We start from the raw sequence: 144,179 nt of genomic DNA on the forward strand, positions 1-144,179 counted from the left end.
CCAGAAAGGACAGGAGGGACTGGGTTAGCGCATAATGGGCAGCAGGAAGGAAGATGGATAAGGGAGAGTAGGGCAGGGTTTGAAAAAAGAGGGAAGATGGGGGAAAATGAGTTGAGGGATGAAGTGCAGGAGGGGGAGATTGATAAGACATGGAGGAGGGAGCAGGCGGAGGCGAGAGAGAAGAGAGATAAGGAAGCTGGTGGTATAAGGCAAAGAGAGGTGGATGGAAGTGTTTTAGGAGACCTAGTAGGACAAAGTTTGTCACCTCTGTGTAACACAGTTCGGAATGCACATGGAACAAAGACGTCAATTCCAGACTTTCTCTTCAATGGATTCTGCAGAGATGACTCTCAGTACCAAAGTTGACCCAACACATATAGTCCACTAATGGACTTCTTCATGGAGATCTACTTATAGAATCATACCTGTATGCCCTGGAAAATATAAGGTAACATATGGAACTTGAAGCATAAAAGGAGATTTTAGGAGATTTTACTCTGAAGGATAATACATTTTCTACTGATTAGTGACATGTCACATCTGACTATCCATCATTGAATTTAATCCTTAGATAAGGACTAAGAACATCTACCGGTCAGAGGCTTGTTACATCTGATTACCTATTATTGAATCTGACTTCTACATGAGGACTAAAAATCTATTTTCAATTTGAGAATGTTTACATCAGAACAATGTAAGTGTTATTTTATGATGTGATATAAGAATTGCGTTGGCATCAACTTTTACCTTTGCCTTAATATGATTCTAATAAACTAGCAATTAGCAATTAATTTATTAACAATTTATTTTTACTTTAAATCATTGATTAAAAGGACTGTCCCACTGCAATTAGGACTTTTGGGGGCATAACCACCAAAAGTCCTAATTGCAGTGGGACATTCCAATTTGTGGGCAGCAAACAGGGTAGGGCTTAACCAAAAGTGGGTGGAGTTTGGACCTAACATGGGTGGGGCTTGTTTTGTCCTGAGTTCTGGATTCTAAATATTTGGAGGAGTGCAGACCTATAGGTGTTTTAAGAAACCTATTTTTCAGTGGTAAAATCCTAGCGATTCCTACCACTGGCGATAGGCTTGATAAATTGAGAGAAGCCCAACTCTGAGAAATGGGCTTTTTTCTATTACTAAATAGGCCCCTATGTCACTGGTTCCTACTGAATTGGAAGACTGCAACATCGGTGCACCTGAGACAATGGTTCCTTCTATTATGTGTAGGTGACAGGTCCACTTTAAATTCAGGAGCTGTACAACAGTATAACGAAGGACTTGATGCACTCTCTATGTGTTCACACAGCTGTGGTCGGTAACTGAATCAGTGGATGTTAATTCCGGCAACACATTCATAAACAGTTTGTGTGCGTTGAAGCACTGACTTTATACAAAGGTCTGAAATAAAGACAACTGGATGGAATTACAGCTGGTTGCAGCAAACAAACAAGGATTGAAGATACAGATTGTGTTTCTCTGAAAAAAAAACCTATTATCATAACCAAAACATGTTTAAAATATAGAGGTTTTGGCAACAAAAGCTGTGCCGTGCTTCCATCTGATGGTCAAAATCTGAATTGCATGCTCTATAATAAAATGTCCTAAAGTTTTTCTTGATAAAAAGTTAGTAAAATTTTCAAAACTGTTCAGCGAAGTATTCGCCTCCTTCCACGTTAGTCTATAGCGCGTTGGATGTTTCGCCGGTGAAAATTTGGCTTAAGTGTTCCTTTTCCTACCCCAACAGCACCACACAGCAGAATGAATTAAGCGTCATAATTTCTATTCAATTTGCAAAATGGGAATTTACAAAAACGGAGAAGCAAAGCAGAATTCTAAGACTGTACAGCCGAAGAGTTTACACCTCGAAGTGGCGAAACGGTCTGTTCTGGCACAAAACATAATCTCACCAAATCTTCTTAAAGGCAGTAGGGCAAGCCTAAGGGCGTATACGTTGCATTCATGAAACATAGCTGCTCTGCATACAAGACCGCAGTAGCTCCTGCCACATTCTAATGCGAAACTGAAGATGACTGGTGGGTGCTGACTCCAGAGGTGAGTCACACATAGGAAAACAGAGCTGCCTACATATGCTTGTATTAAGATATGTGTTTAATGGTCAGGGGCAAACGCAGGATTTGTAGAGGGGGGTTTCCACACCACGCTGCCAGTGGGCGTGGCCAGCATGCATTGGGGGCGTGGCTATAATATTAGACAGTGCTTGGCTGCTCTCCAACTCTTCCTATCCCCATAATATACATGGGCAATCCTGCGTGCACTACTGTTAGGTGCACGCAGCTCTCCCTTTTCAAGCAGAGCCGTGTGAAGCGGGGGCAGGGTCCAGCCACCCCAAATATACAGTGCCCCAGTCTTGGAGGGGGGTTTCCGGGCACTAGAAACCCCCCCCCCCCCGCCCCTCGATTTACCTACGATGGTAATGTGTGTACATCATAATTTGAACTTGGGGCACTACTGTTTGGCATAATATGAACAGGAGACACTACTGTGGCATGATATGAACTTGGGGCACTGCTGTGTGGCATACTAAGAATTGGGGGCACTTATATTTGGCATAATATGAATGAATAGGGGGCACTACTGTGTGGCATAATAACTGGGGCTCCATTGGGGCCTATTATGAAATTGGGGCACTGCTGTGGCATATTATGAACTGAATGTACTTATAGACCCTCTTCCGTAGGTGGAGTTAGACATGCCCCTCCAAGCTGCAGTGCAGAGTATGCCTGTGATTGGAGCCTCACCATGTCCTAAAATATTGTATATCTAATCTCATGCGACAAATAACATTTTTTATTTTTCCATGAATGTAATCAACAAAAAAATAAGCCAACATGAAGAAAAAGTAATTACACCCCATGAATTAGCATCTTGTAGAACTACCTTTAGCAGCAATAACTTGAATTTGATGAATTTTGGCCCACTGCTCAGCACAGTCCTCTTAATGTCCCACCACAGCATCTCAATGAAGTTGAGGTCTGGACTTTGTCTTGATCATTCCAAAGCCTTGAACGGGGATTGTGTTGTGAACATGCAGGCTGAGAAGAGAGGCTTCCCACCTCTCTGCTTGCTATATGTCATGCGACTGTGGTTGCCATGGTAACCGCATGACACTGTGCAAACTCTAGGTCGTTAATAGCAGTTTTAATCACAACTAACTATGATGAAAAGTTATTCTCTTCTTACATGTAACCAGAGTGATTATGTTAAAGAAACACATTCTTTAGGGTGAATTACACATTTTTTACTCCGAAAATGGGTTTTTAGACAACTTTTTCTGTTTGAACCATAAATTTAATAATTTAATGAAAAATAATTATTATTAATATTGCCAATGGCTTTGTGAACTGCGCTGCTCAAGTTCACCACCCCCCAATGCTACTGCTCTGAAAAGAGCAGAGCATAGTCTTAGGGGTTTATTTACTAAACTGCGGGTTTGAAAAAGTGGAGATGTTGCCTATAGCAACCAATCAGATTCTATCTGTCATTTTGTAGAATGTACTAAATAAATGATATCTCGAATCTGATTGGTTGCTCATGCTGAATTTAAAACAGTTAGTTGTGAGACAGCACATATTTTATTTTTCATTTTTAAAGACCCCCTCAATTGTCATAGGATTCATCCTTTTTATTATTATTTTTTCCTATCATCTGGATTTACGCAAAACTGTTCTCCACTAGTATGTAAAGGATACAAAGGTTTCTGTACATGTTTGTGTACTGGAGCAGAATAAAGGTTGTGCCGTTTGCTGATTATCTTGTTTAAGTCTAAAGATGAACAAAAGGAATCATCTCAGTCATTGCCTCCAAATCAGCCGGGATGTATGTTTTTCTCAGGAATAAACACTTCACAGTGTTTACTTAAGTCCAAATTTGTACACTAAACACAGAAACACGACTTGAGCAGAGTTATCAGATTGGACTAATTGCTTTTTATGGAGTAGCGGTTAGTGGCAACAGATGTTGTAATTTTATTATTGTATTAAAAAGATGATGTTATTTTCTGAATTTGACAAATTGTCCACTTACAGATTTCGAATGGTTGGAAGTTTATTCAAACAAGACAAGTGGGACTTTAATATCATGAAATCTGCTAAAGGCTGTCCTTCTAACCTAGGAAGAGAGATATCGCTTTTAAAGGACATGTAAACCCCCCAAAATGTCATATTTAAAGCATAAATCTAAAATGAACTTATTGCTACATACCTGGTGATCAATTTGTTTGGTCAGACTGCTCAGTATCTTCATCTTTATTATGTTGTTTTAGCTACTGGTTGCATAATAAAACTTTTCATAAATGGCTATTATTACTTTTGCTATTATTATTACTGTTATATTGTTATAAATATTATTATTTATTTCTTATTGGAAGCAAATACATGAATTCTGGATACCAGTACGAAACTTTAGCACATTTTGAGTGTTTAACAATTTAATATAGAATAAAGCAAAGTCTCAGAATGACCTAGACCAGTGTTGGCTAGCCTGTGACACTCCAGGTATTGTGAAACTACAAGTCCCAGCATGCTTTGCCAATAAATAGCAGCTTACTGCTGGAAGGGTGTGCTGGGACTTGTGGCTTCACAACACCTGGAGTGTTGCAGGTTAGCCAACACTGACCTAGACTAAATAAAGTGTTAACATCATGATCATGATATAGTGAAGTTCACATTTTCGGTGACATAGAGGTCTATTTAAGAAGCAATGAAGAGCCAAAATTCCAGCGAATACGCAGGCGAAACCCTCTTTCACTGCTTTTTATTTATCAAAGGGTTAATGTCGGAAAAATCGTAGCTTTCAACGGCATTAACCTAATTACCAGAGTTTACAGGTGGGCCCTTAGACCTCTGTGGTTATAGTAGCGTCTGTTAATTTCTTAAGCTGTGAAAAGCTTTTCTTTTGCAGCAATGCAAAACCATCTCAGGATGGGGTATCTGGTCTTTTATAATGAGATCCAGCTGAAATCTCTCCGGCTTCGCTGTAACCCTCAATGGGAAAGCGCTACGCACATGGATATAATGGACATAGCACTTTCTCCATTCACCGGCAGCGTTAGGCTGTTGGTGAAGAGGGAAGGGGAGTGAAGAATTCATTTTATTCTGAATATTAAATTATTATCATTTGTCATTATTAAGGCAAAACTTGCCTTTAAACACATTGGGCCGGAGTCATTAAGGAAAGTAAGGCAAAAAAAGGAGTAAATGTTCTCCGGGACAAACCATGTTACAATGCAAGGGGTGCAAATTAGTTTATTATTTTGCACGTAAGTTAAATACTGACTGTTCTTTCATGTAGCACACAGATGCTTGATAGCTTTATTTTTACACTGAAATTTAAAGTCTGATCTAGGACATGCCCTAGCTAACTTTCATAGACTGGTGGAAAATCTGGTCACCCAGAATTCACATTGGATTGTCAGATTTGTTTGCTATAACTTGTACCTCTTGTTTATCTTACATTAAAATACCTGATGATATGTTATTAAGGTTTGAGACTCTTTCTTTGATTAAATGTACTGATTAAAATTATTACTGAGATTAAGGGTAATGTGCAGCCCTTTTGAGTGTAAAAGGTCCTCACATGCGGTACTTGAAGGGTACCAGGCTTCCCATCACTGGGGTATGGTCAGAAAGGGGGGTAAGGGTAATTTGAGAAATTGGATACTGTGCATATAATAGAGAATACAAAGTCAAGCATGTGAGAGATAAAACACAGAGGTTTAAGAAAGAAGCTTGGAGACCGTTGGTATTATTAATAGAAATGTTAAAATCGGTTATAAACATAACTCCCTTGTGACTGCCACACAAGGGAGTTATGTATTGTGTGGTGGTCACAAGGGAGCTATGTATTGTGTGGCGGTCACAAGGGAACTATATATTGTGTGGCGGTCACAAGGGTGCTCTGTGGGATTCTGCTGCTGTAGCACATCCACTTCAAAGTTGGATGTGCTGTGCATTCAGAGATGCTCTTCTGCATACCACCCATGGTTAACTGAGTTACTGTCGTCTTCCAAACTAGAGACTGTTGTGTGTAAAAATCCCAAGAGATCAGCAGTTTTTGAGGTACTGAAACCGCCCGTATGGCACCAACAATCATTTCACAGTAAAAGTCACTTAGATCACAATTCTTCTCCATTCTGGTGTTTGGTCTGAACTACAATTGGAATTTTTGACCATGTCTGCTAGGGGAGGACTGCTAAGTTTTTGCCTGGGAGGCAAGACTCGACTTGCAACCTATTAGGAACATTTTAAAGGAAAAAAATGCAACCATTGTTTGTATTTTTGTCTTCAATGGCCAATAAAATAACATACCTTTACCTCTCAACTGTCCCGATTCCATCAGGATAGTCCTGATTTTAGGGGATTATCCTGATCAGCCAGGAGCTTGTCCCGGCATGAGGGACACCTGGGATGTATTTCCACACTTCACTTTACATACATGCTGTGTGACCAGTTAGTGGTGCACTCTTTATATAAGGGAAGATGGGAGGGGGATGTAGGTGGTTGGAGGGAAGTGCAAGCTATGCCCTCCATGGTGCTGGCCACGCCCACACACAGCTGGTCACACCCACACATCACTGGCCACACCTCCGGTGGGACGGCACTTCTCACAACAGGCCCTTCATAGTTTTCAGCCCCAGGCCATTTGGCCCTTATTTTGGCTCTGCTCCTCTGTTGATGAATACGGGTCTAGGTCAGCTCTGCTCTAACAGACAATACACTGCAGGTGGTAGTGGTGTCATCAGCTCTGACAAAGCCGACAGAGTTTACAACTGCAAATTAATCCCGAAAACAATAACAGCGATAGTATGACATCACATCATTTCTAATAGACACAGCGCAAATGGTGCTTTTAAAGCGGCAATGGCCGGATTTACTGCCTGGATGATATTATACAGGCAGTGGGGCCGCTCATTGCCGCTTTAAAGGCACAATTTGCACCGTGTCTATTAGAAATGACGTGATTTCTTTATGTAGATATCTCTGACAGTCGCATTTTACATCTGTACATTATTAGAGCTGCCGGACACAATGACTGCCTGCTATATGGTAAGTCTATATTGTCATACTATCGCTATTATTGTTTTCGGGATTAATTTGTAGTTCTTAACTGTCGGCTTTGTCAGAGCCGTTAATTAATACCACACCTCACTGCAGTATACGTCCAATACATATGTGGAATAAAAAAATCACGCACAGAGAAAAATAAAAAAATCAATTAATGTCACCTGTTGTAGTTATTAATGACAAAACATTAAAAAATATAAATGTTTTAAAAAAAAACGTTTTAAAAAAAATTCTCTCAATAAAATACGTTTATTAGAATGTTATTAATGTCTACTCTACATAAAATGTATTTTTACAGTTGCTCCCGATTGTAAACACATTGTAGCATGCAAGGTATGTGACAGAAGAACACGTACCTTACATATGCCCAAAGTTTGAAACAGACGCTGCTGATTGCACTCAAGCTTGGCACACCCTTACTGTACATTGACTGCGTGCATACGCCCATTTCCTTCCCTGCCCCTGAAGTTGTAATCTGTAGTAGGGTCCTTTGTGCTTGAACATGATTTGGACGTTGCTGCTCTCTCTGGTGTATGGTTTGTTTCTGGATATGCGCAGAACGATGTTATGCAAAATACGGTAGGTATTGGCATTTATGTAATGAATCAGGCCCTTTGTGTCTATCTTATAGAGCGATATCTGAAATTCATCACACAGTAAGGTATTTTCAGGTTTGTATCTAATACCGCTTTCATACTGCCGCCCCGGCAATATCCCGGGTTTTTCAAGCCGGGTTTTTGCCGGGGCTCGGAGCGTCCCGGCTCAGAAACACCATTCATACTGCACCTCGGACCCGGGAATTTCCCGGGTTGACCCCATTCATACTGCACAAGTCTGTGCCCTGGCAATTTGTGGGAGTCATCACCAGAGCAGTTTTCATTGGCTGAAAAATGGTGATGTCAATGGTGATGTCATCATACACTTTTTCAGTGAAATAATAGCAATCCAGAGACAGGCAGACAGCCAATCAGCTTGTTTTCTGTGCAACCCGGGTTGAAAAACCCGGGTTGCACCATTCATAGTGCAGGCAACCCGGGTCCGACCCAGGAATTACCCCTTGATAAATCCCGGGTTGAAGACCCGGGTTTTTAGACCCGGGATTTTTGACTTGTACCATTCATACTGCAGCAAGACCCGGGTCGTTTGAGCTCGCCCCGGCAAAAACCCTGGATTTTGGTGCAGTATGAATGGGGTATAACTTAGGTATACATTCATTGTACCTAATTCAAATATTTGTTTCTCTCACTAACTACCCCAAGTGTGATGAGGCTCCAAAGGTCTCTCTTTAACCACTACCCAAACTGACTAAAGCTGCGATTTGTCTGTTGGAGAGGTGAGCCACACCAAAATCATCATCATCACTCCACATATTACTTGTCACCTTCCCCTTCCTATAGTCCTTGACATGTACAATCCCCACCACAGAGCAGAATGATTTGACACCATTGTTTCAATACTCTAAAGGTACCTATGTAGAATTATAAGATATTCAGATACCAAAGGCTTTTGCAGTCAGAGAAATAGAGGACTCCAGTTGTGGCTGGACTCTCTCCACTGATGGTCAAACAGAGGTTTATTGAGTTTGCTGGGACTTGCAGTCCAGAAACATGGCCCATTCCTGATACAATGTTACTGTTTGAAGACAGTGAGAAAAGTTTATTGCCCTTACTTAAAGGAGGCCATGGCTCAGCAGGCTAATAGCCAGGATCTTTACTTGCAGTGATAGAGGAGTCTCTGGTTTGATTCCCCTGTCTAGTTTCATTTTAGTAAATTGAATGTTGCAGCAGGCTGATTAAAGACATTGTGAAAAGTGTAAGTTAGCTCAGTTGACTAGTAGTGAGGTGCCCATGGACAGTCATAGTATAGGTCCTGCTTTGAATTCCAAGTGGCTTCCTTTTTAGCACATTTCATGTTGCAACAGGCTTGATGAAGTCCATGAGAAAAGTCTCTACATATCACCCATAAGTGTTCTAGCTTGGTGGCACAGTGTATAGGTGATCTGTTTATCATTGATATGTGTTCCCTGGTTTGAATCACCAACCAGGTAACAGTCACCACCTTTGCTTTTGCTCCAGGCCCCTTGATAGCATTGATAAAAGTTTCACTGCTGCTTACATCATGTGCTGGCTCAGTTGACTAGTACACAGGTTGCTGACTATGATACTGGAGGTCCTGCTTTGAATCCCCAGATAGGCTTGATGGTCTTTCCTAAGTCATTAGCCTGATCTGGGGCTGGTTATTGGGTTCTCTTCTGGTGATGATATGGTAACTTGTTTATCTAGAATTCTTTAATATACTAGGCTGTTGTATACAAAAGACTCTAAAGGTGGAGGCTCTGGTTTGAACCCCAGTACAGACTTATTTTAACTACGTTGCCTGATGCACCAGGATAAATTATGACACTGAGGAAAATTACTAACATCAGCTTAAGCTGGCTCAGAGGACTAGTATCCTGGTTCTCTGCTTGTAGAGAAGATTGAGGTCTTAGTTCAAATCCACAAACAGCTGTAGCTTTTTTTACTTGGATTTTTACACCTGGCTTGTTGAAGACATTGAGAAAAGTCTCAAACATTACTTACACTGTATGTTAGCTCAGTTGACTAGTAGCCAGGTACTCTTCTGTCTTTAGATGGCTGAGATCCTGGTTCAAATCCCCCTTTGTACATTGGTTGGTGCACCTGGCTGGTTCATGATGTTGAGAAGAATGTTCCTACTTACTTGAAGGACGATCTGTCTTTATTCACATTGAGGGCATAAGTAAGTGTGCAACTGACAGCGGTGTTCCTAACAATGTAGAGAAAAGTGTAGTAAGGTATGTAAAAAAAAGTTAGTATTTTTAGAGTTTGGCTGTTGTACACACAACAACCAAGTTTATTAAACAAAGCTAGACAATCAAATTAACACATCATTACTTTCAGAAGGGAACCCAACAATCAGCCCAGTGAGCAGGATGACAAAGGGGAAAGACAGTCAAGCCTGTGCCGGGGATTTGAACTGGGACCTTCACCATCATAGTCAGCAATCTGGCTATTAGTCAACTGAGCCAACCAAGCCAGTACATGTTGTAAGCAGCAGTTAGACTTTATCAATGTCATCATGGGGCCTGGAGCAAAATCAAAGGAGATATAAATGTTACCTGATTGGGGATTCAAACAAGGGAACCCATATAAACCATAAACTGGTCACCTATCTACTGCGCCACCAAGTTACAACATTTGTGGATGATATGGAGAGACTTTTCTCATGGACTTCGTCAACTTGTTCCAACATGAAATGTGCTAAAAGGGAATCCACTCGGAATTCATAGCAGGGCCTCTACTATGACTGTCCACAGGCACCTCACTACTAGTTGCCATTATTTTCTCAATGTCTTCAATCATACTGCTGCAATATTCAATTTACTAAAATGAAACCAGACAGGGGATTCAAACCAGAGACTCCTCAGCACTGCATATAAAGAACATGGCAACTAGCCTGCTGAGCCACTTCTTCCTTCAAGTGGTTTTGTAGAGTTTGCTGGGACTTGCAGTCCAGAAACATGGCCCATTCCTGATATAAACTGATTGAAGACAGTGAGAAAAATTGATCCCCATACTTGAAGGAAGAAGTGGCTCAGCAGGCTAGTTGCCATGTTCTTTATATGCAGTATTGAGGAATCTCTGGTTTGAATCCCCTGTCAGGTTTCATTTTAGTAAATTGAATGTTGCAGCAGGCTGATTGAAGACATTGAGAAAAGTGTAATTAGCTCAGTTGACTACTAGTGAGGTGCCCATGGACAGTCATAGTAGAGGCCCTGCTTTGAATTCCAAGTGGCTTCCTCATTAGCACATTTCATATTGCAACAATCTTGATGAACTCCATGAGAAGTCTCCCCATATTGCCAACACATGTTCTGGCTTGGTGGTGCAGTAGGTAGGAGACCTGTTTATGGTTTATATAGATTCCCTGGTTTGAATCCCCAACCAGGTAACATTTATATCTCCTTTGATTTTGCTCCAGGCCCCTTGATGGTATTGATAAAAGTCTCACTGCTGCTAACATCATGTACTGGCTCAGTTGGCTAGTAGCAAGGTTACTGACTGTGATGCTGGAGGTCCTGGTTTGAATCCCCAGACAGGCTTGATGGTCTTTCCTAAGTCATTAGCCTGGTCTGGGGCTGGTTATTGGGTTCTCTCCTGGTGATGATATGGTAACTTGTTTGTATAGACTTCTTTAATATACTAGGCTGTATCTAAAAGTACAACAGCCACTTTATGAAAAGAGAAACTTCTTTTTACATTGTTATCCCCCCACCAGACTGCTGTCTTGTCTTCCCCACTGGACTGCTGTCTTGTCTTCCCCACTGGACTGCTGTCTTGTCTTCCCATGAGGCCTGTCTCAGGGTTCAAGCCAGAGGAGCTCTGCTGTGGGTACTTTGCTGCTTGCACAGTAACTTATGCCTTCAATGTGAATAAGGATAGGGCATCCTTTGGGATGGCTCTTCTTGGGGTCATGGGCTGGCTGGGTGTGGGGGTGTGCTGTGTTGGGGGGATTTGAACCAGGATCTCAGCAATCCTAATGACAGGAGAGCACCTTGTGCACCAGTCATCTGAGCCAACAAGGGGCTTACACAAGAGTGGAGATTTTTCACAATATCTTCAACAAACCAGGTGTAAAATCCAACATATAAAAGCTACAGCTGTCTGAGGATTTGAACTAAGACCTAGATCACCCGTACAAGCAGAGAACCAGGCTACCAGTCCTCTGAGCCAGCTTAAGCTTACTTAAGCGGCTTGTCTCAGTGTCATAATTCATCCTGGTGCATCAGGCAATGTAGTTAAAAAGAAGCCTGTCTCAGGGTTCAAACCAGAGCCTCTACTATTAGCTGTGAATAGAGAACCTGGACACAAGTCTACAGAGCCAGCTTGTTTGCTAAGTATGAGAGTAGCTTATGCTCAATGTTATCAACCAGCCTGGTGCAACATTCAAATGCCTAAAAATTAAACCTGCATTAGGACTCAAACCAAGAACCCTCCCATTGCTATCAGTAGCACACTGAGCTACTAGTCCACCAAAGCTGCTGTTTGTTATGTTAGTGCAGAGACATTTCTCAATGCCATCAATGTACCTAGCTGCTCAAAGTCATCAGAGACTAGTGTAACATCCAAGATACTAAAATAACGTTTACCTGCAAAATCAAACCAGAGCCTCTACTACTGTCTGTGTATTCAAACCTGGACAGAGTTATCTTACTCCTGTCTGCTACTCAGCTAGTAGCTCTCTAATCCCCAGCAGAGATATGACTGTCTCAGGCACAGTTCACTGAGTTGAATATGGAGAACAAGGGTGCCCCAATTGTACAGGACCAGCTGGTACAACGAGAGACACATTCAACACCTTGAACTCTTTGTCATGTTCCTCAAACAATTAATGAACAATGTTTGCAGTGTAGTAGGGCACATTATCCTGGTGAAAGAGGCCACTGCCATCAGGGAATACCGTTGCCATTAAGGGGTGTACTTGATCTGTGTAGGTAGGTGGTACAAGTCAAAGTAACATCCACATGAATGTCATGACTTAAGGTTTCCCAGCAGAACATTGCCCAGAGAATCACACGACCTCCACCAACTTGCCTTCTTCTCATAGTGCATCCTGGTGCCATCTCATCCTCAGGTAAACAACGAACACGCACCTGGCCGTCCACATGATATAAAAGAAAACATGAATCTTCAGAGCAGGCCACCTTCTTCTATTGCTTCATGGTCTACTTCTGACTCTGTACCAGTTATGGGCACTTTCAGAGGTGGACAGGGGTCAGCATGGGCACTCTGACTGGTCTGCTGCCACTCAGCCCATACACTGCAAGCTGCAATGCTCTGTGTGTTCTGACACCTTTCTATCATAACCAGCATTAACTTTTTCAACACTAAGTTAGACAGTGTTTCTCCTTTGCTTTTTTTTGTTTAAAACTGGAGGAGGGAAGAAGGGGAAGGTTTGGGGAGAGTGGGTTCAGATACAGTATGAGACAACATTTCAAAAGCTCTTCTAACAAAAATTATTTTATGTATATGTCATGGCCAGAAATAACTGTAAAACAACAGGGTATATCTGAGAACAGATCCAACAAGAGATATGTAAAAATATATAATATGCATGTGTGAATGACCCGTGTGTATTACCATAGGGATTAGTTCCTTTTCTTTCAACATAATGACCAACTTTTAAAATGGAGATTATACCCTGGTGCCACTGACAGTTAACTGTTTTGACTATTTGTATTTTGAAGTCTGCTCAGATGTATGAATACTTGAAGAAAGAATAGTTATATATAACAAATCTTATACTTTTCCCTTTTGCCATTTTAGGTGTTAGAAGGTATGAAAATGACCAACTGCTGACAATCACGTTCTCACACATTAACTGCAGTTTGTTTGTATCAATCATATTTTGCTCCCTGTATTGGGTGTAGGTCTGATAGCTGCCCTCTGTATTGCGTGATGGGGACAAGGTTGCCCTCTGTATTGTGAGGCAGTCACAAGGATGCTATGTGTTGTATGGTGTTCACAAGGGTGCTGTGTATTGTGGGGCAGTCACAAGGGTGCTGTGTATTGTGTGGCGGTCACAAGGGTGCTGTGTATTGTGTGGCAGTCACAAGGGTGCTGTGTATTGTGTGGCAGTCACAAGGGTGCTATGTATTGTGTGGCAGTCACAAGGGTGCTGTGTATTGTGTGGCAGTCACAAGGGTGCTGTGTATTGTGTGGCAGTCACAAGGGTGCTGTGTATTGTGTGGCAGTCACAAGGGTGCTGTGTATTGTGTGGCAGTCACAAGGGTGCTATGTATTGTGTGGCAGTCACAAGGGTGCTGTGTATTGTGTGGCAGTCACAAGGGTGCTGTGTATTGTGTGGCAGTCACAAGGGTGCTGTGTATTGTGTGGCAGTCACAAGGGTGCTGTGTATTGTGTGGCAGTCACAAGGGTGCTGTGTATTGTGTGGCAGTTACAAGGGTGCTGTGTATTGTGTGGCGGTCACAAGGGTGCTGAGTGGTCTTCTGCTGCTGTAACACATCCAGTACAAGGTTGGATGTGCTGTGCATTCAGAGATGATCTTCTACATACCACCCATGGTTAACTGAGTTACTGTCGCCTTCCTGTCTGCTTGAACCAGGCTGGCCATTCTCTTCTGACGTCTCTCATTAACAAGGCGTTTCTACCCACGGAACTGCCGCTCTGGATTTTAGCATTGTTCTATGTAAACTCTAGAGCAGGATTGTCCAACCCGCGGCCCGCGGGCCGCATGCGGCCCAGCCCGCCTGTAAATGTGGCCCAGAAGGAGTTTTGGTTGTGGCAAGGGGGCAGCACTGTTAATGGAAAAAAAAATCCTGCAAAAAAAAGAAAAGAAAATACTTACCTTGCGGTCACGCGGTCACGTCAGCTGGTACTCCGGCTCCCTCCCTTGTCTCCTCCTCCGTGCGGTGCTCGCAGTGAATGTCGGGCGTGATATCATCACGCCCAACATCCATTGCGGAGCGCAGCACAGAGGAGTCACCCGCGCGAGAAGAACAATCAGCAGCACAGAATTGGAGAAAAGAAGAGAAGAGGACAGGAGAACAAGCCGATTAAAAGGTAAGTTAAGGGGGATTTTTTTTATTAAAAGTCACCTGGTCCTGGAGCATCATGGACCTTATCTCCCTGCTACTTCTACTTGTAATACTAATGGGGCATTATATATTATTCTCTTTGGCCCATTATAAGTTGTTATCCCTTAACTAACATAGTGGTGTAATTAGCAAAACAGGTCACAATTTGGGGTCGCAGTGATGTATATGTCAGGTACCGTAGGCCTGGTCAGGGCACCCTGATATACAATGCCTGGCTTAAATGCACTTTATTGATATTGCATCGAAACAATACAAAAAGTGATTATAGTATAATAACTAGAGAGGATTTTTTGAACAGGGCGATTGAAAGGTAAGTATAGGGGGGATTTGAAAAAAAAGTGATATATATATATATATATCACTTTTTTTCTCATATATATATATATATATACATATATGTTAACTATGTTTTCTATGTTTTTTTGGATGATCAGCTATCGTTATTGTTAGTGTATCTTATGTGCGGCCCAAACCAACTCGTCGTCTTCCAATGTGGCCCAGGGAAGCTAAAAGGTTGGACACCCCTGATCTAGAGACTGTTGTGTGTAAAAATCCCAAAAGATCCGCAGTTTCCGAGGTACTGAAACCACCCGTATGGCACCAACAATCATTCCACAATAAAAGTCACAGATCACATTTCTTCACCATTATGTTGTTTGGTCTGAACTACATTTGTAATTTTTGACCATGTCTGACAGGGACGGGCTGGCAAATTTTAACCCGGGGAACAAGACTCGACTCAGCAGCCTATTAGGAACATTTTAAAGGAAAAAAATGCAAGTGGTCCAGTGACCCAGCCCAAGGTAGCTCACTATGGGACCTGCCCCCAGCCCAGCCAGCACCTGATGTCTGCATGCTTTTATGCATTGAGTTTCTGCCACATGATTGGCAGATTAGATACTTGCATTAACTAGCAGGTGTTCAGCTATACCTAATAATGTGGAGTGGAATGTTTATATATTAGGATGAGTATAGATACATACAATAGACAGTGTATTTATATATATTTATACATAGATTCAAGTTTTATTTTTTTATTTATTTTTCTTAAGTTTTCAGCACCCTGTACTTTGTTCAATGTTAAAAACCTGACAATTAGCATTTTTTAAGTATGTTTCTGTTAAAGCACTTTATAATTAAAAATAATCAACCATTGTTTGCATTTTTGTCTTCAATGGTCAATAAAATAACATACCTTTACCTCTCAACTGTCCCAATTCCATCAGGATAGTCCTGATTTTAGGGCACTATCCTGATTAGACAGGAGCATGTCCCGGCATGAGGGACACCTGGGACGTATTTCCACTCTACACATGACATACCTGCTGTGTGACCAGTTAGTTAGTGGTGCTCTCTTTATATAAGGGAGGATGGGAGGGAGATGTAGGTGGTTGGAGGGAAGTGCAAGCTATGCCCTCCATGGTACTGGCCACACCCACACGTCACTGGCCACACCTCCGGTGGGACGGCACTTCTCACAATAAGCCCTTTATCATTTTCAGCCCCAGGAACATGTGGCCTTTATTCTGGCCCTGCCTTGACAGGTGCCATTGTAACAAGGTAATCAATGTTATTCACTTCACGTGCAGTGGTTTAAAGTTGTGACTGATTGGTGTGTATATATATCTAAATATATACACTGTATATACACACATTGCGGTCAAAATGGAAATTTAGGAGTGGCGGTAACTTACCTTGGCTTTGAGAAAGTCTTCATTTTAGAGACGAAATGCGTCAGCCTGTCTTTTATTTTTTTCTATTTTTTTATATTTTGATTCATTACGAACTCATTATGGATCTGAAAAAGGTGGAGATGTGGCCTACAGCAACCAATCAAATTCTAGCTTTCATTTATTTAGTACATTCTACAAAATGACAGCTAGAATCTGATTGGTTGCTATAGGCAACATCTCCACTTTTTCAAACCCACAGCTTAGTAAATCTAGCCCCTAATACAGTGGTTCCCAAACTGTGTGCCGTGGCTCCCTGAGGTGCCGCGGTGATCCCACAGGGGTGCCGCGGCCAGGACCGGTGGTAAGCAAGGCGGATAATTATTTTGGCTTACGGGTGCCTTGAAAAAATTATGGAGACCCTAATGGTGCCTTAAGTTGAACTGAGAAAGTTTGGGATCCACTGCCCTAGTCTGTTTCTGCCCGAGCAGATTTGTCATACGTACCCTATTTCGGAATACAGCAGCTATAGCCAGAGAGCCGCGTGAGATGGAATATTAGGGCGGCCGTAAGTGTTGACAGATTCATCCCTTTGTATATATTACATCTGGACATTAGCGGGCTTGTTAATCCGGACGTTTATTTACATATCTGCTGTTGTTTCCGTTTGGAGAACTATCTATCTTTAGGAGACAAGTGGAAGTGGGAGATAACTCCCTTATACCAATTGACAATGATTTTCGAATACTCAAATGTGTTGGGAAGGTCCTATCCGTTTAATATAATATGGCAGACTAGTATTATCAGTCTGTTGATAGCGATCTTATTTCTGAGCTATATAAGAATTTTTTATTTGTTGGTAGTATATGTTTTTATAGAAATTGTACTTATTTTATGTACTATTAAGTTATTCCGCACCATCAATATCTAATCTTATTGTATATTATCATTAACAAAGAAAAATCTGGTCAGTCAATAACCCCCATTGAGGCTTGTGCGGTTTCTGCCGAACTGGAAAATGAAATGTAACATGTGACATTTGACACGTACAAAATTGTCACCATCAGATCACCGTATGTGTGGCTACCATTAACTTATTGACAGATCACTTTAATCATACTATGATTTGCACTCAAAGTATTTTAATTGAGTACAGTTGGGTGTACTTACGCTCTTTAGATCGTAATACAGAGATTTAGGGTTGTTGAGAGCCGCTATGAAGTGATTCATATAAAGTGGGGCTGTACGAAGCTCAGGGAGTACAGTTTGTTGGGCACAGAGAAGTAATAAAGGAATTGATTGATGGGGTGAAAACAACTTTCCTTTCCTGATGGTCGTTCTGGACTCCTGATGGATGGAACTGGATTTAAATGATCACACATTCTTATCACATACACTCATTCGCTTTATCCAGCATGGTCTCTGGGGAGAGGCAGATGCATTGAATCAGTATCATTCCGGGTTAACCTGGATTCCATTACAATAGGATTAGGAAATGATTCACCAACTGAAAGGAACATTTTCATGACTGTAATTTATCTATTGTAGCATAAGAACAGGACCATATTTTAACTTGAGTCATTCAATGGTACTTCAAATACTACCTACATGTCCCGCAAAGCAATTTATTACAGAAAAGTTTATATTTTTAGATATTCGTGTTGTTAATAGGTCTATCTTATCACAAAATGTCCATGTACCCCCCACCTACCCCCCAGACCTTGGACTACAGTCAAAGCCAATGTTGTGGTATATCTTATGTTTATTTTATTAAAGCATTAGCATGTCATTTTCCTACTATTTTTACTATTTACTATATTATTAGTATTTTTACTGGAAAAACAAAAATCCACTTTTTTACTGAAGTACAATTCTGATGGATTTTGACTCTAGTAAGCCTCAAATGCGTATCATGTGTGGCCAAGCCTCATTAAAGCAATCCAGCTGCAATACAGTGATATTATAAAGAGTGATCATGTCCCATATTTTGATGGAAAGGATTTGTACAAGTAAATGCCTCTAGATATCCCAATTGGTGAATACTGACCCGGAAATCCTCAAACTATGATTTCTCCAGGCATCGGTCAGAAGGATTATCAACAGGTGAAGCGATTCCCAGGAATTTGCAAGAGGTAAATTTACTAAGGGTTACCTAATGGACAGACAACAACACATGTTCAATTGTGTGAATCAGTCACTCCACCCCAAGTCTGAATGAGTGGGGTACGGCGTATCGATGGCTTCTTAGTTGATTGTGATTGGTTGAAGACGCTTTGAAGAGTAGTCATCATCGCTGGTAGTTGGGAAGGAGCCCTTCCTCACGTCTGGGTAAGTGTTGTTGGGGGAGTCAGCATCAATATGTTGACTATTACCGGTCTGAATATAGGACGGGGCATAACAGGATGTCTAGGGAACCTGGTTGGATGTCGGTAATGGTGTATTTCATGTGTTTTAGGTAATGACACTGGTTCCGGGGTCTTTAATTGATAAGGTATGCTGGAGCTTAGTTCCATAACAGCTGGAGAACCACAGCCTGCTTATCTCTGTGCTTTACAAATTAATGGGACGATTTATGATCAAGGTTTTTATTTAAATTAGTAGGAGTGACATGTTTTGTTCTGTGGTTATAAACAGCATAGTCTCGTGGACACCTTGACCTCTATACATCACTACAGATGTGGTCAACCTGTCACTGTCCAGCTTTTGTGGAACTAAAAGCATAGTAGTCAATGGCAGCAAGAAAGTGCTCACACCATTAAGGGCAAGTTCCAAGAAGATCAATAATTCCATCTTAATTCTGGGGCTTCCACATACTTGTCAACTCTCCCTGAATGTCAAGGAGACTCCCTGAAATAGGGGTGATCTCCCTCACTCCCTAAAGAGTCTGGCATTCTCCCTGATGCTGAGCCAGTACAAGACGTGGTTGGCTTTGCCATCTGTGGCAGGATGACACAGTTCAGAAATTGTGTCCTATGTATTGATGCCGATGGAGGTGGCCATTTCCATGCAGACCAAGATTTAATCAAAGACTGACAAGTAAGACAACATGACTCCAGTAATGGAGACAAAAATGTAAAAGACACCTCAATCTCTAGAGATTCATTAGCTGCTTTTCTTTAACACATAGTTGCCTACTCTCCCGGAATGTCCGGGAGACTCCCGCATTTCTGGGAGACCTCCCAAGGGAGCAGGGCAACCTCCCGGTTCTCGCTCCGCAATAGATAAGTGGTGGGGGGTGGGGCTTAATGATGAAAATACCATGTCATCTCGGCCCCGCCCCCTGCTGTAATTGGCAAAATTGTGACAATCGCTTAGGAGGCAGGGCCAAAATGATGCGATCCATCAAGCTCCGCCCCCACACGCCCACCTCCTTGGGGATCTCCTTGAAGCCAATGAGAAAAAGTTGGCAAGTGTGGGCTTCCATAGTTATCAGATCCCAATCCAATCAAGCATTTTAGGAAAGAGATTGACAAGATCAACTAACAGCTACGTTGCAAAAACGAAGGGTCTCAACCTAGGCCAACATTTCTGTCCTGCACTGTCACCCCTATGCACAGTCCTTACCTGGCTTAGTCAGGCAGTTTGCAGGGCAATAATGGAGCAACTTAATTCAAGGTAGATGGATTTGTTGTGGGTAATAATGGATAAATATGTATTATTTTAACAGTCCTATACATTATATGAAGTATTAAAATAAATAACCAGTGGAAAAGAGTTCTCAAAATGACATGTTGTGTGTATCCCAGACAGTGCCTGATAGGCCATTGCTACACACTCAACTGTGTTTTGTGCGTGAGTAGGTTTTATTGAGTAATATACATATACCTTGGACAGCCAGACAGCTGCCCAGAATATACAACACAGACGGCATCCAGATGCCTGATGACAATTGTTTGGGCTGAGCGAGCCTTAGGGTGAATCGCAGCCTGCCAAGAGTACTTGAAATAAGAAAAAGAACTTTATCACAAGATTACAAGACCTTGTTTTTATTCAATCAATAAACCCAGATGTCTAAAAGCTCCCAAAGTTGTTTAGATAGTAGAATCATTTCTTCAAAGTTGTCACTCTGTTTTTAAGACGCCATCCTCATTTTTATTTAATTCTTCTTTTCGGCCTATATATGTATAGTATATTATATAATACCTTTATCTCAAAATGGGTAATAGAAAATATAGTTTAACAGAATAAAGGAGGGAAGTAATGCCTGAGTCAAATATATTTCTATATCTAATAATATATAAAGTCTCTAATTTACACTCGAATAACAGAGCATGCTGATGTCCATTATAGTCACTGCTTAGTAATGTCATCATCATACTTGCTTTTTGTCCCGAAACGTCCGGGACATCCCCGGAATATTGGGAGACCTCCGGTCTCCCAGGAAAGTAGGCTTGCCTACTGGATCCCACTGTGTCTCCAGAAATTTTATCTAGCAGAAAGGATAACTATACTACAAGAAAATGGCCGCTCTCAGAAATGGGGACAGGTCTTGTTATACAGTAACTAAGCTGTATTTTCTTTTAGTCATACTTGCCAACTTTTCCTCGTTGGCTTCAGGGAGATTCCGGAGGAGGTGGGCGTGCGGGGTCGGGGCTTGACGAATCACATCATTTTGGTCACGCCCCCAAACAAAGATGCTAAGATGGCACAATATTTTCGTTGTTAAACCCCGCCCCCACCACTTATTTATTGCGGGGCGAGAACCGGGAGGTTGCCCTGCTCTCCCGGGAGCATGTGAGGTCTCCCGGAAATTCCGGGAGTGTAGGCAACTATGCGTTAAAGAAAAGCAGCTAATGAATATCTAGAGACTGAAGTGTCTTTTACATTTCTGTCTCCATTACTGAAGTCATGTTGTCTTACCTGTCAGTCTTTGATTAAATCTTGGTCTTCATAAAAATGGCCACCTCCATAGGCATCAATACATAGACATAGGTCACAATTTCTGAACTGTGTCATCATGCCACAGATGTCTTGTACTGGCTCAGCATCAGGGAGAATGCCAGACTCTTCAGGGAGTGAGGGAGATCACCCCTATTTCAGGGAGTCTCCCTGACATTCAGGGAGAGTTGGCAAGTATGCTTTTAGTATTTCCTCTACATAACTGGCCTCTTGGATTGCCCTACATATAGAATGCAATTTAATTCAGTGAAGTATTTATCTGGCAGTAAAAAAAAACAAAAACCTGGCGCTACAAGAAAATGGCTGCAGCTCTCCAGAATATAGATGTTGTCATCACTTATTTTTCTTCAGGAAATTCTAGGGAAATTGTCACACAGAATATCACAGTAAGATTCAGCTCTAGATCTATACTGTATACAAGATATCCTATACTTTCCTTCTGTCTGGTGTCATCTCGGGTTTTTTTTGAACATTTTTGCACAAACACAAGTCCACACAAGGCAATGATGCCATTGTGGGTGACTAGGATAGACTAGGGTAACCAGTGTGGCTATAAGAGGGGCTGGGAACATCTTGTGACCACATGGTGATGCACTGACTGTCCTCTATGTGCCCTAATGGGTGATAATATACAGGGAAAAATGCTGCTGTCACAGCGTCAATAACCCCCACGTATCAGCACTATCCGGTTGTTCATGGGCTCATAACTTAGGGATTGAATTAGGCCATAGGGAAATTAAAAGCTGAGGTTTGTGTTCATAACTAGTTTGGACCTCATTAAAGGTTTAAGAAACGGTAGAGGCAATAGATTTGGGGTCTCTCCTGCGCTCCTCATTGGATGGGGATAGGATAGGGAATGCAGCCTATAGATCCCTTAGGAAATACCTACTTAATTTCCACAATATAAAAATAAACATAAAAAATATATGGAATCTGGCGCAGATAGGGCGGTGTTGATAATAGGGTAACTCAGTACCAATAGATGCCCGGATAACATAAAACATGCAGAAAAAGGTATATAAATATAATATATAAAAACAATAGCAGTCTGATTTGTCCAACTTTCCAATCCACCAGGTAGTCTCAATTTAAACACAATGATCGCGAGGTGTCCCTTCCTCAATTTCTCCCGATTTAGATATATATATCGGATTACAAAAGCAGTCTGATTTGTCCAACTTTTCAATCCACCAGGTAGTCTCAACTTAAACATAATGATCGCGAGGTGTCCATTCCTCAATTTCTCCCGATTTAGATATATATATATATATATATCGGGTTTTGGTATCGCCCAGTGTTGATGTCACTGAGGGGAAGGCTTAGGGGGCAGGCTATAAAGCTCCGTGGAGGAGTAAATTTTGCCTCTTGGTTCCAGGAAAAGCTACCCTCCCTCCCATCCCTGATTGCTGGCTCCGGTGTATGGAAGTTTGTTTCCGTTCCTGCCTGCTTTTGGGGGAGGTGCTCCCCTTTTTGTGCAGACTCAGTGGAGTGTGCAGCTGATGTGTGAGGGGGCTCTCTGGAAGTGGTCGGGGCTATACAGTTGGTTGAGTCCTTGGCCGAAGAACACTGTGCAGTTGTCAGTGTAGGACCTGCATATTATGAGGTGCCCTTGACGCTGGGATGCAGGCTTAAATGTTTTGATCAAAATATGAACTAATACCTCATGTTTTCAATTTGCTAGATACACACAGATATGCAGTGTAAAGGATAAGCCCTGACAACTGTCTTTTTGTTTAGTCATAGTGTAGGGCCCTTCCAATATGGTAGGTGTACCCAGATCTGGCCACACTTGTTATTTATTTGAAAGCTGTCACCCAGGCACTCACAGGAGCACTCTCAGAACCAGCTCCTCTGACAAGCTGCTGGTATTAGAGCCAGTGGCAGCATTCCAACTCCTGCGTTGGGGGGGCCGTCCTGACAGTGACATAAAATGTAAGGTGGTGTGTGGTTCCCCTTAAACGTTGCACCACTCCTATCTCAATCACCCCTGCGTTACAAGCTAATACAGCCCATCTACCCAGTGCGGGAATAAGAGCGAGAATAAGATAGACAGAGAGAAAGCAAAGATGATAGAGAGACAACTGTGTGGGAGAGTGACAGGACATTACAGGAAGCCAGAGAGCAGTATGAACTCTCTTAAATATAATTAGCTAATTTTCCTCCACAATTGTACACGTCTTCTTATTATTGTCATAAAATTGCTAATGGGGTCAAGTAGGGGCACACACTGAGAACCACACAGCTCTCGTCTCTCGATAGAGGTCATTGTAATGACGTCTGCTACATGTTTCCTATATTATTGTTAAAGCTTCGGAATCCTCAGAAAATGAAAGATTTCAATGAGAATACATTTGGAGAAAGCGCTGAGCCTGCAGCGTTGCTGTGATTACTGCATGAAACATGAGCTCCTGCTACTCCAGGGCTTCACCTCTGAAGCATAGAGCGGTGAGGCCAACGTGCCGGTGAGGGCACCATTATGTTGGAGGAGGGTTTTGTAGGACATTCAGATTTGCTGGAAGAGAACTTTTGCCTATATGATCCAACGGTTGAAACCTGGGCACTATATGTCCAGAGCAAAGCTAGTGCCCTAGTATGTGGTATATAAACTCTACATTCCTTCCCAAGTGCCCGACCAAATCCTAAACTTAATATTAGCACCTTTGCTTGTTACTTGGTCTGCAGCATAATGTGGCATTTGTAGGTGTATATATTAAGCTGTATAATGTATACCACATGTAAGCCCATCAGTTGGGGAACATGGAAGCAGCGGACAAGCATTATGTGATTGTGGGTAATGGGTACACTCCATTGTGTGGGCATTGGGTACACTCTATTGTGTGGGTAATGGGTACACTCCATTGTGTGGGCAATGGGTACACTCTATTGTGTGGGCAATGGGTACACTCTATTGTGTGGGCAATGGGTACACTCCTTTGTGTGGGCAATGGGTACACTCTATTGTGTGGGCAATGGGTACACTCTATTGTGTGGGCAATAGGTACACTTTATTGTGTGGGCAATGGGTACACTCTATTGTGTGGGCAATGGGTACACTCCATTGTGTGGGCAATAGGTACACTTTATTGTGTGGGCAATGGGTACACTCCATTGTGTGGGCATTGGGTACACTCCTTTGTGTGGGCAATGGGTACACTCCATTGTGTGGGCAATAGGTACACTTCATTTTGTGGGCAATAGGTACACTTCATTGTGTGGGCAATGGGTATACTTCATTGTGTAGGCAATGGGTACACCCTATTGTGTGGGCATAAGGTACACCCCATTGTGTGGGCAATAGGTACACCCCATTGTGTGGGCATAAGGTACACCCCATTGTGTGGGCAATAGGTACACCCCATTGTGTGGGCACACATTAATGACATTCAGTAATACGCTCTATTGCAGTGACACTGGTATCTGCTGTAGAAACTAATGGGTTAAATCATCAGTCTCATCTATTTTGTTTTCCTTTGTATCCTTAAATCCCCTTTGTCTCCCAAAATAGACCTAGCTATCCTTTGAACTTATTTATGGTATTTCCTTCATTAAACAGCTAACGTTTTCAATATGCTTTCAACGACAAGTTCTATTTGCTTTTAGCTTTCCAATTTATGTCAGCGAACAGAACATCTTTTTCTGTTATCTTTAGATTACAAAGACCTTTCATGGTTTTAAATGTGTGTATCAAAGAGAGTCGGCTGCTTCATCTTTAATACGGGAATTATCCGAGACTGGAGGGAGTCGCCGTAGACTGTAGGGTGACTTCACGTGTCACAACCTCCATGTGAGTCACTGACATGTGGCGATGATCCACGCACCCACCTGAAGCGCTGGGCCGAGAGCGACACTGTCATTAGCAATAGCTGGCTTATCAAACAGTGTTAGAGGGGAACTGTCATTTGTTTTATAGGCCAGATACAGGGAGCTCCCTGATTGGTGCAGACATTATTAAACTAAACCTGTTATGTAGATTTGTAAAATTCTAACATTAATAGTACAGCCTGAAAAAATGCTTAATAGCAATGTACAAACCCTTCTTGAGAAAATCAGCTATAAAACGTTTACCACAATGACATTGGCATGATGTATATTAGCAGTTGGTGTGAGCTGTCCTGTGATCTAAGAACACTTCTCAGGAGAATACTGAGTACTCTCCTTATTACCCATGAAAATGGGGTAAATTTATGATAAGGAGAGAATCCTGTTTTAGTCACATTTAGGGCTTTTCCCTATTCACCAAAGCCCCCGGGCCAGTGGTAGCCATGCCAGGTAATGTTGACGGTAGCTTTCACTGGGGGTCTCTGGTAAGGTATGTGGATACCTATGTACCATGTACATCTGCCCTCCTTTTGTCATCTCCATCTGAGGATGGTGATACTAAGGGACAATACTTGAATTTACTTATATTTATTTAAATAAATCCTTTGAATCAGAAAGCGCCAATTCAATTACATTTTTTTTTTAAAAGTGGAACTGCAAGGGTGTGATTTGGCTGCCATACAGGCCGGCCACGTTTCAGACCTGCTCCGGACCAGACTTGTATTTTGGGCTGTCTACAGGGGCTACATCTGTCTGGTTCCGGGGCCAATCTTGTTCTTTGGCCCCCCAGACATCAAGCTGTACCACCTGTGCCCACTGTAGACCAGATGCCATACAGTATATACCACCTGGGAGATCTGCAGCCTAGGCCGCACCTAAAGCCAAGGGCTCAACTACCTGCCTCTGGCCAAAAGATTCAAGGGGGCAGCACCCGGGAATAATGGATGTCCATCTGTCTTGTGGAGAGACTTATTGCCCTGCCCAGTTTACTGATTGTGGCACACTGATAAGCTGCCCCCCTGCCTCAGGGTTCTATGCTCTAGGGCTGAGACTGCCTTGTCACTGAGCTGATTTCTGGATCATTTTAGTGATGTATGCATCTGGAAGTCAGCCTTGGGCTCACCCTGTGCAGTGTGTACCTGTCCTCTGGCTCACATAGCCCCTGAATCTGTATGTGTAATTCATAGCCACCCTGTGGCCGTTTCTGATATTGCAGCTTTCCAGCAACATTGACTTTTGTTCTACAACTGCTGGTTCCACTGGTCTACATTGCCATCTAGTGGACATCTGAGATATTGCAGACAGATAGTAACATTTGCTTTTTCCAACTTTTGATTGTACAAGTGACTGGTGTCATCCTTTATTGTCCACTTGGGAGGTGGGGTGTCCTGGACCTCTTTATTACATCTAGAGCTGCAAAACATTTTCCTTCTTACTATCAGCTTCAATTGTGACTCTATAGCTGGCTGATGGATGACTGACCACAATGCCTAGACCGTATCTGTGGCCTTATCTCTCTACAAGTGGCAGCGCCAGATACCGCTGTGCCCTCCAGAGACCTGTGCTGGAGCCTCGGGATTTACCCTGTCACAAATTTTCATCGAGGATCTCCATTCTTCCACAATCTGTGCCACCATGCCACCCAAGAAAGTTAAATCCACTAAGTTGCCTCCATCTGTGAAGTTCTTCAAAGGGGGTTCTGTGGCTTTAACATCCTCACAAGCTCATACTCAAGTGCCCTCCAAATCTGGAAAACAATCTCCTCAAACTTCTCCTCTTCAAGTGCATCCAGACCCAGACATGACCCAAGGAGGACTTTCCAATGGTCACCATTGACGGTCCTGTTACCCTCAGATCTATACAATCTTTTCTGATGGCCTTGAAGTCTAATATCACACCTGAGTTTCGGGCGACAGTCAAAGACATTAAATCTGACTTGGTAGAGATAGGAACTAGAATTGACCATATTGAAACCAAAAACGAGGAGCTGGTCTCCTCACACAATGATCTCATTGCTGCATATGACTTGTTACAGGAGGAGGTTTCGGCTGTCTGGGAGAAGCTCACGGACCTGGAGGACCAGTTCCGCCACAACAACATCAAGATCCATGGCATTCTGGGCTCTGTTTCAAACACAGACTTATATGCCTATGCCAAGGACCTATTCTTCAAGTTTCTACCAGAGGCATCAGACTCAGACCTTCTTATTGACAGGATCCAGTAGTTTCCTTGTTTCTTCCGTGGCGCGACCTGTGGGGAGAGAAGATGGGGAGTGGGAGGGAGGGGGGGGGGGGAAGAGAGAGAACAGGCGAGACAGTATACACGATATCGGCCGTCCGGTGGCTCTTCTGGAGTGGGAAATGTTTATAGCTCCTTTTGCAGTATTGGTCTATAGTTCTTTTGCCTAGTTTATAGCTCTAGTGCCTTGTATACTGGGGTGATTCTATGGGTTCTCAGAGTAGTATACTCTTAGGGATGGGGCGGGCAGGGGGATTAAGATGCCCTGTTCGAAGCTTTTTGGTTTTAAGCTTTGCAGTAAATCTGCTAATTGGTATATATGCTTGCTTCTTCTAAAATACTGAAATGTATGGCTAGAGGGTGAGGTGGCGGTGCAAGCTTTAAATCTCTTAAAGTATAAATTTGGTTATGTTCCCTTTAAAAGGGATGCGGTGTGGGGAATATAAGGGATGAATATATAGGGTTGGAGCTGATTCTATGGAAGATTAAATGTTTAGTACACCTGTGGGGAGTACATGGCTAGATAAGTGGACAATATTGTGGTGTATAGGCTATATGATTGTGTGTAGGTGGATGGTTGTGAGATGTTACAGCGTTTTGCTCTTATGCTCTAAAAAGAGCAGTTCTGTAGACAATATACCTTGTGTGGGCGGGTTGGCTGCTGATATAGATGTTAAATCGTAGCGCTGGACGAGCGGTCGGGGTGGCTGTGGCCCAGCGGCTTCCTTCCTGTGTCCTTGGGACGCAGGAGCGTTCCAAATGCCTCACTTCCGGTTTCTCTCTTCCCCCCCCCCCCCCCCCTCCCTCCCACTCCCCATCTTATCTCCCCACAGGTCGCGCCACGGAAGAAACAAGGAAACAACCAACAAAAACCGGAACTGGAACATCCGGAACATCCGTCAAGGCAGCACCAACCCTCATAACAACAAAACAAAGCGCAGACGTCCCAGGTAAGCCCTCCCAAAAGGGTCTCTACCACCTACTTCACAGGATCCATCAGTAACCTAAATCCCACCAGTCCCCTGACTGGGCTCCCAAGGGCACCTTACTTCGGGTCTTCTTTTTCCACATCAAAGAACAGATTGTGGGCAGCTCTCTCCTCCTCCCCAAACCAGGAGACCCTCTGCGAACTTCAGCTGTTCCCGGATATCTTGACTGCTACGCCCCCTAGAAATATAATAAAAGCAACCTATCTTCATATGCCCCAAGGACAGAGCCTCACTGCCAGTTATAGCTCTTAGTGTAGCTTGGCTCCCTGTACCTGTGCTGAGTTCTAGATCTGATTTCCCATGTATGACCCCTGGCTTGTTTCTGGACCATGTCATATTGCCTGTGACCTCTGACCCTGGCTTGTTCTCTGGATACGTTGTCTGCTGCCGGCCCTCGACCCTTGCCTGGATTTCACTCTGCTGTCTGCTATTACACTCTATTCCTGGGTACTCCCCAGTCAGTGCACATCTCACGACCCTCTGTTTGTCTGTGGCCATGTCTGTCCCCACCACTAGGGGCTCCAGTGAACACCAGACTTTCAGAGCAGACTCCGGGTTTTGTTGTACTGGCTGGAGGGGTTCCTAACAACGGCCATACACCTCCTGGGCTGTCATTCAAAAGCCCTGTCCCGATGGTGGATACCCAAATGTTGGGAGGTATGCGGCATCAGGACATGAAAACCAGCAACATTTCCATAGGCAGGTACCTGTAATTGTAATTGCCTGCAGATATAAAGTATAGTTTGCATGGTAATTATGATTCTAATTAACAGTTATCTTCTCTTTTTGTATCTCATCCTCCATGCTCAAGCAGAAAGCACTAATCTTTATTCTTATGACGCAAGGGAGTCTTGCTCCATGCTAGGCAGTCACTTGAAGAAGATAAATAATATAAGTAAGGGCTTTGGTAGATTGTGCTATGCGGATCATAGATAATATCCGATAGATTGTTGTGGTTTGTTGCTTGTTCCCTGCTTGCTTTTGCTGCCCTCTGCTGGTTCTTTTTGTATAATACTTTCTTGCAAAGGCTCCTCACACTGCTGGTTGGTTTGGCTGGTTTGGCATTATGTCCGGGTCACCTCACACTGCGGGTTCCACTGCTATAATACCACCAGCCCCAGCTGGTACAGCCTTGTGCTAGTTCTAGTAAAATTGGGAGGACCCCACACTATTTATCCTCCCGATTTTGCTACTACCAGCCTAGGCTGGCAGCACGAGGGTCAATCTGTTTTTAGGGGGACATGCTGTCTTTTAAAATGTATTTATTTACTGTATTGTGTCATCGGGTCCGCCGGCAGCACTAGGATTAATGTATTTGGGAGGGGGAGTTAGGGTTAATGTTTGTTTTTCTTATATATTAACTATCATGTGCCATACCCGCCGGATGTATTGATGGTGGGTCCGACCGCTGTAATGCTGGCGGGTCCACCGGCTGCCCCAGGCATTGCCGAATGAATGTCGAAATTATGACCGTCAACATTACTACTGTAGACAGTCCCAATGTCAACATTTTAAACATGTCGACAGATTGATCTCGGAAATATTACTTTATCCCGTATGAAGAGCGGCTATGGAAATGACCCAATAATATGTTGACCTAGTAAATACATCCACCTTAGCTTGCATGACAATTACTGAACCTGTCAACATCGAGTTTATTTTGCAAAATCCATGAGATTCGAGGAACTGCCCTTGATTTATGATTTCAAGCTAGCAAGCCACCCCGGTACCCACATGACTCCGGAACTACAACTGACTCCTTTTGGTGGCCTAAATTCCATCAGTATAGTCATCAGCTATGTGAATTCCTGTGCCACCATGCTCCGAACAAGACTTTTCTCCTCCAATGAGTCCCATTCAGCACCTCCCTATACCGTCACAACCTTGGGGTCCACCTCAATGGATTTTATTGTTGAACTACTAATTATAGAGCAAACACCACTATTTTGGCGATTGTAGATCGTCTTACAAGAATGGCTCCCAATTCTCATTAACTGTCCCTACTCATCATCATTATCATCATCATTTATTTATATAGTGCCACTAATTCCGCAGCGCTGTACAGAGAACTCGCTCACATCAGTCCCTGCCCCGTTGGAGATTACAGCCAAAATTCCCTAATATAGACACACTCGAACACAGACACAGAGGGAGGGAGACAGACACAGAGGGAGACAGACAGACAGAGACTACGGTCAATTTTGATAGCAGCCAATTGACCTACCAGTATGTTTTTGGAGTGTGGGAGGGAACCGGAGCACCCGGAGGAAACCCACGCAAACACGGGGGGAACATAGAAACTCCACACAGATAAGGCCATGGTCGGGAATCAAACTCATGACCCCAACAATATCTCTGATGTTCTATTAGTTATATTTGGGACGATTAGTGGGACATTTTACCCAAAGCAGAGTTTACTTATAATACTGTTCTACCTCGTTCCACTTCCCAAAGCAAATTAAAAATATTATCCAGCTTTCATTCTTGGTCTCCCCATTGCCACTTCTACTCCATATGTCACTGACCGACTGATCTCACATAAACTGGATGACTTTTTGTATAAAACTCCGATCCTAAATAGATGTATCCGGTTTTCCCCTCAGCTCTATTGCTACACTTCTGGGGAATCCAGTTTGGGGGGAACTCATATCCTGCACCTGATGCAGTAAGAGTTGATGGCTATGTGGGGGAAAGAATTGATGCTTCTCGGGTGTTCCAAAATGAGTAACAGCACCTGGTACCATAGGTTAAACCCCAAGGGAGAGATCTCGGAGGACTAAACAAAATAGGTGCATAATTGTATCGGTGACTCATCTTTAGGTGTCCTTTGCTCTCCCATCATTTACATACATTTTGAAACTATATAATAAGGGAAGACATATATTGAGAATCGCATCAACATTCAGAACAAGAGAAGAGGAACCATGCGATGAGACCAGAGGAACTGTAACGAACAAACTGTTACAGAGAAGAATCTTGATTAAACAGTTCTTGTGCTTGGAAGTAAATATAACTTGAGAAGGGTCTGGCATGCTGGTGAATATGGAACTTCGCTATTACTTGACGTCCTGCAAGGTATTTAGTAGTGAAGTGAACTTACATTATTACAGAGAGGAGTGTTGGATTTAGAACGTCGCCTCTGCAAGTTCTTTATACATTTATGAAAGAAATATTATAGATTCTTAGAAAAAAAAAAGTTGTTTCTTGCTATATTTTTAATATCAGGAGTAAACAATTGTGCTTAAAAGTTGGGAGCCAGCAAACAAAAATGGACAAGCATAATGTGCAAAGTTGTTGGGAGTAGAGCTGTGTCCAACATATGCCCAGTAGCGGTAAAACCACTTACAAAGCATCGCTGAACACACCAAACCCGCAGTGCCCAAACACGTATATATCTAGCAGAACCCAAAAACATTGATCCAACCTGTACCAGGCCAGAACTGGTCCACAGATGCTCAATCAGGCCCCCTCCACCAACTCTCTGACACACTCTCCTTCTTTATGCTCTTAGTGACTGATGGAGCCGGAACAACCTGTAGACAATCAGAACACGGCAGTCTAAACAGCAGCACAGAGCATTTCACCTCAACCAACTCAGATAGGTTCTTGCAAAGGTAAGTGGGAGGGGCTAGAACACCATGAAGCCAAACTAAGCATCTATTTTTCAAAGGTATTATTATACCGCCTTATACTAAATGGAGGGGTTATAAAAACTAAATTAAATTTATTTCAATTAATCTCTCCATTTCCCGCCCCTGCCCTGTTGCCTCTTGTTGCCTCAGTTAGTTTGGGGACTACATGCAGCTAATAAGGGCATTTAGCTGCCTTCCTGTGTGTAGCTAACTATCATATGTATTCAACCTGATACGTGCCTCTTAGAGCCGTTTTGATGTGGCATCATGGTGTTCGGCTTCATTGAAATAGGGGAGAGACTCAAGGTAAACAACAGAGCAAGAGAAACAAGAAACATAATATAGTGGGTTTCTAAATGCTAGGCTAGGTACACACTGAAGAATTTTACAACAAATGTGTTATCTCAAACCACTGTACCTACGACTGAAGATCCGATCAGTCTGACGATTCATCCATACACACTGACACGATTTACCTTCAGATCTGTGCTCTTAATCTGGTCCTCTAGTCCGGAGAATGACAGCACAATATTCATTCATTCACTACTCTCACATTGTCACACTGATTAAAACCGCCTTGTTATAACTATCCACATGTCCTAATGAATTACGTTAGCTTCTGCGACTCCGAAACTAAACATTCTGTCTCTGAATGAATGAACAAATTAATAATTCCTTGTACAGCACTCTCTACATTTATTCACCGGGACATTCATCGCTAGCATCAGCTGAAAAGAGCACGACTCTGTAACCTCTATGGGGATCGTGAGTATGAGTGCATACACACTACATGATCGGTCGGAAAATATTAAACAGTACGACCAACCAAATGAAACGATGATCTGCGCTTTAGGACGACTTTCGACCATCGTGTCTCTAAACACACTAACCCGACTTCAGACCGAACGCTCGTATGTCGGCTGATTTGCCCGATTATTGGGCGAAAACGCTCCAGTGTGTACCTGGCCTTAGGCTTGTGAGCCTGCCCTTCGAAATCTGCAGTGTAAAATGTTTAAAAAAATAAAAGCAATGCTGCCCTCTAGTGACAGAAATGACATTTCTCAGGCATTATTTCTGCATCGGTCGAGTGATAATAACATATCCTCCAACACTCAGTTACTATATATATATTATATATATATATATATATATATATATATATATATATATATATATATATATATATATATATATATATATATATAGTGTGAATGACCTGCCAGCTCACACATCCCCACTATGTTGCTCCTCAGAGAAATAAATAACACTGAAATGTGCCTTTGTTAACAGGAAACAAACTGTCTTTAGTGATCTCTGGTTACCTTGACTTCACAAAACCCTTCATGCAAAAATGCCATGCGTTGCTGCGTCATGCCGTAGATAGATATTTTTACAGGAGTGCAAATCGCATCACCCAACCCAGCTGTCACTAACAGCTTCTATGTACTGCTGTATGGGGCAAATAACAGTTAGTACAGTCCCCAGCTCCACAATGCATACTGACAGCTTTGTTGGTTGTACAATGCAAAATCAGTTCTTCCCTATTGTCCCAGCAAATCCCTCCATGTGACATCACAAGCGGTTACATCCTGGTAACTAGGTCTAGCATGGGGTAACGGAATCAACTATCCAATTCAAGATATTACTGCTAGATGCGGCTGTTATATAGATGTACTAGTAGCTGCTATGGTACTTACTAAGAAATCCCCTGCACTGGATCTATAAGTAATTACAATAGTGAAGACCTACCGGAGAGGTGAAAAATAAAAGTAAAAAGACCATCCACCATTTTCTGTCCTTTTATCTCCCTATGACCTTACTTAATAAGTTACACATTGGGCCGGATTGTGATTTGAACGTGAATATGCCGTTTGTGTATAAGTAAAGATGCGCCTGCACACTTCCACATCTGTATTTTTATCAGCACACATCTTAAGATACGTGCAATGTCAAATCTAGCGTATAGGTGCATCCAAAGCAAAAAATACACGTTTTCACTACTATGGAGCAGTGTGAACGTGTTCTGTGGCGTGATAAATCACGCTTATCTGTTTGGCAGTCAGATGGGCGAGCTGGGGTTTTTCAAGCTGCAGGTTTGAAAAAGTGGAGATGTTGCCTATAGCAACCAATCAGATTCTAGCTGTCATTTTGTAGAATGTATTAAATAAATGACAGCTAGGATCTGATTGGTTGCTATAGGCAACATCTCCACTTTTTCAAACCCGCAGCTTGGTAAATTTACCCCCAGGACTCCCTTATATGCGTCTTTACCCCTTAACATGCCTCTGCACATACTTGTAGACTCCATACTAGAGTTTGAAGCTGCTTCTTCAACAGATCTGTGAACACAGTCATGGATCACTTCCTTACAATATGTTCCCCTTTTTGTGTGTAAATTTAGCAATGTGTGTTGTACCTCATAATGCAACTAAACTACAGAAAGCGGTTTTGAGAATGGATCTTACTGTTGATCCTAATGGTGTGATTCTTGCTAGGGAAGTTGTCGAGTTGTCATGAGCTACGGGAAGAGATGAGGTCTGACACAAGCAGACGCTCATACTGGAATTGTGCAGTTTGGAACCTGTCCTGCACTACATCACATTTACTTAACATGTGCTGCTTTTTTGGAGGAATGCAGGTACCTTCTGGGTATGGGAGGCTTGTGGGGAAGTAACAGTAGACAACTTTTGTAACAACTGAGTTTGCAAATTTGGAAAGAAGATGGGGACTCTTGCACCGTGTGCAATTTGTTCTTGTGATTCATGTTATACAATGTTTCAGCCCTGGCCAGTTCTGCTATAACACCTTTTGACTTGGCAAAAAAAAAAAATGTACATTTCTCAGATTCCATTTCATAAACATTATTCTTACTACTACTCTATGTGTGGCTCCATTGTTCATTGCTTATTAGTTCTTTAATTGTTCCAGTTCTTCTATTTAAGTAACAGCAAAAAATACCACCTCAATTTGGCTGCTGCTTTAAGGACAATCTGATCTCTGAACAACAGGATCTATATCCAGGTTGTTTACACCAAGTTCTGACCCTACCATCTGCCTGTTGCAGCACAAATCGAGATTCGTCAGACGAGGCAAAGCTTTTCCAGTCTACAACTGTCCAGTTTTGGTGAACCTGTGCCCACTGTAGCCTCAGTGTCCTGTTCTTAGAGGACACCTGTGTGGTCTTCTGCTGCTGTAGCCCCCACATCAAGGTTCGAGGTGCTGTGCGGTCAGAGATGCTCTGCTGCACAGCACTGTTGTAACATATGGTTGAGTTACTGTCAGCCTCCCTGTTAGCTTGAACTAGTTTGGACATTCTCCTCTGACCTCTCATTAATTTAGACATTTCAGCCCACAGAACTGCCGCTTACTGGAAGTGTTTTGTTTTGTGCACCGTTCTCTGTAAACTCTAGAGACTGTTGTATGTGAAAATCCCAAGAGATCAGCCGTTTCTGAGGTACTCAAATAACCCGTCCGGCACCAACAATCATTCCACGGTCATAGTCCCTTAGGTCACATTTCTTCCCCATTCTGGTGAAAGAGAGATTGGATAAGGCCATGGTCAGAATTGAACTCATGACCCCAGTGCTGTAAGGGAGAAGTGCTAACCACTGAGCCACCATGCTGCCAAACCTTTTAAAAACCTACATACCTTTAAAGATATACTGCAATATCTGTTACTTTAGATCTAGGGGGGGGGGGGCGTGTCAGTCCAAAATGCTGTATATTATACAGATTTATGTAAATTACTAGTCCTTCTCAGAACTTAAGATATTCATCTCATCAGTGTAAATTGTATTTGTGGCGTCGGCTTCCTTTGGATGATCAGGAAGGGAAAATAACAAACCAGTAAGACAATGGAGTTGTGCCTAAAATACTGTGGCCAGTTTATAAAATTAGAACCTGCTTTAAAAAATAAAAAAGTCCCAAGTGTATTGTTTCTTATTGTGGATATGTGGAATGAGTAGAAAATATATTTACAAATGACCATGCCCTATTCAATTTAATGCAATTTTACAGGAAAAAAAAAAAAAGCGTCAAAAGTGAACATTCTGGAATATGTCATTGGAATGGGTGTCTGACTGGCTACTAAAGCTTCATTATGATCAATATGGCAAATATAGTACAAGTACAGATAGACATTTTTTTCTCAACCACTGGATACACACAAATAGACCAAAGTTCAAAGGTGTGTTCAGCACTGGTTAAGGCTGGGTACACACTAGTGTTTTCAGCCAATGATTGAGCCAACCACACGATAAACGACCAGCCCGATATCACATAAGTGTGACACTCCAACGATGAACGGTTACACAAAGCTCATCGTATCGTTTGATTTGATTTTTAAACCAATCTAAATATCTCATTTAACGATAGAACAATGTCATTCCAATTTTGCAGGGTGTATGCATTCAGCAGTGTCCATAAAACATTATGGAGGGTGCAGCCACGGTCTTTTCATCAGATGGTTATGACAGATGAAGATAAAACATATATAGTGTGTACACATGAATGGGCATGCCAATTGGGACTTTGTCGGTGGTAAAATTGTTAACGATACTACATCGAGAGAAATTTTCAGTAGTGTGTACCCAGCCTAAGTGTCAGTTACCATGGAAATCAATTAATCTGTTTACATTGGTCCAAATAAACATTCACTACACAGCAATCGTGCATGAACTCAGGTGATGGGGAACCATACAAGACATCAGAGTAAATATGCAAAGGTGTAAAAAGTAGATCATCCTGAAACTATACCTCCTTACTATAAGAAAAGCTCAGATCTGAGAAATGCATTAGGAAATATTATACCGATAATCATCTTTATTACGTACACTCTCCAGCTAGTGTTTAGATGAAACGAGTTTCTTCTGACGGAGTGAAGACGTTTATAAGTCTCCTTACTAATACACGAAAAAGTTACTTTCCGGTCAAAGGACTTCTTCTGGTGTGTTTAATGTTCAAAGAAAGATGAGATACTCGTACAAATAAAGAATATTTACTTTTATTCCAACCGGTGTTAATTATAACATTCCTCCCTATACCCTTTCATGACCGCAGGTTGTAACTCTCACAAGCAGGACCTCCTTCATTACCTGTGCCTCCAGCACGCCTGGGTCTTCTCTCATGTTCTTGATCAGTGAGTGGCACAGTATCAACCTGCGCTGATTTGCACCTAACTTTGCATCCTCCAGTTATAATGAGAGGTTATATTATCTAAACCAGGGTTTTTTATATCATAGGCCAATCAAGTATAGACAGCCATACTAATCTTAAATGGTACATAGAGCAGATCATGAATTGCCTTAGTGGTGATAAAGCAGGATTATTACACAAATTCTTAATAATGTACAATAAAGAATATACTGTATATTGCCATTGTAGTGTTATCTACCACTCAATGGTGAACCGGAGAGCAGACAAACCGTCATTATCCACAATGTTATTTTATACTGATATGGGGCAAGGTAAATCCTATTTCTGAATTAAAGTTTTGAAGCTCTAGTTGGCCTCGCCCTGTATGTGTTCACATGGCAACAGTCTGGCCTAACCTCCTGGTCCTTCTAGTACATTTATGGCCACGGCCGGAAACAAAACAATGGTTTATGAAGGTTTTCAATTAGAATGTATGACAAAAAATTGAGTCATCTGCACATCTGACTTTAATGGGCCTTTAAAGATTCTTGTAGAGATCCGCAAATGTGACCATGCTTCCTACCTGCACTCCAATGAGTAGTGCATTTACAATCATACATTGCACTACATGCACCTCATGTTGCTGTGCCATTTAAACCATGCTTGTAGTTACCACCTGCAGAAAAGGTAACACAGAAGTATGACGTCAGAGGGGTTTGGCCAGGCAGCCCTAAGACTGCATAGTGAAAACAATCAAGACAGACTTTACAGGTAGTGTTGTCTCTTCAAAACAAAAGCTTGCTGTTTTACATGTTTTATGGCCAATTAAGCAAGTTCAGGCCTAATAGATTTAGTGAAAGTCATTTGTTTGAAACTAATATTTCACGGAGTAATTTTCTCTCCTACATTAAACAAAGAAGACAACAATCTCAAATTTGAGGGCAGCTCTTAACTCTGAGAATTTAAATTCTGCAATCACGTTATTTTGCGACTTTCTACCCTTCTCTTCTCCAACCTGTGAGTAAACTTAGGGCTTGTGCACAGAAAGCTAAAGACAGATGGATCAAAACCGCCCCCCCCCCCCTCCCAAGCCTTTCATAATTGTTCTTGTAAAAAATTATATTTTACACAATCCCAGTCTGCAGTGGGCTGTTCACCATGCATTAACATTTTCAACAGTTCACCAAGATGCACCCGTTGGTCGTACTAGTACTTCGTCTTGCTGTGCAGAAAGGCCTTGCGCCCCCGATTACAACACAGGTTGCTAATCTGCCTGATCTGCGTATGTTCACCAGCAGCCCAAATACATACTGGCTGGGGAACTGGCTCTGACTAGAGATGGTCACTGATCCCCGTGTTTTGGTTTTGGATCTGGCTTACCTTCGGGGTTTGATTTTGGAAAAACCACCCTTGCATGTTTTTCTGGCCTAAAATAACCTAATTTAGTGCTCCACCTGTTTCTTGGATGAGTAAGGTAACTGTAAAGCTAATAAATTATGAAAAAAACAGTTTAATTCCCGATAGGCCGTCATTAATTCTACACACAAACCAGATTGTCTTCCTCTCATCTATGCCTATTGGCAATGCAGCCATCGTCTTGGGGTGTTTATTACACCCTACACTTATTAGTTAAATATATAAAGAAATGGACAAAGGCAGTTTGGTTTCTGCCTCTCTAGGCCCCCCCTCACTTGTAGAAAATAGTAAAAAATTCAGCCGGTATAGACTGTACAATATAAATTGAAATGGACAAAGCCAGTTTATGGTCCGTCTGTGTTTGACACCCTACCCTTATTGACAAATTGCCAAAATAGCAGCCTTTCAAGACTGTACGTGATATAGAAATGCCCCAAGTCCCTTTCCTATTTGGGGGTATATTGCACCCTACACTTATAAGTATACTTGGTTTTTTTTTTTTGTGTCTCCCCCGATTTAAAAATACTATGTACTTTTTCAGAAGCTTTACCACATGACGTACTGGAAACACTATCATCAGGACTGGTGCCAGCACCTGCTTGCTGATCCTGCTCATATGTGGACTGTTTTGAATCCATTTTAATGAGCCCAAAGCACTTATAGTGCAAAATATTGTATAGATACTGCTGCTAGATATGACGACTTTTTGCAGCCAGAAAAAATATTGTTTCACACTGTGGAATATGGGACACCCCAAAGCACTTGTAGTGCAAAATATTGAAAAAAATACCTCCTCTATCCTCCTCTCTTCCTGCTCTAACAATTGTTAATAGAATTGGTAGCAGAATTTCAATAATAATTGAAGGACTAAGGAACACAATTATTGCTCTGTCCCTGCTCTAATACAGCCTGTGACCCTACCCTGCTCTCTCCCTCTGTCAAATGGCGATGGATTGCTGTGGAGGCGGGTATTTATGCATTTCAAATATCGTGAGAACCAAGCCCCGACGACGTCACAATGACGGTTTGCCTCGATTTCGATTCCGAACGGGCGGGAGAGTACCGAGCCTGCTCATCTCGGTACTCAGATAGGCAAAGTTTGGGCGGGTTCGGATCTCGGGGAACCGAGCCCACCCATCTCTACTCCTGACCAAGAGGTGTTTTTTTCATAATCCAATTGATAAAAATATAAAATTATAATATGTTAATATAAAGACATGCTCATGCAGGTAACATGACCAAATTAATGTAACGTAAAAAGAAATAGCTTGTGTAGACTTCAATGGAACCAGATCCTTAGTGGAAAGGACAACAATACTGTTTGAACAAATACTGGAAATAGATTACATTAATTCCTAATATTCTAAATATGTGCAAATATCTATACATATTAAAGACACAAGCTCTCTGTTGGAAATAAAAACAAGCAGATATGTGAAGGTATTTTTTTATGTTTAATACATCTGAAAAGTATGCATATACAAAGAACTGAAACATGAAACAAAGCATTGGTTCAACACTAATGAATCTACAAGTTATTAATTTGGGAAGATGGAATATATTCCCTAAATATTAAAAATAACTCTGGGGGGACAAAAAAAAAAAAAGTGGGTTTGGTAAAATCCTTATTAACACTGGTGTCTACATTGTTTACACTATATTTAGACTGGAAACTGACCCCGAGAATTCATGGGTATATTTGCATGCAAATGTACATAAAAGGGGCAATAACTCGACTGGTCCCTTACGTGTCAAACTAGAAGGAAAACGAAATAAATAAAAAAAATAAAATAAAAAAAGATAGCCCTCCCTCTTTACAACAAACTCTTGGGCGCAGCTAAACTTTACCAGGGTTTGAGGCAATGTGCATTTATTAGTGATGAAAAAATAAAACCAAACCCATTAACTCAAGGGAAACAGGGAGATAAAAAAAAAAATAAAAAAAATCAAGATTTAGATTAAATATTGGTCTACTTTACCTTACCAAGACACTGTCAAAAGGAAAATCTACCCTGTTTTGAAAGAGATGCCAGTGACACACAAATGATCTTTTAGCAGAAAAGGAATTAAAATAATCGGTTAGAATATCAAACTGGTCAGTGGGCGATATCACTTCGCTTTTGCGACGCTCCCTGAACTGAAGGCTGGATAATCTTGACCACAATAGCTCAGCATTGGAGTAGGAGAAAGACTCTTGCCAGGGACACTTGAAGAGCGTAACACGTAGCCCATGTCACCTGTATGTAGCAGGTATGTGAATGCCAATCTAGTCTGCCTACTTAGTGGTCACACAAAAAGGAATTACCCCCCCCCCCTTTCCTACCACTTTGATGAGAGATGGGCTGATAAAACACAATTAAAATTAGTCTGTTATGTATGAAGCATGCCTTGCTCTTAATATAAGACATTAGAAAAAGTACATATAAAAAAAAAAAAAAAAAAAAATCAGTGTTTGCTTTTTTCGGAACAACTGTTCAACTAATCTTTATATGGAATTTAATGTGTCGCTGGGCTTGTTTTTTTTTTTTCCAGACACCCCCCCGTGTTTGAGGGGGGTGATGTGAGTAGGGCCTTGTCATTATTGCAATATTTTTATTTTTTTCTATTTTTTTTTTAATCTTTTTTTACCGTTTATATTTAATCTTTAGTTTGATTTAAACATTTTTTTTTTTTTTTTTTCGTTTGACGCCGACACCAGCTTTGGAGAAAAGGGGGACCGCTGACGGGTGTTCATAGAAGCACACACTTGCGTTTCTTCTTGGGCTCTGGAGGCTCCAATGCAGCCAATATCGCCTCGTCAAATACATTCTTTAGGCCTTTCTGGAAAGGGTCAAAGAGAAAGAAACGGGCAGTCTCAATTTAGGATTTTAGAAAATAAATATTGAAAAAGAAATGAAAAAATAAAAAAAAATAAAAAATAAATTGTTCATACGAACATCACCTTACAACAGGTCACTTAATGCATTATGTTCTTCAACACCCCCCCCCCCCCCCAACCTGTCCCATGTAATACCAGTTTTAAAGAACCGAAGTCTTACAGTCAGAGGCCACAAAAGATTTCAACTTAAATATGTATTATTAGAATGGATAAGAGGACAACAACAGCAAAGTTCATGTCAATGATCAAAGGAAACACCAAGCAGAAGGTTAAACCTGCTCGAGGAGGAGTCCAGGAGACGGAGGACAGAGTCAAGTAGGAAGGAAGCACTGGCACAGTCTCTTGTGTGTATTTAGAAAGTCCTCGCTTGAAACCAGTTCATTGTTTGGGGGGTTTTTTTGGGAGCTTCTCTTCGACCGTGTCCTCCCAACAGCTCTCAGTATAAGGAGTGGCACACACTGCTGAGATGGCAACTTGGTAGAACACACGTGGAAAGCGCACCAACACATTATTCACAGCCATTTATACAACAAGATATTTTACAGGGAGAAGTTTGCAAGATTCTTTTTTAAAAATTTCCCTGTCAATCCTGCCAAGATCCGCTACAAAGAATAAGAGTGGTTCTATATTTATTTAGCAGACTACACTTAGAAAGACGTACCCCACCTCAAACGGTGTAATACGCAATGTGTTGTCACTGCATAAAAACCTTTTCTTAGTGTTACAGTATTAATAAAAAGGAATAGTTACATGTTTTCGCCATACCACAGAGCTAATTGACACTACACACTACAATGCACAGCCCGATAATCTGCAGGATTTGAGAAGGGCAACAAACCTACCCTTTCCAAATTGGCAACATGATTAGGAAATAAAGCATTCACATGTATTTTAAAACATAAATATGCCCTAACCTCACAGCCCTCTCTACCTCCAGCCTGAGCATGCTTGGAGTCAGTCGGCTCATCACACCTCCACGGCTTTAAGTTACCAGTCGCCTACACCCAGTAAAGACACCCAGTCTGTGGACTGCACATGAGGAACGGAGGAGCCACTCACTAACATAAATTGCTTCAGCACACAATATGGCTGCCCCCACTGTAAGCGTGTGACAGGTACACCTTTTACACCAATTTACTAGCTGTCAAAAAGAAACCAAGCCTACATTATATAAACTTGAAAACAGATACAGAATAAACTTCACCTTACTTTGTAAGACACCTTTAATTTTAAGATAAGCAATTTCATTTTCTTATATATTTTTTTTGTTCACTGTTAAAATGTTTAGGCAACCCAAGAAACAGTTAAGAGAGTCCAATTTTTGCCTTGCGTTCAGTGTAGCAGGAAACTAATGCAGCTCAGGGATGGGGTGGTTAAGGAAAGACGCACAGGTTTTGTCAAGATCTTGGTTTTATTAGTTTTTGAGTGTTCTTTTTGTTCTTGTTAAATTGAATTGCTACAATAGATGGAGATAATAAGCAGCATTGAGAGGGGGGGGAGGAGGAAGAGGAGGAGGAGGAAACGGTTAAACAGTTTAGAATATACAGCACTTCCTTTTTGGCTGAGTTTCCGGAGGCTCGAGGGCAGCTAGGATAGCCTCATCAAACACATTCTTCAGACCTCTCTACAAGACAGAGGGAAGGAAAGAAAAGAGCAGCCAGGTTAGAGGATTAGAAAGAAATCAACAGCAGCAGATATTAAAAAAAAATGTATTAGGAAAGTTTGCTGAATTAACAGCAGTATATTCCTAACCAGCAGAAAAATGGCAGAGAAGACATCATGCTATTGTTAGTATGGTTAGAGGATACAAACACAGAAAAACGTACTCGGTAACCCCCCTTCCCCCATTGTTTACAGCAAGCCACGTTTCCCTATGTCTTGCAGTGGGAGGCACATTTACAGGTTAATTAGGGATTGAAAATGGAAATGCAAGGGCATCTATGTGATCAGCCGTCCTTGAAGTGCAATACCCATTAAACACATCCAACTACATTAATTAAAGAGAGGTACTGTTTATTCAAAAAAAAAAAAAAAAACCCTTCTGCTCACTGGCAGGTTTCCTGCAGTATAGAAGCCCTGGCATCAGTAAAGTGTTCTTGTTACCAGGATTGTCAACCAGAAACAGCTCAATTCTGTGTCAGGCACAGGCATCGCTCTGTGTGAACCCCATTCTCTCCCAGGACAGAAGGACTGCAGTGTTGGCAGGAACGAGTTCTACAAAACTGGCAGATTTAATGCTGTGGGGCATAAATTGCATTTTAGGTACAGCAACCCTATTAAAAAATAAAAAAATTAAAAAATGATGAAGTGGGCTAAGGATGTTCGGGAGTTAAACACCTACTGAAATCATAGAGAACCCATACACGGTCTGTACGAGCAGGGTAACCAACCCATGAATACCCAGCATGCACTGCCATTCATTTCAACCACATTGCCTAGATTTATACCAATTGTTCAAAATTTGCAAGTTAAGGTTTGTGAACAATCAGCAGGAAGGTGGAAAAGAAACATGATCGATTGATGCCCACAGTTATGGCTATGTAATCGCGATGGATTTTACAAAACAGTATCTGGAAAATATAAGAACTACTAATAAACACGGACAGGTGGTTATAGATTTAACAATTATTGGTTCAGAGGTCCTTGAAGCTTCATGCGCGTGGCCTCAGATTCTAAACGGCTCCATAAACAAAATGACAATGATTAGAGGATATAGCAATAGAATACTAGAAATGTCTACTTTTCATTTAAAAAAAAAGTTAAGGCTCAAATGGCTTTCTGGAGTGTGGTGAAAAAAAAGGGATGTAAAAGAAGCAAATTTTACATAAGATGGAGTTCTGCAAAATATGAATGAAAGGCAATGAATAAAATAAAAGGTTGTAGGAATTGAGACTTCTCACGTGAAGCAAAGAAGATGGTCTGGTGTACAAAGCATGCGGTGCAAATCATTGGCTGAGCAAGCAAAACAATAAGAAAGCAAAGATTACAGATAGGAAGAAACAGCATGACTTGTCAGTCAGAGAGGTGCTAACTGGACTCTCCTAAATCCATTTTCAGGTGGGTGCCTCTGGCTTACAGAAACAGATGTACGTCTATGCATTGAGCATAGTGGACTCGTGTCTACATCAGAATCCCCCAAAAGCACCATCGAACATGACCAACTTGTAGCACAGTAACCTCTTGCCATCCATTCATATAACTGAAATCATAGTGTGCAGGCTTTATCCAGACCATGTTATCATATTGGATTTCATCATCATTTCCCAAAACACAGCTGTTCCTGACTCTACAAGTGTTAATGTAGACGGACTTCATGTCTCAACAACTTACTTCCGTTTTTAAGGTGCTGGCACTGCAACTGGATGTCCAAAGTGTGTGTGTGTGTGTGTGTGTGTGTGTGTGTGTGTGTGTGTGTGTGTGGCGTTGCGAAATAACCATTTCTTTTAACAGAAGAAAATGAGGGTCAGAGGCTGCAACAAGAAACTGGTCCATGCCGTGATTAATGCCAGGAGATCAGACTTTATGTCGGCATTAGGCACCTTGTGGCTCTCCAGCTGCTATATAACAAGTCGTGGGCTTGCATGGCATACGGGGACTTGTAGTTTCAGGCCAGCTGGAGAGCTTGCACCATACCGCACTTATGGGGCTGCAATACACAAATACCAAACTTTCAAAGAGAATTTCAAATGCATGGCTAGACGAACCCATATAATCAAATAAATATTTTCATTCCAAAATGGTTTTGTTATCACCCATGTGATGTCCACAGTGCCTGTGTGAGGTCACTAGTCCCTAGTGACTTCATAGACTGCAGTCACATGAATATAGGTTCAGCCAATAACATGGCTGCCATGGTGCAGACAGGTTTCTGGGACATGGCTAGTTCAGTGGTGTCCTGATTGGCCACCACTAAGCCACCAGCACTGCATAAAAGATTAAAAAGCTACAATCTTTGTAAAGCTCTAAAACTGGAGTTCAAAAAAAAAAAAAAAGCTATGGAGGTGCATTGATTGAGTCACAACCCTAGACAAGTACTCCTTGTGCTGGGACCAAAAGTATCAGTGTGGTACTGTTCTGGGACACCAAAAGAATGTATTACATATATGATCTAGTGGAAGGGGACACAGGTAACAGTTAGAGATTGGGGGTGAATACATGCCCACAACACTGAACGGGTGACAACCAGAAGGTCATCTTAAAGTCATGAGAAAAAGCATATTCTCTGTCAAAGTGGTGCTTTAACATATCAGAACATAATCATCTAGTTCTCGCCAAGTCCTAAAATTTAACGTGTTACAAATAACCCACAACAGATTTTACGATGTTAAGACTTTTACAAAAGCCTACATGAAGAACCCGTGTGTGAAATAACTACATACATGTGCACTTTATTATTTTATCTCCAGGAAGTGCTACTACCTCTATGTAAAAGCCAAACAAACGGAGAACACAGGAATTGTCAATATTCTTGGAAAAGGGCACACCAGCCAAAGCATACAAAGATCTGATGCTCGACAAATTCCAAATAACCCAAAATCTACATCCAGGGATCTATAGGCTTTTGTCTATAAAGGTGTGCCTACCATATGGCAAATAAGGTCTTCTGAACGCACAACGCAGTGTGAAACAATCTACACATAGCGTATCACCGCAGGAACCTCATATCAATCAAGTGCAGTGGTGGAGGGTGATGATTTGGGGTTGTTTAGCAGCCGCAGAACCTAGACGCCATGCAATAATGGAGTCCACCACGAACGCCTTTATACTAGAGCATTCTAGAGGAAAACGTGAGGCCATCAGTCAGACAACTGAAACAAGGCTGAAATGGGATCATGCAACAGGACAATGACCGTAAGCACTCCAGCAAATCTACCACTGAATGGTTGAAGAAAATAAAAGAAGGGCTTGGAATTGACAAATAAGAGTCCGGACCTCAACCCTACTGAGATGCTGTAGATGCACTGTAAGATTTGTATGCACAATCAACGGCAATGTTGTAAGGAAAAAAATACAACAAAAACAAAAAAAGGCGATTACTTCCAAGTTATTGCCGATAATAAAAAGTGCTCTACAAGCTGAATCATGGCTTGGTTATGTTGGCTTGTTTTATGTTGAATAAATAATGGTAAAGTAAAATCGAATTTGCAATGAGGTTTCTTAAATTTTAGGACTTGGTAAGGACTAGATGATGTGTAATTTACATATAGGGCCATAACAATCTGAAAGAGGGTGTACTTTCCTATTCACAAAGCCGTACACAGAGTTTCCAGGTAATCCCTCCTTACCTGCGTCAGTGCAGAACACTCCACGTACTTAACCGCCTTCAAGTCTCGGGCCAGTTTCTCGGCTGTCTCTGGAGTGATTGGTTTCTGTTTATTTTTTGCAAGTTTCTCAATTGTGGAGGGGTCATCCCTTAAGTCGATCTGTGTCCCAACGAGCAAGAATGGGGTCTTGGGACAGTGATGAGTGATTTCAGGTACCCACTGAAGAACAAAAAGGATCATACATCAGGGTAAAGTTTCTTACATGCAAGGAAAACAATGAGTCTATTCAAATACTTTCAAGGAAGGTAACAGTACAAAAATATAAAAAATATAATGAGTTTGTGAGTGTGTGCGCGCGTGTGAGTGTCCTCCATGTAAAAATACACTAATGAAATCTTTGACCCCATCGCTGCTGATCTTATTTTGCCACTTTTTGGGTTGGTCACATTCCACCATCATTATCAGTCACTTGCTTATTTGGTAGCCACATACATTACACCTTGTTTTGTGTAATTACATACATTAATAGTATTTCCTAATAAAACACTCCTTTAGCCCACAATTCACTATTACTACCCTATAAATATTTGCAATACCATGAAGATTGAATGCAGTCACAAAAGGGCTGCCTCCATTGCGTTTTAAACAACCCGAAAAACATGGTTTTCCCATAGTATCCAATTAGAATTGTAATGAACATTTGCTTAAATTAACCCTAGAAAAGTCAGGTTACATACACACTGCTACAGGACAAAAGGCTAACTGTATAATGTATTTGAAGACAACCCTGTCACTGCTGTACTAAATAGTGTCTAGAGTTGTGTGTGCCTGGTAACAAACATGGGCTTCCTCCTCGCCCAGGGTCAGCTTCCTAAAAGCCTGAACCCTATAGTTTAGGTCAAATTCTCATATGTAAAAATTAAACCTGAAAAAGAAAAAAAAAAAAAAAAAGTCAGATTTAAAAAAAAAAAAAAAAAAAAAAAAAAAAAAAAAAAAAAAAAAGGTACCTTTTCTTTCACATTTTCAAATGAAGATGGAGAAACCACTGAGAAGCAGACAAGGAAGACGTCTGTCTGTGGATAGCTAAGGGGTCGTAATCTATCGTAATCTTCCTGCCCTGTGAACAGAAGTGGTCGTTAATTACTGGAAATCCATATACAGTACTTTACAGCCTGACAGTGTGCAGCTTCACAAATTGAATGCAACGCTCAGCGCAATACTACAAAAACAAACAAGGCAGTGGTTAACCCTCATACTACCACAATACAACTACCCCAGAGCCAATAAAGAGTTGTCAGAAAAAGTACGTACCTGCTGTATCAAATAGTCCTAGGGTGTATGGCTCACCGCCGATCATAACTGTGACAGCATAGTTGTCAAATACCTGTGAAGCAGATCGTTATTTCTCTATGCTCGAAAAAGACAGTGTATTTTATTACAGAAGAACAGCACACACAACCGAGGAAACAATGTTAGATAAACCGTGCATTCTGAAAGTTGTTGCAAAGCTTCAGTACAAAAGAAATGACTTATGTGCAACCAAATGTGAAAACTGGCAACTACAGTTTCATACAAGGTAATTAGCCCTTTTCAGGGGGGAAGGGGGGAAAGGGGCATTTTCAAAACAAATGCAAAAGTCATGACTGCAACAAAGAATTCCGATACTTTCAAATATGAAGAGTATTTTATTAAACAGCTTGAGGTTCTTACAGATGCTAGCGGAATCTGTAACCTCCCTCATTTGCAGACACTGCAAAGATCAGCTGTAGAACAAACTGCTTTTATTTAAAGGCAGCTCATCATAGACTGTGTAATCACGTTCTCCATATACTTGAGTCTTAGAACTAATTTAAAATTATCTTAGCTGAACCTAGAAAGAAAAAGGGAAAAAATAAAATACCCAAACAACCTAATCTCTTCCCTCTGTACTTTTACTGGAAATATAGATTATATATTCTACAGGAAACAGCAATTCCCCTTTCTGTCACCTGTTACACAATAAACACAGAAGTGGTTAGTCCTGCATCATCATGTAGATAGCAGACACTGCTCTAATTATGGATCTATCTAACTGACCAGCATGAGATACAATACTGGTCTTTTCTTATATCCCATAAACCTGTCCTGACCTGACAATTCAACATCAGATCATCATTAGAGGCTATTAAAAGCCTGGACAAGAAAGAAGTAGTGTGCCTTGCCCTGGGAAAGACCAATATATGAAGAATGTTGATTGCATACCAGGCAGTCCTCTGTCTCTCCCCCATCAGCGTTTGGCAATGTTCCAGAACGCTGACAGCAAAGGGGCGGTAGGGTCAGCGATTTACAGGTTAGCGAAACTGATTAGCATATTAATCACCAGACCCACTATCGGCCCTCCCGAGAGAATGAAAAGGGGTGGGGGGTTTACAAGTTTTGCATAGCTATAAAAAAAAAAAAAAAAAAAAAGCAATGCTTGATACAATGTTTTATAGAGACCCAAATACCCAGAAATGTGTTAATCGCATGAGGCACCTTTGGGACATTGCACTGAATTAACATCACAGCAGATGATCTTTATTGTTATAACTTGCCGTGCTGTAAGGAACGCAGCATTCCTTATACAAGACAACAATCTGTAGATATTTCCAGATTCAAACTCTCTGCAATGGAGATACCCTGATTTCATTCCACAATTACGCGGATCTCTTAAAGGGCTGTTTAAACCAAAAATGCAAGCTGATTCCACACAGACAAATTGTACTCTTCAAATATGTTACTACTTCCACATCCCAACAATTCTTTATGGCTGACCTTGGCGGCAAATTTGCTAAGCTGCGCAACACAAGCAGCTGGTAGAGAAGCTGCTTGCAGTGACTTACTGGCCAGAGGTTTAGATGTGGCATTGAAAGGGAGCAAAAAAAAAAAAAAAACACGGAACTTCCCCAAACATTCCCAAGTTTCTTCAGTTCAAACGAGCTTTCAACACGGAATTGTGAATTCTATTAGTAGCTCTTTTATGAAAGGAAATTGGTATATTTAAGTTTAAAGGATCTTTAAAAGGAAACATCCGGCTTGGTCAATCCTTGCAGATACATTGTTGAAAACAATCGCTATCTCTGTTGCAAACAACATTGAAATATATCTCACGCAGCTCTCCAGGGGTTCGGTGAGGCAAAGCTCAGGCTTCTACTGCATTCAGCATGGGCAGGCAATACAAGGAGTCACATGACTCTATATACACACAGCTCATGGCTTTATTATGTACTTACCGTTGGTACATACTCTGAAGGGAACTTGTTTGTTGTGTATGAAATTAAGAGACATGTTTTACCAACAGCACCATCCCCAACGACCACACACTTAATAGTCTGCATGGCTGCTATCTTGTGTTGTCAGTATCAGCAACGCGGGTTTAATGCAGACCTGCAAAACAACAAGTAAACACACATTAGAACAATCATTCCCTAGTGACCGCTAATACAATCCCCCTGAATAGATGGGCTACTTGTTAATGCATTAAGTCATTTAAACTCTGCCAGATTTCCCATCACCAATATTTATACATTATTGGCTTATCCGGACATTATGGCTTGCACTTCCCTCTTAAGGTAATGTTGACTTATTACCATCAAGATCTGTTATGGAACTCCCCGATGCCTTACGTTTATGGATATACAGGTTGGTGACATTGTACAGATACACAGCAGAGGTTTAAATAAACAGATAATCATTACAAGGTTTCATTTTTTTATTCTGTATTAGAAAGTTGGACAAATGTATTTCCACCTTTTTCAACAAAGCATGTAAATACACAATCTGCTTTAAAAAAATATGGACAGTAAAAAATACTTCCAATAAGTGAAATATTTAAATTTTCTCCTTATTTAAGAGTGCTCTTTGAAAAGAGAAATTTTTATGAAAACAATGGAGTCTGTACAGTTTTTCATGTGTTTAATACACATGAAGCGGAGATGAATCCCAAACAGATGTAGGAAATATCATGTTTGACAATTTACCATACTGTCAAAACTACTACAACTATTACAATGGTGACTTGCTGTAAAGTTCTGTACACTTGATAACCAAGTGCTCTCCACCACTACTAGGTGTGGCATAGGAGCAGCAGCGATTGTTAAGCTGTCATTATGTACACAGCGTCTAACATATTTAAAGGAACAGAAAACATTCAGAACAAACCTATACTGTAAATAACTTCTGGGTCATGATGCCTATACGAATATATGCTCTTCCTGCTCATAACTCACCATATAAGAATATACCCACTATGGCTTTGCTGTGAAGCTGCATAGTACTTTACACAATTACAGGGTCAAAAGGACATTTCCACACTAGGAAATGCCCTTCTGTGTACATAAGCTGAACTGTTCCCATACTAAGACCTCATAATATAGGTGGGTGCATTTTAAGAAAAAGTCTCCACAAAGCATGGACATGCAGCACAGTGTTCGGTCAGACCCCTAAATTCATACTGTGCCTTCATTTTGACGGCATAATGGGATTTGAATTTCCCATAAGTATTGGTGCTGGGACTTTCAAATCGCATCACTTGCAAAAAAGAGACAGCATAACGCAGTGCTTAGCGGGTCTAATAGGCTGCACCTCGGGTCCTTCTTGCTAGAGGCCCCTTAGGGAGCACATGATCTCACAGACAGATCCCAAAGGTGCAGTGGTCAGTTTGAAACATTTTTACAAAAAAGGCACGGACCACTGTAACCTTTGTCACTGCAGTAACATCTAGTGCTCCACACAAACTACAACTTTCATATCACTATTCCACAATATGCAGACTTAGAATGACATAATATATACTACACCTGTGACCAATGCGTGCCATTATATAATTAAGTGTTCAGACTTTCCCGTCACTAATCTCTTAAAATGAAAGGAGAGATGAAAGACTTATGTCCAAGATCAATAAGGAAGCAAAGTACAAACAAAAGAAAAAAAGTGTCACCACAAACCATGACAAACTCTTAATTGTTAAAATACTGTTCACAGGATTTACAGCATGTTTACAAGAATCACTGAACGGAGAAAAAAAAAGGTGAAATTATTGCACAGAACTTGAATGAACATAAATAGTTTTACAGATCACATGACCTATTCACTTGGCAAAGTCCTAGTTCCTGGTGAGGCACAGCTGTCTTACTTGGACATACCCGGGGACTTACTAGAGAGATTATGTACTACCCGACTCCCCCCACCAACCAGTAAAACTGCAGCTACGACCAGACAGTGTTGGTCCCACTTATAAAAAGTTTTAGGCTCTGTATACTGGAAAATGCTGTGAAGGGGAAAAAAGGTGGGAGGATTGGGGGCTATAGTAGTGTGACTGGATCACTCATAAATAATTTATTTGTGGCTGGATCATGTAGAAATAATTTATTGTAGAAATGTATTTCAATCAGAGGTGCAGGCACCAATGTATCATTTGAAATACACTTATGTTACATTGCGATGTGTTTTGTATGGAAGTATCATTGTTTGGGTTTAAAACTTTGCTAGAGGAAGTCTGTTTGCTGATAGCAGGAAATGCTAAGCAAGTCTTTATGTGAAGTGACAAACACAGGCTAAGCAGGTATACCCAGCAGGGGGCCGCACTATCTGGTGTGGCTGCATTTCAGATAATGCAAGCATCAAGTTTTAGCACATAACAGATTAGTGCAAATATTGTTAGCTTTGCATTGCATGAAAATCCATGTTTGGGAAACATATCATATCCTGATACTAAAAATAACTCAGACCTCAGGGGGCTGGCTTACCCTGTGAGGCTTAGACTCAAAATCTAATCGGTTTCCGGCTGTCTGAGGTTTGGACCCAGCTTTCCAGCATCACCGCTCTGCCCTTTACCCAACAGCTCTGGAGTGTGTGATAGGCCAGGGAGGATCCATCCACAGCAACCCTGATCCATAGTAAGAGGTCAGGGGTACCAGCCCAGGGGTATCAGTGAGGGGGTACACTAGCAGTGACATTTACCCAGAAGAAACCCAGTACTGGATGCCGGTAAGGAGTCCAGTGGTGGCAGCATTTGTAAGCCCCTCCTACTGCGGTTAGAAGGCACATTTGGGATAACGAAAGGAAACAGGGACAACGTAAGCAGAGTCGGTTCCCAGCAACAGACAGGGTGGCATAGGCGGGCCATCCGGTCACAAGTAGTGTTTTGGGAATGGTGGGTAGACCTGTGGAAGGACTTACAAGTTTGAGGTAAGAATGGTTTTAACCATAAAGGTTCTGGAGTATTTTGATGTATTAAAAGACATTTGTACTTTCATTAAAGTCCTTTAAAAAAAAAAAAAATAATAATACCCATCTCTTGGCACCAGTGGTACTCAAAAAAAAAACAAACAAACCACAAGCTTCCACAACAGAAGACCCAATGCAGATAGTAAGCTGCAGAGGGAGATACCAACATGGACGCTTCTGCGACATCATGTAACAGATGTGATGACATTGAAAGGACCAGCAACAGAATTTACCAAGCAAAAACTATCAAGTGCCATTACATGGCTGAAGTAAAGTGTCAGCATGACAGGGGTGGGTGGGTCTGGACAGCCAAGATACAGGACGGAGGGGGATATTCATTTTTTAAAGGGATATTTCAAAGGTGGAAAAATATCTATTAAAACGGTGAATAGTCTATAGACATTTGTTCATAACCAACTTCTCTCAATGTAAGCATCATTGGGAGGGGGGAAGACACACATCTGGATCCTGAACTTCAGGGGTCCTCAAACCTTTTTTCATTACGGACTTAACAAATTTTGCTTTTACTCATCAACAAGGGCATAGATACCAGACTTTACCATATGCAGACTTGTGTAGCTGCCCAATTGATACATTCCATTTAAAATTATATTTAAAAGAAAACAAGGCTCTGAAAACCACACAAATGTATGTCCTGGTTTCATTATTTTAGTGCAAATCTGCCGTTTCCTCCTCATCCTTTCAGCATGAGGATGTCTATTTAAGGAATGTCTTAATTTTATTAGGTCCTACTAAATGGAAGTACATTAATAATTTAAATATCTTTAAATTGCAAGGAACCGTTAGTGGACTTGCAACATATGGCAATGAAGAACTACTGTCTGACAAATAGAAATCTAGACACTAAAATAGCTTTAAGGCTGTAGGTCTATAATGATACACACACCCTGAAGCTGCAATGGGCAGGAAACACATTTGGTACTCATTACAGATCCCAGAATAGCAGCGTTTAACAAAATAAGGTTATCTATGGTGTCCCAGAAAATCTGCGAGTCCCCTCCACGACAATCTTTAGTCAGGATGGAAGAAGTTACATTTTAATTTCAATAAAACAAACAAACATTCTGAAAGGAAGCTACAGAAAACATTTTACAAGTGTAAAATGTAATCTGCTCACAAAATCACTGAAGATTATCAACTGAACACTGGAAAATGTGCTCATAAATAAAAGCAAATAGATCAAATGAGAAGTCTTAAAACTGCAGTACAAGAGGCAAAAGACTAAAGTTCACCACTTTAATATGACCGTGGACAGGGGGTCCTCACAGATCGGTTCCACCCAGGGCCCAAACCCATGAACTCGATGCTGAGACAGCAAAGCCAACCACTGCCATTAACCTTACTGCAATTCTGAAATATACCTATGGAGCAAGATTTGTGTTTCTGAGGTGCTAAGTCTCAAACTGGATTAGTGCCAGGAATGATTGCACCGCTGTCACTGGTAGGACACTTCTTGAACATGGAGTATATCTGGGCACCTCACTGCAAAAGTTATATAGAATGATTTGGGCAACCTCATCAACAGGAATGGAAAGGTTACATTATAGAGGAGCTAATAAGACTATATTTGTTAATTTTGAGGAAAAAGGGCACCTTATGGGTGACCAATCTAATATGCAAGTATATTGGCACAAAAAGTTTGTTATACAATATTTGAATTGGCCTTTAAGAACCATATAGACGATAAAATAGGTCATAAACTGCAAATAGAGGATAGTATCACCACCCGCACAGAGAGGGGTACTTTACTATAAGGGTGGTAGAGTTGGGGAACTCCTGACCACGAGGTGGTGATGGTAAATTCCCCAACGGAACTTAAAAATGGTCTGGATGCCTTTCTTACAAGAGATATTGTCTGTAGGTTGTATTAGTAGAAGACATTATGGGGGTGACCGATTCATTCCCGGAACATGCTGGCAAATGTCACAGAAGAATTGTTTTGCCTTCCTCTTTTGTAACACAATTAAGAGCTTATGAAAGGTTGAACTCTGTGTCAGTTGTCTGTTTCAGCCTATGTATTATGCTCAATCACTAAACAAACAACATTACAATCCAAATCTATTCTTTATTATATTTGTGACGCACTAAGGGAAAAGTCCAGCTGTGTATATAGATATGAGAAGCCATGTTCTGCTGAGACTGATATCCCTAATACTGTATAAAGGAACACCCAGAAGCCAAATCAATAAAAGATTGGACGTTGGTGTGTATTTGTAGAGGAAGCCTAAGGTTACAGTTAACAAGATAAAGGGAAATTTTCTATTTATAGCTACAGTTTTGTTCACTTCCATTTAGCAGCCAATATGAAAACATTAGACATGCTGCTTCTGTGTGGCCAGAACCCATTGACTAGCTACATGCAATTCATACCATCACTGGCATTGTAGGAATCAATATCCACTCTGTAATAACTACCTGTGTTTGGTACAAGCTGAGCCATAGGCACACTGAAGTAGGATCAGCTGTAGTCAAGACAGAGCACTAAGGACATGCAGATCAGCACATGGCAGGGAGCCGGCACTTTGTTATGGGCAAGAGAACTGGACTGTTGACTTATCAGAGACAAACAAATCGGCTATTCCTAACAGCCCAACACCTGCTAGTCTAGTGGAAGCTGGGTGAGAATGGCAAGAACAGGTAAATCGTGATATGTAGAGCTGGAAATGGCCCATTACCAGTGTTTATGATCCATAGCTACTATGTGTGTGTGTATATGTATTAAAACTCTGCACAAATAACAGAAATAAGAATTTCTAACTAACAAGCAAGGCATGCCTCATACATTTCTCTCTTGTGCCAGTATCTCTGCTAAGAAGCCAAGCAGGAATCCAGACAAACTACCCTTCTCTGTTTGAGTCACATTTACTCCCCCTCCCCAGACACTTGTTCATTGTTTTTAAAGAGGGAAGGGGAAAAAAAAAAAGGGGGGGGGGGGTTGTTTATAAAACAACAAAACTAAAACTTGCTGACCCATGAACAGGATTTTAAAGGACTCTCCACCTACAGACGCCTTTGCACCCCCCCCTCTCAATCCTAACTGAGGGAGCATCACTCCCCTCAGGCACTTCCACCTTTGCTATAACTACAAAAGAAAAGCTTGACTGTAAGAACACTCGATGCTGTGCTAATTGCAGCTGGTTTAATGGCTGCACCACATAGCCTTTAATAAAATACACTAATATACAAATATCTGAACATACAATAAGCAGTATCTACACATTTCTCTTCTGCAGATAAAAGGGAAGATACATGAGCAGACATTTCCCGTATCCATTTCCTACCTAATAACTGCGTCATTGCTTCCTCTTTCACACCTAAACACACAACTGCAGGACCGTGCAAAGCAAAACCCCGGACACATTCAGTCTACTATAATATATATTAATGTCAGGTTGCCATGTTAGTCAGGATACAGTTCTGATCCAACAGGCAAACAGTAATGGACAGTTCTACAGACGTGCTTTGTAGAAATGCTCGGTGTGGATTGGCTGACACATACATAGGCAGGGCCAATGATGTTACAGTAACGCACAGAGGCTACTCCACGCAGCCGTACTTTTACCTGGGCTCCTCAGGTTAGTGAGTCTAACCTGAATACCAGGACTGTGATGTTGTGGGTAAGGAGAAATGGGGGTGTGCGCAGGAGATACAATCACAAGCCACACAAGAGATTGCTGCTTAGAAATTAATCTTTACACTTACACCCCCTCTGCCAATTTAAGGTTGCAAAAGTAAAATAGCAGACCATGTACTCTGACCTGGGGAAGAAGGTTAATAACATTTATTGAATATGTGGTACTGCAGATTTAAATATCCGATGACTTGTTACCGTGCTGCAAAGACAGCACATGCGGTAGACACAATCTAAACAATTAGTTTAACTTATTATCTTGCCTTAATAGAATACATTTTTCACAGGATGCTAGGCTTTTCATTAGAGATATCTGTTTTGGTTTCTAGGCAACAAAGCATCACATTTTAATAAGATTTTAAGTATTACCCATTTATCATGCACAACTAAACTTAATATAGTATACCAATTATACATACTCCTACTGGATCTAATACGTTAGAAAAGATCCATTCCAGATGCTCACTACAATCTTCCTGGTGACCGGGTCACTCATGGAACTGCTAATTACTCAGTTCTGAAAACAATTAAAGTCTAAATAGTTTCAATTCAGAAGCAGCCCTGCGCAAAATTTTAGTGCAGAATCTAATTCTGGGAAAAAAAAAAAGTGTTTGAAACAGTTTTTTTTCTCTATCCCTAAGAAAATCCAAGTTTTTTTTTCTGATACATGTATTTGTATCGGAGACAAACTGATTGCAGTATTGTCCCACACAGGACAGCTAATGATCCAGATCAGCTACCTAAACAGGGTTGTAGATCTACTACAAACACTCCACTCGCAGCTCAATAAGAGAAAAGCCCAGAGATCACTGCAACAAGTATACTAATGTACACTGGCTTTCAGAAAAATAGCCGGAGAAATTAAAACAACATGTTTTAGTGCTTTTCCTATCACTCTTTTACTAATAAAACACGTACAGCTATATTAAAAAGGCTGATCCCCGTCTTTCTCAACACTGCCATAGACATTCTGCTGCCATGTATATTAAACATTATTGAGCAGCAGAAAGAATTTACTTCTTTGCTCTCTGTTTAGAGAACTCTCTGGATAAAGCTCAATTTGTGCTACTCAATGACAAATTTATTTTTACATAGGGAAATCCCAGCTATGCATCTGACCATAGACACCTGAACAGCAACACCTCACAACCAACAACTCTATTTTGGATGTATGTTTGATGCGTTAAAAAAATAAATAAAAAAAAATATATACATACATTTATTTAAAAAGAACAAACAAATCACACAACATAAAGACACTAGGAAAGCGTTCATTGTTAACAAGTCTACTTTCTGCTATTATGTTACATGATATTGTCAATGATTCAGGTACAGTCAGATAAAAATGCATCTAAGCTGTAACACAGACTGTTGCATATTAGACAGCAAGTCACCAGCGTAACTAGTGTCATAAGATTCCATATATTATAGAAAATGTGACTGGTTATTAATTTGTTATAGCATAAAGACTGCTGATAGACTACAGATGCACTTGTCACGTGCTTGGGTATAATGTTAGGCTCAGGTTATGTTTAGCTTGATTTGCTAGACATTATACAGTAGTTTGGTACCTGCCCCTAAAGTATGTTTGGGTGGTTGGATGCTAAAACAAGACTTTTAGAGGTCTCTACTCTGACAAGCATCTGTGACTCCCTTAGGACATGGGATACAGTAGTAACGTTAACCCCTGATTTTGCTCCCCCCTGTCAATAACGGGCCTATCCAAAATAATCCTTATCTTGAGTTTGGTGTCATGGCCAGAGGTGGGTATTGTTAACCTATGGCGCCTCATGTAGGACACTTCCAAGTACTTACAGATCAGACACTGGTTTCAGTCCCAAGTAAGACGCCCTGCTGCTCCTGCTCCCCCACACCCTATATAACTATGAGGTTATCCTCGTCCAACCGAGCTGCTGGCATTTATTCCTGGTACATACTCCTCCTCACTTCCAGTGAGGATAGCAAATTGCAGACTCAGTCCCTTTGGGAAGTAGACCTTTAAATGTCTATTACTGATGAGGACTGGGAACGTATATTGTTAAACATGTATAAGATGTCAAAATGCATTAACCACTCGGAAATAATTCTCAAGATTTTGCACAGAATTTACTGGACTTCTGAGAAACTTTGTAGATTTATGCCCAATGTGTTAAAGTTTTGCTGAAGGAAATGTGGTGAGGTAGGGAGCTTGTTACACACCTTCTGGTCACATCCGAAGCTGCAAGGCCTTTGGACGGACGTTTTCAACCGGATTAATGCAGCGAGTTCTGTGGCAGTAGCCCCATTGCTGAAAGTCGACCTGTTGCACTTATACCCTCCTTGTCTCCAAAATCATAAGGGATATGTAACTGGCCACATCCTTATTGCTACTAGAGCAGCTATTGCACAATTCTGGAGTCTCCCTCCAACCCCACCCCCCGTCTATTTCAATTGTTACGGCCAAAATCCAGAGGAACTACGTTATGGAGACTCCAGGTCTCCCATATTCCTCGTCAGCTTCCTCCCTTGTTTAAATAGCTAGATTGGAGTACTTATTATTCCGAGCACTTAGCCACACCACAGGTACCCTCCTCTTTGTAAAAGCAGCACTGCTAGTCTTTAATGGATAATTTTTGCTATTGTCTGAAGTACTCGTTTAATGTGACCCCTGATGTCTCCTCCCCTTCCTTCCCCCTTATTATGTCTTATTTTTATTGACATTTTTTGGGATGAAAACAAAATTTCATCTGCAAAACAATAATAAAAAAATAAAAAAATTGTTTGGGGCTGGCAATTCGGTTGATTTCAAAAGTGCTTGCTTCTAACTTTTAGATGTGTCCAACCACACATCCGCTCATATTACATGCAGCACTAAAAGCAGGTTTGCTATGCGTACAGAAGAAAAAAAAAGTAATAAAAGGTTAACACCTTAACTATAAAGGCTTCTATCACACGTCCAGGAACCATGAACAAGTCAAGTTGCACAGAATTAACAATTTGAACTCAGACAGGGGATTCAAAATTACAATGGCTATTAACAGTGTTGCTAAGCACTTCTATATAATTAATGTAACTTTATTGCTCTTCCAACAGTTGTCCTAACAAGTTTTCTTGACAATCAGCACTTATGAGAAAACCATTAAGTATATTGTTTAGAACTGGATTACACGGCAAAAATATAAGGATATTAATCTCTGGAGAGAATATTTGGACTCATGTGAACATTGAAAAGGGTCACGGTCCCACATGAACCACTAATCAAGCAGCGTGGTCCTGACACTATTTCTAAAATGTACAATGAACAATATCTGACACATCAATACAACGGAGAGAACAGATTAAAAAAAAAAAAAAAAAGTTTGCATATTACAACACAATATATATCGGGGTGAACAAGATAATTTGGAGCCAGTGAGTCAAGCACAGGAACGCAAAGAACAATGGAAGAGGAAGAAAAGGTTTACATTATGAGGGACTGAATCTAAACTTCAGAAAAGTATAAATGGAAACAAGAATATTAAAGGAATCCATTTGGACTTAACAGACACTTGTATAAGTGTTCTTTAAATCCATTCGCCTCTTAATACGTTCACTATAAGACCATATAAGTCTCTATTGTACTCCTGCTATCGCGTAGTCTTCCACGTATTTCAGGGATCATGGGGTATCCATCTTCCCTGGACTTTTATTTCTAAAATCTTTGTCAGTAAATGACTGTCTTCCCACCGATGTATTACATAGAAAACAAGGGAGATAAAGTACTAGAAAGTGTAAATCCATACGATACATTAAATTGCACCTGTAAATGGCTACTGACTTAGCATGAACATGCGACATTCCAATATTTCAAGAAAAACTAACACTTACCAGAAAAATTTAGCAAAAATCCCCCGTTATGGGAATACTTACAGGAAAGATGTTTCATATAGGCTCCTTATAACACCATGTTTCACAGCGCTGATAAAAAGCTGTACCCCATAGTTTTGGTGGAAAATCTCCTAGTGTATTCAAGTACTCCTTTTCCTTTTGTTGGAAATCTCCAGATATTAATTGCGGTGTAACATATAAAAACCACATACACCTTTTTCTACAAATCATATGGTGTCCACATAGTGCTCCTAAATAAAATCTAGTTTTGAGTGGAATTATGCAAGATAAATAGAAGAAAATCTCACATACCAGTACTCCTAAAATCTAAAGTGTCCAGTGATGGTTGTAATGATCCATGCCAGAGGGCCTCTCTGCCCTACTAAGAATGAGCTTACTGTGTTAAGAACTCCTACCCTTGAGGCTTCCATTAAATCCAAATGGGGTGAAGCTCATGGGGTGAGGAGGAGGGGAGCAGAGAAAGATACCTTGTCATCATTAGAAGTTTTAAATAAAAAGCTGTAAAAAAGCAGGATGATCTCTTGCTTCAACCATTATTATTGTTTAGCACCAATCATATTATGCATCACTGTTACGATTACATGTCTCCCTGATCAGACCTTTTACATGTTATGCAATAAATTCGCTAATCCATAGGTTAAAGCAGTGGGACAAGGCAGATTTCAGGATTTTCTGCACTCAAGAACTATCCATCCAACAGGCACATAAAATAATGTGCAGCCTCTATAAACAATAACATTAAAGCCACCATTATACCTCACATTATAACAGAATGGCATTCTTTCAGTTTTGTTTTACACCCGTTACCCACTTTTTTAAATCTGATGCCACTAGATGTGGCTGTCGCCACTGTAGACAACAAAAGACAAACTGCTTGTAATTAAAATGATGGGGTTCTAACATCCAAAAAGCTTAAGGGGTATATTTTCTAAACTGTAGGTTTGAAAGAGTGGAGATGTTGCCTATAGCAACCAATCAGATTCTAGCTGTCATTCATTTTGTACATTTGACAAAATGATTGGTTGCTATAGGCAACATCTCCACTCTTTCAAACCTACAGTTTGGTAAACATACCCCTAAGTGTTTTTATCAACGTATGATCATTTTGTTTTTCCAAATGGTGTGGGAAGATGTGGTTTTCTATCTGCAATTTAAAGGCACCATGTCTGACATCTACTAAAACATTTAAAATGTGACCAATGTCTTTACCCATTTACTATCCATCCCTTTCTTTCTGGACACTAGGCTACGGGTGAAATTTACATACCAAAGTATTTCCCTGTGTAAATGTTACAGAAACAATATATGTCTGGCTCACATTATTTGCATACACTGAAACTGTATGACAATGTATGAGCCTTGGGAAGAAGGATAGTATTAAGACAATGGTTCCCACCGGCCTGTCACCATTACAGATATACTCATCCACCAGCAAGATACATTCTCTGACTGCAGGACAGCCAACATAAGCAGAGTGGTCCAGTGCAAGTTCAAGTGTTTATTTTTGAAAAAGGTGTCCGTTCAATATACTTTTAATAGAAGCTGCTGCAATAGAATCAGTAAAAGTCAGAATGAAGGGACTTTACCACACTGTAAATCCATGACCAATTTCAAAACATGGCAAATGCTTAATAACGTGATTATATACAATCAATCTTTGTACAAAAGGTTACTGACACCATTCATTATGTCACAACAGGCTTATTTTAGCAAGTGCTCAGTGCAATGCTCCAAGATACCAAGGTTTAACAAGATGAAACATACAACCCCTTAAGAGAAGCCGGAAATAAAATAGTGCCCTTTGTGACTGGTCCATATCGAAAATTCCTCTAACGGCCATGGCATATGAGCATTTTTTTGTCCACACAGAAATCCCACTCTGAATGCAATGTTTTACAGCCAAAACACTTCCATATGACACGGAAACAGGGACAGCCATGCAAAGTTAAGAGTTGATGCTGGAATACGTCACTGCTTCAGAATAGTAAGTTTTCAGAAAAAAGAAAAAAAATGCTAAGACTCAATGCTTTTGGTAGGCCAGAAGAGCACAATGCTTATTGAGATTTGCAAATAGAATATTTAATACAGGGCTCGACAAAATAATGTAGAATTCAGGAGCCAGTAGGAACGTTTTAAGGAGTCAGGAAAGATGTGTATTTGGACAGTAACTGAAATTGCTCCATATCAGCACTAGTTTTGTAGTCTGAAACAGTGAGATTTAAAACAAGATCACTGAGTATGAGAATGCATCATTTTCAGAGCTCACCGTGAAGCAACACAACATCAACCTGGGGAGGCCGTCCAAATGATCACTGCTGAAATCGTCAAAGCCAGGAAGCCAAACCCTGACAATTTGGGGGGAGGGGGGTATCCTGTTTGAACTGTATGTGCTACACATTTATCAACCATCAGTATAATAGTGCCTTCATATACACACACCCCCCAGTATAATTAGTCAAAATCATTTAAAGCTCCATTCTAAAAGTTTTACAGAAAACTCAAGGTTTACAAAGTTTTGTGATTTGTATTAATATAGGGACCATGACTGATGTACTGCTATTAGCAGAGTCACCAAACATGGATCATCAGTAAGACAGGATATACAGTAATATGTCCTATGAGGAAAACAGGAAAGTGGCTTATTAAGTAACACTCCCAGGGATGTGTCACTCATTGATGAAGTGGTTCACTTTCTTAACAAGATAGTAGTTATCATAAAATGTAGACGTTTGATATATAGACCTTTCAAATAAATGTTTAAACTAATAGGAAGAATGCTAATGGTCCAAGGAGGAAGTAGCATGTGGTATATTACATCAGATAATTTTAGGGGGGGGGGGGCACCTTTATGAAATTGTACATACATCCAACAATAACTATCAATATCCTCAGACATGGTTGCAAACAGCCTATGTCTACTGTCTATTAGTAATAGTGTCTATTGATGTCCTCTTCAATTTCTGTAATTTAAAAAAATAACCTTTCTACAGCAGTTGTCCTGAAGCATACCACTGAAAATGGTCTGAAAAGTTGCATCAATCAACAAATGTCTATATGACATCATCTATGGTGCACACTTTCTGCATATACATTCAACTATGGTCTGCTTGTAGTTATTTATAATGCATCTTTCTTTTTCCACTTTGTCACTTAAGACAGACGCACTCTATTCTCAACCTATTAGAAATATACCATGGAAATAAGTTCTTAAGCATGTTTGCACAGACAGAAGCTTAACTGAAAACTTCCTGAAACATCTGTGTGAAATTCCTATTTACTTAAAATGCCACACTTTGAAATGCTTTGAAACAAATTAATATTCTTCATAAAGAACAACTGTATATAGCTCCTAAAAATAGTATATTCTGCAATTCTAATTTGTAACAACTGCAAAAGCAGTTACCTCATTGGAGCCATTTAGAAAACAAAGATATTTAAATTTCCCAGCTAAAACGTGTGAACTGACAATTACAGTAGATCAAGAGCCACTTTCAGGACTGTTATATATCAGCCAACTGATAAAACATTGTACTACATAAGTATTTGAGATTGAATAGTTTGAATACACAGCATTAATTGCAACAAATTAAATAAGAAAACATTTTTAGTGGATTCAGTTAACTGATATGCATACACATTTCTTAGGGCTGATGCAAAATAAAGATTCACCTTAAGTGAAATATATTAACTCGCATTAACACTTGAACTGCCTCTAAAGGCTATTAAAATATTTACACATATGACATGAATAAATAAATAATTTTCCCACTGAAAAATAAACAATGACACTGGCAAGGCTTAGAAAAATGACATTCTTAGACACTGTACATAAATGTTACGCTTCGCCCTACCCATCACTCACAGTATATTACATACTGCTGAAAAGTTTGAAGAACTAAGGAGTGGTTGAAAGGAAGGAGAAAAAAAAATAAAATATATATATATATATATATATATAATCTATCTATCTAGAAAAAGAAAAATTACAACAAAATACAGGATACAGCTCACTTATGCACAACAGTTTCACAAACCATATAAAACAAGTATTTAAAATGGTCATATGATGCTGGTCTAATAAGCAGGACACTGGGAGTTATAAGGACTGGGTGCAGTTTGTTTACTTTTGCACAACCACAGATGTAGTTTAGACCTGCAATTAAACCCATTTTTGTATGGACACTACAGGGCTCCACATCAACATGCACCAGTCACTAAGCAGACTAACACAGCAGCCAAAATAACCCATATTCAACGAATCATAATAAATATTAACAAGGGAATACCTTAGATTTAGCAAATCTGTGGATGCTGGATGACAGCTTTTCTATAGGACCCTGCCCCTCCTTCCTCCCCCCCCCCACCAGCCTCCTCCCTGCAGCATTTCCGCCCTGCTCCCCCATCCCCCAAGAACCTCCATCATCCACCGATCTATCAGATCACAGCAAAACCTGATCAACTTGGGGGGTCAACAATGTACCCCCTCCATCATATACATAATAATACACTTACATATATGTCAATGAATCGTTTGTTTCCCCACCTCCACCCAGCATCCCCAGTTTCTCCTCCCGGAGACATTGCACCCCCACTTAATGGTCAGACCCTCCAAAATGCACGACAGAGATGAATATATATATATATATATATATATATATATATATATATATATATATATATATATATATATAAATAATCTGGACTTGCCTGTGCCAGAGATATGACAATAACCCCCCCCCCAGGAAATATGACACCCCATCCAAACATTACCCCATCACCCTCTCACCTGGTACCTACTCAGGTACTGACAGCCAGGACTCGCTCAGCAGCACCCCTCTACGGGAGCCCCGGGTAACAGCACCCCCGGGGCAGACCCCACCCCACTACCAGGATTGCGGCCTAGTTACACGGAGAGCCCGTGGCCCGGCCGTCACACCCCGGCAGCATCAGACGACTACACTGCCCCCCTCTCCTGTGGAGGCGGGTGGTACCGGGCTCCTGACACCGTGCGGCTCACCGACTACCAGCCGCTCCCCCTCTCATACACCGCACGGCTCCGGTGCCCGGTCCCGGTGAGGTACCATCACCCCCCTCCTCTGAGTAAAGCGACCACTTACCTCACACTCTCCCCGTCTCTCCACCGGGCGTTGGCAGCTCTATACAGGGTTTCTCGGGCTGATAGGCAGGGGCATTACGTCATTACGTCACCGCGCTTCCTATGGGCTAATGTCTGAGGGCTGCGGTATATTCCATACAGAAACAGCCCAGCAGCCATTTTTACTGTGGTCATCTGTCGCAATGTCCATCGGCTCGACGGGCCTATTAACAAGCTGTGGTCAAGATCAGAGTCACAACATCATTCTGAAAGGAAAAGTGTCCTTTTCTTTGGCTTTTATTGGAATTATGTACATTTTTTGGCTAAAAGGAAATAGTAAACGCGTTGCCCATATCAAAGATGGCTGTCAGTAATGCGTCATTTCCGGACAGCTGTATAGAGCTTCCTGTTTTATTAGTTTCATGCTGTCGCCTGATTTCTAGTACCAGAGGGAGTGAGCAATGTGCAGCCCGGGACTGATAGTACATTGAGTGGCCCCAGAGAGTGGTCTCACCTGTAAGCATAGACACACAAGGTAATGTTTATATGGAGGGTGTTATCCTGTGCAGACTGTTGTACTCTGTGTATATAAGCACAGTACTTCCAGACACATGTACTTTTGCAAAAGTGTTTTTGGTTGTACAAACAGAACACATTTAAATGTATTTTAAAATAGTCCTAAATGAGACCTGTGAACAGACCACATATACAGGCATATTTTATACAGGCATATTTTAATTAAGATGCAGATTTACACAAATGTTGCAAATGCCATAGGAGGACAATTACCTACAGGGTAATGGCTGCTTCCTCTAGCTGTGAGCAGATGACCACTGATTTTTCCGCTGCAACATTTCTGGTTGTACAGTGTGTATGTGGTAACTATGTTCTTGCATACCTATGACATCAGCATTTCAACACTTGTTCCAGGGAGGTGGAATAGAAAAGCTCAACAGGAGTGTTGGTAAATATTGTGCAAAAGAAAAGTCTAAGTTGAGCTCGTCCACATCCAAGACATAGATATTTGGTTTACAGAACTACTTAAGCTAGGTACACACTACAGAATTTTCCACCAACTTTTTATGCCGATCGATTTTACATGCGATCGATGGTCCGCTCGCTCGGTCCATGGACTGCATACACACTAGCCTTGTTTTAGAAGATAAAGGGAAGAGCGGACTTCCCTTTAGCGACTTTTTACAGGCATGTTGTTGTGAGCAATGATTGCAATTTCGTACTCACTGTTGTGGATCGGTCGGGAGTTTATACACACTGTACAGCGGTAACTAGATTGGAACGAAAATATTAAACGGTGCGACGATCGTCCATTTTGGCAGACTTTCAGCCTTCGTGTCACTGCACACACTGACCCGACTTTTGAACGAACGGTCGTATGTCGGCTGATTGAGCCGGTTATTGGATGAAAACCATGTATTGTGTACCTTTAGGCATTGAAGCAGAGGAGGGCTGGAAAATTTCAGCCCGGGGGCCAGGACTCGACTCAACAGCCTATTAAGATCATTTTAAAGGGAGAAATGCAGGTGGCCCAGCCCAAAGTAGCCCACAGTGGGACTGACATGCCCCCCCAGCCTACCCCTACATTGAAGTGTGATTGGCAACCCAACACCTTACTAATTATTTGTGATGTTTAATATTTAACAGCCACTATTGCTACACACAGTAGAGTCAGTCAATATTTCAGCTGAACCAAGTATTTACTTATGGATTTACTAGGATCTAGTGATCTCATTGAGGCCCCATATATTTATGATGTTACTAGTTAATTCGTAATGGGTGCCTGTGAAACACAGTAATGCCAGTCCTTAGTTTTTGCATTTAATTATATGAAATATTTATTTAAACCGTTCTCTATATTAATAATTCAATTTGTTGTTTTGTGTTGTCCCCAAATGTAAAGCGCTACGGAATATGTTGGCGCTATATAAATAAATGATGATGATGTTACATATGTTTGACATTGATTTCAGGTCCCACCCCTGGATTTCTGTTCAGGTTACTTCTGCAGCAACATGGCAGTACGGAACAATATCAGTTGGACCAAGACTGTTTCATCCTTTTGTTCCAATCCTAAATCCTATTTATCCAACACAACAGTGGAAAATTTTCTGGATGAGCTATTAAAAGATCTTAAAAGTGAAAGCTTGAATGAGCAAACAAAGGTATGGGATTTTTACAGTATCTGCAAAATGTTAGTCGGGCGATTTAATCTATTGAACAAAACCGATGTCATGACAAGTAAAATGGGAATTGGGTGAGAGTAATGTTGGTATTTTCACAAAGACCTGTCAAGTCCCCTGTTTCAATGTTTCCATGCCCTAAGTAAACTAACTAAAGACTTGCCATTTATAATTGATTTCTTTACATTTGTATTGTATTACTTCAAAGTATATGATATGATTAGTGACGTCTGTTAGGGGGGTGGGTTTACATGTTTATAATCTTTGTAGGTTAAATGTGTAGTCAGTCTTATTCTGCCCTAGAACTAAGATTCATGCATTGCATATCGGAAGAATAAATTAATTTAGCTTTTTCAACACTTTCTAAATGCTTCAACATCTTGATGACATGAACACTGATAGCCAACCGCACAAGAATCATAATTTACACATATAGTCATACCACAAAGATATTATTTATTAGGGGCCTATTTATTAAACCTAACTTTCATGTCACTTCCCCGAAAACTGCTGCTTTCTGGGAATAGACGTCAATTGAAGTATTTGCCTCATCTATCAACAGTGCATTGCAGTCCCCATATATGTCTATGGGGACTGCTATGTACCGCAATTTAACAATGAATGGAAATGCTTTTACACATATGGTAATGTACACCAGCTCAGGCTGCCATACATTACCGTTTCTGCTATATTTCAGCACTGTTCAGCTCTGCTCAGAAGAGCAAAGCGTTACAGCGCCTGTGTGGAGGGATCACATGACCCCTCCCTGTTGCACAGCGCCTGTGTGGAGGCATCACATGACCCCTCCCTGTCACACAGCGCCTGTGTGGAGGGATCACATGACCCCTCCCTGTCACACAGCGCCTGTGTGGAGGGATCACATGACCCCTCCCTGTCACACAGCGCCTGTGTGGAGGGATCACATGACCCCTCCCTGTCACACAGCGCCTGTGTGGAGGGATCACATGACCCCTCCCTGTCACACAGCGCCTGTGTGGAGGGATCACATGACCCCTCCCTGTCACACAGCGCCTGTGTGGAGGGATCACATGACCCCTCCCTGTCACACAGCGCCTGTGTGGAGGGATCACATGACCCCTCCCTGTCACACAGCGCCTGTGTGGAGGGATCACATGACCCCTCCCTGTCACACAGCGCCTGTGTGGAGGCATCACATGACCCCTCCCTGTCACACAGCGCCTGTGTGGAGGGATCACATGACCCCTCCCTGTCACACAGCGCCTGTGTGGAGGGATCACATGACCCCTCCCAGTCACACAGCGCCTGTGTGGAGGCATCACATGACCCCTCCCTGTCACACTCCGCTCTCTGCAATAATGAAGTGCAGAGCAGTTTTCAGACGAAGCATGCGCACAAGACTTCTATGGATCGCACAGCAGCTTCGGGAATGAAGAGGCAGTGAAAAGGTACGTTTTTAACTTCACAGGAACAGCAGTTTTTCGTGACTGCTGCTCCTGTGGAGATTTTGTAATAAATATGAGAAATAGTTGAATCCTTATCAATGCGATAAGGATTGAAAACTATTTTTCATTTTATGCGGCTGTTATTAAATGTGTCCCTTAGTGAGGGACTACAAATTGCAGGGGACTATACATCTGGGGGGACAAGCAGGCCTAAAGCACAAGAAAAAGTCACTTTTCTGGTTACACTGACAACTGGGATTTGTCCCATGCTGTACTATACATAAATAACATTGCTCTATGTTCATACTCTCCTAAATTCTTCTAATGCAACTTCTGGGCAGGTATAATATTCATGAACCTCCCATGTACTGGCAAGAGCATGCTCAGTGGGCTCCTGAGAACCTTTAAGTGGCATCATCATGTAGGAAGTTGCCAGCACTCTGACTTTGAATATTTCAACTTGTATCAAGATCAGTACTGCGACAGGAGTCCTATAGTTCATCTGCTCCAATCCCTGCTTCAACAACACCCCAACAAACCTAGTTCTCCCCCTCAGTCCATTTCCCTAAAGTATAGTATTTATGTATTTCTCATATCGGAACATGTTTTGGTATAGTATTAAGTCAGAGAATATTCAGTTCACATGATAGCCCACAGTAGCAGCTAATATAAAGGGCATGTTCATCTTTCTAGAATTATTTTACTCTTTCTAACGTAAGTAGACATAAAGGGGCATATTCAATTAGGTCCTGGGATCGCGGTAATGCGCCGGACCCGGGCACGAAGGTAATCCACGGCACCGCAATAAGGCTGATTTTCCTTTGAACCCTATAGGGCTGCAAAGGAAATCCGCGTTATTGTGGTACTGTATTACCTTCGGTAATGTGCAGTCCACGTGTTACCGCGATTACGGCGGACCTAATTGAATATGTCCCAAAGAGTATTTTGTAAATACAAGGTCTATAACCTGCCTAATCTTTACCATTGGTTTGATATGCTTTCTAGCAAAATATGTGCACCGCTAATGTAAAGATTTCCTTTTTAACCAAACGGCCACCTCGTCTATATCTGCTGCATGAGGCAGATGACTTGGCAGTAGAAACATGTTATGTATGCAGATCACTGCATACTTGTTTCTATTCGGTGAAAGAGAATCGTCACCTGCAGGTAGCATTAGATACACTCACTAAAGATTGTATCTAACAGAGGAAACTACTAGGCTGGCCCTTGCGTGCACAAAGTAGACCATACAAATGGGTAAAAATAATGTAATTATTATATGTAGCCTTCTAAGTAACTGATTTAGGGAGGATAGGACTTTTTGAGCTGATTGTCTCAAGGTTGGTATGTGCGTTACTAACTCTACATTGGAATAGGCTTTTACTATACAGATTACAAAACTGCATGGCAAGTATACTCTGAGGATTATTTACAATTTAATTATATACATATGTTAATTAAAACATGCATATATACATCAGTGATCCTGTCTAGATAACGTACTTTCCATACACTTATCATGTAAATAGCTTCTGCTATGCTGATTTCTCAGCTGGTATCGACCACAGTGTAACCCAGGGGTGGGCAAACCTGTCCTCAAGGGCCATATCCAGTTCATGTTTTTAGGATTTCTGTCTGTAGAAACAGGTGGGATAATTACTGACCCAGCCAAATAGATTAACTCAGCTGTACATGATTAAAGAAATCCTAAAAACATGAACTGGATATGGCCCTTGAGGACAGGTTTGCCCACCCCTGGTGTAACCACTCCTGAGCCTGTGGCTTAAATTACCGTGGACCTGGAAGAATGTTTGCAAAACACTTGATAGTGGATGCAATAGGTTAGTTTTTGCAGTGCAATGTCCATTTATCTCCTAACTCATGGCATTTGTGGGTTGGGTACTAAATAACGAGTTAGAAATCACCAACATCGCTTATCCCGACATGATGATGACGATGGTGTCATTGCCGACTTCCTCATATTCACGACTGCTGGAAAAAGTGACCTTTAACAATTTAGACTGATTCATATCCCGGGACACACAGAATGCTGTCAGTTTGACTGCCGACAGTTTTATTGCTGGTGTTCAGGGGGCAATGCAAGTAGGCGCCGCCTGTACAATGCTTTTTACTAAGCCCTTGTACATTCTTTAAATGGGGGTGTGTTCACCAGAGGTAAACACAGTTTTTGGGGTTTTTTTTCAAATTGTGATCAAATGATCATATTAATAACACAATTTCTGTCCCCATGGGCATTTTAACAAGTATGCCACGGTACGCATTTACTAATATTTCCTTGCACCATACAGAGGTGCACAGAAACATTAGCGGAGATTCCTTACCGTAATAGTCTGCTATGTATGCAGACGGACATGGCGCTGAATGGAATTTGCCCCTTAGGGTTCTCTCTCAAGCCCCCCTCTCAGCCTATCTGTACTCACTGACTTTGGTGTCGGTGTCTGGCTGCACCCATTGTAGGAGAGGCCATCAGACACAAGATTTCAAAGAATAGCTCTAGGAATCCCTGAAGCTTGACAAGTCAGTTGCCACCTGTCACAGTCAATTATGTTGTGTTTGGGTTTTGTTTTTTTGTAATTATTTGCATCTTAAACTTGTATAACTTGTATTTTAAGTCCTTTTTTTCCTTTTAAAATATGTCAATATGCTTTTTTGTATTAGTGACTGTTTTTTGTTTTTGTCTTGTTTGGTTTTTTTTTAGATTTTAATGCTGAATATCCTCATAGAGTTTCCTACACTCCTATGCCCGGACATGACAGCAGGGGAGGTTACCGCAGAGATTCTTATGAATATTTTACAACAGATGTCCAATTCGGTCAAAAGTATAACTTTCAGATGCCACCTGCTGCTAGCGGTTGAAACTGTTTTGATTACAACTGATAACTTCGATTGGAATTGCAAACCAGCACAAGAGTTTGCTTCCCTGCTAATGCACATCATATCTGACATTAATGACAAGAAGCAAGGGGCAGCCAACAGGCCCTTACGTGTGACAGCTTGCGAATGTCTGCGAGAGCTGGAAAATTGCTATCCTGGACTCCTATCCCAGAGACTGGAACAGTTATACTCTATGCAACAACAAGAGCTGACCGGTGCACATCAATCCTACATATTACTGTACAGCATAACGCTAAAGAACGCAATTCAGCTTTTGGCACAGAACGAGGGACCATCTCGGGGCACCCTCAAGCAAATGCTGATGAGCAATGGCAGCTTTGTATGGAATGCTACAAAAGATCTGAGGGAATTACAACCTGCTTCAGGAGACCAACTTTTCCTGCTACCATCCAGCAATGAGACAAAAGAATTGAAGTCTATCCTGGCTTTAATATTAGAGGACTCGTATCTCCTTACAGCTGTGTGCCAAAACACCCTGTTTTGGCAAATAATACAGATTGTGGCCTTGGTCCGCACCATATCGCCCGTGGTTTTTAAATCCCAGCTCGTACGCTTGTTTGGCACAAAGGATATATCATGTTTTCACAGTATTCTTCAAATGAAGGCCGTGTTTACAGACAGTCTGTTCACGGCCGAGGATGAACACTTCCTTCTTCAAAGACTCGTAGGGATGACGCAGCACCCACTTCTCGGTACGCCAATGAAACTCTTCTATTTGGACTGTCTGTTACATTTTCCAGAGAACAGACCTCTCAATTCGAACCCTGGTGAAAACCTGCCTGTTCTACTTACGGTCCAAATGACATCCACTTTGTTCCCCAACATTTTCAACGATTGCAGCACCATGCTCTGCAGGCAGAACTTGCTAAGCATGGTTTATCTGGAAAATGAGGGATTTCATGCTGAGAGGGGTATAGGATACTTGTTTGAACATCTAATGTCTCTTTATATCATGGTAGACAAAAATGCAGACAGAGAGCTTACAGCCACCTTCTTCCGTGCTGTATATCTGTTTGTCCAATACTTTCATTTTTGTGAGCATCACATGGAGAATCTAACCGAGAGCCTTTTAGACTTGTATAAGAGCAATAGTTGTTTGGCCCTTTATTTTATTAACCTAATTAATCAGATACAGAATCTACTGGAATTTCAGGCTTGGCCGATCTCTTTGTCAAAGGCTTTACAAAGACAGATAGTCGATATTCCTATGGATAGGTCGGGCATGAAGGACCTTCGGTGGCATCTCAAGGTTCTTTCAAGAGTTGCCCAGGAGAAAACCATTCCCCAGACGAGTACAGTTGTGTTCTTAAGGCGTGTGGTGTTTCATTCTGATCTGTGCCAAAAAGGAGACTGGGGATTAGGGAACGCTCTCTTGTCCGTGTGCAAGCATGTCCTCCAGCATGAACGTCTTGATGTCGTATTTATGGATTTGGCCAATCTGTTACAGTATCTGATGCATCACTTTGAAGACATTGATATCAAAGATCGTTCGCGTTTGTATTACATTCTCCTTACCAATGTGTCAAGTGAGAAGCTTTGGAAAATTCTGAACATGTCTCCCACAGGTGGTCAAACTAAAGCCAGATCCTTGTCTTCGATTATGACCGAAAGCGAGAATTTCTCTACCTTACTGACCATTCACAACACAGGGAAAGACATTCTCCAGTTATGCCCAGTTCTCGATGACGCAAGTATCTTCCCGTGTAGTGCAAAAGAATCTACAGACGAAAGTACATTGGCTGAATACCCTCTTCAAGAATATTACCAACAACTCGCTGACCACCGTACTTCCTTGCTTGCCTTAAAGTACCACTTGACTTTCAAAGAAGACATCGAAGAAAAGTTCCACAAACTGTGCTGTATTGTACTTCAGTTTTACCTGACAGATGGTTCTTATGAACCAATAGGGGACATTAATGTTCCGTGCCTGTACATTGACCGAAAACCACCTGCAGTCACTATTAACTTGGTCCCCAAGGATCCCTATCCATCTGTCTTGTTTGTGAATGCCACATATAGTACTCAGGATGGACTAACTTATCACACAAGGCTTGATCCACTGCCTGTAACGTTCCCAGAACTTTTTGTCCCACTCCCATTGCCAGCTCCTTGCCCACTAGATGCCCGTTGTCACTTGTTTGGCCAGCTCTGGGATGCCTTGACGCCCGATGACCGGAGTCGGCCTACAGAAAGCATATTCTGCTACAAGATGTCAAAATCATGTCTCCGTAGCATTGTGCTCTCTCATTTCTCCAAATATGTTGTCTCTTATCATGATCACGAATACAAAATTGGTATACTTCTACCCCCCCACTTTCATATATTAATGTATGCCTGCATTTATAAGGACGTCGCTCGCTTTGAGATTAGAACTGATAACTGGAAATTACTGGGGCATTTAAACGCTCACCTTCTAGATGTGTCTTGTAAGACATGATTTAAAGGCACTGCTTATTTTGTGGCTGCATTGATTGTTAATATGTGTGTGTATATACTGATGGCCGGCTATTGCTTCAGAGTTGTTTAAAACTCTGATCTATAGAAAATATAATTTATGTGACATACTGAAGTGCACTAGTCATTCTGTTTTAAATACGAAAGAAGTACAATGACATAAAAAATATATTTATTTATTAACAAGTACGTTAAGCCACTAATTTCATATTTACTTACGCATGCAAACTTCCTTTTGGGGTTGTCCTCTTACTGCTGTGTGACCCCTGTTTGGTAGAAAAGCTGAAGACCGCTAGGAGTCCAAGCTAATGTAAGAGGCAGCACACAATGGGCTGTAACTGGACCTAGAAAGGGAATGTTGCTTTAATATATTACTTGTGAAATAACAAGCAAAACTATGATGTTTTTGGTACATATTTTATATATTCTGTTTGTTTTGTACAGTTTGTCTTTGCAAAAGAAAATCTAATTCGTATTGCTCAAAGTTTTATTTTTCAAATCATTTTATATTATAAAACTTTTGCAAACTTATGGATGACTGGTTTTTCTTGACCTTATTGTTGGTTGACTGATTTATCTATAAAGGGGTGTTGTCTTAAACTCTTCGTTATAGGCCTTATTGTGCACCGTGCAGATTGCATACTGTTAGGCTAGAGGTATATTGCAGGGTTTCTGTGATCGCAGGGGTTAAACTTCCTGTGCATAAACCACAAAGCATCATAGCTTTATGGAAACAAGTGCATGATGCTTATTAATGTCACTGGAGGTTGTATACCAAAAGTGATTGTGTGCAAAACTCATTTAATAATATATATATATCTAATATATATAAGCCTAGCGGCGTGTGTTAGTCTGTGTGTGAAAAAAAACAACAAGCTGCAGCGCCACCTGCTGGGCGGAGTTATACACTGACCTACTAAATTCTTAGCATTATCTAATATATAAAAGTAAAAGCCTAGCGGCGTGTGTTAGTGTGTGTGTGTGGAAAAAACTTTTCTCAGAAAGGGCTCATTCAATTGACCTGAAATTTGATATACTAACATTATTTGACAAAAAAATTAGAATAGTGAAGTCAGTTAACTTCCATCATCCCTCCTTCCCCCCGTGGGAGGGGTAGTAAAGGCTAAATTTACGAGTTGAGGGCTCAAACTCATTTTTGTGAGGTAATTCTACCTCATGAACACACATTAAAAAGGGTGCTTGCGTCGGGAAGTAACGCTCTTCCCCTGAGGAGGCCTGGGCTAGGCCCAAATGGATGACAAGAACCTTTTTAAGACCTTAAGTAGCTTGATTTGACTAGAATGCATGAGTATCATGCACGCGTTATCTTGTGTGTGTGTGTGTGTGTGTGTGTATATATATATATATATAATTTTATACAAAGCAACTAAATGTAATTGGCGATGACTTGGAACATTTTGTAAATGGATAGGCAGCGGGAAGCCCCCAAGTTGACCTCGTGCTGGAGGTAGATTATGTCTGGACTGACGACTCTCACTGATGTAGTAAGAGAGAGAGGACAAGTAATTGAATATGGAGACTTCCCTGAGTGTTGGGAACTGGGTTTGCACAATATACATATCCCATCATTTAGTGAACTTGTGTTTTTAAAACAATATAGAATCCTGGCAAGATGGGGACACCATATAAGAGCTGCTGAGAACAAGGTTATCACACCTGCTCCCAGTTAAAAAGCCGGATGGCTCATGGCATAGAATAGTGGACTACAAGGACCTAAACAAGCAGGCACCCATGACAGCACCTTTCCCAGATATAGTGCCCATTGTAGAGAGTATATAGTGATCTGTTTCATTCACTATATACCGGTGATGGGCAACAGACACCCTACCAAGCCTTCACCTGCGGTGCCCAAGCTCCTTCCTCCATTAGCCTCGTCTCTGGCTTATTATCTGCTTTATGTACTAATGAGCTTTGCCCATGACTCTAGCTAATTGAATAAGAGTTAGGGCTGCGGGTGTATCACGGCAGGTCATAAAGCAGAGAATAAGGCTAAAAATCGAATTCTTTGACTGGTCACCTTCGGTTAATGTTGCACTTCTGAAGTGAATCATGTTGCCCATTACTGCTTTTGACCCTACCTTTACAAGGCCAGTTTACTTTGACATGGAATGAGCACCAGTGTACTTTCAACACGATCCCTGATGGTTAAATAACACCTACCATATGTCAGGGCCTTAAACATGAACTTCAAGCTTTCCCATTATAGTGGTGACTTCTTGATCAGAGTCTAATACTGCTGTACAAGGGTAGATACATTCTTGTGGTATAACATATTCACCTCTTCAGGCATCAGCCATGAATGTAATATAGAAGCTGACCATGACTTGGCTTCAACAAGAAATCGAGACAGATAACAAAACACACTTCTCAAGGGTAAAGCTGGGTACACACTACACTGTTTTCGTCCAATAATCGGCTCAAACAGCGAACATACGACCGCTCGTTCAAAAGTCGGGTCAGTGTGTGCCGTGACACGATGGTCGAAAGTCTGCCCAAATGGACGATTATCGCCTCATTTGGTTGGTCGTACCGTTTAATATTTTCATTCCAATCTCGTTTCCGCTGTGTAATGTGTATAAACTTCCGACCGATCCACAACAGTGAGTACGAAATTACAGTCATTGCTCACGACAACATGGCTGTAAAAAGTCGCTAAAGGGACATCCGCTCTTCCCTTTATCGTCCTAAACAAGGCTAGTGTGTATGCAGTCCATGGACCAAGCGATCGGACCATCGGTCGCATGTAAAATTGCTCCGCATAAAAAGTTGGTCGAAATTTCTGTAGTGTGTACCCAGCTTTATTCAACAGTAGGCCAAGACTAGAATGTACTGTGTTCATACCATCCTCAGGTTGAGCACAACAATAACCCTAATAATGGTCCCACCCCAGTCTAGGTTTGTAGGTTTACTCCAAGGTTTTTTTTTTGTTTTTTTTATAATGTCTAAAACTTCAAGAAGGCTGTGGGGTACTATGTTATTATCATAGATTTGTAAGACGCCAAAGTGCTCCACAGCACCCTATAGTAGGGAAAATAGGAGGTACATAAAACGGGACATAAAAGGTAGACAATATAAATGCAGACATGAAAATAAAGGGTATGGAGGACCATGCTCATTTGAGAGCTTACATTCTAAGTGGAAGAGGTCACAGCTGAACCAAGAGGAGTGACGTATCATTGGGGATAAGGTAAGCTCTAAAAAAAGATGCTTTTTCACAGAGCGTCTATAGTTTTGAAGGCTGTGGGAAAGCTTGATTGGATGTGGTAGGGAATTCCATAGGTGGGGAGCAGCACAGGAGAAGTCTTGTAGGCGGAACTGAGAGGTGATTACCAGAGAAGAGACAAAACAGAGATATCAAAATACCCTCCCTCCCTCTTAGAACTAAGGTTTGAGATGTATGAAGTGGTGGTGTGGAGGTATTTATAGGTAAGGGTGAGTAATTTGATTCTGGAGGACACATGGAGCTAGTGTAGGGATTTGTGTGGTGGAGCAGTGAGAGAGTAAGATCAGTCTTGCAGCAGCATTTAGGATGGATTGAGGTGTGGATATATGGGTGTTGGGAATGCCAGGTAGCAGGAAGTTGCAACCGTGAAGACGGAAGATGACGAAAGAATAGTTAAGAGTTTTGGTACCATGTTGAGTATGAAAAGGGCGTATATTGGCAATGTTTTTAGGGTGGAGTTGACAGGACCGAGTGAGAGTCTGGATGTGAAGAACAAAGCAGAGGGCGGACTCAAGTGTGACACTAACACAACGGGCTTGGGAGACTAAGGAAATTGTGGTGTTATTGACACCACAAGTGAGGGAGATTTGAGGGCAGGTGGTGACTCTGGCAGGATGGAAGATAATGAGCTCTATTTTGGTCATGTTGAGCTTTAAGTAGGGTTGGGACATCAATATGGAGATAGCAGAAAGAGAGGTTATGAGATAGGGGAGAAGTCTGTGATGGGAATATAGATTTGGCTGTCATCAGCGTAGAGGTGGTACTGGAGACCGAATAAGAGAACGGTTTCACTGTACACTTAGGGAACTAAGTAAACGCTCAAGAACACAGCCTTGTGGGACCCCAACAGATAGTGGTAGAGGAGGGAAGGATTTGCCAGAGGTAGAAACGCGAAAGAGGCAGTTTGATAGGTAGGAAGTGAACCAGGAAAGAGCTGTCACAAAGGCCAGTGGAGTGCATGGTGTGTAGAAGAGGGTGATTAACAGTGTAAGTTAATTTAGACACCCCATACTTTGAAAGATACCCGGTCATGATTGACACGCGTTTCTTATAGTCATGCAAAAGTGTCTATTTTCAAATGCGAATCTTAGGAGAAATCCGTAATCAGTGGTTCAACTTTTATTATAACAGTAGCAGAAGATGAATCCCAGTGTTTACATCCTTCCTTGACTGCTCCAATAAGCTGACACATCTTGGACTAGCAGTAATGGGAATTGCTACATCTTTTACGGCTTTTTCTTGAATCACACATATCTTCATCACATATTGAGAGCTGGGATCCACCAATAGAAATTCTAGATGGAACGCTAGATGCACTAGAAGCTTTCCTGACTTAGACGTTGAGTAAGGAATTCCGTACATAAACGAAAATACCAGAAAGTTACATCAAATCACCCCCTCTAACAGGCGGTAGAATATAGCTGAATTACAAGTACACTGTTTGATGAGCTGTAACTGTGGTTTTTTGGAACTTCTCTATATCTAAAGGACATTATTGGCAGTGGAATGAATGACTAAGAAATCAAACAAGATTTATTTAATCTGACTATATTTGATTTTTTTATCTAAGTGTATGCACTGTTAATTTTATCTATTTTTTTCTGTTTTGTATGGTATATGAAAGATTGTATTTAGCGGAAGTGCTCCAATTATCTACATTGTCACGAGACGCGGCTCCCCGGTTTCTTCAGACGTCCCGGCCGTCTCCATGACGACCGGGACGTCACTTCCGCCCTCTACGTTCCGGTTGCCTGGGCAACAATCGGGGCGCGCTGTTTGACTGCCGCAGCGCCCGGCCAGCTGTTCTACAGCCGTGCGCATGCACGCAGTAAGGAACCACTATGTTGTCTATCCTGTGGGGTTTTTATACTGGGATGTTTATTGGGAGATGGTAAACTCCTGCAGTTTCAGCTTAAAGGTTCTTGGACGGCGGAATACTTTATATTATGTTTTACACACTCTGATTATGTAGGAGGAGGAGTCTCGCTGGCACTCTGCTCCTATTGGTTCCTCTCACTACTTAAGGCAGTGAGGACAGAGCCACATTGCCAGTTATAGCTCCCAGTGTAGCTAGGCTCCTGTTCCGTGTTCTTTGCTTCAGTGCTGTATTCTTGTTTGGACTTCCCGTGTATGACCCCTGGCTTGTTTTTAAACCTTGCTGTATTGCCTGTGACCCCCGACCTCGGCCTTCTATTTGGTATCGCTGTCTGCTGCCGGCCCTTGACCTTTGCTTGGATCTCACGCTGCTGTGTACTACTTCACGCTACCCCTGGGTTCTCCCCAGTCAGTGCACATTACACGACCCTCCGTTCGTCTGCAGCCAAGTCTGTCCCCACCACTGGGGGCTCCAGCGAACACCAGACTTCGGAGCAGACTCCGGGTTTTGTCGTGCTGACTGAAGGAGTTCCTAACACATTACCTTTATATTAGGTTCAGGATGCTGACAATTGGGTGCAGATGGTCCAGCAACCACAGAGGTGGCAACAGCAATGACGACTGGGCTCTGTGGGCAGCTGAACAGAGATGGGAGTGCTGTATAATTTAAACATGCTGCAGGTAGACATAAGGATATCCTTACAAAAATTAAAGGACCAAATGGGGTTTGAGGTTACAATAGGTTAATAAAAAATGGGCAGAGTAGATGGGACAAGCGGTTCTTATCTGCCGTCCAAATCTATGTTTCTACGTTACATTCTAAAACAGCCTTGTTTTCGGTATGAAGTCGATCCTTAGCGCTGCTGTGATGTTGTTAAGAAACGTCTTATTTTTCAGAAACTTGCAGTGCTTTATATTTGTGAGAATAAGGTAAAGTAGGAGCTTGGGCAAAGAGCCGAGCCAGGGCACAGCTCACTCTGCCATCTAAGTTAATGATTTATAAAAAAAAAAAAAAAAATACAGGGAGAAGGTTAAGTGGGTTATTATAGGTGATGGGAAGAGGTGAGGTAGTCTGTGGTGGTTTTAGATGGCAAGTGATTGCTGGAAACCAAACATTCTACGTGGGAAGTGACCAACAAACTTGGACTTCACCTAAAAATCTCCCTTTTCAGATGGTCATGTTAGATGCATTATATTCTATATCTCCAATTTGCACCTATGCACCAACTGAGCAGTAAAGTGGGATAATATAAAGGGGATTTTCTGTGGGATTCCAGATTTACTAGACTGTGATTAATTTGTTTCGGAGCTCTTCTAAGTATTACATGATCATGGGCATGTCTGAGACATACTTATTATTAGGGTGATTCTGTGTTAGTAAGACCTCTGTGACTGGATCACTTATAAATAACTTCTGGTATAAATTTATTTAAAGGAAATAACGCAGGGCGCCTATTTATGATTGTAAATGCACTTATTTTTCATATTGTGTATATTTTGGTAAGGGAAATCTTGCTTGAACATATCTTCCATGCTGAAAATCCTGTGACCTACAGATTAGACCCAAAATCTAATCCGTTCTTGGCTGTTTCTGAGGTTTGGACCAAGCTTTTCCGGTACCACCGCTCTGCGTGCTACCCTGAAGTCCTGGACAGTGAGAGAGGCCAGGGGGATCCATCCACAGCAACCCTGATCCATAGTAAGAGGTCAGGAGTAGCAGCCCAGGTACACCAGTAACAGTGTACACTCGCAGCGTCAGTTACCCAGAAGAAACCCGGTACTGGATGCAGGTAAGGAGTCCAGTGGTGGCAGCATTTGTAAGCCCCTCCTACTGCGGCAAAAGGGCGTTTGGGATAACGAAAAGGGAACGGTGGCAAAGTAAGCCCAGCCAGTTCCCAGCAGCAACAGACAGGGTGGCGTAAGTGGGCCATCCTGTCACAACCTCTGAAAGCCAAAAGGTTTGTAATAGTAGCTGTGCTTTTACACTGAAGAGAATGGGTATGACATTAATTTGCAGGGAGAATTAATACTGCTAATTAAAAAAGGAGGGAACCAGCGGTCAGCTGGAGGTGGTTAGGGAATGATTGGATATTAAAACCCAGGGTAGGGTATCCAGTCCTTGTAGACTTCAATAATTGGGAGAAAGTATTGAGTGCAAAAAGGGACAAATGGTTGAAGTACAGACAATTAAGGGCTATGGATTGTTTGTTGTGGATAATGAAACTAATTTTGCGCTTGAAAAGGACAATGGCTTCTGGTCTTTATCCCACTTGCATGCATTGCATTAGTGTTAAAATGTATGGGTAAAGCACACGGTATTAAACACGAGAGGGTATGATGTCTTGGATATCAAAATACCTTCCCCGTGCAAGGATTTAAAATAAATATTTAATGTGTATCTTAATTATATGTTCATGAAATACAAATTGTTTCAAAAGGTTATTTTTCAGAACAATCTTTTCTTCCCGTATACGATATCCCTTTTCAGGCCAACCAAACCTGAAATACTATTTAATAGTTGATCCATTACTGCGCATGTAATTTTCCCTTCACTTCTTTGAACAATCTACCCTGGGTGTCAAAGGTGGGACGCAAGCTTCAGAATCAACGTTCCAGTCCGTGCTGGTGCATCAATCCTCTGGCTGTAGGGACATGGTGCTTTGCGGCCATCTGTGTGGGTTGCCTCCCACAGTCTAAAGACATCTGGGGGTAAATGTATCAAACAGAGAGTTTTCCGGCAGCTTTGAAAAACCAATCCGATTCTAGCTATAATTTATTTAGTACATTCTACAAAATGACAGCTAGAATCTGATTGGTTGCTATAGGCAACATCTCCACTTTTCAGACCTGCCGGAAAACTTGGGGCTGTACATTTACCCCCTGGTTGGTGAATTAGCGCCTTACTAAATGAACTCTGGTACATGTTTCTGTCACAGGTATAGTGGCTTTTAAGCTTCGCTAGGATGCTGTTTCTGAAGAAAATGTTATCTAGTGGGACAGTGCTGTAGAATATGCTATCATTATATAAAGGATATTATATGGAATAATGCACTTCCTACGGTGACTTATGTATATTACGAGTCAGAAAAAAAGTTTTATACCAAATAAAATTAGGAGGATGTAGGACTAGATCTGTCCCTCTGCCATTATGCTTACGCATCTAGAAACAAATTAAGTTATTTATTGCTAGCTTCTGCACTGTTTCATAAAGACACTTCAAACTCTATGAAACAAATGGCCTGCCGCTTATTAGTTTTGTCTTTTATTGCAGTGTGCTCGTGTAATGATACTGGTTCATTTCTATATGCCTTTGTACAGAGAACCTAATTTCTGAATGCTTGATTGTATTAAGTTTCCATATTTCCATCCTTCAGCAGTAAAATGAAATAACATCCAGAAACAGAAATGTTCCAAACACATTATTTTGAGATGTATCGAACTCCACTTTTTCCACCTTGCTGACATCAGTGCATACTCGGTCCGTGACCACCTCTCTGGAGGACCATTTGAGGGACTGGAGTCCACAACTGGGACATACATGTTAGCTACTTCCTGCTTATCCCTTTTAGATCGCACCCTTACGTACATCTTTTCAATGTTGGTTACAGCCTCACTTGTGTCTTCCTGAGGTTGTGACAGTAGAAGGACATTGTGGCTCTCTTTATTATAGCCAGTGCTTGTATAATTTTAAATATCTATAATTGGCACTAGAATTACATTTAACGGGGACCTGGTTGCTGCACAAGGTTTTCAAAGATAAGTTTTTCTAAGAAATACAAAGCTCCACAGCCTCCTACTAATCTTGGCATGCCCTCTAAAATGTGCAATCTGTACTGGAAGATCATTTAAATATCGCAGACAGAGATTTATTTTTTTTTATTTGGCAGGAAAGCCCTTCAGCTTCTTCAGTACACCCCCATCTTTACAGCTCCTCCGAATAAAAGGAGCAAAGCTCTATAGTCGGCACAGTCTTCATGGACTAAGCCATAAACATATCAATAGACACAATCAGCCAATCCTAGTCAGAGGAGAGTACTAGAGGCCCATGCTGTGGAGGAATAATGTCACCATGACAGAAGAAAAGACAAAGCATTGGGCAGGTACACCAGCCAGAGGTCCACCGCGTAGTGGTCTAGAAACATGTGCATGGCTTCTAAGGATCATGTAGGTTTAATTTGTCAGTCCTCTGAAGTTGGGCTCCGCACATGATGGAAGGGCAATTTGCTCCTTCAGCAACTTATCGATTATGTTAATTTCTGCATCTCGCTTCTCAATGTTCTCAAAGGGAGTCCAGGACATGTCATGTTGAAGTTTGTATGCACCAAGATATTCATGTGGACAACTCGAGCCCCATTCCTAAACGGGAAGAGAAAGAAAGGTGACCTGCCACAAATATTATGTTCTTAAGGATTTACGCAAGATACATAACCAATGACGTCCTATTTGGATAAGGTGGTGGAATCTCTGGACTTCCAATTTACATGAGGCTGGGCGGTTTTCACTGGGAAAGCTGAGCTATGATGTCACCAGGAGCTGGCCGAACACTATTTGTTTGTCATGAAATCTCTGCAATCTTTTCAGGGGTCTGCTTGAATTTGTCTGTTAACATCTATAAGAGGAGACAATACTGCAAATTGTCTGGCATATGATTAAATATTTAGAGTTTATGGATAAACCTCCAAGATGGGGCTGCATAGACCATGCAGCCCCTAACAATTACGTGGAAATACAATGTGTACGGCCAACTTATTTTCTACCTTTCCAACTTTAAGCAGGCACGTTAAAGATACAATAAGATACCTTTCTGTCTCTACTAGTTGCAACAACCTTTGTCAAAATGCTATTTGCAGAAATGTCATCATTGCAATGTAAGCTTTACACATGATCTGCAATATTAAAAAAGGAAGGTGTTTCATCTTGGAAGAAGGGTGACTTCTATGACCGCATCTGGTTGTGGTTTCAATCACCAGTAAGATAAATGTTTCTTATGTAATCCAAATTACATATTTCTTTGCAGTCTGGACCAACTGGAATACTACAGGTATATTAAGCGGGCCACCATGATATCTGTGGGAATATATTAATAGACTGTACTTGAAGATGCTTCCTAGGTCTTAGACTTTCATTTACAATCAACTGATTCAGAGTTACATGTCGGACGACTGCATGGTCAAGGCCTACGAGGTTTCCCACACACTTCCCTATCCACATTCCCTTAGGCACGGTGCCTTGTAAAACATCAGCTGGACTCAGAGGATCACTGTAGCTTATACCAAACGTAACCCAATAACAACTCTCTTCAAAGTCAATGAGGCGACTTCTTCTAGGCATGGTGTCATAATATTGGGCAACTGAGTATGCCCAGCCCTTTTATATACAGCGGCTATATAGAATACTTATACCCATTATGCACATTTTATTTTCTTACATCTTGGCATGTATTCAATAATACTTACCAACGAGCAATAGAAACCGTTAAGGGGCTGTTCCATCAGAACTTGGTATGATGAGCCTCTGCAAGATGTTACAGTACTAAAATCGCCAAGTGCAGCAATATTTACTTACCGTAATACCTGATAGTGCGCACAGCCACAACATTAGGCTCTAATGGTCTTCGTGCACAATTAAACCCCCCCCCCAAAGTAATTTAAAAAAAAAAAAAATTATAAAAACAAAAACGACAATAATTGATTATAGAAGTATTCACCCGTCTTGCTAAAATAAACCCTGCAACAATTAGTTGTCTTCACAGGCCACATAATTAACTGAGTGGAATCCACTTATGTACAATCAAAGTATTTGAATTGATTTAAAAATAAATACACCTTGCTGTAAATTGTCCTAACGTTGGTCCATTTTCAAACAAGAGCTTCATCACAAATATTCAGGCCAAATCTGAAGATGTTATTATGAAGCACCAATCAGTAGAAAGATAAAGGAAGATTCTAAAGACTGTGAAGATCCCGCAAAGCACTGTCACGTCCGTCCTAAAGAACTGAGCACAAGTGTGATCTTGTCTAGAGCAGGCTGTCCTCCAAAACATCAATGCTTGAAGGGGGGGGGGGGGAATAGGCCTATGGTAAATCTGACATGCTGAGTGCTATGTTTGGCACAACAATCCAAGGACACCATCCTTACCGTGAAGCACGGTGATATGGGGCCGCTTCTCTTCTTCCAGAACTGGGAAACTTGTCAAAATAGAGGGCAATTTGGATATAGCAAAGCTTGGAGGTAAACCTGCTGCAGTCTGGAAGAGACCCGAGACTCAGAAGATTTATATCCCAGCTGGATAATGACATATCATACAGCAAAGCCAAAATTGTTGTCGTTTTTTGGTTTTTTTTTGACAGTATTTTGTATTGATCAGTGGTAATAATTCCTGAATAAAGCTACTGTGATTCCATTATGTAAGAAAATAAAATGCGGATATTTTATACCTATTGTATATCCAAATCTATAATGTTCCCAATTGTACATCCCTATACGTCTAGCGACTTCTAAATGCGGTATATAATGATTTCAAAAGCAAATCTAACTTTACTGTGCTGCAAACCTGTTATCTTACCTTAGGAGAGAGAATTGAGAAATATCTCTGCCCACTTTCCCGTCTATAGAGGTAATAAATATTCCCTGGTCTCTTCACAACATTGCAGGCTGCGTGGTGTAAGTCTGCATCTCTCTTGGCTTCCTCTAATACCTGGGTACATTGGAGATCATTCATAGGGTTCTCAGGTTACCAGATAATATGATAGACTATTTGCAACAACGGTAAAGTCTTCTGAGCAGGGCGCTATATATATTTTATTTATTTTTAGTATATGTGCTGTTCGTATTCTTTTAAAAATTGTACAACACTATGATAAAGGCGGGGACTGTATAAATAAATGTATAACAACAAGTTAACCCGTGCATGATACTCATGCATTTTTTTGTCAAATAATGTCAGTATACCAAATTTCAGGTCATTCGGATGAGCCCTTTCTGAGAAAATAGTTTTTTCCACACACACACACACACGCCGCTACACATGCAGGGGCGGATCTAGAAAATGTTTGTTCCCCGGTGGGGGGTGTTAGGGCGGGGCGATTTAGGCCCCGCCCCCTTTCCGACTTCTGAGGCTGCCGGGGGCTGCACAGTATGTGCAGGTCCGCTCGGCAGTGACAGTGTGTTTAAAACACAATCAGTGCAGCCGGGCAGCACACTGTCACTGCCAAACGGACCTGCACATACTGTGCAGCCGTCGGCAGCAAACCCCTGCTAGGGGGGGCGATTGCCCCGATCGCACCCCCCTGGATCCGCCACTGTACACATGTGTGTTCATGAGGTAAAATTACCTCACGAAAATGAGTTTGACCCCCCAACTCGTTAATAATGTCAGTATACCAAATTTCAGCCCTTTTTGAGGTTTTTTTTCCCACACACACTAAGAATTTAGTAGGTCATGTAACCCGTGCATGATACTCATGCATTTTAGTCACATCAAGCTACTTAAGCTGTTAAAAACTCCCCACTGTCACCCCCGGCAACCACCAACCACTCCCCACTGTCACCCCCGGCAACCACCAACCACTCCCAACTGTCACCCCCGGCAGCCACCAACCACTCCCAACTGTCATTTCTCCTTCAAGAAATATATAGGTCAGTGTATAACTCTGCCCAGCAGGTGGCGCTGCAGCTTGTTTTGTTTTTTTCCACACACACACAGACTAACACACGCCACTAGACATTTATATTATAGATTTGCCTGGCAAATACAATATCTATCCCTTAAACAAAAGCAACTTTTTAATTTTTACTACAAATATCAGTATAGTACACTTCCATTTAAGGCAAGGTGCAAAATGTATCCCATTAAGATTACAGGATAATAATAGACCTGTGATACCATCGAGATGCCAGCAAAATTCAAGTCCTTTTGCAGAAAAATAAAAAGACAAAAAAAACCAGGGAGAACTGCAAGCATAAGTAGGTGCACCAGGTTACAAAAGAGCACTTCAGGTTTACAAATTATTATTATTAGATTTACCAATAAAAGAAGAAACCATTAATATACAATTTTGATGCAAGAATATTAGCATTATTGTGTCACTATTCCAATATATTTGACTAGGTTCCCATACTTACCCTTCTTGCTTGTTCCTGTAGCACTCGGATCTGCTCCGCTATAACCGTTAGTCTGTTACAGGCATTGGCTCTTATGAAATCATCGGCCTATGGGTAAATACATTAAATTAAGCCTTTTCCCAGGACACACAATCTGACACTGTATGTGAGAACAAGGGGTGTATCTACTAAGCTGTGGTTTTGAAAAAGTGGAGATGTTGCCTATAGCAACCAAAGTCTAGTTATCATTTATTCAGTACATTCTAGGGAAGGACAGCTAGAATCTGATTGGTTGCTATAGGCAACATCTCCACTTTTTCAAACCCGAAGTTTATTAAATATACCCCAAGTGTCAAATTACTGAAGTTTCATCAATAAAATACATGTTTACACAAACAGGTTGCAAGTTTATTTATTAACAGATATCTAATGTGAAAGATTTCTATGAAATAGAAGAATCCATGTAGATAAGGAGGCATGAGCATAACAGTGCTACATTGTACAAAGTTGTGCAAATCTTGCCCATACACTAGGAGATCCGATCGCTTGGCCTAAACAAACAAGATAAAATCTACTGCCAATTTGGACACAAAAAGTTGGTGATCATATTGGATAGATAAAGCAACTGGAGTACAGACCAAGCAACCTGACCATATGGGGACTAGTTAATGAAGACCAGATTTTCTATCAGTCTCAGTCAGAATACAGGCTACACGTAGTTGTGGACTTAATGGAAAAGAAAAAAAAAAAATCACTCTGCACTACAAAAATGTGGCATCCAAATCGCTGACTACATACATAACTGAAGCTAAAGGAATTTTTTAACCCCATTTTTTCAGCTGTTAAGAGAGCGATTTATGGGTATATTTACTAAACTGCAGCTTTGAAAAAGTGGAGATGTTGCCTATAGCAACCAATCAGATTCTAGCTGTCATTTTGTAGAATTTACTAAATTAATGACAGCTAGAATCTGATTGGTTGCTATAGGCAACATCTCCAAATTTTTCAAACCCAATTTAGTAAATAAACCCCTTAGAGTTGGATGCAAATACACTGCACATTGTAATTTTGTGCGGCACATAACATTTGTCACGCTGCTTGTGCCCACAACTTGCACCAGTATCTTAGGCTATATGTATCTAACACTTTAACCGAAAAAGCCCACAAATCTGATAGCTGGTTAGGGTCTATTTCTTACACAGATAGCTAAGAGCATATGCTTCAATATTTCTAATCTATCATTTCATCACTAATCACAGTGGTATCATGGCTCCAAGGGGAATCCCAAAAAGTCCTGAGGGCTTCCACAAATAAGAGAGAACTATAATCCAAAATCACTGCAATTAGTGGTGATGTCAAAACTAAGCGTATGTGCTACTCCTATAGCGAAGAAACCAATGGAGTGGGATGGATTGGAACATTGCTAATGTGCCAGGATAGTGTGGAATCCTCCCTAGATATGACAGTGAAGGCAATATTGCATTAAAATTTAAACAGAACTGTAGTGAAGGGTTAAATATTACACTCCATGCTTTAAATATAAAGGATTATTTTACTGGATTTAGCGGTCTTTTAAAATAGGATATAAGAGACCATGTTTTCAGCTGTTCCCAGTATGTGCCGTGGAATAGCCCAGTTTGCAGAAAAAGCTAGTCACTGACAGTGGTTGTTACAATGTTATTTCTAAACAAATGAAAGTATAAACTTATTATAACGGGACTTATTGTGTACAAAAAAGTCTATCCAGACACAAGTGTTAAAATTTACTTGCTCAGCCCCAAAGTGTCTGACATCTTTATTTAAAACATAGGCAACTGTGCAGGTATGCTTTAATAAAATGTCATCATGTTTAGTGTCCAAGAACGTAAATTAAAATACATGGGACAGTTATTTGGGTTGATGCAATGTTTCTGTAAAACCACTGGTGAAATACGTCTTTTTAGAAGACGTGCATCCTCCATGTGATAGGGGACAAAATGAGAAGTATAGCGAGTTAATGCAGGATTTTACTCCACTTAGTTCAGGCCAGGCCAACCTGTGGTTCTCCAGGTGTTGTGAAACTACAAGCCCCAGCATGCTTTGCCAGTAGAGAGCCAGCTAAAAGCTGACAGGGCATGCTGGGGTTTGTAGTTTCCCAACACCTAGGGAGCCACAGGATGGCCAGGCCTAACTTAGTTCAATGTAAAATGTTACTGCGTCTTTAAACTGCCACAGACCTTCTGCACTTGCTGTGCCAGTTCCACCAGGTTGGATGGATCTCCCACACGATTGGTCTGATAGGTGCTGACTAGCTGGAACCCTGAGGGATTTGAGTTACTTTCGACAAGAGTCACTGAAAGATAAAAGATCAAATATTTGTAAATGAATAGTTGTATGTTTATCATAGATCCTAAAAAGAGAAAAAGTTCTTGCAAGGATTAGGAAGGATGCCTGCATTATATACAGTATATTTGATAAATACTTAAAGAATGTCCAGATATTCGCTACTTGGTACTTTACATGCCAAGCAAAAAATCCTGTCAAACACTGAGGAGTCCTTATAAGAGGGAAACAGTAGCTCTTTAGTGAAAATTATGTTTCAGCACTGTGCCCATCAGGCAAAACAAAAAAAAAAAAAAAACATATACTAGGTAAACTAATAAAGCGTTGTCATTATGCAAGTAAAGTAATCCCATGAGAAAATAAATAAATTGCTCAGTTCATTTAAAATATAAACAGGTAATGGTAATATTAGATATGGGATATAGTGCATGCTCTTCCAGAAATCTCAGGGTTCAGTAAAGCTATTTCTATACAATTTTTGAGTGCAGTTTACAGAGCACTACTGAATGCCCATGAAACTTAAATATTTAAAGCAATTGGAACAAGTCTACATGATGATCATACATTGCAATAATGGGGTCTGTAAAAGTAAGTAACTGATTGAAAAAATAGTGCATAGAAGTCTCTAAAGAGTAATAATTATATTTTAACGAATTCAAGTTATGCAACATAGCCTAGAAGTGAATACATATCTAACACGTTGTCAAATAAACAAAGTCCGAATATTTTACCAGTAGTAATGTGTCCATTTTGCGGGTTATCCATGTTGCTCTTACTCCACAGCCTAATGCCTGCGTTTTGCTCTGCTCCGTGAGAGCCGCGCTTGTGTTATAAAATAGCTGTAATGCTGACTGCTGGGAACACTGAATCCCCGACAGCCATCTTTGTTTAGGGCAACAAATCATTAAGTTTGCATTTATTTACATAATTGGTTACTTCCCATTGAGAATAACGTTTTACTATTTTACAATAAGAAGAAAATAAATCTCTGCTTTAATCCACAATTCCACTGCAACATCGAATTACCTATGTAGTAATATGAGTTCATTAATTTTGCCATCAATACGTCTCCAATACGTAGGGATCACATGATCTTTGCTAGTACATGGTAGAGTCGTCTTAGCTGCAGTAGTAGTTTATGTTGTAAGAAGAAAAAGGGGATTTATATGTTATAGAGTTCAAAATCGAAATATAGTATTCGTGATCCATCAGTACAGTTATAAAAAGCATACAATTTGTTTGTGAAAAGCCATGATGCACTGCAATGGCCTTTACTAATGTCAATTACAGACTTTAAAACGTACATACCACACCTTAATATCTAAAGCATTACTTTTCAGGTAATCATGAGGTTTATCATTGTAAATTCTGTATCAGTGGCATTGTGCAATTTATTGTTCTATCTTCGATATGCCAATAACTACCTGACTCACACTCTGCCCCCTCTGCATCTCCACACACACACTCTGTGCCCCTCTGCATCTCCACACACACACTCTGTGCCCCTCTGCATTTCCACACACACACTCACTCTGTGCCCCTCTGCATCTCCACACACACACTCTGTGTCCCCTCTGCATCTCCACACACACACTCTGTGCCCCCTCTGCATCTCCTCACACACACTCTGTGTCCCCTCTGCATCTCCACACACACACTCTGTGCCCCTCTGCATCTCCACACACACACTCTGTGCCCACTCTGCATCTCCACACACACACTCTGTGCCCCCTCTGCATCTCCACACACATACTCTGTGCCCCTCTGCATCTCCACACACACACTCTGTGCCCCTCTGCATCTCCACACACACACACACACACACTCTGTGCCCCTCTGCATCTCCACACACACACTCTGTGCCCTCTCTGCATCTCCACACACACACTCTGTGCCCCCTCTGCATCTCCTCACACACACTCTGTGTCCCCTCTGCATCTCCACACACACACTCTGTGCCCCCTCTGCATCTCCACACACACACACTGTGCCTCCTCTGCATCTCCACACACACACACTCTGTGCCCCTCTGCATCTCCACACACACACTCTGTGCCCCCTCTGCATCTCCACACACACACACTCTGTGCCCCTCTGCATCTCCTCACACACACTCTGTGCCCCTCTGCATCTCCACACACACACTCTGTGCCCCCTCTGCATCTCCACACACACACTCTGTGCCCCTCTGCATCTCCACACACACACACTCTGTGCCCCTCTGCATCTCCACACACACACTCTGTGCCCCCTCTGCATCTCCACACACACACTCTGTGCCCCTCTGCATCTCCACACACACACTCTGTGCCCCCTCTGCATCTCCACACACACACTCTGTGCCTCCTCTGCATCTCCACACACACACACACACACACTCTGTGCCCCTCTGCATCTCCACACACACACTCTGTGCCCCCTCTGCATGTCCACACACACACACACACACTCTGTGCCCCCTCTGCATCTCCACACACACACTCTGTGCCCCTCTGCATCTCCACAAACTCACTCTGTGCCCCCTCTGCATCCCGGGGACCAGGAAGAGAAAAAAAACAACAACAACTTACCAATCCGGCGGCGCCCAGGATCCAGCATTCTCCTCTCTCCTGCCACTTGTCACTGAATGTCGGGCATGATGATGTCACGTCTGACATTCAGTAAGGAGAGAAGATGCTGGGTCCCGGGCGCTGCCAGATTGGTAAGTTTTTGGGGGTTTTTTTCTCTCTCTGGCCGCGGCACCCCTGTGACAGCGCCGTGGCACCGCGCACACTTTGGGAACCGCTGGGGCTTGATAATTAATTAAATTCTTGCTGTGTCATGGACTATCTCTGATCCAACCTCCTCTGCCCATAGAAAGCCTATTTTGACGTTTTTTCAACATTGTCTACTCTTTTCCTTGAGAATAGACTATATGCTGAATATTAGAGGTAAAAATGTATTCACCACAACTATAAACACTACTAGTAGAATTTCCTATACAATTAAGAGCATACATGTTCAGCAAAAATCAATATATATTACAATTAAGTAAATGGATTCACAGAATATTAATTTTGTGATTACCACACATTTAAAAAATAATCATTTTGAAACTGCAATTATGATAGCAACACAGTTCAAAAACCATTCCACAGATCACCATTATACAGATGCACAATTATTTAACATTCCCTCTCTGAGCAGATTTCATGAAAGTTACCGTGTTCACACCACCAAATAATTTTAAAGTTATCAAGGTTACAATATGAAAATACAAACACAAAGAACGAATGATAACATAAAGGATATACAGAAAAAATCTTTGAATAAACTTTGATTAATGGGTATTTAGAATAGTCTGGCTATCTGTAGGGACCCAAGTTCCAATTCTAGCCATGATTGGAATATATGTCACTCCCAAGACAATCTGCACATCAAGGAGACTGAAACATAATGTCTCTTCATCAACCAGAGAGATTCCAATGAACTTCCCAGCCTGCACTCCTTCAGTATAGTTATAAGCCAATGCCAAATGTAGACAGTAGAATGCAGTAGTACTTTACCTAAGTATAAATGATAAAGAGTATGTTTCCTTTGCAGCTATATATTGCTTATTATATTCTAGCAGAGCAAGAAACAATACAATTCTATTTTAACTGGCCATATATGTCATTTGTATCTAATCTATGTCTGCATTATTTCATACATATGATTTTTAATAGGAGCAGAATAAATATGTATGTGTGTAGATATATGTGTTTTCATTATAAGTAGATCTGGGGGTATATTTACTAAACTGTGGGTTTGAGAAAGTTGAGATGTTGCCTATAGCAACCAATTAGATTTGAGTTGTCATTTTGTAGAATGTACTAAATAAATGATAAATAAAATCTGATTGGTTGCTATAGGCAACATCTCCACTTTTTCAAACCTGCAGTTTAGTAAATATACCTCGGACTTTGAAAACCATGATAAATACATTGTGCTGCATATAAGCTCAAATTCACTGTTATTGTGTTACATATATAACTTTAATCTCACTTTAATCATGAATTACTATAAATTATTATTAATGTAATCGCTCCTGTCACAGGTATATTATTATTTCACTATTGTACAATATTGAACTACCCCTTCTTTACAAATCCCCCTTTCTTTTTTTAGCCATCATTTCTTTACCTTTGCTTGACATGTCCACCACCTTTTCAGTGCCACCAAGTTTCTTTTTTTCAGTTACCTTAGCCGTTAAATTGCCATTTAAATTCCATTTGTTTTCCCCAGGCTTTACCACTTGACGTTTCTATGACTATCTCTATCCCATGAGATCTATGACAAATATCTGGAAGTTATATCACTGATTTAGGCTGCAAAGGAAGGCAAATGGTTAACCCAGGGTTTAGCATGGGAAGGAATAAAGCCAACAGCCATTAGCAAACGGTTTCTGCAGAAGGTGGTAGATTATAGGTACCTTATGAATATGAAGATTCTGGCCAGTCAACAACAGCCACCCCTGGGAATAGGCAAACAGAGGGGGGTTTGAAAAGTGTAGATGTTGCCTATAGCAACCAATCAGATTCTAGCTGTCATTTTGTAGAATGTACTAAATAAATGATAGCTAGAATCTGATTGGTTTTTCAAACCCGCCGGAAAACTCTCAGCTTGATACATTTATCTCCAGAACTGTATAGCAGAATGGAAGCACGTACAATCGGAGGAGGAGACGGTAGAGGTGGGGACTGCGCCTGTCTCCGTCCTTGTGTCTCCTGCTCGCTTACAATCAAGCACAGTTTTGCTTGTTGTATTCATGTGGCTCTTGTGACCATTTTATATCATGTTGCATCATTATTTGTGAGCAAAATAGCATCTTGTGCACGATGGGGAGTTGGGATCATTTTGGGGCTTGGTGTTTGGATATCGGCCTGTAGTGTGTTAGACCTCAAAATAATAATCTATTGATGACAATAGGTAATGCTTTATCTGTATTCATAACACTTCCTGCAAACACTGGACAGACTCTGATTACATCATGTACTATTTCTGGTCCATTCAATGTGCATTTAGGACAGAACTGCTTACAGTGATCAATAGATTTTAAGATGCGCTTAGAATGTGCATATGGCACAGTGACCTTTCACTTGTCAATAAACCATCAGCAACATTCCGTCCTTCCGCCCCATTTGCCCAGAAGGGTGACCTACAATACAACATACCAGGGATGTGAATGGCTCGACTCAGCTTTCAAGTTGAGCTTCATACCTCACTATGGCCTCTAGCGCCCCTGCTTTGCCAGCAATGAAGAGTAAAAAATGAATCAAACACAAATCATCTGACTGTTTACACTTGTCAATGAGATTATTTTCACAAGACAACTGAATAGTGACTTTAGTGCAGTTTTAAATTCTAAATTCAAATAAGTGATTAGAATTTTTCCATCAGGCATAGTGTGTTTATGGTGGATTATTTCATATTTTAGTGTTCTTTATGGCCTGTCTTACATAGACAGACAGACAAACGCAGGGGCGCACGCAGGATTGTCAGGGGGGGTTCCCCCCCCTCCTGACCCCCCCAAAAAACCACGAGAGAGAGCCGTTTCGGCAGCGCTGTCCTATACAGCAGCCGCGGCGCTGTCAAAGAAGCGTCCGCGGCGGTGCTGTATAGCACCGCCGTGGACGCTTCTTTGACAGCGCTGCGGCTGCTGTATATGACAGTGCCGCTATGGTGGGCACTAAGTTAGCGCAGGGGGGGTTTCTGCAGACTCAGAACCCCCCCTGCGTGCGCCACTGAAATGGGCATACAAACAACATATGGGCAGCAAGGTGGCTCAGTGGTTAGCACTTCTGCCTCAGAGCACTGGGGTCATGAGTTAAATTCCTGACCATGGCCTTATCTGTGTGGAGTTTGTATGTTCTCCCTGTGTTTGTGTGGGTTTTCTCCGGGTGCTCCGGTTTCCTCCCACACTCCAAAAACATACTGGTAGGTTAATTGGCTGCTATTAAAATTGACCCTAGTCTCTCTCTCTTTCAGGGAATTTAGACTGTAAGCTCCAATGGGGCAGGGACTGATGTGAGTTCTCTGTACAGCGCTGCGGAATCAGTGGTACTATATAAATAAATGGTGATGATGATGATGATGATTAATGAATCAGGCCCAGTATGTGTGGCTTGATGAATCCGGTCCATACTGTTCTATAAGAACATTATAATTACAAACTTACTTCTGCTGTTTATGTGTTGTTGGTGTTTGGAACTTTACACAATAGTATTTATTGTTTATAATTACCAACGTTCCCAGTAGTTGATGAAGAATAAAAATGGGCGTGGTTTTTTAAAGTGGGCGTGTTCTGAAAGGGGGGAACAACTCAGACTTTATGTGCTGTGGGCTTGTCCATAGAATACGGGCGTGGCTTTATAAATACTGTAGACCGCACAGTGGGTGTGGCGCTCTGCTGTGGGCGTGTTCAGAGAATACGGGGCGTGGCTTTATAAATAGTGTAGACCACACAGTGGGTGTGGCGATCCGCTGTGGGCGTGGCTGTGGCCTCCGCTGCTCGGCTTAGGTCTGGCTATTCCCAGGCAGTCATGGCGCCCTCCTTGCTCCTCTCCGGGGGTCTCTTACTCCTACTGGGAGCCGAGCTCCTGTCCGCCCGCCTGGAGCCCTTCGACTTCCTCTACGACAGCGGGGTGGAGGCCTATTACCGGGCGGACTGGCCGTCCGTCATCCTGTACATGGAGAAGGCGCTGCGCAACCGGGAGCTGCTCCGGCGCCACCGCATCGACTGCCGCACGCACTGCGCCTCCAGCAGCGACTTCTCCGAGCAGCCCCCGGGCTGGGGTCCCGTGCAGGACCTGAGCTTCTTCCAGAGGGTGCTGGAGCGGGCCGGCTGTGTCAGGGGCTGCGAGATGGACAAGATCGGAGCCCCCTCCAGTTACTATTTCGGCAGCGAGGAGCTGGAGCTGGAGTTTAGGAAGAGGAGCCCCTATAACTACCTGCAGGTGGCCTACTTCAAGGTATAGCCCCCCATCACTGGTGCAGAGGGGGCAGTACCCCCCCCCCCCCCCTCGCCTCCCCATTACACCCAATACTGCACTCAGGTCTTGGCAACCTGGCGCTTCCAGCAAGCTGGGACTTGTGGTTCCACATCTGTTGGAGAGCCACAGGATGCCTGTCCTGTACCAATATAGCGGTCATTGACTGCCCTGTACCCAGTCCCCCTCTCCTGTCCAGATGTGCAGAGGCCAAGCACCTCTGTCTGTGCCCCCCCCCCCCCCCCCCTGGCACCTCTGTCTGTGCCCCCCCTGGCACCTCTGTCTGTGCCCCCCCTGGCACCTCTGTCTGTGCCCCCCTGGCACCATTCACTGTCATTGGTGGGTTAATCATCATAAGCTGCTCCAGTTGGGGCACTGGGTCTGGAATAGAAGTTTCCTCTGCATCTTGAGACATTTCCCTCCCCCCCATTCAAAAGCTACTGCCACGTATTGAGGTGGGGAAAGCCTCCAGTGCTCTCAGTGTAGCCTCCTTCCCACACTCACACTAGGAATGTTACAGACGTTCTACATTCTAAATTCCACAGTCCTTAGACAGTGGCTGTCAGCCTTCTGAGTGTCTCCTGATTCAATTATTATTATCTCTTATTTATAAGGTGTCACAAGGCTCCCGCAGCGCAGTGCATAGGGGTTTAGAACATACAAGAAAATTACATCAGTACTTAGATATGAGCAATGGGTACAGAGAAGTAGAATAATAAGTGCATGGATGCAATTAACAGAACATTGCATGGGTACAAAGATGTGAGTGAGTTCTCTGTACAGCGCTGCGGAATCAGTGGCGCTATATAAATAAATGGAGATGATGATGAAAGATAACTCAGGAAACTTTTCCATCAATGGTTCACATGCTGATTATCTTTTCCTATTTACTGTAACATTCCCTTTTATTGTGATGTGTAATTAAAGATGCTGTGTGTGAATGTATAAATATTGGACAGCTCAAAATCGCTTTTCCATATTGCAATCTGTATTGACGATCTCTTATGTTGTCACTAGCTGTTTGAGATATCTATGCCACCTCACAGCTAAATATTTAGATGCCAAGTCTTTGCAGTGCCATTGAATGTTTTGTTCCCGTAGCCCAAATGTATGGAATTTGGATAATTAATTGAAAAAATATATATTTTGAAGTGGCTAATAAGTTTATTCTACCTATATATGTGAAAGTGGAAATATGTCCAGTCTCCACTTCTGTTGATCGCAAGTTGACATAATGATTTATCTCAAAGCATGTGCTAGCATTGTTCTGTATATGCTGGGAGAAAATAAATATTGCTACCACATGTTTTATAGTGTTTGTATATAGGCTAATAAGCATATTCATTAATCAAAGTCAGCTATTTGGGATAGACGTGAACACATATGGCAACAAGTAATGCACAACTTCTGAACAATTTTCTGAGTAAATAGCTGCACTGGCATTCAGATATAGGTAATATCTCTGCGGCATACCTTCTTCTTTTTGGGTTAAATTCCACTTGGAGTGTGGTTACTGTGGTCAATGATGACTTTAGCTACTATAATAACTATTGCAAATATGCAAGACATTTGGGTTTTTGTTGGCCCTGGTGTTAAAACAAAGTTGCACTATTATGGAAAGCATTTTCTAGCGCTTAAAGATATAGGGGCCTTTTTATTGATATATAACGCAGTATTTATCAAAAATATCATGCCAGGACAGCGCATCTGAGAAGAGGTTGTCCCGGCGCTGACTCTACAGCGCTGAGTTCTGACCCGGATTCTTTACTGCACAGATTGATTTTCGTTACTTAACGGAGGGGGAGAGCACAAAGGCTGCAGAGAGGGATCCCCTCCTGTGATGCTATCCCCACAGGACAGAATGGATAATGACATCCTCAGATTATGTTAGATGATGTAAGACTCTCCTTTGGTCTACAAACTTTCAAGTGTTCTCTGAAAACCCACCTCTTCAGACAAGCTTATAATATTCCTCAACCTCCCTTTTAACCTCACTACATTACCCTATTACCACCCGTTACACTATTTCACACAAGACAGCTACCCCCTGACCAACATTGTTGTGTGACGGGATCATTTAGCTTATGAGTCACTTTTACCTTTGCAGTCTAGCTGGACCGAAATGCAAAATATAGACATAACCTCATGTATCAAACTCCCATTGTCCCATAGATTGTAAGCTTGCGAGCAGGGCCTTCTCACCTTTTTGTCTGTTTTACCAAGTTTGTTTATTAGTTTACTGTGTTTGTCCCCAATCGTAAAGTGCTACGGAATATGTTGGCGCTATATAAATAAAAGATGATGATTGTTAGTCATTGGGGTCAAGCTACGAAAGCTTGATAAATTTACCCAGACCACAGTCCCTATTGAGAGTTATGGGGACTGCGGTATTTAGCATAATGCAATGATATCTCCTGCGTTAGGGTTTTGCTAGATAACTAGGGGCCTGATTCATTAATGATCTTAACTTAAGAAACTTCTTATTTCAGTCTCCTGGACAAAACCATGTTACAATGCAAGGGGTGCAAATTAGCATTCTGTTTTGCACATAAGTTAAATACTGACTGTTTTTTCATGTAGCACACAAATACTTGATAGCTTATTTGTACACTGAAATTTAAAGTTGATATTTGTGTGCTACATTAAAAAACAGTAGTTAACTTATGTGCAAAACAGAATACTAATTTGCATCCCTTGCATTGTAACATGGTTTTGTCCAGGAGACTGAAATAAGAAGTTTCTCAAGTTAAGATCCTTAATTTAGTAACCTAGGGCCTGATTCATTATGTTCAAACCCGGCAGAAACAGTCATTTCCACATGGTTTAAGTCTTAATAAATAGGCCCACAGGAACTGATAATCCTAGATTATGACTATTGTTTTCTTTAATTTCTGAGCAGTAGGCTATTGTACAGTACAATAAGAGTTTAGCCAGGAAGTGACGGGTTTAAAGTCAAAGCGTTTCCCATAACTGGTTTCTTTAGTATTACTATAAATGCATATAATTTTCAAGGAACATCTTAAATATGTGAAATCTATCTATTCCCTTTTAGATGAATGTCACAGTGGACTCGGATAGAAGGAGCACTGCAAAGCAATTCTTGTTTTGTAGGACTCTCCATCAAACCTATTGCTGTGTCTGAGGGATGTTGTATGGAAAAAAACTTTTTCCAACATTTCCTGATCGTTTGTCATTTGGCGGCTGTGTTTCACATTAGTCTGTGTGTTGTACATCTGCAGAGAAAGTAATATTGCAGTTACCACGTAGTTTAAAGATCACCTGTTTGCAACATGGTGGAAGCAGCTGTTCTGTAGAACAAACCATTCTTAACTCTGTGTCGAGTTTGTATTTTCTCCCCGTGTTTGCGTGGGTTTCCCCCGGGTGCTCCGGTTTCCTCCCACGCTCCAAAAACATACTACTAGTAGGTTAATTGGCTGCAATCAAAAATTGACCCTAGTCTCTCTCTCTTCTCTGTATATGTTAGGGAATTTAGATTGTAAGCTCCAATGGGGCAGGGACTGATGTGAATGAGTCAGTGGCGGATCCAGGCCCCTAGCAGGGGCTTACTGCCGGCGGCTGCACACTGTGCAGGTCCGTTCAGCAGTGGCAGTGTGCTGCCCGGCTGCTCTGATTGTGTTTTAAACACAATCAGAGCAGCGGGGCAGCACACTGTCACTGCCAAGCGGACCTGCACATACTGTGCAGCCGCCGGCAGCCTTAGAAATTAGAAAGGGGGCGGGGCCTAAATCACCCCCCCTAAAATCGCCCGGGGTATAGCAATAGCCTGGATCCGCCCCTGGAATGAGTTCTCTGTACAGCGCTGCGGAATCAGTGGCGCTATATAAATAATGGTGATGATGATGATTCTTAAAGCTCTCATGGTGTTTAGCTGAGAGGAGTATTTAAATTCTTTCTTCGTTATTCTCATGTTATGGTGTAGTAAAGAGAACTCACAAGGAGACATCTACCTTCAGGTTGACTTTAACTTATTGACTTGCAAATGCACTTCTGCAACTTTATACACTGACTTTTTTTTTTTTGCTGGTGTTTTTTAGCCCTGACAGTCCCTAATTTCTGTTGCTATGTTATACCACACATGCAGAAAACAAATCTGAGCTGTACTGTAGTCTTGGGCAATAAAACAAAATAGCATGTTGGCCTCTGTCATGTATTCATATCATTTGGCAAGCAAAGCAATGTAGTTAGTAAAAGTTGCATGATGGTGCGCACAAGACAATAAACGGATGTTATGTGAAACTGGAAAACCCAGTTAAAAAAAAAAATATGAATTTTCAATGTGCCTCTTACTTGATGCTTTGTGTTGGGATGGTTCTGCTCATTAACTGATGTTTCTTGGACTTGAGGCTATTTTTTTTTTTTTTTTTTTTTAGATCCATAAATTAGATAAAGCGGTGTCGGCAGCACACACCTTCTACGTGGGGAACCCAGAACATATGGAGATGCGGCAGAATTTGGAGTATTACAAGATGATGGATGGCGTGTCAGATTCTGACTTTAGAGATCTTGAAGCCAAGCCCCATCTGGTGAGTGCAGGAGCCTGACCTCTGTACATGGTGGTGGGATTATTAATGTTCGCACCTCAGTAAGCAAACCTCTGTCTGGTTGGCCATTCTTTACCCTGCTGCGCAGAACATGAAAACAGTTTGTTTCCGTGTCACTTGCTGCATTATACGGCTGATCTTCACTGAAGACTCAATGCCTATAGACAGGGCAGCTAAGCAGCTATTGATGACAATGTGCTTCCTGCTTAGGCTGATTCCAGACAATTCTTTGCATGTTTCATGAATGTTCCATACAGAATGGCTATAACCACTAGCGGACTAGTAAACACAAAGCATAATTCAGTCTAAAACTCGGTTCTCTGAAACTGACTGGATCAGTAGAAATTAGCGATGTCTGCGCCATGACTGGCGTGTGAGAGAATTCACGGGACCACCGCTAGTCTAACACCGGACCAGGTTTTTCTTGGGGTATTCACCGAAAACTGAAAATTCAGTTTCGTATGGAATTATGCTTTATTTTCTGAGGGTTTCTCTGTCTTTGTCTGATCATGTATGTCTGAAAAAAACAATACTAATACTCCCTAATGTGTGGAAACACTTTGGGGCACCCACGTTGCTCCCACTTCACCATTGCAAGTCCATCCGCCTGCCCATGAGAAACTATTTTTCCAATGGGCTGAAGGTATCTGAACATTTGCGTTCACTGGAACACGCAATGGAGAGAGCCTATTTATGTACATGTACAGTCACGTCGGTGCGGATGGCCGTTTTAGTGCTCCAAAGCACAAGAGAAATGTCGTATAAGGATCGTTGCTGGTCTCACCAGTGGGTTTGACCAGCTAAGAGAAACAGATTTGAGTATTCGACTTGTAGGAAAGATCTGTACATAAACGTGATGAATATATATTGTTGGCTTCTAGATCAGGAATGGACAACGTGGTTGTCCAGGTGTAGCGCGGCGGCAAGTCCCAGCTATCGGCTGGCAAAGCATGCTGGGGGTGGTAGATTCACAGCAGCTGGAGAGCCACATGTTCAGGCCTGGTGTAGAACGTTCAGAGAGATTAAGGCTTGTTTAAGAAAGTGCAAACCCACAGCGCCAGTGTTATTATGTAACATGCATGCACCCAGTTTTATGTTTAAGAGCATGGATTTTTCAGGCTAAAATCCCATAGATTGTAAACTTTTGAGCAGGGCCCTCTTACCTCTCTGTCTGTATGTATCGCCCAGTTTTGTTTTATTAATGTTTGTTCCAAATTGTAAAGCGCTACGGAATTTGCTGGTGCTATATAAATAAATGACGATGATGATCTGCGGTATGTAAGGTCGTGCCTTGTGGGAGGATATTGAGTACTGATGAGGTGCATAACTACAACTATTTATGCACAAACCAGTTCGCTTTACAGGCCTAGTTTATTTAAAGGAGTTGAATGGTTTGGGGAGGGCGCATTCTGGGGTTCTTTGCTTTGCTGAAGGGCGCACAGCTTTTTTTTTCTACTCCCTACAGAAGGGATACATTTTCCCATCACTACTTAGTGGCCGGAGACCAAGGGATAAATGTATTAAGTATAGGTTTCTGCAAGTCACCGAACATCGGCGACTTTGCAGAGGAAAGTTAAAATGGCAATTGCTTTCAAAGCGAAGTTTTTTTGCCTGGAAAGCCATTGCCGCCTTTAATTTCCCCTGCAAAGTCGCCGATGTTCGGTGACTTGCAGAAACCGGTACTTAATACATTTACCACCAGGTCTCGTGTTACAATGTAATGGGATTGGCACTTCTATGGGATAACGCGTTTCTAGGCGCACTCTGAGCTATGTAATAATAACATTAACGCGCAACAATGACGCGTAATAACGTCCGTCCTGATGTCCCCTCACTCTCGTGATTAAAGTAAGACATTAAAACATAAACCAAGCAGTATATTAGGAAAATAACTGAATAATGTAGTGAATAAAGGGTGGTGGTCCCAAAAGTGGGGTAGGTGAAGATTCAGCCTTTCCCCTATGGGGAGCTCTAAAATCCAGGAAACGACCTGCACTTTGAAATGCTTTAGCCAGAGAAATAAGGTCATCTGCTGAGATAAAGAAACAGTACAGGTCTCTGTTTGTAAATGAGCCTTATTGGTCAACTTTGAAGGTGCAAATTATTTTTCATGATCAATATCCTTTAACAGACTGAAGGACCCTTAATTGTGTGCGAGTTGCCACAGCGAGTACTCCTAACCCACAGGTTGAGAATCCCTGTTGTAAAAATATTGCCCAATTTCGGGTCATCGGTAAATGTAGGATCCAGATGTACCTGACATGTTGAAAGTCTAAATAATGTCTTCCCTTCTATTAGATGACAGCACGGTGGCTCAGTGGTTAGCACTTCTGCCTCACAGCACTCGGGTCATGTGTTCAATTCCCGACCATGGCCTTATCTGTGTGGAGTTTGTATGTTCTTCCCGTGTTTGCGTGGGTTTCCTCCCACACTCCAAAAACATACTGGTAGGTTAATTGGCTGCTATCATATTGACCCTACTCTCTGTCTGTCTGTCTGTGTGTCTCTGTGTGTATGTATATTAGAGAATTTAGACTGTAAGCTCCAATGGGGCAGGGACTGATGTCAATGAGTTCTCTGTACAGCGCTGGGGAATTAGTGGCGCTATATAAATAGCTGATGATGGTTATATGAGAGGTGTATTCACTGGCATTGAGGTTTGCTGATGACTTCCTCGAACTCTGCTACCTGTCTGCTGTAATCTGAGTAATAAGTTAAAATAATACATTTAATCAAATAAAGAGACACCTAATAATAAAATATCAGCAGACATTTTGGGGGGTATTCAATTGTTAGCGTTAACGCAAAAAAAACGAGCGCCCAAAAAATATTACCGTTTATACGATAATATTGCGCGTGAAAAGCGTTAATACGGTAGTTTACTCGCGGAATTTCAGCTCGCCGCTCAGGGAGCAGCGAGCTGAAATTCTGCGAGTAATTACCGTATTAACGCTAAGATTTTTTGAGCGCTTGTTTGAGAGCGTTAACGCTAACAATTGAATACCCCCCCATTAAACAAGTGTTACAAGCTATAACAAAGGAATCGGACAATAAAGCGGGAAGGAGCTGTGGGCCACAGGTGAAGGCTCTGAGGGCCACCTGTTGCCCATCACTGGTCTAGTGCACTTTGCCACAATACAGCAAACTGGCTCTAACACTTTTATACTACACCCTTTGTTGTCTGATAACAATGTAACCAACTTTTGTTTCTGCTGCAGCAAGAATTCCGTTTGGGAGTCCGTTACTACACCAACGAGGAGTCTGCGTCTTCTATTATCCATTTTGAAAAAGCCTTAGAGGAATATTTTATTCTGGACCTTGACTGTCGTAGACTTTGTGAAGGACCTTATGATTATGATGGTTACAACTATCTAGATTACAACGAAGATTTATTCCAGAGTATTACGGGTAAGATCCATGACACTTCAGTCATAAAATATGTAATTAAAGGTTAACTCCACTCAAAAATGATGTTGCTGAATCAAAATCATTATGCTGGGTGCTACAACTTACTGGCATAAATAGTTAGAACGAAATGGCCTGTTGAAATCTCAGAAATACACTTTTGCTGACCATAATTGACCTTCTTTAGCTTTATTTGTAACTATGGAAATCTGCAGGATACAGTTTGTTTCTTGGTTGTAGCTGCTGCAAAGGAAGTTCAGTTCTTCACAACCTGTTTGTCAAATGTCAGCAGCGGAACTTAATTCAGTTGTTGGGATGATGACGTTGAATTTACCATAACGTTTCGTGTTTTCCAGATCACTATGTGCAGGTGATGAGCTGTAGGCAAGCCTGTGTTTCGGAACTGGCTACACAAGCTGGAAAAGAGAAGCCCATCGAAGATTTTCTCCCTTCACATTTCAACTACCTACAGTTTGCATATTACAGCAGTAAGTTGTTACACAATTGTGATCTTTGTTTTTGTGTTGTGTTTTTTTTTTTTTTTTTTTTTTTTTTTTTAAATCAGTTGTTTCACACACTTTGTTATTAGAGGCCAGCAGTTTCTACTGTGCCATTTAGGGAGCCGAAAAGTGTCTTTCCAAAAAGCACTAGGACTCCTAGTACCAGCAGTTTTCAGTAATTGCCAGTTGTAATACCCTGCAGTAGTGATATTGGGCACACTGCTCCCCCGTAACTGACCAACCATAATCTTTTGTTCTCTTCTCCGTGAGTTCATAGCGACACATTACAGATCCAGTGGTAGTCTGTACACCTGCTGCTGTCAGTATGCGCCATTCCTGTATTACATCCTATTGGGCGGCACGGTGGCTAAGTAGTTAGCACTTCTGCCTCACAGCGCTGGGGTCATGAGTTCAATTCCCGACCATGGCCTTATCTGTGTGGAGTTTGTATGTTCTCCCCGTGTTTGTGTGGGTTTCCTCCGGATGCTCCGGTTTCCTCCCACACTCCAAAAATGTACTGGTAGGTTAATTGGCTGCTATCAAAATTGACCTCTGTCTGTGTGTTAGGGAATTTAGACTGTAAGCTCCGATGGGGCAGGGACTGATGTGAGTGAGTTCTCTGTACAGCGCTGCGGAATCAGTGGCGCTATATAAATAGCTGATGAGAGATATATATATATATATATAATCTCATCAGCTATCAGCTGTAAAGCGCTATGGAACTTGCTGGTGCTGTACAAATAAATTTAAATTATTTATATATATATATATATATAATGGGAGTACAGTGCAGCTCTCTCCAGTTTACAATGTGTTAATTCTAAATTTTCTGCCTTTTCCTCTGTGGGTGTTACTATGAATTCCATTAATCCAAGGCTCGGCCCCCTTACATTCTGCAAGCTGCTTACACATCAAGACATTAGTGTGTGATGATGATTAGGACTCCACGAAACCCCGATAAAGCAATACTTGTCTAGTTATGATTTATAATTATTATAACGGTCTTGCGTTACTTGCCGTTATGTCTGCAGCATTTGTTTCAAGATGCTCTGACATTTAAGATGGGGCCAGACCAGAAAATATACATCATTTTATTTTTCTGTATGTGATACATTGAGCCTCAACAACCGATATTAAAAAAAATAATAAAAAAAAATGTCTTGACGAAGGGATCTTGTTGGTCCTTCCATATTACATGGCAGACTTGTCTAATAGCCTTTGGGTAACCGGTTGCTCTCCAACTGTAGAGGACAAACCGTTCAACAACAGCTGAAGAACCAGAGGTTGTCCATCGTTGATGTAGTGATAGGACAGTTACCATGGGGTCTTCTAAATCACTTGGGGCTTAGAGAGTGACTATAGAGATATACGTTGATGGAGGTTGACACGTTGTAGATGTTGGGTTATGATACATCTGCAGAGTTTGCTGTTCCACCTCCCCCGGTAGTCTCTGTATATAACCACGTAACACTGATTGAAATGTATAATTCATGTGCTTGGAAACTGTTGCAAACGGCCTTTATAAAGACTCTAGGTGCAAATATACTCTGAATCTGTTGGCTTAAGTGGTAAATAAGAAACTTTTTTTAATGCCTAGTAACCTTGTATTCCATTTACTGCTCAATCACTTACCAGATATATAAACCATTGTTTTAGAAAACTGGTTAGGATTGTGTGCAGGGCAACGTTAGGCAAGTGACTGGGGTCTTAAAGGATCACATGACCTTGGCCTTGATCACATGACCTCTGCCAGGCGTGAATTTACCTTGTAATTGCTGTTCTCCGCATTTGATTGTCTTTTGGACTTGCTTTATACTCTCTGTCATCTAGATGTAGCAGCACAATAGAGATAAGCGAATAATGAGAGCGTGGTTAACCCTGGCTGGGGAAATTGAAACACTTCCGGTTTTAGACCCTGACTATGGTAAACTATAGACTTTAACGCAAGTTGTCTCACTATGTACCACAATTAACCTTTGCTGTTTTGCAGCTGATAATTATACCAAAGCCATCGAGTGTGCCAAAACATTCCTATTGTTTCACCCCATGGACGAGGTGATGAACCAGAATTTAGTCTATTACACAGCGGTTCTGGGTGAAGACAAAGCTGATTTAATTCAGCCGAGAGAGGTAAGTGTGAGAGAAATATATTAGACGGCTACTTAAACTTATTATTATTTGCAAATTCTGCGCAGCATGAAGACCTGCTTTACCTGTATTCTATATAGATTTGTCCTATTAAAATACAGCTGTCATCCATACATACTAAGGACCACCGTATTCATAAGAATGCAGCCACTTAGTGGCCACTTACTAGGGTGCAGTGTATTTTGGATCAGCTCACACAATACCATCCTACTCTGTGTGCCTACAAGACGTGAACTATACATTTGTATCCCTCTTATCTTGTATCTTTTAATCTCATTATATTTTGTGGTTAGAATGTTCCTTTTTTTTTATTGTATGTTACTGACCTCAACCTCTTCAAGGACTATAGTAAAACTATACTGTATTGTTCTGTCCTATGTGCGTGATTTGGAGTGCGTGTTACCCACTAAGCTCATGTTTTATCTGAGAGTCATTGCGCAGTGAACCAGTGACATCAGAGGTGCCTCATTTGTATATATTCATGAGAAGCTGGTTCCCAGTGAATAGTTGGACTGAACACTCAGGAATATTGGTTCGGCCTGCAAAATGTCTGCCTTTAGGTGACGGTTGTAAAAATACACTTAAAATACAGCTCGACTTATGTACAGGCCTCTAACAACATGAGCGGATTGTCCTATTGGGACAAGTGCGTAGAAGAGTGCAATTGGGGGGTGCTCCTTACTTTAAGCTACGCCCCAGGAATTGCAGACAGAAGCCGTTTTCTCCAGAGCTGCCGCGTTTCTTATTGGGCAGGGGAGTAACCCCACAGACCAATCAGAAGTGCCTTATTATTCACCCGCCCCCTAGGCTGATGGCGGTGTAGAACAGCAAACCCAGCTTCTCAGCTAATAGAAAGGAGCAGACTAGTTATGTTTAACGTAACTGGCCATTGTGCTCCCGTAGAAATAGTGATATTTATCTTACAGTCCGCTCCTGACTAAACCCCATACCTTAATGCGTTATATATGTAAAGGTTTCTATACATTGACACTGAAACTTTTCGGTATATATTTGTGAGTGATGGCAGCCCTTTTACCTAAACCGTCTTGGATTATCGGTTTAGTGGTTCTTTGTATTTTAGCAGTGTAATATGTACTCCCACAACACTGCCTTTTACTTATATTTGCTCATTGTTTCTACAACTTGCGTCTTGCCTGTAGATTTACACGATTGATCTTTGTTTCCCTCTTTAGAATATAAAGAGTTATATTAAGCGCAGTCTGCTGGAGAAGGAATTGCTCTTCCTGGCCTATGATGTCTTCGGAATTCCCTTCGTGGACCCTGTAAGTTGATCTGTTCTGTAGTCATAACCGGCATTTTCCAGGAAATTCTGCTCATTCCATCTTGTTTCCCAGTGGGGAAAATTCTTGCAATCTCCTTTGCAGCAAATACCCAGCAAATCGGCCACATTCCAATATAATATATCAAGGAAGTGAACCATTGATAAAGGCATGGCTTCCACGGCAGTAGGGATAACCTCTATATATTTTTAGTCTTGTGGCTCTCCTATAACTTACTACAGGATTAAAGGGAATGTAACTTTTAGAGGCTTACTAACCCTATGTTTTAGCTTTGAATGTATAATGTAAATATTAATAGTTGCTTGTACATGAATCATGTTGCAGGCATTTTCTTACCTTCTATAAGCGAGTTAAGCTTGCTTCTTGTTAGAGCACCTAATCTCCCAGAAACCCTTGTTCCAGTTCTGTTCATGTAATCGTCCATCCCTATACAATGTCTTGGGTACATGTCCCAGTCGTAGGGGGAGGACTGATATCATCATTGGAGAGGGATATATATGATATTGTCTCTTTCCTGCCACTGGGGGACACTGCGAGACATTAGGTACCAGCTATGAAAATGCGCTTTCCCATAAACATGTATCTGGAAGGTGCCCCAGATCGTCCCAAAGTCAAAGTGCTTTAGCTGGGAGCGAAATACTGTGTTGACCGCCCTAAATGTGCCTTCTCCCCTCCTTAATCCCATTTTAAATACTCCTCCAAAATTAAATCAAATTTTTTGCTTGAGTGTGAATAGCCTACAATACTTAGCAGCCCCAACAGCTGCCGCCATCTTGGTTTGCACATTGGTATAAAAAAAACAAGCGTATTTGGCACAACTGGGTGCGTGATTCCATAACTGTTCTCTCTTCCGCTTTTGTGAATGAACTTTATAGTCCTCGAATGTTCTACTATCGCAGATTTTCCACCACATCCTTTAATGCTCCTTTGATTAAACAGCTGTTTGCTATTTGCAGGACACATGGACGCCAGAAAATGTCATGCCCAAAAGACTGCGTGAAAAACAAAAGTAAGTTGATGTATTTGTAATGACATGGCTAATGTGTATAGACGTAATTAGTCAGGTCTGTGGAAGGCCAAATATTTGTTGTATGTCATCTAGTAAAAATTAAGGACTGAGCATTTGGAGTTAAAGTCGCTCACATTGAGAGAGACCTGTTTTTAAAAGCTATAAAACTAGCTCCTTTAGCATTTGTTAAAGTACCGATCACCTTTGTTCGCTGGAGTTGGCCATTTTGTCATCCTCATTGAGATCACTGGTTACAAGTGTGGTGATAGGCTGGATTCTCAAAATGGCTGCCTACACTGTGTACATGTGTAGTGTGACGTTTTTCTTCGCTTTTATGTAATAATGTGAAGAGAACTACCACATAAGAATGTAAAATTGCTGAGGGGTCAACTTAATGTGTGTAATAAGAGCTGATAAAGGAAAAGTGCATGTTAAGCTCAGCGCATAAGTAGTACGATTGTGCAATATGTATTAAGTAAATCATAGTTTTGGCTTATTTTTTTTTTATTTTAATATTAGAAGTTGAATGGATAGGTATATTGAGGGAAATGTTCTGTATTTTCCACATATTAACTGGTCAAAATACCTGTTGCGTTGAAATTGAGGTGAAAATTCGTGACCAGTGTGAATTTTATTGTATAATAATTTTATTTTTTGTCCTAGGGTGGAACGTGAGACAGCAGCCAGAATAACGGAGGAGATTGGTAACTTAATGAAAGAGATCGAGAACCTTGTGGAGGAGAAGACTCGGGATTCAATGGATTTGTCTCAAGCTGTAAGAGAAGGTGAGACCTCTCCCTTTATGCTGTATATTAGTGTTTGTTAATGTGCTTTGTGGCTTCTAAAGCACGTAAATGTTTGAGAGCATTAAAGTGTCGCTTTATAACTTAATATTAAGAGGTAAATTTTCCAGCTGCAGGTTTGAAAAGTGGAGATGTTGCCTATAGCAACCAATCAGATTCTAGCTGTCATTAATTTAGTACATTCTACAAAATGACAGCTAGAATCTGATTGGTTGCTATAGGAAACATCTCCATTTTTAAAACCCGCTGGAAACTGGCAGCTTAATCTATTTACCCCTAAGTCTCTCTTTGGTGAGGTTTGGTGAAGTGATTACCGCTGGTGACTGTATCTACTTGTAACTGCAAAAGAGATGATGGTGGTATGTGTGACAGGATGGGCTCACTCTGCCGCCATGTTTCATTGGGTTTCACTGGTTGGTGCCAATATGTTGTCAGACTGCTCCACTGACACCACTGCTTTTCCCCGGGGGGTAGCTCCACCTTTGAGGTGAATTCACCTTCAGGCAGGCTGTAGTTAGATCTAAGAGGCACAGTCTGGCAGTGCCAGCAGCTTGGAGCTCACTGAGCTCCGCTGCGGCTCTTGGTGTCCTGGGAATCTCTTGAGGTGAAGCCCCATCCGGGCTGATCAGAGTCCAGTGGGCCCTTCTTGGACACTCGCTGCTCTCCAGTCTCTGTTCTCGGGATATGGAAAAGCAGCAGCAGACATAATAACTCCTTTATCATAACCTTTTATGGGGAGGACGGAAGCGGCACCCAGTTGCAATGTGCATGTAATGTCGTGCGCTCTCTCAACGCGTTTCTCCTCACCGTGTATAAAGAGGCGACTATCTAGATTGTCACCAGTGATTGAGAATGTATCTTGTGTTCTGCTATTGACCCTTGGTTCTACTTGACATTCATTTTGCCACCAATAACAACTTCTTTAGAAAGTTCCCATACTGCAATATATAGTATTTGTGTCTAAATCAATTACTTTTTTGTTTTGGACATCATATTTGTCGCTTTAATGCTGGAAATATTCTCTAGAGTAAAGGGCCACCAAGCCTAAAACACAAGTTGCCTCGCATGAAGACGCTACTAATAACACAAGTATGTATGTTAGAACTAAAGCATTTTATATGCAGCCGAGTGCAAGCTATTGTTTTATGTTATCAGCTGTTTCAGTCTGAGAAGTGGGTGATTGCAGTGTTCAATGGGATTACTGGTCCCGATCCCCTTTCAACCTCCATAACTGCTCCTAATGATGCCAGATGTGATCCACCCATTCTGCCCAATCACCGGGACAATGAATGCTGCCCAAATTTGCCACCTAGATGTGTGGATCACTGTACGCTTTGTCAATTCATATTGGTGGCCAGGGGGTAAATGTATGAACCTCCGGATTCTTCAACTCCGGCAAATTCAGCGTCTTCAGCGCTTAAATTTAAAGCGGCGCTGCCTTGTAAAGGGAAACTTCCCTTTACAAGGCAGCGCCGCTTTAAATTTAAGCGCTGAAAACGCTGAATTTACCGGAGTTGAAGAAACCGGAGGTTCATACATTTACCCCCAGGTGTCATGATCATTGTGTTTGTGACGAGCTTTACAATGTTTTCAAACATTATTATTATTATTATTATTATTTATTTACTCTAAATAAGGCAACTTATATTTAAGCTTTAGCAGCAGTCCTGTAGATTATTACTGTACCTAGATTAACATACGAAGTGAAAATAGATTCCTAAAACAATCCCACGGTATATAAATAGTGCTCAGGCACGCGGTTAGGGAGGCTTTTGTGAATAATCTTTTTACCTCTTATATCACTGCTGATTGTCTGACTGTTGGCGACATCTCTCCTTGAAAATCTCTTATCCTAGGTGGTCCCGTTTTGTTTGATGAAGTCAGCGTAGTGATGAACTCGAATACTCTCAATGGGTCTCAGAGAGTGGTGACTGATGGGATCATCTCGGAAGACGAATGTCGAGAGTTGTTACGTCTCACTAATGTAAGTGTCGGTCTCTGTTGCATTCTGTCTAAGCTTTGTTAATCCAGTTATTTTGTCGAATCCCTCTATAAATTACTTAGACAGACTTTAAAAGGTTTATATTTATCGATACGTACACACTGCAGGATTTGCCCTCCATCGTTTATGGGGATGTTTAGTCTTTATAAAATCCATAGAAACGATACAATGTGCTTTGGAACGATAAAACGTGATCGTGGGAGTGTACACACTAATGCGATATCTGACCTAACGGTTGTTTATGGTATGATTGGCCTGATAATTGGTTTAGTGTGTACCCAGCTTTTAGCCAGCGTGTTTCAGGAACAAAGCAATTCCCTTATCATCCCATCTTTAGAAGCCTGATGAAACATAAGTCATAGCCAAAGTGCTTCTTGTATGTGTTTTATATAAACGTGGGGTTCACACACTGTGAACCAATGTATTCAACATATCTGATCAACAGGACTTGTTAGAGAACCTCTTCAGATCAGAGATGTGTAACAGGTGGTACATGAATAAAGTTATGTCGAGAATAGTTTGGTAACTCACATATTACTGTTGAGGTGATACCTGGGATGACTACATTGCATATTTTTATAACATTACTAAACGAAGATTCAGCAGTGTTGCAATTATCCAGAAAATCCAATTTCCAAATATTCAGCTCTGTGGCGGTCATTGTATCTAGCGTGCTGTTTGAACATATGATCTGCCAAATTGCAGAATTGTCTCTCAATTGCAAAGCTCAGAATTATTTCTTTATTTATATAGCGCCACTAATTCCGCAGCGCTGTGCAGAGAACTCACTCGCATCAGTCCCTGCCCCATTGGAGCTTATAGTCTAAATTCCCTAACACACACACAGACTAGGGTCAATTTAATAGCAGCCAATTAACTTACCAGTATTTTTTTGGTAGTGTGGGAGGAAACCGGAGTACCCGGAGGAAACCCACGCAAACACAGGGAGAATTTACAAACTACGCACAGATAAGGCCATGGTCGGGAATTGAACTCATGACCCCAGTGCTGTGAGGCAGAAGTGCTAACCACTAAGCCACCGTAATGATGATTCAAATGGTGACACCTTTTATATCAATCCCCAACCTGTAAATATATATGGGGTATTAAATGAATGTTGTAAAATAAAAATGTAACTTTTATTTCAATTTATGCCAAAATCAATATTTGGCTCCTTATCAAATCTTAAAATCATAGTTTTTCCCCTAAAAACTGCGTAGTAGGTTTAACATGACCCAATTCTATGGTCAAACCTATTATAAATCTGTCGCCTTGGTTTATTATGGTGTGTATCAATCACGTGGAGACAACAAGCTATTGCTTCAGCTGGAACGGCACTCTGATAACTTAATACCTGCAGCAGTTTGACACAAAACGCGTTGTTTCCTAAATTGCCTGCCTGTGCGTCAATTTTCTGGAAAGGACTTTCTACCTGATGCGCATATGGTCACACACTTGGTGATTTCATCAGGGGGGCATATAGTATATAGCAAATTGTGCATGCATCATATATTTAGGAAATGATCATGTAATATGGATGGGTGATCGCAGATCACTGTATTGCACAGTGTAATCCACTGCTTTACACCCAAGTTCCAGGTTAATCATTTAGAATAACTGAATGTTTAAAAGATACGTTCAGTATGTCAATATATCCAGTTCTAAATCTGTGCCTGAACACTCTATAGCAAACGCTGCTTTCAGGGATTAAACTCTCAGGATAACAGTGACTGAGACTCCTGTTGAACACATGACCAAAGTCCCTTATTAAGCTGTAACAATCCCCCTCCGCTGTATGGATCAGCCGCACTGTTTTTGGATTGTTTTAGTGCCGTCAGTGTTTTTGTATTGAAATCTCAATATAGTCCAACAACGTTCAAAGAAAAGATAAAAGCCTAAATTAAGTTCACATATAGGTGAGTTTTATTAAATCTTCTGGAAATAAAGTTGTGTTTTCATATTCTATAGTGTTACTCGCAGATCCTTTCATCTCTGTCCCAGGGGCAAACGGAGGATTAGTAGAGGGGGGTTTCCACACCACGCCACCAGTGGGCGTGACCAGCATGCATGGAGGGCATGGCTATAATATTAGACAGTGTTTGGCTGCTCTCCAACTCTTCCTATCCCCCATAATATACAGGGGCAATGCTGCGTGCACTACTGTTAGGTGCACGCAGCTCTCCCTTTTCAAGCAGAGCCGTGTGAAGCGGGGGCAGGGTCCAGCCACCTCAATTATACAGTGCCCCAGGCTTGAAGGGGGTTTCCAGGCACTAGGAAACCCCCCTCTGTTTGCCTGTGTGTCCATAGAGATTTTAGTCATTTCACAGACTCTAGTCTACACCTTCCTGGTAATATGGACACAGACCTCAATCCTCTTACCACTAGACAAGCCTCTACATCTTCTCTGTCTAGCAAGTTACACTCTGAGCCGTGTAGGAAGTATTATATGTAGATTTACTGCCCTGTGAGATCTGTGGTTGTAGTTTACTGAACGCTGCAAAGGTTTTCTATTGCTTGATTAAACACACATTTCCTGTATCCTCTGTCCTTGTTTTCTCAGACACATGTTCATTTGAGACCTGTGACACTGTGAGGTGCTTCCAATGGTTTTGATGAGTCTATTAAAAGTGATTTCTGCTTTTCTGCAAAAATTATTTGCAGTTGTGTGGAATGCACGATGGGTGCATCAATAACTTGTAGAGGCAAATAGATAGACTTAATCAGTGACTTGAATGGGGTCCTGCAAGTGCCCGCCAAAAACTCTCCTCTTTCCTCATATGAACTTTGTTGTATAGAGAGGTACATATATGTAACATGCTTCTATGTGAAACAACGTTCATACATCACACTTCTTGTACTACTACCCTTTGTGGAAGGCAATGCTAGTTTCCACTTTAGTTTTGACTGATGCGTACACAATAAATTGTTTGTCCACAGGCCTAGGGTTTGCACTCAGGACATCAGTGGTGCACATTGCTCTATTATCTGATTCAGGATCGCTGTAACGTACAAAAGTCTCCTGTCTTGATCTCATCGCTACTTTGCTTGTTTTGTGTTCCAGGCAGCGGCCTCCGCGGGTGATGGGTATCGGGGTACAACCTCCCCTCACACTCCTAATGAGAAGTTTTATGGGGTTACCGTGTATAAAGCCTTGAAGGTAAGTTTCCTAATAACTGAAGAGACGACTACCTTCATCTTTATAGCAATGTATTGCAAAGAGGTAGGATGGATCGTTTTAAATGAAATCCTAAGATCACCAAAACAATATTATATAGATGTATATTTTTTTAAAGTTATGGAAATACAAATGAGAAGTAACTACGTATCACTGATCAAGCGTGAGCGCTATATGGCCCTTTATGAATGGTCAGAGCCATACACCGCACCGTATCAACGCAGCTTCCTGTCTAAAAAGTTTTGTACATTTAACACTTTAAGCCTTAAAGTGTTAAATGTGCAAACCCAAACCCAGTCCTCAGTGCTCCCCAACAGTGCAGGTTTTCCATATCTCCTTGCTGGAGCACAGGTGTATTCATTACTGACTGACACATTGTAACAGATCCACAGGTGGTCCTAATTATGTCACATGTGATCCAGAAAACCTGCACTGTTAGAGAGCCCTGAGGACTGGGTTTGGAAAACCCTGTTTTAAGGTGTTATGAAGATATCTCAAGAGTGTCTGTCTGTCCTGTGGCATCTTCGTATGTCTGGGTACAACTGGAAAACTCGTGGAGTTATTAGAACCTCGTGGAGTTATTAGAACCTCGTGGAGTTATTAGAACCTCGTGGAGTTATTAGAACCTCGTGGAGTTATTAGAACCTCGTGGAGTTATTAGAACCTCGTGGAGTTATTAGCTCTCCCATGGTAGGAGTGGATATGTACACATCACCCAAATGGAATAGAATCTGTTAAGGATATAGGAATGGAGGACTTCTATGGAAGGACATCCCTCTTATACATGGTTTAATTTTTCTGTGCTCAGTTCCACTTTTAATGTACCTTATAAGCTTGTTACTCAGCCGCCTAATACACATATGAGCAGAACGACTAGGGGGTGTCAGAGAAATCAGTGATCTGTTGCCCCCCCTCCGTAAATCTACTGTAAGTTCTGTACGCTGTAATTTCTTTCAGCTGGGGCAGGAAGGGAAAGTCCCGTTGAAGAGCGCCCACCTCTACTACAACGTTACCGAGAAAGTCCGGCGTGTGGTGGAGTCGTACTTCCGCCTGGAAGTCCCGTTGTACTTTTCCTACTCTCATCTGGTCTGCAGAACAGCCATTGAAGGTACGATAATACAAAATGAAGTTGTGTTTGTCGTGGGGTCGGTAGACACGTCGTCCTAGCACATTTGGCCTTTTCTACAGTACCAGTATTACTGTTGGGCGCATACACGCTCTTTCACGGCTATTAGTTGTAGTTAGTATTACACCCTTTTCCTCTTTCCGATTATTTAGAGATCTTAACCTTCAGAAATTCCTATTTTTACTCCGTCACCAGTGTAAATGGCATTCGGACGGTGCGATATAAAGCAGACCTCCAGTGTGGCAGCTGCCGTATAAAGCGGACCCCCGCCCAATAATGTTTTTATGCATTTTAATACGGAATCCTCTACATCACGCACCTCAAAACACTATTTCCTCCGTCTTGACGTAGAGTAAAGGTTACGTTAGAATGTGAGTAAAGTTGGTGTCATTTTCTTGATGATGATATTGAATTAAATTCTAATTTTGTAGAGAAACAAGGGGATAGAAAGGATCTCAGTCACCCTGTGCACGTGGATAACTGCATACTAAACGCAGAGGCGTTGATGTGTATAAAGGAGCACCCCGCTTATACTTTCCGTGATTACAGGTAAATATCTTTTCATTGTCGTATATTTAGGGGCTCTAACCCTATATATTTTATTGTCTCCTTGTATTTTGTCTAAAGTAAATATTAAAGGACGTGTGAAAATGTTCTTGTTATAGGACTTTACCTAATTTCTGTGGTGGCCGTAATTGGTGTGATAGTTCCACTGTTTGCCTTCCCTTCCACATAACCCCTTTATCTCCTCTCGTAGCTCTCCCGTCCGTCTAATTGAAGTTTGTTAAATCTCTCACAATATAATAGCTTGGGGGTGGGGCTTAATGGCAAACGGTCTAGATCAGGCCTGGCTAACCTGTGGCACTCCAGGTGCTGTGAAACTACTACTCCCAGCATGCCCTTCAAACTATTAGCTGGCTAGCTAATGGTAATGTGTGCTGGGGCTTGTAGTTTCACAACACCTGGAGAGCCACAGGTTAGCCAGGCCTGGTCTAGATATATGAGGGGCAGTTAAGATGTGTGCAGTCTGACACCCCCAGGCTGGTGCACAGTGGAGGATCTCCTGCTTAAGTCAGTTTAGATTATTCAACTTACACACATGCAGAAGTAGAGAGGTGGAAATATGAGCTACAGCTCATGCTGTCTGCATTGTCTTTTTAGCTGCTACAGAGTTGAACACTTTTTTTTTTCTTCCCTTCAACTTTCTTTTAATATTATTTATTATATTACCGAAAGGAGAGTATATCTTTTTTTTTTTTTTTTTTTCATAAATAAAAATTCATGTTACCTCCCTAAAAAGTTGTAAAATGTCAATCTATAAAACTAGCACTTTCTATCCAGAGAGGATAGACCAGACTGGCAATGGGATGAATGATATCATCATCATCATCATCATCATCATCATAATCATCATCACCATTTATTTATATAGCGCCACTAATTCTGCAGCGCTGTACAGAGAACTCATTCACATGCAGTAAGATAGACCTCATTGGCTCTGCAACTTATCATGTTCAAATCATTGGGTGTTGGTTACATAAAAAACATATCAACTATCAACCTTCTGCTAATGCAGATGCCTGTATAATTCTGGTAAATGTGACTTCAGTCACTGATTATAAAACTATAGATTACACATTTCTATATTGTTGCTTTGCTAAAATGTTGCATGGAAATCAACAGCACCAACCCAACAGGTATAATTAACAATGCAATTTAATGAAGGTGTATGGATTGTTTATTCTCCCATGTCAGAGCAAGTTTAGATGGTGAACTTGTTTTTTTTTTTTAATTTATATTTACTGTATTATCAATCATGAGAGGTTCTATTTGTCTGTTTATAGCTGCAGATGTACATTTAATATATACAATCTAAATTAAAGCATATAATATTTTATTGTCCAGTATCTATTGAAAATCATTTGGACCACATGAGATAAAATATGTATATTTGACTTGAAAGCTTGCTAATTTCTCTTAAAATATCTTATTGAACAAATAACTTTCTCAAACTTTAAGCGTTATCATATCCTTTAATATACTATATTTTTACAAATGGCAAGACGATTGTAATGAATGCACTAGAATTTTTATGAAGTTTGTTTTGAAGGTATTTCTATTAGTCCAAGCATATCAATGAACATTTCTGTGAAGTTTCTTTTTTTTGTCTCTTGATTACCATCATGGGTTTGGTGTAAGTTGTATCTGACAGCTGCTGATATATCCGCCTCTGTTAAATTCATCATACATTGGGTCTGTCCATTCTGGCATAAAAGGAATAAGTCTACATTTATCCACTGAACTATAGACTAAACAAGAGCAGACTAGTATAACCACTCAAAGGCTATGTATTACTGGACTGAAAAATGTTCATGAAATAATTGGAGTGCTTCTATTTGGCTGAATGCGTCCACCATGCTTTCTCACTCCTCTGTAGCAGGTTGCTGTGTACTTCCATAATTGAGCAGACAGAGTTTGAGTGACTGATCTGCAGACTTGTTTTGCTGAAATATGCAAAAGTGGATCTGTTGATTTGTGCATTGGCCCTGTCCTTATCGTGTCACAGTGATCCGTATGCCATCAGAATCGGCTGTTTGACATGTAAAACACTGCGCTAAAGATCATCATCATTTATTTATATAGCGCCACTAATTCCGCAGCGCTGTACAGAGAACTCACTCACATCAGTCCCTGCCCCATTGGAGCTTACAGTCTAAATTCCCTAACATACACACACACAGGCCGGGAGAGACTTGGGTTAACTGACTGCTATTAAATTGACCTAACAGTATGTTTTTGGAGTGTCGGAGGAATCCTACGCAAACACGAGGAGAACATACAAACTCCATCAAACTCATGACCCCAGTGCTGTGAGGCAGAAGTGCTAACCACTGAGCCACCGTTCTGCCCATAAGATGTTTGAGGAGTTGCAGCTACTTGTAGTGAGATGAGAAGGTTAAGCTTTGCTTTTAGCAGATCTGTAGTGGAAAGTCTGAGTAATATTGAACAATCTTTTTTTTACCTTTATGGATCATATCCAAAAGTTTAAATTTTACGGTTTGGTCCTTTTCATTTCTGCCAGTGCAGATTTAAGCCGGCCTGCCTAAAGGTACCGATGGCTTAAATATTGTTTGTGTTATTTGGACAGGATCACAAATCTTCATATGGGAGCAGATATTTGAGACTTTATAAAGTCTGTGTCCCTTTAATTCCAGCTATTGGCTGCCTACACAAGTAGCTACGTGTCTGTGGAATTCTGACAACGTTATTACGATGGAGCGATGGTTACGTTGGAATTTAAAGTGTAAGAAAAAAAATATTTTCCTAGGGCTAGATTTACATGTGGAGACAATGCTGTGTGATGTTTCCTGCAGCATACTGGGTCATGGCGATCAAATCCTCATTCAGTGGGAGAAATCACTTAGAGCCCACAAAGGGGAGATTGACATTGTGCAGAATTTCAATTGATTGGAAAACGGTGACATAAATATATTCCTAGGTTCTCTGTGTTTTCTGGTACAGTTTAAATAAAAATTGTAAAATGTTTTGTTCATTGAATTCTCTGATCAATCTCTCTTTTTTTTTGTCAGTGCCATATTGTATTTAAATGGAGATTTTGAAGGAGGTCATTTTTACTTCACAGAGCTGGATGCAAAAACAATCACTGTAAGTATTTCTTGCTAGAACTTGTTAGATCACAACAGACCATTATTTTTCAACCAGGAGGCTTATGTCACCAGATTTAGTCCATTCTGCAAAGCTAATACCATGGATTCTGCCAGGGCTATGAATTCAGTATTGTGGATTTTCAGTCAGAAAAACATGGGCTCTCCTGAAAACGCTCTATTTATGCCCCTTGATTTATGTTGTCATGACAACATCAACGTTAAGAGACTGGTGACCTCCAGAGTTATTGCCCCTCTGCCGCGTTCCACCAGCGCTCTCAAAGGAGGGTGCGTTCAGGACTGGCAGTGATGACGGAGACGGGCATTCCAGGTTCCGCTAAGAGTTTCTTTACATTGTAAATGATTCATTAGAATCTACGGCAGATTCAATCAAGAGCCCAGTTTCCAACACACAGGATCGGCCCTGCCGGTCAGACCAAGGTGCCCCAAAATTGCAGAGATTGTCCAAACATGACCTATTTAGAATACCGCGTCTTTACTAAGCCATTTCATGAAAAGAGACAATCAAATGTTACATAAATATATACATAATTATTTTTTTTAATGCTTTTATGAAATTGTCCCACTTTTATGTATTCCCTCGATGCTTAGATTCTTCAGACTTCTGCCAACAGCTTTTTAATTTTTGCTTTTTACATTACTTTGTTTTAATCCATAAAGCAACAATTTCACACACCCATAAAATCTATGATACATGTTCCAGATATTTGGAATCCCTGTTCTCTGTACAAACAACACTATAACTTTCTGTGGCTGTACTAAAATACATTATTTTGTTTTATGCTATATTCGACTTGTTTTCCCCTAGTATGCATGCAAGATAAAAATATATTTCACTATGCTACCAAAAGCCAGCTGTATCTGTGGGAGAGGGGGATGAAGCTATCTAGGGTACACAAAGTTAAATTAAAAACATTAGTTTTGGGATAACATTTAATTTAGTGTTTCAGAGAACCACTTGGTGGTTTATAACTGGAGGTCAGACATATTAGTGTCTCACCATGTTGTTCCTGTTGACCATAGACTTCAGTATCCTACTAATTAAACCTGTGTTAATCACTGTTTTACCCGCTGTGTCTCTATAGGCTGAGGTGCAGCCGCAGTGTGGGCGGATGGTGGGCTTCTCCTCTGGAGCAGAGAATCCCCACGGAGTGAAGGCTGTGACGAAGGGCCAGAGATGCGCTGTTGCGTTGTGGTTTACACTCGATCCCAGACACAATGAGAGAGTAAGTAGGATCCTCCGTGGCGGATCAGTTTACAAAGATAGTGTCGTGTGTGTTGCCATGTCCGGGCAGCCTTAGGGTGACTTAAACATGTGCTTTTTTTGTCTTTTTAGGAACGGGTTCAAGCTGATGACTTGATAAAGATGCTGTTCAGTCCGGAAGAAGCAGATTTATTCCCAAACAATGGATCCGAAGATAAAAGGGAAGGAGATAACCGGGAGCAGACATCGATGTCTGAGCCACCTGGAGTTGTGGTCACACCGCCGGAACCCCCCACAGCACCGGAAGCCGATGCCCCTAAAGAGAGTGTACTCCGGCCTCCATTAGACTCTGTGAACACAAAGACAGAACTATAACACTATAGAACACGAACGCTGAACCTCGGTTTGCATGAGATCTGCAGACTGCTGCCTTAACTAAATCTGTGGATCAGGGACTCGCAATTCCACAGAGATCATCAAAAGAGGAACCAAACAGTCATATACATTTCAACCTGGGTATTTTCACAATTTATTTTTTTTTATTATTTTTTTTTAAAGTGCATTTCGGCAAAAGCGAGCTATGATTTAATGCGTCTGCCAGGATGTTCTCAAGAAACAGGCTCTGGCCACTTGCAGTAATATGTCTTTCCCTATGAAAATGTTCCATCATAGCGTTTCCAACTGACAGCAAAACCTACACTGATTGGTGGATCACGTCCTAAAAGTTTATTGCTCCTTTTTAAATAAATTGTATGTAAACGTTTTACATACAAAAGATTTTAGATGTACAGGTGCTATTTCCTATTGCACAAAACTGTGCAATATGTCTTGATGTTCGATGCTTCACAGAATTGTAGAGTTACCGACCATTTTTATCCTTGGACAGCAATAAAGGGGAATTCTGTGAAATCTCTCATCACAAGGACTTTTATATGTAAAGTTAACTGCCGTTCCCAAGTGACCTTAATTATTCTGTGCCTGAGGGGTTGGAGAATTTGTAGAAATGAGACTGATGTATCTGGATTGGCAAGTGGCTCTACCCATTCAACTTGGACTCGGAACTCTAGGGAAGTGTATCGGAGGACTAGTGATTTCAATCTGAATTGTACTCTTTAGCGTTCCGTCGGAAGGGAAAACTCGTATTTGTGTGGACCCAACGTCTGGACACTGATGAGAAACCTGATTTACCAGTACAGCCTAGAACAATCACTAGGAGCCAGCGGCATCATGGAGGCACACAGTGCCGCTTCCACTAATTTTTTTAATGTATTAAAAGTGACCTTTATTCGTGTTGTTAAATCTTCTCTCCGAGTTGATAAAATCATTTGCAAACTGTTGCTACTTTTTTTTTTGCTTCCATCTGATGGAAAAGTTCTTTCCAGATTCTCTTATGAGCTGAACATTTTTATAACACATGTAATAATTCACTTTCATCTTTACTACAGTACAACTTGGCTGGCAGTCCATCCTGCTTTATTTTCTCAGAACAATAAGGGTCATTTTAAAAAAGCACAAAGCAAATGGTCTTTTCTGGCATCAGGCTTCTTCTATTTAAAGGATAGGTGCATAGATTTATGGATCATCATTATGATGTCTGAGGGGGTGGTGGAGTAGTCTGATGGGGGAGCTGGGTGGGTTGGAAACCTTTCCTTGCCGAGTGGTGATTAGTGTACACATGGAAAAACAAGAGCTTATGCAGGATGGGTTTATTTAAATTACTTGTGAGGATGGAGAAGACAAATTAACAAGATGTTCCCATGTATACGGGATTATCTGATCTGAGGTGCCACATCCCTATATTTTAATGGGACGTATCTTTGCACCTTTTCAGTAAAACCATTTTTCTAGGTGCACTTCTACCAATAATAACTTGATAAAAACCTGCGAACACACAAAAGTGATGCATATAATACAGTCCTGATATCTCCTCATTCTCATGATTAAAGGGTCACTATACCTAAAACAGTTCTTGCAAAAATAAGCTGTTAATAGCAAAATTTTCAGGAGCTTACCATGGGTTGGATACCGTTTTACGATGACTGTAATAGCGACACTGTGTATAACTACAGAAAAATGGCGATTTGAAGAATGACTACAAAAAGAAAATGATGACTTAAAATAAAAAGGACGCTGTACATCCTTGACATTCTTCTGCTATGTACTGATTGCTGTCAATGCTGACACTTTCAATTTACGTCGGTGTTCATAGCCAGAGTGATATCTCTGTATTTAAAGCGGCAATGCCAGGACCCCATGACTTTAAGGCCTTATTTACAAGTTAGGGTTAGGCATTGCCGCTTTAAATACAGAGATATTGCTGTGTATCACCGCTTTATATAACAGAGGATATGTGATGATATAGGGAAATATTGTCCTGCACACAGCAAACTTTCTGTAAGTTACCCCACTGTCTGCCTATTCCCAAGTAGCTGATAACAGATAATGATAGCTTGTATAATGCTATATAGCAAGGGCTACCACAGTGTGAAATCTCTCACGTTCTGTAAAGGGAACTTGTACATACATATTTGTGAAAATTATTGCTATATACTGGTCTTACTTCTGCAATTGTGATCTTTTTAAGATTTGAGGATAAACAGCAGTATTTTAGGAGAAAACGAAACGTCGTCTTTATTAAAGGTTTTGACGTTGTAGTAGACTTGGAAAATGTGAAGGCGTATCCACAAACCTGCAAAGCGAGGCAAAGACTGATTTTACGGAGATGTTTCCAAAGATGGAAAATGGGTGAAAAATAAAATTGGCGTTCTTTATGGCTCATAAATGAGCTGAATACGGATTTATACAAAATGATCAACCCTTAGTGCACCAGAGAAGCTACAGATAAACTTAGATGTGTTCTTTAACCAGAAGGCAGGAGAAAAATTGTTTAAAAATAATTTTATCGACCACATAATAAACACTAAAAACAAAGGAGTGAACAGTCAAACACACTTGTATACAAAAAATGGAAATGATTTTGCTGCAGTATTATAATTTTACACATGCAAATCTGTGATCATTCTGTTTGACAGCTGCCAGGTGTCACTAATGCTATTGCTGACTATGGAGAAGGGTTTTTTTTTTTTTTTTTTAATCAATAGAGGTGTATATAATGTGTTCAGAGATAGCCATGCAGATATGTACTATGCAGCATGCTGGTCTAAACTGCAAAATTAAATGTTATTTAATTTTATATATACCTGTCTTTAAATACACTGTCATTTGGGTGGATCTCCTTTAAGATATCATGCAGTTTGAAGAAATGACAAGCAAATAATATTCCATCCAATCAAAACGGTCCATGACTAGTTATACAGCTATTGTTATAGGTGGAATCTGTAATCTGAGCAGGAGTCTTGTGTAAAGCTCCATTCTCAGTGATTATAAGGTAGGGACGCTATCACATTATCTATCATGTAGCTGGGGGTCTCTTACTGTTGGAGGCTTTGCTAGGGTAGGATGTGAGACAATCATGTGATGTAACATCCCCCCTACTCAGGGGCAGGGGGGCATTTGTTCCCTGAGCAAGTCCCATAGTGGGCTGCCTTCACCCCCCTTAAACTGTTACTAATAAACTGCAGAGGTGTTTCTTGCCCTTCCAGCCAGACCCTGCTCCTTCCCCTTTAATCACTAAGAAAGGAGTTTGGAACAATTTAAATATCCCGATGTATCCAGGTTCGTCCAATGACATTTTGAAGGTTGACCACCCCCTGATCTAGTCCTTATTAATATATTGGCTTTATCCTTTGTAATAGAAATCTGAATACCGATTTTAAATCTAATTTTTGACCTTAAAAAAGGAGTTTGCTGTGCAGCCGTTTAAGAAGCATCATCATAGGACTTGTTACACTTGTAGAAAGAAATTATCAGTTTTGTTTGTAAGCAGCCTCTATGTCCCACAATCCCTGCATGGATATTTCAGTGCCTTAATTCAGAAAAAAAAAAAAACATTTAATAAAAGTTTCTTTTCTAAATGGTTGTCTGGTGTTATATCTGTGACTCATTTTGTTTAAGAGAGATAGGGCTAGATTTACGAAGCTGCGGGTTTGGAAAAGTGGGGATGTTGCCTATAGCAACCAATCAGATTCTAGCTGTCATTTATTTAGTACCTTCTACAAAATGACAGCTAGAATCTGATTGGTTGCTATAGGCAACATCTCCACTTTTCCAAACCCGCAGCTTAGTAAATCTAGCCCATAGTGTCACACTAGAAGCAGCGGCTTGGCTCGGTGGTTAAGGATCTGTTGGCTTTCCTGTTACCTTGTACCCTAAGCGTTTGCAAACTTTCTGTTCTAGTGCTGACGTCACGGCAGCCGTTCTTAAGGCCCAGCTGTCCAGAGCTTTTTATGGCACCTGTTGGTTAAGCTCACAAAATGGCCGCTTCCACTGTATGTAGGCTTTTTTTTTTCCCCTTTAATTAGTACAGTGATTTGTGGGTACTACTGAGGCTGAGCATGTGTGATAGTTACACATGTCATGCATTTGCTGTGTGCATGTAATGCTACACATACATCGTGTATGATACATGGATATAAAAAACCTCTTGCAGAAATTCTTTGACCAGATATAAAGGTGGAGTGGATTCCCCAAACCCTGCATGAAAATCCTGACTTTGCCTGTGCTCCAAGCTAATCGTGTACATTGTACAGACAGTACAGGCCTAAAATGTCTGTCAGATATATTCCATCAAACATCCTGTGAGGTAAAAAGGTATAGGACAGTGTTGGCTAATCTGTGACACTCCAGGTGTTGTGAAACTACAAGTTACAGCATGCTTTGCCAATATATAGCAGCTTATTGCTGGAAGGGTATGCTGGGACTTGTAGTTTCACAACACCTGGAGTGTCACAGGTTAGCCAACACTGGTAAAGGAGACCGAAACGCCCACTACATATTTTATGTAGTAGTGATTCTCTGATACTGAAGATGAGGTTATGGAATTCTGACCTATTGTGTTAGCACTATGGCTATCGGTGGAGGGCTGGCAAATTTTAGCCTGTGGGTAAGACTCCACTCAGCAGCCTTTTAGGAACATTTTAAAGGAATAAAAATGCAGATGACCCAGCCCATGGTAGCCCAGTGTAGGACCGGCCTCAGGGGCAAACGCAAGATTTGTAGAGGGGGGTTTCCACACCACGCCGCCAGTAGACGTGACCAGCATGCATGGGGGTGTGGCTATAATTTTAGACCGTGCTTGGCTGCTCTCCAACTCTTCCTATCCCAATAATATACATGGGCAATGCTGCATGCACTACTGTTAGGTGCACGCAGCTCTCCCTTTTCAAGCAGAGCTGTGTGAAGTGGGAGCAGGGTCCAGCCACCTTAAATAAACAGTGCTCCAGGCATGGAGGAGGGTTTCCAGGCACTAGGAAACCCCCTCTCGGTTTGCCTATGGGCCTGGGGGCGTATGCCCCCCAGTTCAGCCCACCCCTGATGGATATGGACCCTAGATTAACAGGGGACTGTGACTAAAGGACTTATCCCTATTGGTCACATTTTTGCCTTATACTTTATTGCCTCGTCACGTCCATCTTGGTAGTGGCGGGATACCATTGGTGCAGCAGTTGCCATGGCGATAATGGGGCCCGCTGTGTGGCAGTTGCAGAGGATCAGGGGTCCCGGTTCCTTTATCTGCACCGGGGCCCTCAGCTTGCTAGTTCCGCCTCTGCATCCTGGTATATTCTCTGATTCTCTGTTATATTATTAGTCTGATCAGGTTTTAACTACACAACCATCAGCTCCTACTTTAAATAATCTCCACTCTAAGGACTGAAGAATAAGAGGGAAGGGACCCCACATTCATCTGGAATTCTATACCCCACCATTATATTACATAGCAGTGCAAAGGTAGAGCAAAAAGCTAAACTGACAAGGCATGGTGTCAGTTATTCTTGCAATATCACAGGCAATAACCTTGTATGTGATCCATCAGTCTGTACAGAGCAATTTAGATAGGTGCAATCCCTTACACAATTCTCCATAAGAATATCACCAAAACCAAACGACTTTTCATGTCATGCTTAGCAAATGTTTAATGTATGTAATGAATATATACTACTCACAGAACTGGATCACTGTGTAACTTTTAAATAAAATGGCTTAAATCTAATCCTCATGATTAACCAGTTAGTGTGGACTTTGTTTCATATACAAGTGCGTTTGATACCACAAATCTTCCCACATCAATATGACCGGAGCCTCACATCACTAATTTGTGCTGTTAGAGGACCCTGCACCTTCCACTAATGAACTCTTAGGGCTAAGTTTACTAAAGTGTGGGTTTGAAAAGAGATGTTGCCTATAGCAACCAATCAGACTAGCTATTTATTAGATTCTACAAAATGACAGCTAGAATCTGATTGTTTGCTATAGGCAACATCTCCACTTTTTTCAAATGCTTTCTCTTTTTCACTAACAATCACAGGAGTGGATGGGTCACTGCCTCTCACATGCTCAATCATCTCCTGAAATAATCTGCAAGAGCGAGATAATAAAAGGTACCCTGACCCTAGTCAAATGTACCTGATAAAAGCCAAAAAATGGGTCTGCCACGTATGCTAATCCCACCACTTATCCAGAGAATGGAGTTCCAGGATCTGTTTCTAATCTGCTTACATGATCCAGATCGATCACGTGGAAGTCGTTATATCCAAAAGTGATCTGATCATTTTGGCCGATATCAGTGGATGTGTGACGAAATTAAGGCTGTGCTCCCTATTGGCCCTCTTCTATCTAGTTCATAAATTAGACATTATTATTATTTATTTATAAGGCGCCACAGGTTTCGTAGCGCCAAATACAGAAGCAAGTAACAAATTGATGAGGTAATACATAGCACAAATAAGTGTGAGTAATACTATGGGGACTCACACAGAGTGCAGCAAAAAACGTGACAGGACGTACGAGGGAGTCAGTAGACAGACCTGGGACAATAGGTAGCGAGGACACTGGCCGTGAGAGCTTACATTCTAGAGGGAGGGGGGCGAGAGACAGAAGGACCAACTGGGTTAAAATGGAGATGGCAGGCAAGAAAGAGGAGGTGATGGTTAGACTGGTTAGGAGGTGGTAGGATAGGTGAGAGGAGACATCTGTACACATCACTGCTGTCGCAACTTGACTGGTTACTGTTATGATTCCTAGTGAATTTAGGACACGGCAATAGCAGTAGAAAAACCAAGTGTCTTTATTTAGACAAAATATGTGAAGAAGGATTGAGTTCATGGAATATGCAGATTTCAGGTAGCAGAATAAACAGGTATACTCCAATACACAATTAAGAAAAGGTGTGATGAATGGCAGGAATAGTCCACAGAAGCAACAGGTTCCAAGCAATGACAAATACAGTTTAAATGCAGGAACAAGTATATTGAGTTACCAAATTGCCAGGAGGCACGAGGCTCCAGACTAAGGAGGCAGCAGTGGCGGATCCAGGGGGGGGGGGGCGATCGGGACGATCCCCCCCCCTAGCAGGGGCTTGCTGCCGGCGGCTGCACACTATGTGCAGGTCCGTTTGGCAGAGAGAGTTAGGGAGAGAGTCTTGCCCAACTGCTCTGATTGACACAATCAGAGAAGCCGGGCAGGACTCTCTCCCTAACTCTCTGCCGAACGGACCTGCACATAGTGTGCAGCCGTCGGCAAGCCTTAGGTGTCAAAAAGGGGGCTAAATCGCCCCCCCCCCCCCCCCCCCCTAAATCGCCCCTGGTACAATTAAGTTCTGGATCTGCCCCTGGGAGGCAGGGGTCAGGATTCCAGATTGCCAGAAGCACGAGGCAGTCCAGGGAAGCAGACAGACTAGCTGAGTAGAGGTCAGGGTCACAAGCAAAGTCTGGTAATCAAGCAGAGGGTCACAACAGAAGATCAGACAGCAGCATAGCAAAACTGGAACAGGGATAAACAATGAACTGTCCAGAGCACAGATTGAGGCAGGTATTTGAAGTTGTGAAACAGGTGCAGTTCTAATCAGGTAAAGAGATTAACTCCTACATGCATGGTGTAAATTTCAAGGGCAGATGGCAGCACCTCTGGTGGATTTGAGGTATTGCTGCCACATACAAGGTATAGGCAGAGTCGTAACAATTACTAACATGGAAGGGAGATTATTGCTGAATACTTACTGACACCAAGGGCTATATTTACTAAACTGCAGGTTTTAAAAAGTGGAGATGTTGCCTATAGCAACCAATCAGATTCTAACTGTCATTTATTTAGTACATTCTACAAAATGACAGCTACAATCTGATCGGTTGCTGTAGGCAACATCTTCAATTATTCAAACCCGCAGTTTAGTAAATATACCCCCAAGAAATCGTACAGGATTGGATTTAGTCTGCATTTTACCTGGTTTTTATTACCCACAAACCTACTTTACATGTGTCACTATTCAAAGAGATGAGTTGGCAGCCATGATACAGGGAAATATTATCAGACCATGAACAAACCACATTTATTTAATGAAAAATCTTCACACTGTTAGGTTCTATCCTATCTACTAATTCTACCACGCAACCACTAATTCACATATACTTTTGAATAGTTACTATAAAATCATTGCAATGCTATGAAAATATAATTGGAAACAAATTAAGCAATTTATCTCACGTGACCCGTTTGTTATTTTTTTTTGTCTGTAACAAGGGAGCCATTTATCACGTCTAATATGCATGTCTTTTTACAAGTGTCCTCAAGGGGGCAGTAACTTTCCAATTATTGTGGATTACATTATCAACTTATCTAATATTTTACAATGCCGTCTGTTTACCACTCTTAGGGGGATAGTCTATAAAGTGACAACATCTGGAAATGTTCTTGGATGGAACAATTATCCAGCTTTATATCATATTCTATTCAGTCTGTATGTATCATTTGAAAATAACATTGCTTAGTTCTTACATTGTTTATTTTTTTTAGAAAAAATATAAATAGGTTTTAATTGTGGTTCACTATACTCTTTAGACAGGATCATTTGCTGCATATTTTTAACGTTTATTGCTGTCATGTAAAAAAAAAAAAACATTAAAAATTATTTTGCACAATGTGCTCTAATAAAGGTGTTTTGTTGTGGTGTTATGTAAATCACACCCAATAACCTTATAGAATATAAGAATAAGAAAGGATCACCTTAAAGACAATTTATGGCACAAATTACCTTTCCCCCTTTGTTATAGACTTTCCCTCTTAGAGCTTCTAAAAACAAGAGGGAAGGGCTATGCTGTGATGGACATAGAGAATGATAATTCCACTTACTAAACATTAAACACAGAAGCTGACAGTTGATAAAGACAAAGTGATTGATGTGGTCATTTTTTTTTCCTTCCAGTTAGTAAATGACACTCTGCATGGTTATTCCAAGTATGTTTATAATTCTTCACTTACATTCATTTATCTACATCTGCTGGAGTCCGTTCTGATATTTTACTGCCCTTTCAATAAAACAGTCCTGATAGACTCCAAAAGGAGGGTGTCCTATTGGAACGGGCACATTCTCATCAAATTGGGGGGCACCGTTGGTGGACTGTGTTGTGGTTTTGGCAGGTCAGGGAAGGGCATTCTATTGTCCCAAGTTTCTGTGGGAGATACATACAAATCTTTCCACCAATCAAATTTGAGGAATAAACTATGGATATCTGGTCTTCACAACGGATAAACAAAAATGCATGTTTTGTAAATGTACTAAGAGGTGAAAATAGCTGTTTTTAGGCTGCCAGTGAAGGAGTTTTTGTTAATATAGGAAGGGGCATTCGCCAGTGCTCGCCAATGAGCCTTAGCTTCATAAATACCGACGCCAGGACATTTTCTATGTTTGCAGTATGCGGTGATACAAAGTGATTGTTACTGCTACACACTAACCACCAATTTATCATTGGTGAGCTATTGATTAGCCAACTAAGCCATTAATTAGCCCCCTAAGCCACTGATTAGCCCACTGAGCCACTTATTAGCCCACTGAGCCATTGATTAGCCTACAGAGTCTACTTATCGTAGACTCCGTGGGGTAATCAATGGCTCAGCAACAATCACACATTGAGAGGCTTATTTATAAAGCTTAGGCTGAGTAGATACTACAGAACATTTCTCAAGATGCAATATCATTAGCGATTTTACCAATGACTGAAGTCCCGATCAGCATGCCTATTCTGTTGATGAATACGGGTCTAGGCCTGCTCTGTGCTAACAGACAATACACTGCAGGATACCTCCAATACATATGTGGAATATAAAGTCACGCTCAAAAATTCAATTTATGTCACCTGTTATAGTTATTAATGACAAAACACTAAGAAATAAAAAAAATACACCTTTTATATCTCAATAAAATACATTAATCTGGATGCTATTAATGTCTATCATCATCACTAGTAATTGGCACTTACACCAGACCTGTAGCTGGAGCAAGTCATACGACAGAAAAACATGTATCTTTGAGATGCCCAAAGTTTGAATCGGATGCTGTTGATTGCGCTCGAGCTTGGCACATTCTTACTGTACATTGACTACATACATATGTCCATCCCCCTCTCCGTTCCACCTCTGAAACTAGTCTGTAGTAGGGTCCTTTGCGCTCGAAGATGAATTAGACGTTGCTGCACTCTCTGGTGTATGGTTTGTTTCTGGGCATGAGCAGAACGATTTTACGCAAAATACGGCACGTATTGGCATTTTCATTAAGGATAATGAATCAGGCCCTGGTGTCTATCTTATAGAGTAATATCTGATATTCATCACACAGTTAGGTATTTTCAGGTTTGTATCTAACTTAGTTATAACGTCATTGTACCTAACTTAAATATTTGTCTCACTAACTGCCCCAAGTGTGAGGAGGCCCCAAAGGTCTCTATTTAACCACTACCACAAACTGCCCCCAGCCACGATGTGTCTGTTGGAGAGCTGACCACACCAAATCATCACCATCACTCCACATATCACTTGTCACCTTCCCCTTCCTATAGTCCTTGACATGTACAATCCCCACCACAGAGCAGAATGATTTGACACCATTGTTTAAAAACTCTAAAGGTACCTATGTAGAAATATAAGATAATCAGATACTAAAGGCTTTTGCAGTCAGAGAAATAGAGGACTCCAGTTGTGGCTGGACTCTCTCCACTGATGGTCAAACAAAGGTTTATTGAGTTTTGTGGGACGTTGCAGTTTGGAAACATGGTCCATTCCTGATTCACAGTTATTGACTGAAGACATTGAGAAAAGTCTCTGATGTTCCATAAAGAAAGAAATGGCTCAGTGGCCTAGTATGCTGGTTCTTTACTTGGAGTGATAGAGCAGTCTATGGTTTGAATCCCCTGTGTGGTCTCATTTTAGTAAACTGAATATTGCAGCAGGCTGATAAAAAAAACATTGAGAAAAGTATAAATTAGCTCAGTTGACTTGTAGTGAGGACAGTCATAGCAGAGTCCCTGCTTCTGAGTGGCTTCCATTTTAGCACATTTCATGATGCAACAGGCTTGATGAAGTCCATGAGAAAAGTCTTTCCATATCTATAATGAATGTTCTAGCTTGGTGGCACAGTGGATAGGATGATGGGTTTATGGTTTATATGGATTCACTGGTTTGAATCCCCAACCAGGTAACATTTAAAGATCTTTTGATTTTGCCCCAGGCCCCTTGGTGAGAACCAATCTTATTTAAGTGCATTTCCTCAGTGTCATGATTCATGCTGGTACATCAGGCAAAGTAATTAAAAGTACACTATCGTTGGATTCAAACCAGAGACTCCACCATTAGCTGTAAACAAAGAACCTACACACAAGTCTACAGAACTAGCTTGTTTGCTAAGTATGGGGAGGAGATTATTCTCAATGTCATCAAATCTGAAGGTCTGTGTTGCACAGAATAAGAGAAATATAAGTGTCTCTGCTGCTAATACTTGCACCAGGCTGGTTTGTGACATTGAGAAAAGTACATGAGTTGGTCCAATAAGCCACCACCAGTGATGGTAGAATTCCAGGTTTGAATCTGCAGACAGGTATCATTTTAGTACTTAGGATATTGCCCATGCTTGGTGACATTTAGAAAAGTCTTACCTCCTAAAGATACTGTGCTGGTTCACTGGATTAGTAAACATGTGCTCTACTGGCAGAGATTTTGATGTCCTGGTTATGTTCCCCCCAGACAGCATTATATTAGTACCTTGGATGTTGCGCCAGGCTGGTTGATGACATTGGCCATAATCTCTCTTCATCCTTAGTAAGCGTGGTGGCTCTGTAGACTTATGTCCAGATTCTCTGTTTGCAGCTAATGGTGGAGGCTTTGGTTTGAACCCCAGGACAGACTTATTTTAACTACTTTGCCTGATGCACCAGGATGAATTATGACACTGAGGAAAAAAACTTATATCAGCTTAAGCTGGCTCAGAGGACTACTATCCTGGTTCTCTGCTTGTAGAGATGATTGAGGTCTTAGTTCAAATCCACAAACATCTGTAGCTTTTGTACCTTGGATTTACACCTCACTTGGTAAAGACATTGAGAAAAGTCTCCCCCCAAGTTGCTTACATCATTTGTTGGCTCAGAGGACTAATAGCCTAGTTCTCTGCTTGTTGAGCTGATCTAGGTCTTAGTTCAAATCCACAAACAGCTGTAGCTTTTTGTACTTGGATTTTACACCTGGCTTGTTGAAGACATTGAGAAAAAAAGTCTCAAGCATTACTTATACTGTATGTTGGCTCAGTTGATTAGTAGCCAGGTACTCTTCTGTCTTTAGATGGCTGAGATCCTGGTTCAAATCCCCCTTTGTACATTGGTTGGTGCACCTGGCTGGTTTGTGCTGTGGAGAAGAATGTTCCTACTTACTTGAAGGACGGTCTGTCTTTATTCACATTGAGGGCATAAGTAAGTGTGCAAGCAGTAAAGTGCTCAACTGGCATCAGTGTTCCTAAAAATGTTAGGAATGCAACAAAGACGTGAAAAGATAAGCTAGTAAAAAAATAGTTAGTATTTTTAGAGTTAGGCTGTTGTACCACAACAGCCAAGTTTATTAAACAATGCTAGACAATCAAATTAACACATCATTACTTTCAGAAGGGAACCCAACAATCAGCCCAGTGAGCAGGATGACAAGGGGGAAAGACAGTCAAGCCTGTGCCGGGGATTTGAACTGGGACCTTCACCATCACAGTCAGCAATCTGGCTATTAGTTAACTGAGCCAACCAAGCCAGTACATGTTGTAAGCCGCAGTTAGACTTTATCAATGTCATCATTGGGCCTGGAGCAAAATCAAAGGAGATATAAATGCTACCTGGATGGGGATTCAAACAAGTGAACCCATATAAACCATAAACTGATCACCTATCTACTGCACCACCAAGCTACAACAGTTGTGGGTGATATGCAGAGACTTTTCTCATGGACTTCGTCAACTTGTTCCAACATGAAATGTGCTAAAAGGGAATCCACTCGGAATTCATAGCAGGGCCTCTACTATGACTGTCCACAGGCACCTCACTACTAGTTTACTTATTATTTTCTCAATGTCTTCAATCATACTGCTGCAATATTCAATTTACTAAAATGAAACCAGACAGGGGATTCAAACCAGAGATTCCTCAGCATTCCATATAAAGAACCAGGCAACTAGCCTGCTGAGCCACTTCTTCCTTTAAGTGGCTTAATAGAGTTTGCTGGGACTTGCAGTTCAGAAACATGGCCCATTCCTGATACAAAATATTTGAAGACAGTGAGAAAAATCGCTCACCATTCTTGAAGGAAGCAGTGGTTCAGCAGGCTAGTTGCCAGGTTCTTTATATGCAGTGCTGAGGGATCTCTGGTTTGAATCCCCTGTCTGGTTGCATTTTAGTAAACTGAATGTTGCAGCAGGCTGATTAAAGACATTGAGAAAAGTGTAATTAGCTCAGTTGACTACTAGTGAGGTGCCCATGGACAGTCATAGTAGAGGACCTGCTTTGAATTCCAAGTGGCTTCCTCATTAGCACATTTCATATTGCAACAATCTTGATGAACTCCATGAGAAGTCTCTCCATATTGCCAACACATGTTCTGGCTTGGTGGTGCAGTAGGTAGGAGACTTGTTTAGGGTTTATATAGATTCCCTGGTTTGAATCCCCAACTGGGTAACATTTAAAGATCTTTTGATTTTGCCCCAGGCCCCTTGATGGTATTGATAAAAGTCTCACGGCTGCTCACATCATGTACTAGCTCAGTTGGCTAGTAGTAAGGTTACTGACTATGATGCTGGAGGTCCTGGTTTGAATCCCCAGACAGGCTTGATGGTCTTTCCTAAGTCATTAACTTGCTCTGGGGCTGGTAATTGGGTTCTCTCCTGGTGATGATATGGTAACTTGTTTGTATAGAGTTCTTTAATATACTAGGCTGTTGTATCTAAAAGTACAACAGCCACTTATGAAAAGAGAACTTTTTTTTTTATAAATAAGACAGTGGTCTCCCCACCGGACCACTGTCTTGTCTCCCCACCGGACCACTGTCTTGTCTCCCCACCGGACCACTGTCTTGTCTCCCCACCGGACCACTGTCTTGTCTCTGTATTGATAGGAGCTCTGCTGTGGGTGCTTTGCTGCTTGCACAGTACTTTATGCCCTCAATGTGAATAAAGACAGAACATGCTTCAGGACAACTCTTTTCAGTGTCATGAGCCAGCCAGGTGCACCAGCCAATGTGCAGGGGGGATTTGAACCAGGATCTCAGCAATCCTAATGACAGGAGAGCACCTTGTGCACCAGTCATCTGAGCCAACAAAGGGCTTACGCAAGAGGGGAGATTTTTCACAATATCTTCAAAAAAACAGGTGTAGAATCCAACATATAAAAGCTACAGCTGTTTGAGGATTTGAACTAAGACTTAGATCACCCTTACAAGCAGAGAATCAGGCTACTAGTCCTCTGAGCCAGCTTAAGCTTACATAAGCAGCTTGTCTCAGTGTCATAATTCATCCTGGTGCATCAGGCAATGTAGTTAAAAAGAAGCCTGTCTATCTAAAAGTACAACAGCCACTTTATGAAAAAGAGACCTCTTTCTTATATTAACTTCTCTGTAGACTACTCTTTTCTTTTGACTCTGCTGTCAGTTGAGCACTTTATTGCTTGTCCATTAACTTACCTCTCAATGTGAGTAAAGACAGAATATCCTTCAGGTAAGTAGTACAACTCTTCTCAATGTCATGAACCAGCCAGGTGCACCAACCAATGTACAAAGGGGAATTGAACCAGGATCTCAGGCATCTAATAACAAGAGAGTACCCTGGCACCTAGTCATCTAAATTCAAGGTACAAAAGCAACAGCTGTTTGTGGATTTGAACCAAGAAATCAATCATTTCTACAATCAGAGAAACCAGGATATTAGTCTTCTGAGCCAGCTCAAACTTATATAAGTAACTTTCCTCAGTGTCATAATTCATCCTGGTACCTCATGCAAGGTATTTAAAAGAGTCCGGTCTTGGGGTTCAAACCAGAGACTTCACCATTAGCTGTGAATAGAGAATCTGGACACAAGTCTACAGAGCCAGCTTGTTTGCTAAGTATGGTGGCAGATTATCCTCAATGTCATCAACCACCCTGGAGCAACATCCAAGGGACTAACAGAATGCTGTCTGGGGGAACATAAACCAGGACTTCAACATCTCTGCTAGTAGAGCACATGGGTAATAGTCCAGTGACCCAGCACAGTATCTTTAGGAAGTAAATTTTTCTAAATGTCACCAACCATGTGCAATATCCTAAGTAGTAAAATAATATCCATCTGTTGATTCAAACCTGCTACTCCACCATCACTAGTGGTGGTTTGCTGTGCCAGCCTCGTGTACTTTTCTCAATTTCACCAACCGGTCTAGTGCAACATTCATGGTAGTAAGAGAGAACACATCTAGGGATTCAAGTAACAAGTTCCACCATCACAGCCAAATGAGTACCTGGCTTCTCGACATCTCCATCATAGTCAGGTGAATACTGGGCTTCTAGACAACTAAGCTAGCTTTTGCCATCAGTATTTCTGGATATTTTTCTTAATGTTATCAACCAGCCTGGTGCAACATTCAAGAGCCTAAAAATGAAACCTGACTTCGGACTCAAGCCAAGAACTCTTCCATTGCTGTCAGTAGAGCACCAAGTTACTGGCTCACCAAACCTGTTGTTTTTTATGTTAGTGCAGAGACTTTTCTCAGAGCCATCAATGAGCCTAACTTCTTAATGTTATCAGAGACTAGTGCAACATCCAAGATAGTAAAAGGAAGTTTACCTGTGAAATCAAACCAGAGCCTCTACTACTGTCTGTGTATTCAAACCTGGACAGAGTTATCTTACTCCTTTCTGCTACTCAGCTAGTAGCTCTCCAACCCCCAGCAGAGATATGGCTGTCTCAGGCACAGTTCACTGAGTTGAAGATGGAGAACAGCGGTGCCCCAATTATACGGGACCAGCTGGTACAACGATAGAGAAATTCAACACCTTGAACTCTTTGTCATGTTCCTCAAACAAATAATGAACAATATTTGCAGTGTGGCATTATCCTGCTGAAAGAGGCCATTGCCGTCAAAGAATACCATTGCCATGAAGGGGTGTGCTTGGTCTGCAGCAATGTTTAGGTAGGTGGTATGTGTCAAAGCAACAGTCACATGAATGTCATGACCCAAGGTTTCCCAGCGGAACATTGCCCAGAGAATCACACTGCCTTCACCAGCTTGCCTTCTTCCATTAGTGCATCTTGGTGCTATCTCTTCGCCAGGGAAACTAAGCACACGCACCCAGCCGTCCATATGATGTCAAGGAAAACGTGATTTATCAGAGCAGGCCACCTTCTTCTATTGCTCCATGGTCCAGTTCTGGTGTTCACGTGCCAGTTATAGGCACTTTCAAAGGTGGACAATGGTCAGCATGGGCACTCTGACCAGTCTGCTGCAATGCAGCCCATATGCAGCGAGCTGCGATGTACTGTGTGTTCTGACACCTTTCTATCATAGTAGCATTACCTTATTTTAGAGATGAGCGGGCTCGGATATCTGAAATCCGAGCCCACCCGAACGTTGCCGTTCCGAGCCGGATCCGAAACAGATCCGGGTATTCCCGCCAATTGCAAAACTGAAACCGAGGCTCTGAGTCATAATCCCGCTGTCAGATCTCGTGATACTCGTATTCTATAAATTCCCCGCTAGCCGCCGCCATCTTCACTCGGGCATTGATCAGGGTAGAGGGAGGTTGTGTTAGGTGGTCCTCTGTCCTGCTATATCTCGTGCTGTGCTGTGCTGTGCTGTTCAGTTCTGTGCTGTGCTGTGCTGTGCTGTGTTCTGCTCAGTCCAGCGGTGCTGTGTCCTGTGCTCTGTCCTTCTGAGTTCAGTGGTGCTGCTGGGTCCTGTGCTGTGTCCTGTTCAGTCCAGTGGTGCTGTGTCCTGTGCTCTGTTCTTCTAAGGGCATTGTTATTTCCCCATTATTCCCAAGTTATAAATCTTTTTAAAAAAAGTTATAAAAAAAATAATTATAAAAAAAAGAAATTAAAAAAAAATATCCAAAAACAATCCTGCAGTATAAGTCCATTGGTACTGCTATATTACAAAGTTCACTGATTCTGCAGTATAAGTCCATTGGTACTGCTATATTACAAAGTTCACTGATTCTGCAGTATAAGTCCAGTGGTACTGCAATATTACAAAGTTCACTGATTCTGCAGTATAAGTCCATTGGTACTGCAATATTACAAAGTTCACTGATTCTGCAGTATAAGTCCATTGGTACTGCTATATTACAAAGTTCACTGATTCTGCAGTATAAGTCCATTGGTACTGCTATATTACAAAGTTCACTGATTCTGCAGTATAAGTCCAGTGGTACTGCAATATTACAAAGTTCACTGATTCTGCAGTATAAGTCCATTGGTACTGATATATATTACAAAGTTCACTGATTCTGCAGTATAAGTCCATTGGTACTGATATATATTACAAAGTTCACTGATTCTGCAGTATAAGTCCAGTGGTACTGCAATATTACAAAGTTCACTGATTCTGCAGTATAAGTCCATTGGTACTGCTATATTACAAAGTTCACTGATTCTGCAGTATAAGTCCATTGGTACTGCAATATTACAAAGTTCACTGATTCTGCAGTATAAGTCCATTGGTACTGCTATATTACAAAGTTCACTGATTCAGCAGTATAAGTCCAGTGGTACTGCAATATTACAAAGTTCACTGATTCAGCAGTATAAGTCCAGTGGTACTGCAATATTACAAAGTTCACTGATTCAGCAGTATAAGTCCAGTGGTACTGCAATATTACAAAGTTCACTGATTCTGTAGAATAGACTGGGTATTAGTGGAAATAATTGTTATTGAATGTTATTGAGGTTAATAATAGCGTAGGAGTGAAAATAAACCCAAAAACTTGATTTTAACACTTTTTATGTTTTTTTCAAAATAAATCTGAATCCAAAACGTTAAATCCGAACCAAAACCTTTTCGTCAGGTGTTTTGCGAAACAAATCCGAACCCAAAACCTCAAGCAAATCCGAATCCAAAACACAAAACACGAGACACCAAAAGTGGCCGGTGCACATCCCTAAGTTAGATAGTGATTCTCCTTTGTTTTTTTGTTGTTGTTTACAACTGGAGGAGGGAAGAAGGGGAAGGTTTGAGAAGAGTGGGTTCAGATATAGTATGAGACAACATTTCAAAAGCTATTCTAATAAAAAATATTTTAAGTATATAATGGAACAGCATGAAGTAGCTGTAAAACATCTAAGTAAAATGAGGATCCTTCAAGTGTCATGAAGGATCCTGTCTTATACGATCATGAGAAGGATCCGGACGCGGGTCAAAGACATATTTCTCACTGCTAATAATAGCCAGTGGGACTAGGAGTAGGATTGAGTGTGACCTCAGTTCATTTAGTCAAATAGAATTTTCCTTTTAAATAAACACATCTGAAGGTCTGTGCTGCACAGAATAGACAATCAATAATATGCAGTCTATAGAGCACAAGGTATATACCCACTATGAGATTTCATTCACATGTATGAGTAAATGTATCTCTCAATTTATATAACAGTTGAAACAGCTCATCAATAAAATGTAGATTAAAAACATTGAATTATCATGAAGTAATAACAACAATGTATCTATAAGGGAGAAGTCCAAGTAAAGTCCTTATTGTAGGTAGGTGGGGTTCCAAATTAACAATGTTACTCAGATGTATTCCTCCAGTCTTAGACGCAAAGTTGTAAGTTCCATATAACTCCTGTGTGGCATATCCAGCTAAAATATTACACGTACCCTCAATAAACTATTTTGTAAACCTACCTGTGTCTTCAACTATCGCTCTTTTACTCTTCTTCCCTTTGCTTCCAAACTACTTGAGAGTATTGTGTCAGGTCTCTAGGATTTATGTTTGTAAATATTGGGTTGTTGGATTCCAGTAGCAGAAAAGCAGAGGAAGAGAGTTTAGTGAGAAGAGGTACTGTACCTTTAAATAAAGAGAGTGAGTCTCATGTAGCAACAAGTCCAGGGATTAGCCAAGGATCCAGAGCCAAAGAAGGTAGTTGTAGAGAGCTAAGGGTCAAAACCAGTGAAGAAGTCATCCAATAGCCAGAGGTCAAAGCTAGAGAGGGCAGTGATCTGCGAGCCAAGTGACAGACAGAGTAAGGCAGCCAGGTGACAACAGGATACAAAGTGCTGGTTTAAGGAGAGAAGCTCAATAAACTGGTGGTGTGTTGTTCCCAGGAAGCTGCTTATTTAGGCCTGAACATGTGGATTAAGCCTCAGGTGCTGGCAACTAATTACTAGCAGCAGGTCATTAGTCCATGCTCTGATACAAGCTTACACAGAAGAGATTAAAAGGATGCAGCAGCTTATTAACTGAGCCTGTGCTTCACTGCACAGAGTCCGGCAGATTTGTCAGGTAATATGAGATCACTGTGTCTGTGGCTGTTGATCGGAACCGCCATGTTGGAAAAGAGGTGCAAACCAAAATGGCGTGCAGACAGTAAAGATGTCAGAGTATATGAAACTTGTGTATCAATCTCAGGGTAAGTCGAAGACTGATCAAGTACAAAACCTGACAGCTTCTCGTCTCTCATTTGATCCTCAGCCAGGGGCGGGCTGGGCCGGGGGGCAGGGGGGCACATGTATCCCGGGCCGGGCCAAAAAAGATGATTTCGGGCCGGTCCCTGTGGTTTGTACTTAGTGGCTGTCCCCCTCCCCGGGCTATTTGCCTATGAATTGAGGTCTATTTTTTAAATGTGATTATGAATTATTTAATGCCTGGGATTGTTGCGGGAAATGGTTATATTTGTAAATGCTATTTAAATTATTGCTGGAAGGAGGGAAATAGGTCTATTTATTAAATGTTTATGCTATTAATTTAATGTTGGGGCTAGCTGGAGAGAAATAGATCTATTTATCAAATGTGAATACGATTATTTTAATGTTGTGGTTGGAGGGAGGCCAAATTATAAGATGTGGGTGCTATTTTGATTTAACATCGGGGCAGGTTGGAGTTTTCAAAATTTCATGTATCCATTTTATTCTATTAGGGCCCCCAACATTCCAGGATCCAGACAAGCAGCAACTAATCTAAAGACACCAGCAGCCACAGGTGATGAAAGTGACAAGAACAGGTAGGAGAGAGCAAGACAGTCTGCCAACTGTGATGGTGACAAGGTTGCCCTCTGTATTGTGTGATGGTGACAAGACTGCCGTCTGTATTGTGTGATTGTGACAAGGCTGCCCACTGTATTGTGTGATGGTGACAAGGTTGCTCTCTGTATTGTGTGGTGGTCACAAAGGTGCTTTGTATTGTGTGGCAATCACAAGGGTGCTGTGTGGTCTTCTGTTGCTGTAGCACATCCACTTCAAGGTTGGATGTGCTGTGCATGCACTCACTAGATGCACTCACTAGATGCACTCTACTAAAACCTGTATTTTTCAGATTTACCTCTTTAACATAGTCACAGCAGTGGGCTTTTCCTTTGAGATGAAGTGAAGCAGTGACTGACAGTGTGAAAAGATAAGTGACAGGAAGGGTATTGACAATATGGTCCACATTTTTGCACATTTGTAAATTTAAACAAAACAGCGTAATCAGGAACAATATGCAGGAACTGGAATGAAATCTGGATTCCCAATTTCAGACTATATGAAGACTGTGCATGTTGAAGAACAAAATGCAGCAGTAATTAAAGCTATTGGAATCCAACTCTCTTGTCAGTAATGGCAGTGGCTGAATTTTATGATCAAATTTGGACCATGACAGATCTGCCTTTTTTACTTGCCCACTTTTTTTTGGGGGGGGGGGGGGTGAATTTGGGCATTGTATAGTCCTGGTCTACTAATCCAGCAACTTGGCGTATAATTGAGCATAATTGCACAAGAAATAGCCCAATACATTGCAAAAACAGTGTTTACAAAGCAAGGCTACATATTTGCACATTTGTATATTACCCTTTATATCCCATTTTTGGTTTGAGGAAATGAAACATCTCAATCACAAAATGCAGAAACTGGAAGGAAACTGGGATTCTCAGCTGAAGGCTATTTGTAGAATTTGTAAGGCGAAGGAGTAATTGCTTCAATAATTAAAAGTAAACAAAGCTATAACAGTGATGTATTAGCTGAAGGTCACCATACTGAAAGCTCACACAATAAGTGGATGTAACCAATTAGGGGTTTGAAAACTCTATTGCGTTGATGGTTGAATAGGAAAACCACACTCATTCCGTGTATGAATATCTGGATGTCTGTAAATAATCAGTCCACATGTGGGGTCATATTCAGGTATATTTTAAAACCAATTATCTCTTATTCCTGTGCATCATTCAGCAACAAGTGTTTCATGAATAATACTTTGTTTCAGTGTACTTTGTTCCATTTGTAGAGGTAGATCACCTGTATATCTATCTCTGCGGAGGTGGGAAGTCCATATCCCACCATGTCTGGCCAGTTTACTTTGGCCACGAGAAGTGCACTACAGCACCAGGACCAGACTAGAACTAGCATACATAGCGCACCAGTCCATGTTCTTGTGCGTTCCTGGTCCAAAAAGTTCCTAGTTCTTGGTCAATTATGTCAAAAGCAAACTCACGATTCCCCGGATGTCTACTGTTGTTATTTCTCAGCCAGTACACACCAATAGTGTCCAAGTTCAGACCGTGCAATGGTTCCTCACCTTAAATTTATCTGAAAGCAGGTCTGAGGGCAAGCAGTTATTTTATTTCTAAAGTTT

At 41.3% G+C, this 144,179-nt stretch overlaps 4 protein-coding genes across 6 annotated transcripts; 2 read left to right on the forward strand and 2 right to left on the reverse strand.

Annotated features, from left to right (window-relative positions):
- Positions 1-39,960: 39,960 nt before the first annotated feature.
- CDC42 (cell division cycle 42) lies at positions 39,961-65,647 on the reverse strand. 3 transcript variants are annotated; one of them, XM_075189885.1, is made up of 6 exons: positions 65,544-65,647; positions 49,913-50,066; positions 47,973-48,045; positions 47,669-47,778; positions 46,683-46,880; positions 39,961-41,339 (listed from the first exon to the last, which is right to left on the reverse strand). In XM_075189885.1, exons 2-6 carry the CDS (start codon positions 50,015-50,017, stop codon positions 41,250-41,252), a joined length of 576 nt encoding a protein of 191 aa, XP_075045986.1. In that variant the 5' UTR covers positions 50,018-50,066; positions 65,544-65,647; the 3' UTR covers positions 39,961-41,249. The 3 variants fall into 3 exon arrangements, with proteins under 3 accessions (XP_075045986.1, XP_075045987.1, XP_075045988.1); XM_075189886.1 differs by lacking the exon at positions 65,544-65,647 and adding an exon at positions 65,213-65,381; XM_075189887.1 differs by lacking the exon at positions 39,961-41,339 and adding an exon at positions 41,577-43,021.
- Positions 65,648-65,940: 293 nt separating this feature from the next.
- On the forward strand, positions 65,941-74,990 carry AP5B1 (adaptor related protein complex 5 subunit beta 1). Its single transcript, XM_075191049.1, has 3 exons — positions 65,941-66,056; positions 67,510-67,701; positions 71,863-74,990. Exons 2-3 carry the CDS (start codon positions 67,552-67,554, stop codon positions 74,494-74,496), a joined length of 2,784 nt encoding a protein of 927 aa, XP_075047150.1. The 5' UTR covers positions 65,941-66,056; positions 67,510-67,551; the 3' UTR covers positions 74,497-74,990.
- Positions 74,991-83,492: 8,502 nt separating this feature from the next.
- Positions 83,493-90,928, reverse strand: C11H1orf50 (chromosome 11 C1orf50 homolog). The gene is made up of 5 exons (XM_075189879.1): positions 90,789-90,928; positions 89,952-90,067; positions 87,757-87,843; positions 86,198-86,329; positions 83,493-83,988 (listed from the first exon to the last, which is right to left on the reverse strand). The coding sequence occupies exons 1-5, from the start codon at positions 90,820-90,822 to the stop codon at positions 83,803-83,805; spliced, it is 555 nt and encodes a 184-aa protein (XP_075045980.1). The 5' UTR covers positions 90,823-90,928; the 3' UTR covers positions 83,493-83,802.
- A 5,633-nt stretch (positions 90,929-96,561) lies between these two features.
- On the forward strand, positions 96,562-123,322 carry P3H1 (prolyl 3-hydroxylase 1). The gene is made up of 15 exons (XM_075189880.1): positions 96,562-97,046; positions 101,456-101,608; positions 104,845-105,034; positions 105,388-105,519; positions 107,522-107,661; positions 108,873-108,962; positions 109,937-109,989; positions 110,653-110,774; positions 112,649-112,776; positions 115,856-115,951; positions 116,927-117,077; positions 117,527-117,644; positions 120,686-120,761; positions 121,867-122,007; positions 122,118-123,322. Exons 1-15 carry the CDS (start codon positions 96,618-96,620, stop codon positions 122,358-122,360), a joined length of 2,262 nt encoding a protein of 753 aa, XP_075045981.1. The 5' UTR covers positions 96,562-96,617; the 3' UTR covers positions 122,361-123,322.
- Positions 123,323-144,179: the final 20,857 nt, after the last annotated feature.

This window comes from Mixophyes fleayi, chromosome 11 (assembly GCF_038048845.1).
Source record: "Mixophyes fleayi isolate aMixFle1 chromosome 11, aMixFle1.hap1, whole genome shotgun sequence".
NCBI classification, from domain to species: domain Eukaryota; kingdom Metazoa; phylum Chordata; class Amphibia; order Anura; family Limnodynastidae; genus Mixophyes; species Mixophyes fleayi.

Coding starts and splice junctions, on each gene's coding strand:
- CDC42 (XM_075189885.1), bottom strand. CDS start 50,017: ATGCAGACTATTAAGTGTGTGGTCGTTGGGGATGGTGCTGTTGGTAAA. Junction 46,881..47,668: donor TTGAAAATGTGAAAGAAAAG/GTACCTTTTTTT, acceptor TTTGTTCTTCAG/TGGGTACCTGAAATCACTCA. Junction 41,340..46,682: donor AGTGTTCTGCACTGACGCAG/GTAAGGAGGGAT, acceptor GACCCTTTCCAG/AAAGGCCTAAAGAATGTATT.
- AP5B1 (XM_075191049.1), top strand. CDS start 67,552: ATGGCAGTACGGAACAATATCAGTTGGACCAAGACTGTTTCATCCTTT. Junction 67,702..71,862: donor GCTTGAATGAGCAAACAAAG/GTATGGGATTTT, acceptor GTTTTTTTTTAG/ATTTTAATGCTGAATATCCT.
- C11H1orf50 (XM_075189879.1), bottom strand. CDS start 90,822: ATGGATAACCCGCAAAATGGACACATTACTACTG. Junction 86,330..87,756: donor TACAGGAACAAGCAAGAAGG/GTAAGTATGGGA, acceptor CAATGTACCCAG/GTATTAGAGGAAGCCAAGAG. Junction 83,989..86,197: donor TCTCAATTCTCTCTCCTAAG/GTAAGATAACAG, acceptor CTTCCCGTTTAG/GAATGGGGCTCGAGTTGTCC.
- P3H1 (XM_075189880.1), top strand. CDS start 96,618: ATGGCGCCCTCCTTGCTCCTCTCCGGGGGTCTCTTACTCCTACTGGGA. Junction 109,990..110,652: donor AGACTGCGTGAAAAACAAAA/GTAAGTTGATGT, acceptor TTTTTGTCCTAG/GGTGGAACGTGAGACAGCAG. Junction 117,645..120,685: donor TATACTTTCCGTGATTACAG/GTAAATATCTTT, acceptor TTTTTTTGTCAG/TGCCATATTGTATTTAAATG.